General features: G+C 42.0%; 1 protein-coding gene across 1 annotated transcript; it reads right to left on the bottom strand.

Annotated features, from left to right (window-relative positions):
• Positions 1-89,133: 89,133 nt before the first annotated feature.
• On the bottom strand, positions 89,134-138,914 carry LOC141790958 (olfactomedin-like protein 2A). The gene is made up of 8 exons (XM_074671125.1): positions 138,638-138,914; positions 114,940-115,203; positions 110,223-110,330; positions 109,957-110,133; positions 106,562-106,808; positions 101,981-102,277; positions 101,626-101,811; positions 89,134-94,297 (listed from the first exon to the last, which is right to left on the bottom strand). Exons 1-8 carry the CDS (start codon positions 138,704-138,706, stop codon positions 93,693-93,695), a joined length of 1,953 nt encoding a protein of 650 aa, XP_074527226.1. The 5' UTR covers positions 138,707-138,914; the 3' UTR covers positions 89,134-93,692.
• Between the last annotated feature and the right edge of the window lie 5,265 nt (positions 138,915-144,179).

Raw genomic sequence — 144,179 nt, 5'->3', positions numbered from 1 at the left:
CGCAACTAGAGACGTTCCTCAACTTTAAAAATGGCTGCGAGCCGTCAGCACTGGACTGCAACTGAAAGTTTGTTTTCGATCCAAACTTTGAAAGGAATGAACATAATATCAAGACTGGACGGACAACAAACTCGCAATACGGAGTATTGCAACACCGTGATAAACAAACTGTCGTTCCCCAGCTTAAATAAATCTTGTGATGTTTACGTTTTTCTGTGCATGCCCCATTGACTATTCTGTTTGATTACAGCGACGCATGTAGACCAGAGATTGGAATATTCCTTTCCATGTATTCTACTGTTTTATCATTATTATCATTATTAATGATAAATTATTATATTATATATTATCATTAATACAAAGCGATGAATGACAGAAAAATTGTGTGTGTGTATATATATATATATATATATATATATATATATATATATATATATATATATATATATATATATATATGTCTATGTCTACTTAATCTACCGCGTCACTGTAATAGTTGTGTACAATGGTGTACAATACCAATTTAAAAGTTTTGTTTTTACTTTTTTTGGTCTGGATTGGATTTTTTTGAGTAAAATGATACAATTGACTACATAGCATGGCTCACTTGTAACAAACCTAGGGGTGAAATGTAACATTATAAATTAAGGACCATGACCATGACTTAAGATATTTTTTTATTTATTTTCAAAACTTTAAAACAAAACGTATCATATTTAAAACATGATCAATATCATCTTTGAAAAACTATTAAACAATATCAGGAAAAGTATTCTTCTCCCCTCGAGGATTATCAATTATTATTATCATTATTATTATTATTATTTGTGGACTTTGTTAATAGGGTTGATAAGTTTCTCAGTCCCACAAGGTTTACATTTTATGGCTATTTTCTGTTTGTTTTCTGTTTTTGGATGTGTCCTTTCTCTTGCTTTAACAACCAAACATCATTGTGTTTGTTTAACACTACAATTCAGGACTAATAAGAATGAACAGTTGGCCATGAGCTGATCGGCTTACAGCTAACAGCTAAAACATTAACAGAAACAATCTTAATGAAAGAACGTTGAACAGACCCATAATCAATATTATGTACCTTTGATGAGTTCAACAATGAACCACAGGGGGGCAGTATATTCCCACTTTTATCCCATCCAGATATGACAAAGTTAGGTAAATGATATGGAAAGAGAAGTAACTGAAGCTCTCTGAGCTCAAACATTTATTATGGGCAGTATTTGTTAGAGGGCCTTGTGAATAAGAAACAAGTGGAGCAACAAAAAGTGGTTCCAAAAATAATTTTGAGCAAGAAGACACTCAAATAACCCGTGAAGGACAGTCTGCTTGTGAGTGTAGGCATATACACCCATTTGGTCTGAAAAAATGAAGGCAGTATGGAGCTTTTGTTACAGCAAAAAAAGCTTGATGATATCAGTCTTAATAGTGAAAAGCTGGAAAGGCTCCACTGCTCTCAAAAAGTGATTCTGAGAGAAAGAGATAAAGCCAGGAAAACAGTGACAAAAAAGGCAAAGGTTTTGACTCCATTCCACTTACAGCTCCTGCCCCTTACACTCTAATTCAGGCAAGATGATGATTGAAAGGGACGGAGTCAAAAGAGATTGGTAAAGAATAAGCTTTCATGTGCTTCAGAGGTGTGGCTTTGGAATAAGGTGGGAGCTGGCTGGGGTTTTTCATTGGCTTCATGTTTTCTACCTTCAGTCTAAAAATATGCTCATCAGGTTACCTGGGGGGTATTCCACGAAGCTGGCTTAGTTTAAAGCCTGGCTTATTTGGGTTCCACAAACAAGGCTTAGGGCTAGCGTGGCTTGGTAACCATGGTAAATCAGCCAGTGCGACTAGCCTGGTCCTGGTCAGGCTTAAAGTCAGGCTTACCTTAGCTGCGTCTCAGAAAAGTCAGACCGGCTTCTGAAAGACGCCTTGTGAACTGCAGGTGTCACATTAAATTAATCTATATCTGTAAAAGATGATGTTCTTGTTCAGAACCATAAACTGAGACCTTTTGGTAACTTTTCTGACACCTGCTTAAAACCCAAAAAGTCAGAAGGATCGTGAGGCTCCGCTTTCACGGTCCGTATTCATACTGAAAATCAAGATCAAGTGAGCTTTTGTCCTTCAGCTCCACGGGAGGTTTCCGTCCTCCCTGAGCTCGCTTTAGGACACCTGCGTGATCCTTTAACAGGTGAACCGCCCCAGTTATACTAGACTGGAATAACCGTGAATCAAGACATGTGAGAAACTAAACTGTCCATCCCTAATGCAGGGAAGTTAGTGGCTGAGTGTTTAGAGAGAAGGATGCAGATGCACCGTGATCCGTGTTTTACTCGCAGCATGGGTTCGATCCCACCAGTGGTAACTATTTGAAATTATCTGTCACTCTGAACCATCCATAGGTGGACACCTATCCAGGGGGGTATTCCACGAAGCTGGCTAAAGAAGGCTGGGCTATCGCCGGTAAGCGTGGCTTGAATAAGCTGCCACTTTAATCTTAGCTGTAACTCGTTCCACTAACGAGGCTCAGCTGATTTTCAGAGACGCTTATTCAAGCCAGGCTGATCCAAGCTGTGGCTAAGCGCGCGTCCTCGGTAAATAAAAAGCCTCGTGTCGATTGTCGAAATGACCAAATCATGTCAAAACCGAGAGCGGAGACGCTTCCCTCAGCGGAGGAAACACCCCTCATGGAGTCGTATGATGACTACAAAGTAAAAATCACATAAAAGGGTGACACAGTGGCAATTAATAAAGCCAGAGACGCTGCTGGTTCAAGAATATCATGCTTATGTGTCAAATCAACACTGACTGTTTCTGCTGAGTTTGATGACCCTTTTTTTCTTCTCACTCTGAAGCTCCTCACACTGCTGTGGCCCAGAGGAGATTGGTCTTGATTAAATTAAAGCTGTTCATATATATAGGCCTATATACTTTATGGGGTGATGTTTCATCAAACACTGACTAAAACAGCAGAAAAAGACATGTAGATGAGATGTCATTTTTTTTATTAGAGATGATTCAGCTGTCAGATGAGATGTGTCAGTGATACAGTGCCCTATATTTAAATAAGGAGGAAGACACAAAGTTATGTCACCATGTGGAATCACCTTTACATTATCATCATGATCAGAACGGACCGCTGGTAAAGGAAGGTATTTCTATGGAAAATTGTGGCTGCTGTCACCTTTTATATCATAAGACAATTTCTGCCTTTATTCTGCTATATGTTGACTGTACTTTGAGGGAGACAGAAGAAAGAAAATCAGATAATTTCAAATAGTTACCACTGGTGGGATCGAACCCATGCTGCAAATAAAACACAGGTCATGGTGCATCTGCATCCTACTCTCAAACCACTCAGCCACTGACTTTCCTGCATCCAAGACAGACAGTCTAGTATTTCATATCTTGATTCACGGTTGTTCCAGTCTAGTATAACTGGGGCGGTTCACCTGTCAAAGGATCACGCAGGTGTCCTAAAGCAGGGCAAAAGCTCACTTGATCTTGATTTTCAGTATCAATACGCACCGTGAAAGCGGAGCCTCACGATCCTTCTGACTTTTTGGGTTTTAAGCAGGTGTCCGAAAAGTTACCAAAAGGTCTCAGTTTATGGTTCTGAACAAGAACATCATCTTTTACAGGTATGGATTAATTTAATGTGACACCTGCAGTTCACAAGGCGTCTTTCAGAAGCCTGTCAGACCTTCTCTGAGACGCAGCTAAGGTAAGCCTGACTTTAAGCCTGACCGGGGGGGTATTCCACGGAGCTGGCTTAGCTCAAAGCCTGGCTTATTTGGGTTAGCCGCGCTAACTTTAGCGAGAGTTGGGTTCCACAAACGAGGCTTAGGGCTAGCGTGGCTTGGTAACCATGGTAAATTAGCCAGTGCGACTAGCCTGGTCCCAGTCAGGCTAAACGTCAGGCTTACCTTAGCTGCGTCTCAGAGAAGGTCAGACCGGCTTCTAAAAGACGCCTTGTGAACTGCAGGTGTCACATTAAATTAATCTATACCTGTAATAGATGATGTTTTTGTTCAGAACCATAAACTGAGACCTTTTGGTAACTTTTTTGACACCTCCTGCTTAAAACCCAAAAAGTCAGAAGGATCGTGAGGCTCTGCTATCACGGTCCGTATTCATACTGAAAATCAAGATCAAGTGAGCTTTTGTCCTCCAGCTCCACGGGAGGTTTCCGTCCTCCCTGAGCTCGCTTTAGGACACCTGCGTGATCCTTTGACAGGTGTACCGCCCCAGTTATACTAGACTGGAATAACCGTGAGTCAAGACATGTCAGATACTAGACTGTCTGTCCACATAGTAAGAAAGTTGGTGGCTGAGAGGTTAGAGAGTAGGGCACAGACGCACGGCGCTCTATGTTTTATTTGCAGCGTGGGTTCGGTCCTACTTGTGGTAACTATTTGAATATAATTGATTTTCTTTCTTCTGTCTCCCTCAAAGTACAGTCAACATATAACAGAATAAAGGCAGAAATTGTCTTATGATATAAAAGGTGACAACAGCCACAATTTTCCATAGAAATACCTTCCTTTACCGGAGGTCCGTTCTGATCATGATGATAATGTAAAGGTGATTCCACATGGTGAGATAACTTTGTGTCTTCCCCCTTATTTAAATATAGGGCACTGTATCACTGACACATCTCATCTGACATCTGAATCATCTCTAATAAAAAAAATAAAGACATCTCATCTACATGTCTTTTTCTGCTGTTTTAGTCAGTGTTTGATGAAACATCACCCCATGAAGTATATAGGCCTATATATATGAACAGCTTTAATTTAATCAAGACCAATCTCCTCTGGGCCACAGCAGTGTGAGGAGCTTCAGAGTGAGAAGAAAAAGGTCATCAAACTCAGCAGAAACAGTCAGTGTTGATTTGACACATAAGCATGATATTCTTGAACCAGCAGCGTCTCTGGCTTTATTAATTGCCACCGTGTTACCCTTTTATGTGATTTTCACTTTGTAGTCATCATACGACTCCATGAGGAGTTTTTTCTCCGCTGAGGGAAACGTCTCCGCTCTTGGTTTTGACATGATTTGGTCATTTTGACAATCGACACGTCGGGGCTCTTTATCTACTGCGGATGCGCGCTTAGCCGCAGCTTGGATCAGCCTGGCTTGAATAAGCGTCTCTGAAAATCAGCTGAGCCTCGTTAGTGGAACGAGTTGCAGCTAAGATTAAAGTGGCAGCTTATTCAAGCCACGCTTACCGGCGATAGCCCAGCCTTCTTTAGCCAGCTTCGTGGAATACCCCCCCCGGGACCAGGCTAGTCGCACTGGCTAATTTACCATGGTTACCAAGCCACGCTAGCCCTAAGCCTCGTTTGTGGAACCCAACTCTCGCTAAAGTTAGCGAGGCTAACCCAAATAAGCCAGGCTTTGAGCTAAGCCAGCTTCTTGGAATACCCCCCAGGCGTGCCCCACCTGTTGTGACAGGCTCCAGCCCCCTGTGACCTAGGAAGAGAAAAAAGGCAAGATGATGAATTTAAAGTTCAAGATACAGCTCACTAGTGCTGTAACTACCTACCTTGTGTCAAGGCCTTACACAGTGTAAATGTATTAAAAGATGAATTCATGAAGTTCAGGGCTTTTGTTGTTGTTGTTGTTGTTGTTGTTGTTGTTGTTTTTTTTGTTTGTTTTTCTCAGTGGAACCTGAATCCTCTTTTTTTGATAAAAGTAGTTTTTCCTTCACGTTGATGATCCTGATCCTGATGACGACTGTCAGCCACTATGTGCTGTAGGCTGCTGAGGTTACTCACCTGTCACTGAAAAACAAAACAAACAAAAAAAAAAAAACATTGGTCAAAACCTAACAACATTACTCTAATTTGTTACAGCTAAAATGATTAGTTTTTCTCATATTATAATTCGTAATTAGTTGAACATAAGAATTTGATGGAATCAAAATAGCATTTTTTATTAAAGTCACAAATTCACAATCCCAAAGAGCACAGATAGTTTATTATGAAGGCAATTGTTCAATTTTTTGTATCTTTATTTTTCTTTTTGAACAAAACTTATGTTTATAATTCCACCTAATTTGAACTTCTACTTTGAGACAACTATCTAAAGCACTTTTTTTCTGTTGGGTTATTTATGGTATGACTGTAATGTGAAATGACTAATATTCTTACCCAGTTTCATTTATAAGTGATTGCATTTATAAGTGATTGCATTACGCTATAGGATGAAGTTATTTCCAGAAAGCTGAAATGCTTTCTGGAAATAACTTGGGACACGGTCCCACTGACCATTTGAACCATGCCCTACTCAAGCACCATTACCCCCCTTGCAGCACCGTTCCCCCGGAACACACTCCAGTATGATCCAGACTTTAGCAGGTGTCACACACATGCATGCCCCCCCCCCCACATCATTGTGAAGTGTCTGCTAGAACTTTTGGCTTCTTTTAAGTCATTTTGATCCCACGCAGCCCTCTAACACCCTGCTGTTGTTTAAAATGATTGCTGAGAGGAGCAGTTGCAGTGATCACACTGGTCAAACAAACTGTGCTCTAAGGTTGAAGCATGGTGAAGCACAGTGCGGTTTGCTAGTGTGATCGCGCCCTTAGATAAGTTAAACCAGCACCAACGCTCACAGCACAGAGCAGGTAGTTACAAACATACACTCACTGGCCACTTTATTAGGTACACCTTGCGAGTACCGGGTTGGACACCCTTTTGCCTTCAGAACTGCTTTAGTCCTTCGTGGCATAGATTCAGCAAGGTACTGGAAACTTTCCTCAGAGAGTTTGGTCCATATTGACATGATAGCATCACACAGTTACTGCAGATTTGTCGGCTGAACATCTTTGATGAGAATCTCCTGTTCCACCACATCCCAAAGGTGCTCTATTGGATTGAGATCTGGGGACTGTGGAGGACATTTGAGTACAGGGAACTCACTGTTCACAACCAGAAGATGGGTACACTGTGCTCATAAAGGGATGGACATGGTCAGCAACAATACTCAGGTAGGCTGTGGACTTTAAACCATGCTCAGTTGGTACTAAGGGGCCCAAAGTGAGCCAAGAAAATATCCCCCACACCATTACACCAGCAGCAGCAGCCTGAACCGTTGATACAAGGCAGGATGGATCCATGCTTTCATGTTGTTGAGGCCAAATTCTGACCCTACCATCTGAATGTGGAGCAGAAATCAAGACTCATCAGACCAGGCAACGTTTTTCAATCTTCTATTGTCCAGTTTTGGTGTTGCTGTGTGAATTGTAGCCTCAGTTTCCTGTTCTTAGCTGACAGGAGGGTCACCCGGTGTGGTCTTCTGCTGCTGTAGCCCATCTGCCTCAAGGTTGGACGTGTTGTGTGTTCAGAGATGCTCTTCTGCAGACCTCGGTTGTAACCAGTGGTTATTTGAGTTACTGTTGCCTTTCTATCAGCTCCAACCAGTCTGTCCATTCTCCTCTGACCTCTGGCATCAACAAGGCATTTTGTCCCACAGAACTGCTGCTCACTGGATATTTTCTCTTTGTGGGCCCATTCTCTGTAAACCCTAGAGATGGTTGTGGGTTAAAATTCCAGTAGATCAGCAGTTTCTAAAATACTCAGACCAGCCCCTCTGGCACCAACAACCATGCCACTTTCAAAGTCCCTTAAATCACCTTTCTTCCCCATTCTGATGCTCAGTTTGAACTGCAGCAGATCATCTTGACCATGTCTACATGTATAAATGCATTGAGTTGCTGTCATGTGATTGGCTGATTAGAAATTTGCGTTAACGAGCAGTTGGACAGTTGTGCCTAATAAAGTGGCTGAGTGTAACTCAAACCAGAGATGACGTCCACTGTATTTTCTGTAACAGCCATAAACCTCTGTGATTCAAACATAAAAAGTTTATCACTTTTGTTCCTGTAAAGTTCAGAGTAATGGCGCCAGCAGGAGTCTTGCAGAGCTGATCAGAACTGATACTTGATGATGTTGTGGGTCACATGACATCATCAAGGTCTAAAGTAAAATGCTATTTCAGTAAAGCGTTTTGTTTTGTTTTGTTTTGTTTTGTTTTGTTTTTTGTTTTTTTTAGTTTTTATCCAAAATGTTTAATTTTTGATTTCCGGCAAACTGAATGGAACAGGTTTGAAACACATATCAGGATTTTAAGTTAGACCAACTAAAAAATGGAATTTCCCTAAAGGACACAGTTGTTTCACTTTTTTCAGTGTTGTTTTGCTGCATTTGGAGAGACGTTAATCTGAGCACGGTGGGCCTCAGGAATGCCAGGAATGGCAATCACCTGGATTCTAATTACTTTCCTGCCATCACCACGCTGTCAGCTGCTCTGTCGTTCCCTCACCCCACACAGCACTGTCACACCGTCACCATGAGCCTCCACATAGTCCTCTTCACTCTGTCCGTCTGGCTTTGTTTGTCCTCCTCATCCCTCCCGTCTCGTCCGCACTCAGAGAAGAAGTCAGGCTGCTTCAAAGTCAACAACTGTAAATGCATCATGAAGGATGGCAGCGGGGTGATTAACCTGAATGCAATGGGAGATGCAGACGGTTTCCTGGGGCGTCTGAGGCCGGTGTCTGCAGAGAACCTGGCGGTCAGCGTGGAGCTCCTCCTGTCCTTCAGTCCTTGCCAACCTTTCTCCCAGCCCGAGGAGCTGACAGGAGCTGACTGCAGCAACGTGGCTGCATGCCTGATAGTCAGGTATGGGGGATATTAAACTCACAGAGAATCACTGTTGTTGTACTCTTATGTTTCAGCTTGTAACACCAAAGATGGACTTTGTCTGGCTTTTGTTTTTTTTTAAGTTTTATTATTTCAGTGTTGATAGAATCTTTAAATTTTTAATTTTTAAATAAAGTAGAAATAAACGACTTCAATTCTCAAACCTTTTGTCAGAGTGACCTAACTACTCTTTTTGTTTATATTAGCTCAATTTCTTAGGTTCTGGTTGTGCTATTGACTTTTGGACAATAATATTAACACTGACTCTATTCTCAGATAATCAAATCTCTATTTTTTTCCCTCCAATTCTGCCCTCAAACTAATGGCTTGACTCCAGTTTTCACTCCAAATTGTCATGTGTCATATGTGTCATTTAATGAAATATTTGGAATCTCTTGTACAGAAAGGAAGATTTTTTTTTTCTTTTTTTATTCTTTTTTTCTTTAAGCATTTTCTTCAACATGAATTACTCTAGGTGTTTTAATCAGAGTCAGAAGGAGACTTTTTAACTTTTCTACAGTCAGTAAGAAACCAAAGAGCAAGAAACTGTGACAAAATATACAACAGCAATTATAAAACCTCATCACACTCTAAAAAATGCAATAGTGATGTTGTTCATATTCAGGTTTTCTTTTTCTTTTTTCTTTTTTTAAGATTTTATTTACATTCACAAGCATTTACACATATTACCTATTTGTAATTCCTCTTTTCACGTTTTTATAAATTTATGCAGAGGAAAAACATCAAAATAAACCTCGAAGAAAAAAAATAAAAGGAAAAAAAAGAAAGTGAAAGGCAAAGACATATATATATATATATATATATATATATATATATATATATATATATATATATATATATATATATATATATATATATATAAATTATATTGCAATATATTTTTATACATGTTTATACACATATGTATTTGCATGCATACACACATTTATAACAGAAGAAATCATATAATACGTGAAAAACTGTAAGACATGCAGTGATTCTTCACAACAGATTTTTGTAAGGTAGTTGAACTCAATCGTATTGAGAAAATGATGCGGGGTCAGTAAAGCCAATATATTTATTGTGTTGCAATGCAATGTAGTAATATGTAGCTTAAAAGTAAGATGGTTAAAGATGCTATGAGGAGGATCTGTTTTAATTTGCATTCCCTCATTACCTTCTGGCCCAGAGCTTCACGCACACTGTAGTAAATTACTTTTAGCGAGGGGAGTATTTGTTTTGAAATTATAGAGATCAGATCGAAACAAATTTCCTTGTTCAAGACAATTTTTTACTGGATAAAATGCACTGATGTAAGGTATTTATCAGTACAGTTATGCAGAGCTACAGTTTGAAACGTGACATCAAGCAAACGTTGTAGCAGCCGGCTATATGTTAGCTCGGTGCTCCAATGTATCTGAAGGCTAACATGACAACAAGTAAATAGTGTCAGTTTGTAAGTAGTTTAGTAGCTGTTTATATTTAGCTCAGCTGGTAGTCTGGTGCTCTAAGACATGTATAGACATGTGAAGTTAGTAAATCCTGGTTAGCTACGGCCTTCATTTATTGATAGACTCAAGTTTGAACAGACCACTGCAGAATAACTGCTGACTGTGGGCTGGAATGGACATTAGCACAAACAGTTTAGCTCCTGTGTTACAGAGCAATACAGCCAGACTTAGGCTGTATCACTTTCATGTTTATCTTTCTTCTGCTCTTCTGTCCTTTTTCTGTCTGACAGTTAGTATTCACCATCACAACAAAATTAATCACAGAAATTGTTTTCAGCAGAGAAAAACACAGCTCTCTCCTCTCACTACTAAACTTTGTCAGCTGGTGTGGCGTTGCCATAGTAACCAAGATATGCTGTAGATCAATCCAGTCCTGGTCAACCATGATCTAGAAGCTAAGAAGTAGCATTTTAAAATAACCTGTAACCAGCAATATCTATAATCTCATTTCAAAGTGTGGATTACGATCAGGCATATATCTAGAAGGGAGACTTTTTCAAGATCACAAACTCCTGACGACCCCTGCTAGCGCCATCGTATAGGGGGTAAAAGTGACGATGATTGCAAGGGCCCACAGCCCTCTAGGGCCCACACACAGCCCCCAGTAGCTTCTATGACAAAATTATTATACATACACTGAAATAATATATATTCATACCAATGAATCTGAATTAAAACAAAGACACAAGGCATACAATTTTATAATTTTAATAATTTAAATAACCGCCTTTGCTCCTTCTTAAAAAACAGTTTGGTCCACACCAAGATTCGTTCTTCCTCAGCGAAAGTGAGCGCGAGCGAGCGAGCCATTACATTCAGGCATATATCTAGAAGGAAGACTTTTTCAAGATCACAAACTCCTTACAGCCCCTTTAAGTTGGATTTACTTAAAATGTGTTGTTCACATAAAGAGTGTTTAGTGGAACTGGTTCATGTAACTTAATAAGTGAAGTCAACATTTCATTTCTTGGAGTGCATGTCTGATGAAGTTCATCTTCCTCTCTGTGTCTCAGCTCTAACCCTTATATTTATATTTGTTAGTGGCTACTGATTGTTTATATCCATCACCGGGTCTTTATACATGTTAAAAGACCTTAAATTCTGTTTGTTTTTAACATTTACTGCACAACGTGTTTTAGTCATCTTTAAAGTTGAATCAAAAAGCAAACCTCTTTTTCATAATTTGGTATTTTACTCTTTAATCAGGCAACACAAGCTCAACAGATTCATCAGCCACTATTTCAGCTACGGTAGACATGAAGGCAACGACTTTCACTACAACGACACCCTGAAGACGCTCTCTGTCTCCTACTTCTGTGAGTTATACTGTATGTCTGCTCTCTGCTAGTGTGTCATGTGAAGATGCACAGACTGAATCTTTCCTCCTCTCCTGTCTCAGCTCAGGAGCAGCAGCCGCTCACTGTGGTGCACTACCACTGCAACCCGAACCAGTCTGCCTCTTACATCCAGGACCTGAGACTGAGCACAGAGGAGCCCCTGCAGATCTGGGTGGAGAGTCCCTGTGCATGTCCCAATGCCTGCGCCATGGGAGATCTGGGTGTAGGCACCATCTTCCTCATCATCCTCTCCATCAGTGCTGCAGCGTACTTCATCCTGGGTAATGTGCTGTGATGTTGTTAAACAATGGGGCGGTTACTCAGGACAAACTATGCCACACTTTATCTCCTCTCCACTGCATCCACAGGCTCCTGCGCTCTGAGGCCTTTCCGGAGCAGCAGTGGAGTCCAGATCTCCCCGGAGCACAGTGTGTGGTGTATGATCTGCTACCTCTGCACTGAGAGGAGGCCGGAGAGGAGACAGTATGCAGACCTGAGCCACTGTGAACGATAAGCAGCTGCAGCCCTCTGAAACCTCGCAGGAAGCCTCAGCGTGTCAAATGCGTTGACCTGAAGGTGCTGTGTCCCATGGTGGGCCTCGAATCAGGGTGGTGTTATGTTTAACAGTTAGCTTAAAGTGACAGGCTTGCACTCTGTGGAGCTTTACAGAATATATTCTGACTTCATCAGTCGACGTTCAGTTACTTTTGTTTAATTGTTACGGATGAAAATGAATTAAACTGGAGGTTTTTTTTGAGTATTTAATGTGTGTTATGATTCTCAAAGCTTTAAAGGTGTTTGGTACCCATCATGCATTGTGCCAAATCTTGAAAAATAAAATTTTGATTCAACCTTTTCCTTAATTTGTTGTTTTGTCAGTAGTGACTCTTGCAAATTATGTAGATTAAAGAGATGGTAATGTAGATTTTCTTGGTCTTTAATATGTACACAACTTACAGCTAAAACAAACAATCTCTTTCTGGGGTTTGTGAAAAATTATTTCAGTCTACATCTGAACAGCTTCTTATAGCTCTACGCTCCAAACCCCCTTCTCTCTGATTGGCCAGTTCTCTGGAGGTCTGCTGAAGGCAGAGCTATTGGCAAACCTTGGGGTTTGAGACCTGTCACTCCGATGTGTCATGAATGAGTTAGGACAAGGGTTGTCAAACTTTTCTAGACCCATTGACCCTTCAGCTGAGACATTTTCCCAAGGACCTTCTAACGTAACATTGATAAGCATATTACTAGTTCAATAATGTACTACGAGGTACTTTTCAATGATAGACCTCGGTTATATTTAAACTTTCCAGGTAATTCATTTTGTAAACTTTAAGAAAATGTTGGCTCTGAGGTGTTCTTTGTTTTGAGCTTTTTGTTCTAGTGTTTAAGTGACAGACATGTCACAGTTGTTTCAGAATTGGTCTCACACCACAAAGCCAAATTGGGCAGGAGTGCGGGGAAAAAAAACTAATTTTATTGGTGCTAGAGATCCCAGTTTGTTGATATGCTGTTTCAGTGATACAGCCCACTTTGATATCTGTTTTTGAATTGTTCTGCAGACCCCCAAGCTATGGTTAGTGGACCCCTAGGGGGCCCACTTTGAGAACCACTGAATTAGAAGATCCTTATGTGATGACCTTGACGACCCCTGCTTGGAGTTTGTGTCTGTGGACTAGTATGCTTTCTATGTTCTTGAGGTACTGAGGCGTCCACCTGGTTTGTGGCACCTGGACCCATTGCTCCTCCCAGGATAAAGGGAGCTGGGAGCTGACACTGCTCTTTTTTTATCATAAGCCAGAGCATTAAGGTATGTAAATAAAGTTAGATGTACCAAAGACGTGGTTGTTTGGAGGTGTTGGAAACATTACATATCCAACATGCTTTGCAAGGTAGGAAACTTCACCTGTATTCACCTTAATGGAAAAGGCAAATGACAACACAAACACTATTGCAGCATGAATTCAAAGAGCAACAACAGGGAAAGAAACAAGGCAACAATCGCCACAATAGTTTCTGACTTCCATATGTGGAAGAAATTACAGAAGAAAGGGAAACATCACTCTCAGGTTAACACTGACTAATGATTTGTCATTATTTGTGTATGTGTGTGTGTGTGTTTGTGTTTGTCTCTTCTGTATGCTTGATTTCTTGACTGATACTTTCTGGCTACCATACAAGTATGTCACAGGAAACTATGAATCACGTATCAGAGTCACAGGAACGGTGTTTCTGTAAGTCAAACATCATAAATTTGATGGGTCATGATGATGGAACTCTGCTAAATAAAGAAGCCCTGTTACAGCTTGCCTTCCTCTTTCTCATTCTTCCAAAAACACAAGTTAATTAAAATCAGTTTCCTGAGATTTTTTTTTCTTTTATTATTACCTTGGGATCAAAAAAAAAAAGTTGGTTTAACATGATGAAAGAAAACTCTCTCAGATTATCTCTGACTATCTCTGATTTAAAAGCTTGAATTCTCTTGATATCAGAATTGATCTTATGATGACTTTCATGCTGCACTTACACTTACTACTTGGACAGAAAACTCAGTGCACTTTGATTTCTCAGCTGGCGCGCTCAAACACTTCCATCACATCGTCCACCAGGAGACATCACTTTCTTCCAGCACATCCATGCTCTTCTATCATTCACAGTTTGGGTGTTTTCAGTCATGTGTGGGGGCCTCCATCTGTGGACAGCTGCAGACATTATCAGCAGGAACCTGGTGTCTGTTTTCTGTCCTAGACATGTTCAGGTTCTGGGTGTTATCTGCTGAAAGCTCCACTGTCCTTGACCCCTCACGCCTCAGCTGTGCTCTGGTTCCTCCTCCGTGATATTTTCAGACGTTGTTAAGTGAGGTGTGGGTCCTGGGGTCGTCTCGTCCTGACTGATGTGTGGAGGATGTGCATTGTTTAGGTCCTCTGCTATTCTGTAGAAAGCACAGGGACATGTGGTGAGAGTGGGGTCCTTAGAGGAAGGATCTGCAGGATTTTCCTTAAAAATAGAAAGTCAACTTTTACAAGAATAATCCTGCTCAATTTGAACTTCTGGGCCTCTATACATGTGTGTCAGTGTCTGTATCTGCCTCAACCCCCTCCTCTGCTTGTACATTGATGTTTTGGTTGTTTTGGGATTTTTCTGGCTGGAGATAAGGCAAGCGGCCACGTTTGCTCAGTGAGCAGAGCTTCGTTGGAGTGCCAGGGACCCAGGTTTGAAACCCACTCTCGACAAAGATTTAGGCTGATTCGGTGGCTGGTTAGCACTGCAGCCTCACAGCAAGAAAGTCACTAGTTCAATTCCCAGCTTGGCCTATGGGCCTTTCTGTGTGGAGTTTGCATGTTCTCCCCGTGCATGCCTGGGTTCTTTCCAGGTCCCCCGGCTTCCTCCCACAGTCCAAAAACATACTCATCAGGTTAATTGGTCACACTAAATTGTCCCTAGGTGTGAGTGTGTGAGTGAATGGTTGTCTGTCTATGTGTGTTAGCTCTGTGATTGGCTGGCGACCAGTCCAGGGTGTACCCCGCCTCTCGCCCAATGATAGCTGGGATAGGCTCCAGCCACCTGCGACTCTGAACAGGATAAGCAGTTCAGAAAATGAATGAATGAGACAAGGCATGAATCCATCCATCCATCCATCCATCTTCTTCCATTTATCCAGGGTCAGGTCGCGGGGGCAGCAGCCTAAGCAGGGAAGCCCTGACTTCCCTTCTCTAGCTACTTCGTCTAGCTCTTTTCAGGGGATCCCGAGACGTTCCCAGGCCAGCCGAGAGATGTAGTCTCCCCAGCATGTCCTGGGTCTGCCCCGGGGTCTCCTCCTGGTGGGACATGGTCAAATACCTGTAATTAGCTTGTGCTAACTTGCCAAGTCAGGTGCGTGGCTCTTGAGTCTCACCCATGTAGAAATCCTATGCTACAGGTGGTTGCTGGGCTAGTGAGTGTGTTCATGTAGTCACGGTTAGAGGCTTTGGGTGTGTGCTGCAGCTGGCACTGAGCCAAGGAGGAGGAGCCCAGTTTGAATTTGTGTTTACTAACAAGTAACAGAAATTCCTGCAGACCCTACCTTCATAAAGGACTGGACTTCAGACTGTGGGCACACTGAGGTGGTGCTGCAATAAACTGTTCCCCTCAGAAATTTGAAGGATTTGAGAGTTGGACAGGATGATGTACAGTTTTTATTTATTTATATTTTAAATAAATGGCAGGTTTCATGCATTAGAAATGACAAAGTTATTTGTTATGACCCTTTTCCATGAACACCCCTGTGTCACCATCCATCTCTACACTGAGGTTTTGCAGGACTCCTCCTCCGGGGACATTCTGTAACTTCATCCTCATTTGGCTCTCTGCTGCACTGAATGACTCCATGGATAAACCATATCTGATATGGACCCAGTGGGCATGCTTTTACATGCTCTGCAGTCGCTCTAATTGCTTGAGAAAATATTTTCTGTCCCCCCACCCTCCTTCTGACATCACCTCTGAGACTGAGTTTGAAGCCCTGTTCCAGTTTTTGGAGAGCCCAGATGTGACGTGAAAATGGAGCAGATGTCTGCTCTCCTATGACTCTCAACGGCCTCCACACCCCGAACACCACCTCTGACGGTTCATACCTCATCTCCTCTGTCTCTGTGTCCTGCTCCTCATCATCACAGAGCGATGAAGGCAGATACAGATGGAGCTCTGACATCTTTGTGGCGCCGGGCTGTGCGTGTAGAGCCTGCTGCTGGACGCAGGGGGTGGTGGGCGTTTCTGGGGGAGAATTTGAGCTATGTTAGAGAAACAGATTCAACTCCCTCACATTCATGATTTCAGATGTCATTTACAGCACGCCAAAAAAAGTAAAGGGAAAAAGATGGATTACAACAATAACCCAACAACTGTGTCTGCTTATCTCAGGAGGATATCCAAAGGGCAATTCCCCAAACTGCAGCAAACACACACACTGCCCTCAATCCAACAACACAGACAGAATTCAAAACAGAGACTTTTATGTCATTTATTGGCGATAAATTGGATTGTTTTCTCTTTTTTTCGGAGTCATCAGAAAACATGCCCAGCTGTTCCTGCTGGAAGCCAGAAGGAGCAGAAGAATTCCTGGAGTCTGGATGTGATTATGAAGCTCTGCAGGCAGATGGAGGCTGTCATGTTTGTGAGTGGCTTAAAAAGAACTTGAAAGTGGTGAGCAGAGTGCGTAAACAGCAGCTTCAGTCCCCATTATGAAAGAAAAGAGCTCATATTAGTTCCAGATACAGAGAGACAATAAAGATGACATTGTTGTTTCTCTTAATCCCAAACTCAATCTGGGTTTGGTTGTTCTGATTACAGCAGTGACATTTAACAGTTTTGTGCTGCGGCTGTGTAAGAGATCTACTGACGCCCTTGGAGGCTGCTGAGTGAAAAACATCTTATCTTTCAGTCTGATCTAATCGCTTTTTCTCCTGTTCTTATAACTGAGCACAGGACGAGGGAATATTTCCACCTCCCTCCCTGTGATCTATCAGCTGATAGTATTTTTTAGTACTCTGGTTCAAGACTTTCTGTGTGCTCGTAATACAGAGCAGCTTACTGAACACAACAGTCCTTTTTTTGGTCCTACTTTAAATGTTAAGTCAAAGCTTAACAGCGATCTGAGGTCATAATTTGGATCACACTCCTGAAGTAAGGATTTATTTGCACATTTAATTTTACAAACAGTGTCAGACAATGAGTTGTCTCAAAGTTTGAGCGAGAAGTTAAAGTCTGTGTCAGAAAGACGTCAACAGCTATCCCACGACAACTGATCCATCAACTTAAAGAGAGGCTGTTACTTTGACATGATCTAAATCTACTGTTGATGAACTAATCTTTTATTTTATTTTCCTTTTTAAAGGCTCCATAAGAGGAGAGGAGGAAGCTCCCGGACGTTTCTACATGAAGACTTGCAGTGAGTGATTATATATCATGATTATGTGTTGTGCAAACAAAGTACCAAACCCTGATGGCTGAGCTCCATTCACACTGGCAAACCATGCTCAAGTAGGCTTCAACCCTAGAGCCCAGCTTGTTTGACCAGTGTGACCAAAAGTGTGCCATGCTTGAGCACGATTCACTTCTCTGCTTTCAGGTGGGCTCCAGCACGGTCCATGTCATGCAAGAGCACAAGCACACCCACAGCGCGTGTGATCCATGACGTATAATCGCTGCGAGCACACTTCTCGACAATCATTTAAACAACAGCAGGGTGTTAGAGGGCTGTGTCTCTTCAAAATGACTTACCATCAATCAAAAAATCCCTAAAAGTTGTAGCAGTGCTCTCTGTGTCTCATTGTGCTGACTCTGATGAGATTGCGCTTCAGATGCTTCACGATAATGTAAGCGGGCGACGCCTTTGCCTGAAGTCTGGTTCATATTGGAGTAGTGTGCCAGCTGGCCAGCGGGGAATGGCACTGCGGGGGGCAATCGTGCTTGAGCACGGCACAGTTCAAATAGCCAGTGTGACTGTGCCCTTAGTCTACACAACATTTGGTTCAAAATAATGAAGCCTATGCAGGGGTGCTAAAAGTTACTGTTTGTAGTGAATCCTCTTGAGGCTGGCTGCAGAAAAAATGGAAACCACGTACACACCCAGAACAAAAAAAAAATAGTATTACAGCATTAAAAAGTCTGTTTCGGGCATGATTCAGACAACTGCTTGAATCTGAAAATGCTAATTTCTCTATCAGAACACACTGTATAGTGGGTGAATTGTTTTCAAACTCAGTGGTTTTGAAGAAATTGGAATTGTCTGGCTATCCAATCAGAGACACAGCTCAGCTCACATGACTGACGGACGCCCTGTAGCTGTTATGAGGGAAGCTTAAAACCAGTGTGTAGACTGTATAATAAATGGTCATAGTCTCCCGACATCATCCTTCTGTTTCTGAAGGATTTTTTTGCAGTTCAGCTTGAAGTGGGGCTTTGAGTCTCCACAGCAACAGCTATAGGGTGCTCGTCAGTCACGTGGGGTGAGCTGTGCCTCTAATTGGATGAGCTAGCAATCTTAATATCCACTTAACTGCCAAGTCTGAAAAAACTTCATCCCAATACAGTGTGAGCTGATAGTAACATTGGTGATTCAGACAGGGGAAGTTTTTTGAACCAGGCTGTAAATAGGTTTATTTCTGCTTTGAAAACAGCTTTTTTTGGCTTGGTGTGTGTGTGACTTCCGATACTTCTGGTGCCAGCCTCAAGTGGACACTCAGATTTCGAGGATTGACTTCATTTTACTGTAACAGGAACAGACAGGTTATGTCAGGACATTGGGCTCTAATTTCGTAGACCAGGCGCAGGCGCAGGCGCACCTGCCCTGCGCCGGCCTTCGCTGTGCGCACAGGGCATGACCGGCGCACTTTGCAAGTTTCCTGCAGTGCCAAGAGAGGCGCAGTCCAGGCGCAGAGCTGCGCGTCCACGCCTCCCTCCGCGCAAATGGCAGAGAGGGAGGAGAAAAGCCGTGATTGGGTTTAACACAGCCGAGCGCTGTTTTCACCAATCAAATGAGCGCCTCTCCTCTAGTTTAAATGCCCTGCAGCCGAGGCGCAGCATTTGATTGGTCTGAGTGATCTCCAGCACCGCGGAGAGAATGCTGGTAGCGGAGACGGTCAGAGCTGCTGTGCCTGCAGCAGGTCAATGGACAGCGGGGCGCATCAAAGGACACGACTCGCATCACCGTTTGGGCCAGCTCCTGGGACAGATTTAATCTGTTCCTTTGTCATTAACAGGAGTAAAAAATTAAGAGACAGTTACACAGCTGGCTTATCCATTCAGAATACGTTTGATCCACTTGCACTCCTGGTTTGTCATCGCCAAATAGCAGAACCTTTGGTGATACACTGTATACTCTCCTGGTGTCTCCACCTCATCCTCTTTACAATAATGTACTCCATCTTTTTAGATCACGTTAAAAATAAAGACTAAAACAGAGAAATATGGGAAATCACAGGTAAATCCTGAGTGACATACATTTATTTTGTCTCTTTTTTTTTCGTCTTTTCTCTCCCTCTTTTCTTTGAATTAAATGAAATGAGAGAACCAGATATATACTCTGTATCAGATGTTAAGGCTGTTTATTGTTTAATTGTAAGATGTGCATCAAACTTCCAGCTGCTGTCAGGTTAACTTTCCATTATGACAAACGGCTTTAATCTGACATCAGATGTGACGGGACAGTTAATATAGATATAAATGTATATGCTGGTTCAGACAGTTACATTAAATAGTGATTGCTGTGATTGTTTATTGCATTAAAATGTGCCTGACACTCTGGAAACCTGCCTCTGAGGCTTTGATGACATGTGCGCACATGTGCGCCTGTCACCAAATTACAGCTGCGTGGGGTGCGCTCCGCCTTGCGCCGAGGATAAACCAGGTTGGAGCTGGCGAGCTTTCAGCGCACTTTTTTGGCACGAAATCGTCACTGCGCCAACATGAATCTGCTGACACCTCCCCCTGGTGCGTCATCAACTCCCCCTGGCGTGCAGTCACACCCATCTCTGCGCAGACGGTCTATCAAATTGTCAAATTGGCAGCGCACGGCGGTGCGCCGCACGAAATTAGCACTGCGCAGGCTGCGCCACAAAATTAGAGCCCATTATGTTTATATTTCATAGAGTGTATGATCTACACTTCTTGAACTGAGGCTGTAGACCTTGTTGCAGCAGTCAACTTCAGGCACGGTCTGCCCTTGACTGCTGCTACAGTCATACATGGTTGCATGTGCGTTTTTGAATTGATTTTAAGATTTTACTTCTTGTGGCTCTTAAATCCAGACTGGTCACAAATAAAGACTGACAAATAAAACAAAAAATGCTAGGGGGCATCTTGTTCAGCTCGAAGCAAGGTATCCACAGAAACTGTTTCTTCTTGTGACTGGCTGCAGTATGGGTCAGAAACTCTGTGTGTTCCTAAATCCATACTTCTTTAAGTATACTTACATGAAGTGCATGTTGTACACTCTGCACCCACTAGAACAGTGCATGAAGTCTTACAGGGAGGGTAGTGTTGTCCCAAATCAAACTGCGGCTTCACACTTACAGGAAACTACGATCGTATCCGACAACCATTGACAGCTGTTGTGCTTGTCATTGATTATTCATCAACCACAGTTTGATTCTTCCCTGCCTCTTCCTTCACATAGCCAATATGGCTGCCATTGAGTGTGAAAAGTGTCCAACTTTTTGACCATTTTGAGTGCGCCAGCTGAGAAATCAGATTGCACAGCGTTTTTCCTTTAGTTTAGTTTATTTTAGTTTAGTTTATTCACACACAGAAGTCAACATCCAGATGATACAATACAATACTTGGAGTATACAACAAGCATCTATTCCTCATTATTATTATTATTATTATTATTATTATTATTATTATGTACAATCAGGTGTGTGAAAAGGGTCTCCCCAAGGAAGCTATTAAAAGCTTTCAACAGGGGGCCTGGTTTTCCATGAATATAGGATATTGGCCAGATATCCCCAAAACATGGACAACATACAAATAGACATACAATAAACAATAGACAATCTCAGTATTCTGGTTACATTGAATTAACGTGAGTTAAGGTAACAGGGTTAGCTAAGGAAGATGAAAAGATGCAAAAAAAAAAAAAAACGGGTATTCATATAATATATTGATCTGCACATTAAATACTAAACATACTTTTCCTTGTTGTTAGTGTGAACGCACTTATGTACTCAAAATAATAAGAGCACAGAAGTGCACGATTTGGGACAAAGCATCTGTTTCCCCAGTCATTCCAGATGGGCAACAGATTAATCTTGTGAATTAAAAACTTTATTCTTATAGATTTAACTTTTATTCTTTTTTTTAACATGACCCTAATTCCCTAAAACATTTGATATTATGGTTACTTCATTCAGTGGAACTGAAGTAAAAATAGACAGTTCAGCTGGGTGTCCTTTGAGGCATGGATATCTTGTGATCATCAGAAAGAAGCAGTTTTTACCCTCAACTCTGAAAATATCTAACTCTGAAAAACACGAGGGGCTTGCTCAAACATTTTGTTCATCAATGTTTTCATGTTTACTCTTCATTCAAATCCACACTATAATAACATAATGAGAGAGTAACGTTCAGTTCTCTGCGTCTTCTGTCAGTCAGCAGACAGTAGCTGTTAAAGGAAACAGCTCGGTTTGTCTGGCATTCAGAGCTTTAACGTCAAAATAAATCACAGGAGAGAGAAGTGGAAAATTAAACAGATCAGTCTACAGAGAGCAGTGAGGGACAGAGAGGCTCAATAAAACAAGAGCCTGAGAGACAAAGTGAAGAAGCTCTGGAGTTCACTCAGGATTGAGGATACAGCGATAAAAACTACATCGAACACCTGATAACTCACCTGCTGCCTCGCTGACTGAATTCTTAAGAGAACACCCACAGGATGCTCCTGGCATCACCTCTGGTCTGCTCTCAGTCCTGGACCTGGATACTGGTTTGTCTCTGCTCAGCAGTGTCAGGCTCTCCTGTCCTCCCCCGTGGCTCTGTGGTGTCACCCTGTGTTTGGTCCAACCTCTGCAGGGCCTCTGCCGGAGGGGACAGCAGAACCCCTGCACTGTGAAAGAACAATAAATGACTGACAAATTCACTGACAAAAAGTTATGGGATTGCATTCCGTTTATCCCTTTAAACTCTCAGCTTATTTGCCATCCTCAGTTTGATCGTGAGAAGAGCTAAATGTTCTACTGTGATTCAGCCTTTTAAATTTGATTCACAGGCAGAGCTGCGGATAAGTATTAAACGATTCAGTGAACCAATCTTTAGAACGAATCATTTTACTGAACTGATTCTAATGATTCAATTCACTGAAATGAACTTTTTTCCCCCATCACTATTTTGTTTTTTGTAACTCAGTATTTCTAAATGATGAAACTTACGAGAGTGCCCATATAAGGGCATGGCTGACTTGGCTGACAGGTAGGTACCCGCAGCTGTATGCCTGTATGCATGGCCAGCTGCTACAACTGGCTTCAAAACTCTGAATCATGAACACACGGGTGACATCACCTGAATATTAAAATGCAAAATCCTAAAATGCATGGGACATTAAAAGACATCCATGTGAATGCATTGTTCATTTAACCAACATCATGTAGTCACCTTGCAGACCCAGGAGGTCAAATCTGGAGGAGAGTCCTGCATCTCCAGAGGACCGAGGCCTGGGTGGAACCAAAGTGAACTCTGAGCTCTCATGAAAGGGTTTAGGCTGGGAGTTCCTCCTCTGATCACTGTGGACGTACATGTTTTCATCTGTTCCACACACTCCTCCTGTCTCCTGTATTCAACATGTGCAAAGACAGAATGTACACACACACACACACACACACACACACACACACACACACACACACACACACACACACTCACACTCACACACACACACACATACAGTTGGTGTTCAGCCAGTTACAGGGCATGACTCACAACACACACGCAGTCCACTCGGTGAGTGTTTGTACGGCTGAGTTTGGAGCCAGTGAATTAAGCACTTTTATAGGACTTGTCATAGATTATTAAACCTCACATGTTGGCATTTTTAAAATGGGTGTTCCTCTTTTTTTGTTCTTTCAGAATATGGGAATAAAACACATCAAAGTGTGTCTCCAGGGTCTGCGCTGAATTTAACATTACGGAGATGAAACATTCCTGAAAAAATGTGGCTCTATTGTTCGTATACACTAAGTGAAAGCAGGGTTTACACTGCATTCGATATGTTCATGTAATGTGTCAACCACATGGTCTGGCTTCAATGTTCTTTACTGTGCATAGGGAGCCCTTCATGCTAAATCCTAAGAGCTTTTACATACACAGCATGACAAAGGATGAAAGGTGCTTTATTGAGGTTTTTGCTCATGACTCAGCTTTCTGCTGATCTACTGGGTGTGTAAGATGCTTTATTCTGATTGGCTAAAACCTTTTGATGACAATTATTAAAAGCAGAGTCCAAAGAATCTTCCAAAAAAGAAGATATATATATAATGTCAGCTTTACAAGAATAATCCTGCTCAATTGTCTCCTATGGGCCTCTGTACATGTGTGTCAGTGTCAGTGTCAGTGTCTGCCTCAAACTCTTTCTTTTGCCTGAATATTGATGTTTTGGTTGTATCAAGACATTTCTGGGCAGAGAGTAATCGTGGTTATATCAGCCAATCACAGAACATCCACTGCAGCAGTGACTTTACATGTTGATTAGCGTCTGGAAAAAGCTATCCTGAGCAGCTACAACAGTAGCACAGAGGAGGAAAAACAACCAAAGTGAAACAAAACGCCAAACAAAAAAAGCTTTTTCCTTCATGAGGGTGAAGCTTGGCTCAACTGCCACTTGTTTTCTGGAACTTAGAGAGCAGCAGGGGATGAATAGCGACGTGAGTTGGCTTTCTGCTGACCAGGTATGTGTCAAATACCCATGATTAGCTCGTGCTAACATGCTAAGTTCAGTACTCAGCTCTAATAGTCTCTCCCACAAGGAAACACAGGTGGTTGCTGGGCAGGTGAATGTTTTCATGTGGTCACGGTGGGAGGCTATGAGTGTGCGCTGCCGCTGGCACTGAGCCAAGGAGGAGGAGCCCAGTGTTTACTAACAAGTAATGGAAATTCCTGCAGACCCTGCTTTTAACTTTTACCATTATAAGCAACACCAGAGGCAGACTGATCACATCTAAACATGATGGGCTCTAATTTCATAGACCAGGCGCAAGTGCAGGCGCACCTGCCCTGCACTGGCCTTCGCCGCACTGCAGTTTCCTGCAGTGCCAAGAGAGGCGCACTGAAGGCGCAGAGAGGCGCAGGGGTGCGCTTCCACGCCTCCCTTCGCACAAATGGCAGAGAGGGAGGAGAAAAGCCGTGAGTGGGTTTAACATAGCCGAGCGCTGTCTTCACCAATCAAATGAGCGCCTCTCCTCGCCTTTAAATGCCTTGCGGCCTAGGCGTGGCGTCTGATTGGTCTGAGTGATCCCCAGCACCGCAGAAACAGTGCTGGTAGTGGAGACGGTCAGAGCCGCTGTCCCTGCAGCAGGAGAATGGACAGCAGGGGCGCAGCGTGATCTGTTCCTTTGTCATTAATAGGAGTACAAAATGAAGAGACAGTTACACAGCTGGCTAATCCATTCAGAACCAAGTCAAATGACTTGGTGAAACGACAGTAGCAGCAGAGCTAACTGAGCTAAGACATACTCCAGGAGTTCAGGAAGCAGACACTCTACTTTTAGGAGTAGACTTCAACCTTTTTTCCTTTTTGATAAAGCTTTTAGTTAGAGCTGGATCAGGCCTGGACCAGATCTTAGCTTTAACTCTAGAGGCTTAAACTCTTCCTGTCTCTTACTCTAGCCCTAACCTGGTCTCAGCAGATCCCTATCTAACATGAGTCTGGTTCTCTTCAAGGTTTCTGTCTGTTGAAAGAAGTTTGTCTTCTCGACTGTAACAGCTGAAATACGCCAGATGTGGTCTCTGGTCCAGTTCTGCTCCATCACTGCACCGGATCAGACAGGTTTCCATTCAGGTTACTGTGTCGACTTAGACTAGATCTGCCCTGTTGTGATCTAGCAAGTCACAGGTAATACACAGCCATCATATTGTTGCCGGATGCAGAGATGTGATGCATAAATCCAAGGCAAGGCAGATTGAGTAGGTCAGGAAGTCAAACACATTAACTACCTAAAAACATCCAGTGACTTTCAGAATAAAACAAACCGTGTCAAAATCAGCTCATTTTTATCTTGACTACGGCAACAGTCAGTCATAATGTGCAGAGCCAGACCAGGAGTCAACAGGTTTGAGGTTTTACAGCCCAACACAAATGAAGAGAGGCTCAACAATAGAGTGGGAAGTGTGGGAACTCCTTGGTCTGTGACTCCAGCTGTCTGTCAGTCATACAGCATGCTAGACTAAACACGCTGCCAGTGTGAGTTGACGAACACAATCAACACACAACAGAGCAGAGCTGCACTGCAGACGTATTTAGTTTATTTGATATATCATGGTAGATTGAGATAAGATCAGACTCCTTACAAACTCCTCTATACTTGGCTCTGTGTGTATTCTCTTGGCATCACAATAAAGATTTCACCAGAAGAGCTAACATCACTGGAAGTGCAACTGAGCCAGAGTAAATTCAGATGGAACACAGCATAAATGCAGGATTTCTTTTCTTGCATAAAAAAACACTTCTGAAATATGAAACAGAGGCTTAAAGGCTCAAGCAAACTGTAGATGAAAATCCAGACATCACCTGTGACAAGTTTCAGGCCTTCAAAGTAAAGCAGAATTAAACTACAGAGGTTTAAGTGAAGAGATGTTTATGAGTTCTCATTAATAGTTTCCTATGTACTGACGTAGCAAATAAACATGCACAATTTACTACCTGGGTGCAAAACGGCTGAAACAACTTAGAACCCCCCTTTTTAAGGTTGCTGTCAAAGATGTTTGAATCAGGCCCAAAGAAGTTGAGATATGCCTAGTTTTTAATTCAACTTGGTGTTAGTCAGTTCCTCTTCTTGCTGTGAGCTACAGATATTAAACACGGTTTTGTAAGGTTTGTCCGTCAGCTTTCAGCATAGACCACAGAGGTCAAAATGATGTTCCAAAGTACGTTAACTGTTCAAAGCACAGACAAAATTTTCAGGCACAGTGGGGGGACCCAGTGCCGTAGCCAGGATTTTGGAATAGGTGAGGTCCATGATGCGTGCACAAAGGGCTGAAAAAATTTGGGATGTTTTTTTTTTTTTTTAATATAATTTTTATTTTAATTTTTTACAAAAGGTGTTTATTGTTTAAATATATTTTATTGATGTGAAATCAGAATTTTCCAAGCAATAATGTATATTTTTTTAAAAGAACAAATCAACTTTTTACATCAAAGGCTAGCTCAATCCTCCCGGGACCAGAAGCATCCCACCGTCAAAGGATATTCTCCCAGATCACCTCCACTTTCTGATGCACATGCATCATTGCCAGGCATGTCAATCCATTGTTGGACATGGGAGATCAAAGCACATGTCATGTGACATGTCATGTGACTCGAGGTCCTTGAGTAGTCGCATCATTGTGACACGTGCTCGGCCAGCTGATGACCCAGGCGCTTGAGAAAAAAAAAAAAAAAAAAAATTCTAACATGCCCCTGCCAGTGACTTGCTACAAACCTCCATTTCAGGTACATCATGGAGACTATTATTTCACTGTCTATGGTGGCTCTGCTGCTCAGGTTCTGGAGGGCAGTAGCCCTGCTCCCCATTGGTCAGTTTATGTGACTGACACTTACAGTATTAAAAGAATATATAGCTCATGCATGCATGCTTTTACTAGCAAAACTATACAAATGTGCTTTTCTAACTTGGCTGAACAGATGTGCTTATGGTGGTGGTATGCTGCGGGCTCCTGCGTGCGTGCGTGCGTGCGTGTGTGTGTGCGACTCTAATAATTCAAGTCAGTAATGTAGTGTTGTAGGGGTAAGGAATACATTTCAGTTAATTTACATTTCAGTTTCTCTTAATACACAATTAAGATAAATAAAAGGAAGATTGGAAGATGTGTGTAAAAGTTTCTTTGCAGATTAGTAAAGGTGGGGGGGGGTGCCCCCCCCCCTTGAGGAACACCAGTCCCAGATTGCAGACAGAAGACAGCTGATAAGAAAGGAGACAACACCTGAAGAGCCAATGAGAAGATGACTCAACCTCCATTTTTTAGTACTATTTGTTAGTTAATAAGGGTACAAGGGACAGGAGAGAGGGGGCAGATTTTCGTAACCAATCCCCGCACTGGTTGTGTTGGTGGGGGCTGTATAAATCTGACTCCTGATCTCTTTGAAACTATATTCTTGGCATAAAATAAATTTATGTGAAAACTGAAAACCAGGGTGCCTCCTGATCCCTCCCCATTAACAAACTGTGCAGAAAGAGGTGGGAGGGGTAAGGAGTTAGATAAGTAATTTTCAGGTATTTTGGCGAGACAGATAACACCTAATTTACATCAGAGCCACAGAATCAAGCCGTGGGGACTGCCTTTATGTCAATCATACCAATAAAGCATGCTGGTAGATGTGGTTGTATGGTGATAGTGTTTTTATCATGGTGGAAACACAAGTTTCTGGTTGTGTTTTTCAAAAGAAGGTGGTTTGTTTGGTCTTATTTGGCTGCTGGCAAATGAATCTTGGTTGGAGAGGGATGAAAACAAGACTGTTGGAATCTGTTGTGTTTTTTTATTGTATTATGTGTTGCCCACCAAAGACTTCACCCTACCTGGCGTGCTGCTGTAGCAGTAAAAAAAAAAAAAGGTTGTTTTCCAAACTGCTGAGTGCATTCTGCATGTGAATGGTCATCTATAGACCTCAATGGCAGCCAAATGTGTTAGTCTCTTGAAATGGCTCTAACAAAGTTGTTTGTAAATAAGACATGATGTAAAAATCCAAACTAACACCTACGTTGGACTGTAACACTGAAGTGGCAGAGTTTCTGCAGCTCTCAGGAGTGAAGCAGTTTTGTGGTGGTTACGGTTCACAATATCTGTGGCTGAGCTCTGAAATCCATATTATTCAGCTGTAGAAAAAAAGAGACAGTAAAACTTACTACATGGTCTAAGATAATGAGTGCTACACCACAAAACTCTGAGGACAGTGAAAACAGTTTAATTGAGGAGGGTTTAGCATTCAGGGGTAAACGAGGCCTAAATGACCAAGGACTGGTTGTGCAGACTGGGGGATATTTACAGTATGTGGTGTACAGTTTGTTGTCTTCAGTGCATGCCATGCAAACAACAAATTCATGTCTGGTTCTGGTTGTGAAATAATCTCTGAAGTGGTTGTTTTGAACATTTCCATGTAAATAAAAGTGAGTCCTCTCGGGCATTTCTTTAAATGTCGTTACATATTGATTGTTGTAAAGTTTCTTGGTCAGCAAAAAACTGAAGCTGAACACTGCAGATGAAAAACACATGCAAACATAAACAAACAGCAAATGTACCAAATGTCTTCATTACTTCGACGACACAGAGAGAAAACCTGCTTCAAGTGAAGAGACAGCCCAACGCCACAACATAACAAATATGACAACACAGAGAGACACCAGATGTGGTATTTAGCAGAGCTGTGGTAGAAAATGACTGTCTCTGCTTCAGCACTTTTTTAATGTGCTCCTGTTTTGTTACAGTGATGAAGATATTATTTACTCATTTGACTTTTTGCACATGTATCCCGTAAACTGCAGAGCACTGAGTTCTCAGGAACACTGAAAAAAATCAACTCTTAGCTCACTCTTAAACTTGTTAAAAATGATTAATCATACTAATTTTTTACAGCAGTGTAGCACACTTTTCTTCACTTTTATACCAATTGATTCCCAAACTGTGTGACATGGCCCACCAGGTATTACAGGTAGGTCTGTAAGTGCCTGATATGTAACAAAAAAACAAGAATGATATAAAACCTGAAATTTTATTATCTGTCAATAGTGAAACAAAAGTGCTGAGTCTGAAAAAAAATGTAACAACACCCAAAATGTAACAATGCTGAGAACATGTTATAACTTTTTGCCTTAAGTAAAACAAATTGAAACATTTTGGGCTTCATTACTTTTTTTAAAATTACATTTCAAATTGTTGCTGACAATTGAGCTTGAACTCATAAAATAGTATTATTTTTGTGTGTGAGTGATGAGGTGCTATTATGGTACAATAAAAATACACAGAATAATGTTGAAACTTAGTTACATATGACAGTGTATTAAAAATGTTTTATAATAGTTTTCCTTTGAATTTTTTTATTCATCTTTTTTTTTGTTTTTGTTTTCACTTGAAGTGTTCAACATGTAACAAGCCAATTAGTAATAGAAACTTTTTTTGTCATTGATTGGACCACTTTGCAGCAGGACTGCATTGTTGCATTCAGTTCAGCCCTTTATGATCAATCTTCATTTATAAAAAAAAAAAGGGGTGGGGGGGGCGGGGGGGGGGGGGGGGGGGGGGGGGGGGGGGGGCGACAGTGCTTTGAGAACACATTATATGGCCTCCCCAATCATGGGGTTGTGACGATTTATGAGACTTCGCAGTGGGCCCTAAACTGGATAAGGTTGTTAAACCACTCCCTTTTACCATCACCTTATGTTGTTACATTAATACTGGTTGTTCCCCTGTTGACAGTAACAGTGTTGACTTTTTCCATCGTTTTATACCATAACTCCATGTGCTAACCCCAAATAAGCAGGTACACAGCATACCTAAGAGCAAAACTATATAGACTTACATCAAATTATTGTAGTTTAAAAGCTGAATCAGAGATTTACTGCAATTTCACAAAAACAGAGTTGACAAATAATTAAGCAACTATTTGTGTCTCAACATTTTGTCCAAATAATTTTGGTGCTAGTTTGTGACTTAAACCCCGGAAGCTGTTAACAATATAGAGGAAAAAAAGGCGCAAGTGAACCTTTTTAATCACGTTAACAGGCGCTAAACACCAGGGCTGTTTCCCAAAGCCAAGGTACCTTGCCTTGCCTTGGTCTGATGTGGGCGTGGGCAGGCATCCACATCATCAGTCACTGCCCAAGTGCTGTTCCAATGTTCGTGTCCTCTGGAGGCATATGTCCTCCGTTTGGTTAGCATGTGGCTAATTGACCATGGATACACAGGTGTATCCTTCGCTGCCTTGCCATGGCAATAAATACCCAACATGCAACGCGTGAATCTACAAAAAAGGAAAAAAATGGAAGGAAAAGACGCACCAGCGGAGGCGCGTGGTAGATTTCAATTTAAATGTAAGTAACAAAATACACCTCTGAAAATAACAACTTATACCATGTCCACCACTTAACTCTTTTTGTGTCGCGTAACTATAATTACTGAGAAGCTGCACCTGCAGAGTGTCAATGATGTGACAATAAAAAAGCAAAAAGTGTAGAAAAGTGGCAAGCCATGACAATATTTGTAGCCGTCTGAGCTCCTCCCAAAATCTGCCTTTGTAGGCTGTTCCATTAGCATCTCCTTTTGAGCAGAGGCAGGACACTTGCCTTGGATTGGAAGGAAGTGGCTTCGGAGGCACTGCCTTCAAAGGCAAGGCAAGGTACCTGGGCTTTGGGAAACAGCCCAGGAGCTGTTACAGTGTCCAAGATGGAGGCTGGAGATGAAGTCAGAGCACCTGTCAGCAGCTACATCAGCAAAAGACTTCGCAAATGGGCCAATGAGCAAATACTGTGTGCAGGTGGTGCTCATGGGAGTTGTAGTGTAGTAGTCTCATATTGCAATGGGTTAAGTATTTCAGATGTTGTTTAAAAAAACTATAATAAATAAAATAATTCAACCCGCCAAAGTGGCTAGTAGGAGTGACGGTGTTACCCGCCACAGCTGAAATTCACCCACATTTGGCGGGTTGGTGGGTGTTAATGTCAAGCCCTGCAAATGACCATATGATTGTTAATACTAAAAGCACAAAAAAAAAGAAAATTAAACTCAGTTGTTTCATGTTATTTCAAGTTGAAAGTGTGAATTTAGAGCTGGAGACAGGCAATAATTGTTGTTTGGCTAATATTCAAAGTATAAATTGTGTATACAGTATATATCACCGACACACGTCCTTTCACTCTCCCACCCTCACTTACTCATTCACACACGTACATTATCCTCTTGATTTAGCTTAAACACCTTATTAATTTACTCAACTGCCCACTCAAATACACAACCGGCCGCTTTGTGCACACTGCTAATGTGTTAATCTCCCTGATTTCATTCAGTGGCTTGATGATGATGATGATGATGATGATACTGTGATCTGATTGGTTTGAGGCCAAAGACAGGATGGCTTCCTTTGATAGAGTCTTGGCCAATCACAGGTGAGCTGTGTTATGACAGCAGCCTCATCTGATTGGTTAATCATTCTTGTGTTTTTTTCACCAAGAGATGCCAACTCAGCTTGGCCCTCCTCGCGAACAACAGTGTGCAGTATTGTATTTTCACCACTTATTCGCCACAGAACATTTAGGAGGGCGCTGTTTTACACATGGAAAAATACTCAATAAGTAGAGGAGAAAAATAAGGAAGAGATGACAGTGACTAAACACAGAAGAATTATCGAAACTGTTATAAAGGAGTATTTTCATTAAATCACAGCTACAGTCTGAAAAATGAGAGGAAGCATGGCCTCCCTTGGCCTCCAGGAGAAAATGCCACTGGGTGATGTTATTTATTGGTTCCTGGAGAGGTGAAAACCAATAACCTTGAAACAAAGAGGTGGAACTGAGGTGGGCCTTTGGCTCTTCAGCCGTCAGGTTTACTGAACCATGAAGCTACCTCGGCTTTGGAGGAGTGCTTCAAGTAGACGTTCAAAGAACTTCACTTTTTAACACAACTGCATTATTTTCATTTTTAACACCAGGGGCTGGACAGTGCTGCCTTAGGGTACCTCCCTGCTTTTTAATAAATTCACTGCTCCTCGCCAAACTCTAGTCGAACATTTTGAGGGAAACTAACTTCCCAACTAACTGCATCAGCACTAAGGGATGACTATGTTCTGACTAATTCATTAACTGACTGGGGAACATCTGTGAACAGATCAAACAGATTCATCTCCTTCCATCCAAAAGTGACCAACAGTTTACTCAACCACTGTAACAGGCTGACACATTTAAAGGAACAACAAAAGGCACGCCTCTCTGGAACTGATTCACACCATTCACTTATCAACCACACGTTAACAGAGAACATGTGTGTGGTGAGGGTTAGGGTTACACTTCATCACACAGCCTTTCAGCAACTCTCTCCCACAATTAAAGCTCTGTCAGCACACTTACCTGCTTTCATTCAAGTGCTTCAGCAAAGCTCTGGGAGGAATCATACATGCAGAGTTGAAGGAAATCCCTTCGAGCAATGTTCCACTCAAACATGGACGCTGATTCAAGCAGCAGGGCTGTTACTGTAGATCCACTCAGCTGTTGCCAAGAAAAGTGTGAGCGAACTCTGGGTTTGTTTGATGTTGGCAGGGGAGATCAGGGTGGGGGGTTGTCTGTGTGACACAATGGCCTTGGGTTGATATTTGAACAAGTCTCTCCGGAGAGGTAACCTGCTCTGTTGTTTTTGTCTTGAAGATCCACAGTAACCGCTAAATCAGCTGACACAGCGAGTCTGTGTGGACTTGAACTCAGCATGAGTGGTTTCTTTGACCCCTGCTTTGTATCCTCTTCTTCTCTTCTCCTCTCCGGGTCATTTGGTGGGAACAGTACAGTTGGAACAAGGCAGCAGCAAATAAACACAATAAAGTGCCTGTCAGGCCTCTGCCAAGGGAGCTGTGGTGCACGTTGTTGGTATGATAATGAAATCCAAACCAATGGCAGTAAAGCAGCCTCTAATGAAAGGTTTCAGGGCTAATAACGAGGAGGATAATTACATAAGTGAGCCAGGAATTGTGAAATGATGTCTGGGACGTAGCTTGTCTGTCAGCTGCCTGTTGTTCGACTCACTGCATGTTTCGATACTAGGGAGGATGTGTTATTTTCCTGTTTGCTATCAGATTTTTTTATGTTTTAACACTGGATTTGATTCACACTTTTTTAAATGAGTTTTCTCTTTATGTAGATAATGTAGATATTTGCACTTTACACATGTACTGGATGTAGTCTGGTCCATATTTGCAGTGCATAAGTAGTCTGACAGGTATTGCCCTATCAGGTTTCTGTAGGCTTGGTGTATAGAGGTGAAAGGGTACGTGTGGAAAGCAAAAGCAGGAGGAACACAACCTACATAAAAGGTGCATTTTCACCAGAAGTTCCAAAAACCTTTAGTTCCAGAACTACTCTTCCAGGAGCGAAAAATGGTGTTAGTGGGCCAATAGCTGTGTTTTGACCATAGTAACTATCCATGATTGTATTTTCAGATGTCCAAGGACTTTGTGGAGGCGGGACCTAAAAGTTTCCTGGTTGGTGGAGAACCCACAGGGCTCTAATTTTGTAGACCAGGCACATGCGCAAGCGCACCTGCCCTGCGCCAGCCTTCGCCACGCGGACAGGGCCTGACCAGCGCACTTTGCAAGTTTCCTGCAGTGCCAAGAGAGGCGCAGTCAAGGCGCAGAGGAGTGCAAATGGCAGAGAGGGAGGTGAAAAGCCGTGAGGGGGCTTAACATAGCCAAGCGCTCCTCACCTTTAAATGCCCTGTGGCCGAGGCGTGGCGTCTGATTGGTCTGAGTGATCCCCAGCACCACGGAAACAGTGCTGGTAGTGGAGATGGTCAGAGCCTCTGTGCCTGCAGCAGGAAAATGGACAGCGGGGCGCATCGGAGGACACAAAGCGCGTCACCGTGTGAGCCAGCTCCCGGGACAGATTTAATCTGTTCCTTTGTCATTAATAGGAGAACAAAATGAAGAGACAGTTACACAGCTGGCTTATCCATTCAGAATACTTTTGATTCACCTGCACTCCTGGTTTGTCATCGCCAAGCAGAGCCTTTGGTGATATACTGTATACTCTCCTGGTGTCTCCACCTCATCCTCCTTACAATAATGTACTCCATCTTTTTAGATCAGGTTAAAAATAAAGACTAAAACAGAGAAATATGGGAAATCACGGGTAAATCCTGAGTGACATACATTTATTTTGTCTCTTTTTTCTTCGTCTTTTCTCTCCCTCTTTTCATTGAATAAATGAAATGAGAGAAGCCAGATATATACTCAGTATCAGATGTTAAGTGATTGCTGTGATTGCATATTGCATTAAAATGTGCCTGACACTCTGGAAACCTGCCTCTGAGGCTTTGTTGACATGTGCGCACATGTGCGCCTGTCACCAAATTACAGCTGCGTGGGGTGCGCTCCGCCTTGCGCCTAGGATAGACCAGGTTGGAACTGGCGAGCTTACAGCGCACTTTTTTGGCACGAAATTGTCACTGCACCAACATGAATCTGCTGACACCTCCCCCTGGTGTGCCGTCAACTCCCCCTGGCGTGCCGTCACACCCATCTCTGCGTAGACGGTCTACCAAATTGGCAGCGCACGGCGGTGCACCGCACGAAATTAACACTGCGCGGGTTGTGCCAGGCTTGCGCCCCTTGTGCTGCACCACGAAATTAGAGCCCACAGTGTTTTTATTTCCCCCTACAACCCCTGCAAGATGATATGTGTAGAAGTGTCACCAAACAGAAACAATAGAATGTTAAAAAAAATAAATTAATAAAAAAAAAAAACTCAATCATTGTCCAGTCAGCCAGCCTCCACCTCCACAGGGTCCAGGACTGAGCCTCCCCAGCAGTCTGTTCAGTCTCTGTCTCCTGGATCCTGTCTGCTCACAGCAGGTGAAGCTCCTCCAATGTGGCGTTGGTGTCTGGCGTTAGCCATGTCTGTGAATAGCATGATGCTACCCTGCTTTCTGGTATTCTCTCTGATGCTGGGTTAGCACTGTTAGCTTGCCCATCATATTGGAGAAAGTTCATACATTCCCCATGAAGACAGATGGAAGGACAGATTGATGTCTTCCCTTTTTAGCTCCACAGTACCAGCAGTAATACCACTAACTGAATTGCTGATGGTTTGAACACTCACAGACCTTCAGCAGCATTCTTTTGAAGACTGTGTTTGCGCCTCAATTTACGTCATGGGAAAATAGCTGTGGTATGAATATGATATGCGATATTTTTACTTTCAAATCAGGTTTTGTAAAGTCATACAGAATGAATCCAAGTTCTATTTTTAATTAAAACTTAATCTCTGGTGAACCCACAGGCCCCACAGTGGCTCCAGCTGCTGTCAGCTGTCATGAATGAAGCGACCACAGATCTTCTCCCGAACCAGAGTTTATGCTGTTTATCCAGTGACCCATGTGTTGTATGACGAAACCAGAACAGAGCCTGTCTCCTACACCCAGACTGTCACCAGCCGAAGATAATAACTCAAAAGGTGAGAGTCTTAAATATAAGGTCATGCGTGAGGACTGGGCTTAACATTACTCAGTGGATTTGGGGCTCCTCTGTGATGCTTTTATTGCCACGTCATACTGATTTGACTTAAAAGGAGGACAGGTGCAGGAGGAATTCAAACAGTCTGCAGCCTGTCTGTCTTCACTTTCACCTTCACTTTGGGACTGAGCCAGGAGGTGGAGGGTTTGTGGCTTTCTGGGGGTGTTGTCTGTTTCCATTTACACACCATGTACTCCAGCAGCATGGAGCGCACTGCCTGATGGTCTCCAGGTGAGCTCTGATGCAGAACACAGAAGCTGAGCTGACAGTATAGTTACCATGATCCCAGGGCTGGGTGCATATTTTGACCCCTGTAGATTCACTGAAAGTTGACTGAGCAGGAGTCCGTCAAATCAGACCCACGTGCCTCTACTGTGGGAGCTACTTTCTCTGTTTCCATTTCAACAAGTGCCATCCTCCAGTTCTGTGGAATTTAAGCTATCCACCAAGAGCAGAAGATTTTTGTTTAGTGGTCGCTTGAATAGCTGTCCGCATGTACAACCTTGTGTTTATTGTTCCTTTGTCTGGTAGCAGCCAGATTTTGGAATATTGTTGCATGTCCATCCTGGTCTCATTCCGTAAAGGATTCAAAGATTCAAAGTTTTTATTTGCCACTTCTACATTGACCAACAGTCCAGATACATTGGAATAGCAAACACTTTGTTGGTCTCAGAGAAATTAGACCTCACATGTTGTGTAACAGTCACTGTGGTTACCTTTTCTTTTTACATCCACTGACTCATCCTTTGCAGCCTCATGCTTCTATGTAGCTCCTCCTTCTTGTTCAAATACGGTCACTTTTCTTCTCTTGGTCCCCGAAATAGACTATATATAGAGTGGACAGCGTTGCTCCGCCATTTACCAGTGTATGGTTTTTAAGCCAAAATACCCCAGTCACAGCCAGAGACTGCGCAGTAGAGTCCAAGAGAGAATCTGAGTGGAGCCGGGTGACAAAAATAATAATCTTTTCTTGGCTCTCTCTCCTGACATATTTTACAACCCCCCGAAAAAATTCACTAGAACAGCAGCTGACAATCATCATTAAACGTGATGTTAAGCCTCGTATTTAACCTCAAATAACTAATGAAATCAAAACTTTTCAGAATAAAAGAGGACTTGAATACAAGGCAGCCAGATGATATCTTCAAATCACCACAACAATCGGACGTAAGAAACATTTCTACCAGGTTTATTAATCAGAGATGGGAACAAGTCATTGCATTGCAAGTCTTAAGTCTCAAGTCTTTAATCCCAATTCTCCCAAGGAAAGGCAAGGGAGGTTGAGCCAAGTCCAAGTCACAAGCTTGACCTTTTTGGAGTCCTTACAAGTCACAAGCACTGTTTACCAAATAAAATGCCATTTTAACAATGTAACAATCTATTACATTTAAAAAATACAATGAACGCAACAAAACAAAACCAGCATGACAAGACTTTGTCTTTGAGGTCTCATCATAGTTGAGACACAGTAAGACACAAGCTGCTACAACTGAAATGGCTTGACAGTAACATGTCCTGTAGCATAAAATGGGTGCTAAGCTAAAGCTAGCCAAAGCATTCTATCACAACAGTTATCCCTGGGTACATTAGGTATAATTACTGTTCTTTGTGTGACCTTTGGTGCCAAACAAAGTTTGAAGTTGTGGCTGCTCTGTTGGTTATTTTTTGTGTTGCAGGTTTTGCACACAGCATTTTTGTTTTCTTTACAACCTCATAATTTGAGAACATAACTGTAAGAATCCTGGTGTGGGTAACCGGCACTCTTGAGCAGTCTGGCACTCACAGAAACGTACTCCACACCTTCAGTGTTTGTTCTTAACCCTGATTGGAAATTAATAGATGCATTCAAAGATGCAAAATCTGTGGGGGAATTTGTTGCCCTGAGGCCATGTCCACACATAGCCGAGTATTTCGGAAACTGCAAATATTTTTTTTTACATTTACACCTGTTGTCCACACGGGCTAAAAAGACGTTTTCTGAAAACTCTGACCAAAGTGAAGATTTTGGAAAAACTCTGGTCTCATGGTTTCGTGTGGACGCCGGTAAAAAGAGTTCTCGAGTTTTCAAACGTCACCGCTGAACGACAGGGGCCTATTCTGATTGGCTGGCACGGGTTTTACGTCTGGAAAACGCTGCCAAATATGAGTTGGGCATACTTTGAGCTGCACTCACTGATGGATTTTGAAAATACCTGGCTACATGCGGTCATGTCCTGAAATAACAGAATCACCGTCACGTTAGTTGAATTCTTTGAATGGAGGCACATTTTATTCAGCACCATATCTCGTAAAAGAAAACTACAAGTATTTTCAAGCCATTAGACAAAACTCTGAGTCAAGTCCTGAGCCATTGATTTCAAAGTCCGTGTCAATTTGCAAGTCTTTGACATTTTCAAGTCCAGTCCAAATTCATCAAAATTGTGGCTCGAGTCTAAGTCACATGACTCGAGTCTAAGTCACATGACTCGAGTCCACACTTCTGGTATTAATTTTTTAAGTTTGACCACAGCCGATCTGGAATGGCTTTGGAGATGGATTTTTTTTTTAACTCTACTGTAGCCAGCCACCAGGGGGAGCAGTTTTTGTGGCAGCCTCAATTCAAGCTGAGCAAGATGATGTCCATTTTTTTTACAGTGTATAGTCCCCACCAGGGATATAGAGAGGGGGTACATGGAGAAAACTGTATTTTCTCTCTGTTGTTCCAGGCTGTAAATATGTTTTATTACTGCAGTAAAAACAGGAATTTTAATCCGGCTCTTTGTGGGCTTTATTGTGTTCACCCTCAAACTGACACTCTTGGAGCTGTAGTTACATACATTCATTTTTCCACTCTCTCGATGCCAGTTTGAAGCCTGTTTGTTCGCTGATCCCCCTGTAGTTCTCTATGAACTGATTTGTTTTAACGCGGTGGTGTGCGGTCTGTAACACAAACTGTGGCCTCACTGTGGTGTTAGCTTGTCTTCAGACTGTAAACTTTTTAGGGTATGCTGCTTTGGAAGTCTTTCAATAAGGATGTTTATGTTTCGCACATTAGAAAATCAGGCCATCAACAGGACTATAATAGAAAGCATGTGTGTGCTCTCCTCAGGCCCGTGGGGACCATGTTTCACATGACCTTTGGCTGCTGCTTCCACACACAACAGCTCTGCAGGCTGTCTTACCTGGGGTTAACTCTGCCAGACAGTTAGATGTTGTGCTGGGATAAAAATCCTCAGTCAGAGATGGTGGGATGAGAGAAAGCTTCACAAAGTCCTTTTAAAGTCATCAGTCTTTGTAAAACAGATCTATCAGCGCCGTAAGAGGAAACACTCAACTGTCCCTGTGGGAAAGTAATGTTGCTATAGCGATTGAGTATCAAAATATATTTCTCCTCAGCCTTTTTCCCCTCACTCCCACTGTCATACTTTACTTATTCACCACTTGAACTTGGCCATTTATAGCCCAACCCTCTGAAATCCCCTTCTCATCCTGACCCCTCTCCTCACATAAATACCATCAACTTCATTTTTTTAACTTCAGTTCAGCCACAGTTCCTCTGGATGAGCTTAAATCCAGAAAGAAAAATAAATATCAACCCAACCCATTAATCATGACTGTAATGTCACCATCCCTCCTACATTTTGTCATGGATGGATAATGATTCTTGTGCTGATATCCCATCATGACTAACATGCTGTCTTCATACATCTCTTGTGTATTTCTTCCTGTGACAGCTTTAATCATTCTGGTTGAAAAGCACCTCTCCACTGTCAGTGTTAAGAGCTTAAACCCTTCTTTTGTATCTGTGAACTACATGTTCCAGCAGTAAAAAAAAATATGTTAACCCTGTAGCTGTGACATTTATTGTAAATCCAATTGTTGTATAACTCAGTTAGGGGATAGCGGAGTGGGGGTCGAGACCCCCTGGAGGGTTATGAAACACTGATAGGGGGTAGTAAATGCTTTCCAAAATCAAAAACTATTTACAGCACATATTTCATCCATATTGTAAAATTCTAAACAAATACAAGCGTTAAATTTGATATAAACCATGAAAACAGAGTTTTCACATTTCTGCGTTTAAGACCCTCCAGGGGCCAAACCAGGCATTAACAGACCAACTGGTGTTTAACCAATGACTTTATACTCTCTCAAAGCTAAAGGTAAGACTTTAAGATGGGGAAATTGTTGTTGCTAAGCTGCCTGTTACAGCAGCTCTCTCTTATTTATATGTTTCTTGTAATTTTTTTCATCACTATTTCATCATCTTTGCATTTGGAGTGGATCATTACTTTGTGTGGTCCATTTGTTGGTCATGGACACCAAACTGGTTATGGCATCAGTGATACTTTTACTATTTTTGCTCCTGTGTTTGTCTAAAGATCCTTCATGTAACCATGGCCGCATTGTTTCCTTGTGAAATCAGCTGTTAGCAGCCCGTAGCATGTCAATGCTAACTTGTGCAAGGCCTGATGTTTCCCCACAAGGTGAGGAGAAGGAGGCGAGGACAACATGCTGGTACTGAGGTGTGAGCTAAGAAGTGACGACATGGACCTGTCCTTCCATCCATCGTTATTGGAAACGTAAGATCTATCTCCAATAAGATGGACGAGCAAGCTTTGCTAACCCAGCAACAGAGGTAATACCAGAGGGCAGAGTAGCATCATGCTATTGACAGACATGGCTAATGGAGCTAATAAACACCAACACCACATTGGAAGAACTTCACCTGCTGTAAGCAGACAGGATCCAGGAGACAGAGACTGAACAGACCACTGAAGAAGCTCAGTCCTGGACCCTGTGGAGGTGGAGACTGGCTGATCTGGATAATGATGGACAAGCGGTCAGCATCTATTTTCTCATGGAACTTTTTTCACTTTCTTACTTTTCTTTTCTTGATTGCTGCTGAGACTCCTCCTGAATTTCCCCTCAGGGACAAATAAAGTATTTTATGTTCCATTCTATTCTACTCTTATCTGCTTTCCCATATTGTAATCAAGGATATAGAGTAACGATGCTGGATGTTCAGACTAAATGAGCACAATTTTAATTTGTGTTTTGTTTTCAATAAATGAGATGTATTGATGGTCTTTGCTATGTTGGTCAATTTTTAATAACAATTTTATTTGAATTAGACAGCCAATTAATACAGTGTTGCACAGGCAGCCTGTTCCCCCAATGCAATACTTTAGTGTTCAGCTGAGTCTTATATCCTCTGTGTGCCCTCCTTACTCATGGTTACAAAACACCATCATGACCAAAAGTATTTTTCGGAAGAAAAATTGTATTTTTCTGTAGAAATCTTTGCATTGTCACTATATCGAAGGTGTTTTGCCATAATAATTTCTGTTAAATGATGGTATTTTTCTCTAAAACTGCATATTTATACTGTAAATCTGCAGACATTTATCTTTGGTTTTATGTACAGAGTTTGTTTTTATACCTTACAAATTTGGTATCGTACATGGAAAAAATAGTATTTCTATAGGACATTACTTTAGATTGATTTTGACTCTAATTCACTGTATTTGTCTGGAAACTTTGCTGCCAGTGCTTTTATCGTTTTTCTTCAAGTGTACTATAGGAGCATCAGAAAAACAGTTCAATGACTAAAGCCAAAAAGAACACGTTATCCCCTCTTTACGTAAAATTCCCCTACATCTAATATATATATATATATATATATATATATATATATATATATATATATATATATATATATATATATATATATTATATATATATATATATAAACATGAGTCCCACATTCAGCTGAAATATATATATATATATATATATATATATATATATATATATATATATATATATATATATATATATATATATACATATATATATATATATATATATATATATATATATATATATATATATATATATATATACACACATATATATATATATATATATATATATATATATATATATACACACATATATATATATATATATATATATATATATATATATATATATATATATATATATATATATATATATATATATATATATACACACATATATATATATATATATATATATATATATATATATATATATATATACACACACATATATATATATATATATATATATATATATATATATATATATATATATATATATATATATATATATTTTTTTTTTTTTTTTTTTTTTTTTTTTTTTTATTTTTTTTTTTTTATTTTTTTTTTTTTATTAAAGAAACACAACTGATAAACAAATAGGACCAAACCACAGGAGGCCCAAAGTCAACACAAACCAAATGTGTCTCACTGGAGCTTTAAACCTTTAGCTGCCTGTAGTGGGATGATCGTCCTGTAGGGGTAGAATACTTTTTTTTTAAAGCAGATTTTTTTTTCATCATGTTGATGAAAGAGAGGTTTTGAAACACATTTATCAAATCTAAAAAGTTGAGATATATCACTTCTGTGTCTGTACCTACAAATGATTGCAACTAGAAAACGAGTTAATAATTCTATGATAAGAGTTCGAAAGAATCATGTTTTTGTGTGGTTAAGACTTTGGACATGTCACGAAAGTTTAAACTTACACAAAGATTTTTTGACTAAAACTTGACCCACAGCAGATCTGTGATGCAACTTCCCGTTTAATGTTTACGTCATCTGTAACACAGGAGAGTTTTTCTGTAAGGCACCTCTGACCTGGTTTACAGCTGTAATTCAGGGTTTTATTGGATTTGACACATTTTGAAACTTGTTTTTCTTACACTTCCTCAGACCTCTGCTCATTGTGTAACACTGTGCCAGTGACCCATGGGCAAACCACTGGAGCAAATTAGATCACCAGGATCCATGTGAATCCCATCATCATCTGAGTTTTGGCACTTTTGATTGCAGCGGGGTCCCATCAGTGAAAAGCTGGAGTGTGAAGTGATGTGTGAATGTGGAAATGTTTGACCACGCTGCTGCCCTTTTCCAAAGGATCTTCACGCTCTCTCTCCCTCCACATCATTTTCAGGGGGTTTCCTGCCCCGAGCCATGATATCACCGTGGTTTTCTCACACTCAGCATGCTGGACATGTTGCTCTCTGTGGGTGGGGGCTAATGAAGCTTTCCTGGGTCAGGACTCTCGCCCATCCCTCTTGGATCTGCTCGGCTCTGACGAGGTGTTTCATTACACCTCCAGTGTGACTTCAGCGGGGTTTCATTGTTCCACCCTCTCTGCTGCTGCAGGTGTCGAGAAATGAAGCTGAAACACCACGGGCACGTGAAATCCACTGTTAGCCTGAAGTCCTGTTTGTGATGAGAGGCACATGATCTACTGACGACATGAGTTTCTCTTTACTGCGTGCCACACAACCAGGGAAATAAACTGGCTGACATTATTTTGTAAGGTTAAAAGAAAAACTTTAATGCACAGATGTAACACATTATTAAAAACATTACTGCCAGCGTCAGAAAAGCCAAGGGACTACATTCTGTCTCTTGAAGCCATACAGAGCTTTCATTCAAGTGTCCATATGGCATTTTATGAACACATTATGACTGAGAGACAGAAGAGCATGGAGTCACACAGGGAGAAAAGAAATGCAATGGGACTTCATCCTTTGAAATCTTCATGCAGCCATAGATTAATAAAACATGTTCAAGACAGCATATTTCCTTTTGTTCTTAAATTTAATCTAAATACTCAAAACAGTTTAAAAACCTTTTATTGTAAAGCCGCTTGGACTAAAGTTTGTTTTGTGTTGACATTTTGTTGTTGTACTTATGGAACAGCATACATCTGGTGGAATTTCAGTCCACTTTTATTGATTTAAAAGTAGGTATTGTACTTTTTAAAGAGTCAAGACTGTCCCCCTGGTACCTCTATAGTAGCTTTACATTAGGGGTCTCAAACTCACAACCACCGTGTCATTTCATACAGATGTCACTTGAAAAGTGGACACAATGAGCTGCGGAGCTAAAGAGAGAGCTTTAAATGACAAAAAAATGCATTTCAGAGGGGAAGGAAGGAGGCCAATCAAAAAGCAGATCCAGAATTAGTAATGTCCATCTTCAAGACATCATGAGGGTTTCAGACTGACACCTCCATCTAAGCAAATGAGGTTGAGCTGTCTGAGGCCACGTTTACATGGAGACTCCTGCAAAGATTCTTCCTTTGTGTTTCCAAAAGCCACCCAGGTTTCCATGAGAACGGCGTGAAAACAATCTGCATTCATACGACTCCAAGAGGACAAGTCACAACGATGTAGTGGCCATGCCAGTCCAGTAGTTGGCGATGTGGATATTTGGTGTATATATACTACTTGAAAACCAGTCATCATTGTTGTGGTTGTTATTCTTTTTTTGGGACGTTTTATTGTGTGAGACAGTTGGCAATCCAATGTTGAGGTGCATTATCGCCACCAACTGGACCAGAATGGCTTAACTGGAAGTTGTGGCTGCGCGCACAACCTTCACCTGAAACTGCGGTGACGTCAGCGTTTCCCCCTGAAACCCTCTGTGTTTATACGAGGCTGGATGGAGAAGCGTTTTGAAAACTCTCCACTCTCGAGAGCGTTTTCAAAACTGTTTTTGGACAAAATGCAACGCGGTCTCATCTAAACGCAAGGCCAAAACGTAACGAAATGTTGTCGGATTTGCCGTTTTTGGCGTTGTGTAAACGCAGCCTAAGAAGAAGTGCTCCCAGGTGTCTGGCAGCAAACAGACCAAAAAAGAAGCCAAATGACTGTTAAGTTATGTTGAGAAGTAATGTTGTTCCAAAAGTTGACTTTTTTCTTTTTACAAAAAAATATTTCTTTATTTTTTTGGATTGCTTGAAGTGGCCCACCTTGTGATAAGATTGGATGCCCAGCAGTCTAGCTCAAAAAAAAAAAAAAAGTACCTTTGTGTTTGAGGCCTGCACCTCTAAGCCCTAATCCACACAAAGCACGAGCAGTGCAACACTGCGCACTATGCCATACCTAAAAACCACTCTAGTCAATCATTTCACACAGCACGCGTTGCGGTCCACCAGCACCGTGATCTCCAACGGCTGAGTGCGGCTGTTGTACTGCTAGTCTATTTTTGCCGGAGTGCACTGCAGAAATGTGTCAACCTCTGCAGAGCAGATCAGAATATCTGGTCTTTTTTTTTTTTTTTTTTTAAATAAAGCTCCATGTTCTGGCTCCCGGTCTTAAATCTCATCCTTGTGTCACTGGCACATGGCCAGAAGTATCAGCTTGTTAGATCCAGAGGAAATCAGGTTTTGGACAAGAAAATTTAATCATGGATGTGAAAAACTTCATAATTCTATACGACACAACACATTCTTCCTATAAGGACACCAACAGAAAAGAGAAGGCATGGACTGAAGGTCCTTAAGTTTGAGGAGGACCAGATGAGTTTAACATACTACTTAATTATCATGAAAGTATGTTGTCATGGGTGGATTCCTGCAGGAACATGTGCTTCTCCTGTGACCTTGTGATCTTGGATATCTAGCTGCTTTGGGCTCTGCCCTGTGATGCACTGCCCGGCGCTCCAGAGATGTATCCAGTATGAATTGGTTCGCGCCCAAAAACAGCAGCTCTTTATGTGTGAATGAGAGGTAAAATAGCTGTGCCAGAGACTGGCACCCTCCTGTTGTGGGAAAAACACCAACCGAAACCAGACAAAAACTAAAAAGATAGGGCCAAAAAATAATTCGATTATTGGTCTAAAATTACAGTGAACAGCACCAAAATGTGACTTTCTTCCCAAAAATAAGCTTAAAAATTTGCAAAGCATTCAAACATTAAAACATGTCAGTTTTACAGATTTTAACGGGTGAAGAACACCAAACACCAAAATAACCAGATTTTTGTACAACCCAGTGTTGGATTCCAGATGTGTCTTACAGAAATACCTTTGAGACTGCAAAGAGCATGAAAGTGTGATTTTTTTTTCACCACTGATGTCAGCATTATTATGGTCTTTAACAAAGAAACATTGTAAACACATCAAACATTTTCACTTGCATGGTTTAAAAAATGTAACCTGTTTTTTATTTTATACCATTATGTTAGTGCAGTTATAAATTGTTTTTACTTTTGAGGGGCATTTCCTGACCCCTCCCCCTTCTATCAGGACCCCACTTTGGGAACCATAGTAACAGAGGAAACAACATCAGTAGGGGAATTATAGTTTCCAAACACTGCTCTATGTCTTTTCTTGTAACACTGTGTGTATGATACCTCTGCTGAGATGTAAAGGTATTTATTGAACATGGCCCAGGAGTCCTGAAGTTGGTCCCAGAGTCGTGTTTAGTTTCATAACCAGCACCTCACATGAAAGTTCGAGTGATGTTGGTGTTGTTTCCAGGCCAGAGAGCTCAGAGTAAGAGGACGATGGATGTTGATGGAGGCTGTGGGAATGAGGGATTGTTGGGGCCTCTTGGTGTTACCTGCGCTGACTGCAGACAGATTGAAGGTTTTATCAGTGGAGAAAGAGGGTTCTCCTGGGAGGAGCTGAGCAGGCAGGGATTTCCACACACTCCGTCAGTGTGAACAGTATATCACCAGAGTTATAAAAGCCCTGATGTGCTCTGACCTCAGCTGATTCTCACATAAAACTGATGCTTCCACGCAGAGCTTCTCACATTTTGGAGGTGGCGCGCCGGCTCTGAGAAAATAACCCCTTGCATAGCGCAGTCCTTGGTTCCTAATCCTTGATTTATGTCTTATTGTGAGGTCAGATGTGCTGGGAGAGCAGAGGCCGAGATTTCTGACGGCGGGCCAAGTGAGAGCCATAGAGGAATGTGTGTTTGTGTCTGTAACTGAGCAGGAATCCAAAACAAACAATTCATGTCCCACTGAACCACTGCTGTGGTCTAAAAAACACACACATGCACACTTTGGCTTATCATGGGATTAATTTATAATCCTCTCTTCTTCTTTTCATTCATTTAGGAAAGAAAACATGGAGATAATTCTGTTTTTAATCTTGTGTGCTGAGGCGTGTTTATGGTTAAGAAACTCAACAGTTGTTTAAAATGATCCCATATGAAACATGGACCTTTCAGTTTGTTAAATACCACATTCCTTTAAGCATGTTTTTCTTCAGATAATAAATGGACTCAGCCACAAAACTATGAAAATCTAAGTGAAGTGCTGAAGTGTTATTCCTAGAGGCCAAAAGACTCAAGGACAGTGACAAATAAGGGTTGGTATCAAAAATCTGCTTTAAACAAAATGATAGATGTTTATATTAATGTGTAGTTTGCATTCCTGTTGGTGTCACAGTATTTTATTGGACATTTCCACAATTTTAACCAATGAAAGAATCCGTCCCAGTGTCAAAAACACGACAGGTGTTAAATAATTCACCTTCCAAGAAGTTATGGCAGTTTAATGATGAAAAAAGTTATTTTCATGAAATATCATCTCACAGTATATTTAGAATATTCTATTTCTAAACTTCAAGATGCTGTGTGAAGGATCTGTTCTCATCTGGCCTGTCTTAAATTATTTTTATGGAGGTGTGTGTTTGTTTTGGAATTTGGATCTGAAAAAAATGTCTTTGTTCAAGACAACTTTTTACTGGATGGAGGTAAGGTATTTATCAGTACAGTTAGGTAGCCCTACAGTTGTTGTTGTAGTAACCAGCTAAACGTAGTGTTATCGGCAGCCCAGCGCTCCAACATATCTGTAGACTAACGTGACCACATGTAAACACTGTCATTTTGTAAGTAGTTTAGTAGCTGTCTTTATTTAGCTCAGCTGACAGCCCTGAGCTCTAAGACATGTCTGTAAGGTGGAACGTTAGTGAACCCTGGTTATGTCCTGCCAGTCATCTACCAAGCAGAGCTAACATAACCTCACTCTTTATTTTATTGATAGACTCTCAAGTTTGAACAGACCACTGCAGAATAACTGCTGACTGTGGGTTGGAATCAACATTAGCACAAACAGTTTAGCTCATGTGTTAGCCTTTAGTTCAGGCTGTATCTCTCTCCTGTTTATCTTTCTTCTGCTCTTCTGTCCTTTTTCTGTCTGAAAGTTAGGCTCCAGTGTCCACCAATACTACAACATTCATCACAGAAATTGTTTTCAGCAGAGAAAACACAGATCTGTTTTATTTCTTCTCTCTACTAAACTTCGACAGCCGGCATAAAATAACCTGCTACCAACACTGATAATCTCATTTTAAAGTGTGGATTACGATCAGGCATATATCTAGAAGGGAGACTTTTTTGATATAACTTAGAAACTCCTCACAGCCCCCTTAAAAATATGGTTTTTAACATCAGTGTTTTCTCTATACCTCAGTTGGTTTTAGACCATCTGAAATTTCATTTTTTACAGTGTTGTAGACAGATAAAATCATATTCATATTCAATTTTATGCATACTTTTATACTACTTTCTGATACTTTATGAGAATCATTGGTTACACCAATTAATATTTATCAGTTACACATATTTCACTTTTGGATTTAACCAGTGATATCTGTTACAGGAAACAACCAACAGGTCTGTGCTTGCAGATTCTGAAGTTTATCGAAGACAAACATAGTCACAATACCAGGCAGACTGCTCAGGATTAACTAATCAAATACCTTGACTATCAAGCTAGGATTGTTTTTGCATTTTCTTTTTTATTTTGTTAACCCCTGTCTCTTGTCTTTTCAGTTCCTGTTGAGCTATTTCCCCGGTCAGTACATTTACATGGAGTTCAAGAAGTCAGACTATGAGCTTAGTCAGACCAAGATTGGACTACCAAGATGTATGTATCAGCTTAGCCAGACTGAGAATGGACAAAGCATAGCTCAATTGACTAACCAAGATAATACAATTGCTACCGGATTATGTTTGGATTCAGCAGGTCTCTGTACGCCTGAAGCAAGTTTCAGCCAGGAGATGGAGTAGATGACTTTGATAAATGGGGTCGCTGCACTCCAACACAACCAATTAACACCATGTAATGTAACTAACACACATAGTATGTAAGAACATAGAGAGCAACTGCATCCATCTCGGCCATTGTTGTGAGACTGTTGCTCCCTCTTCAGGTGAACCAACACTCGTTTGATGCACTCGCAGCTTTGCTTATAAAAAAAAATGGACACAGACTCACCTTTTAAAGTAGAGTGAGACATTCTTGGCCAGATCCCCTGCTGTGGCTTTACCGTAGAGCTACATCCTCAGTCGCACCGCTACGTGCATGTAAACAAACTGTGTTTCTCTCTGATGTGTTTTACCTTTTTGTTGGTACACCCTCTTTCCTTCTTAACCCCTGGTGTTCCCTCATTACTTTGTCAGAGTATCACTAACCTGAGTTGATATATTCTGCATTTCTACCACTCTGTTAGTCCTCAGTGACCCAGTTTAAAATCTGGTTTCTGACTTTTTGTCTGTCAGACCTCTTTGCCTTCCATGTGTTTGCCTTTTTCAGTCCTCACATCCAAGATCTTTCTTGTGTTCCAGACACTTCCTGTTTTTGTTTATTTATTTATTTATTATTTTGTAGTTAAATCTCAGGTCACTTAAATTGCACTGATGTGTTTACCACCTCAGGGATTGTTGTCCTGACCTTCACCGGTTCCACCTCTGCCCTCTGTCCTTGTTAAGTCTGTCTCCCTTTGCCCCCTGTCTGTTCTAGTGAGTGTTCAAAGGTCTATGTTGTGAATCTAAGCTGTTTATTGGGATTTATTTTTTTCAGTTAGACCAAAAGCCTTTGATTTTTCTCTTGTTGCTTTCTTTGCTTATTTTTCTATAGCATCACTGTGATCTTTTTTATATATTTTTTTCTCCTTTATCCACAACTTTACACTACTTTACCATTAGTTGTTTGCCTTATTTTTTACTAAATGAAAAGCCTCTTTTTGTCAAAACTTTTGTGCAGCACCTGGGTCCTCTGGTTGTTTCTTGTCAGAAAACCGTCTTTTTAACTAACAATGCGTACTGATTTTACCAACATGCATTACGTAAGTAAGAGGATCCTTTCAGCTGGTTGGTCTCTTTCAGTCCCCACTTTGATTCTGTTTTGCTGCTCTCATAAATAAGCTCAGCCTCCAGCAGCGGTAGACAAACACATTGTGTAAGACAAAGAAAATAACTTGAACATGGTGGAGGATTAAAACAGACAGGGAGACATGCTTCATTATTCTCTCAGGGGGGGATTCTTTTTTTCATCCTGCTGCAGTGTTTTTTTTTTTTTTACACTCCCAGACTTTACATACGCACATGCTCCAACAGGATCTATTAACATGCGTGAGCATGTGCAGGACTGTCAGGGCGAGGAGGCCCACACAGTCAGGCCTTTCTAATTATTCATACTTTCCCATTTATGGTGAAGATGACTGTAGTAGAGCTCATGCTGAAGGAAGCAGTGGATGTAAAATGGATTTATAACACCTGTAAGATCAAGTCCCAGTGCTAAGAACCACTGTGTGACCCCCTTTCTTCATCATTAAGACATGATTCAGGGCAGATAAATCCCAGCAGCGGCTGCTTTTGGTTGCAGTTTGTGGCTCTTTAAGCTGCTGACAGTTCAACGGTAGCTCTGCTTATATTTGTGTTCGGTGTCATGCTGCCGTTGGAAACACACAAACACAACTGATGTTTACAAGTCCACAGAGGGGCTGGTGTGAAAATGAATGACTTGTTAATGTGTCACATAAGTAGAAACCGAGCTGTTTAACCTGTGTTGACTCTTCCACACTAACACTGAGAGCTCAGTTTGTTTTAACCAGCTGATAAGGAGAGCTTTGCGTGGCAGGGATGGAGCATCTGCATGCAGTGCTGATGACTTTGGCCTGTTCCCGCCTCATTGTTGACTCATGTGTTGGTTTACACACCCAACATTAAGAGTTTCTCCATAAAGAAAGTGAAAACACTTCAAAAGCTGTCAGAATGTCCTGATCACATCAAAACCCCATTACTGTAAAGTAATCCAGCCTGAGGTTCTCTGGAAAAGGTAGAGTGTGCGTGTGTGGAGCGTCTTATGAAGCACACTTCAAGCAATCAAGCATGTGTTTCAACAAGAGAAGAGAACAAGAGAAGCTTCCAGAAAACATTACAAAACAAACAAATAAAGCCTTCATTTTTTCTTTCTCCAAAGAAAGGGCAAAGAGGGCCAGAAAATCACACACATCTGTGTTAACAGTCAGATTATAAATCACTGTTGTTACATCATTAGTTTCTCTTTCCTCAAAACAGCCTCGAAACACACTTACTCCCATTAAAACAGAGAATACATGTGCCCTCACACAGTTCTACCCACTCTTTACTCCATTTATGTTTCATTTAATTTCTTTCACTTTTATCCTTGAACATATAGCCTACCTGCTATTTCTTGGCTCCTCATCTTTGGCATGTTGTGCTCCATCTTCGATGCATTTTTTTTTTTTTTTTTTAACCCACCAAATACACACATAACCCAGCCGCACCCCATTTTTTCTACTTCTCCACTTCATGAATTTTGTTTAATCAATTATTTGTCCAACCATCATCATGACCACTTTGCCCTTTCAGGGTCCTGCTTCATTGTGCACAAGGCACTACCTTCCAACAGCTCACCAGCCTATCACAGTGCTTTCACATAGAGACAGACAGCCACAGTAAAGGCTGATGCAGTCATTAGCTTCTGTGTCAGTGTAGTGCTTAAAGGGCAACTCCGTTTTTTTGACACCTGGACCTTATTTATAGGTGTGTGCATGCTCATATACTCACTCAGACAAACATTGTGCAGCTTGGAGTCCTTAAGAAGTTATTTAGATCCAACCCATTTTAGCCGCACTTAGCAGGGACATAATCTCTGCAAAATCACTCATTTCTGCTATATTTTTTCATCCATCGCCAGTGCTATCATAAAGTCAGCTCGTCTACCGTCTTCAGGTGGGTCAGCTGACCCAGAACTGACCTGGTAAACAAACTTTAGGTGACGTCATAGCCATGTGACACAAAGGTACAGCTGATTTACTTTTTGCCGTCCCTGCTGAGCAACATGGCAGAATATTTTTCTGATGTCGAAGAGTCAGACTACGACTTTGAGTTTGACAGTTGTCCATACCGGTTTGAGCCTGAGTACACGGACGAGGATCTCATCCTAACCTACCTTTGCAGCATTTAGTGAGTTGCAGTGGTAAGAGGAAACGTTTCTTTAGCAGACAGAAACAGAACCAGGGTCATGTTGGACAGAGATTTACCTTGAGTAACTTGATGTCAGTCTTTATTTACTCAGTATGAGTTCAGTTGTGTAGAACTAGACTTCAGTTTATCTGGGATAAAAAATTTCTATAACTCTCCTTTAATCCATCAAATTTATGCATACTTTTAGTAATTGCATCTATAATGTGAGCAAAGATTGAATGTCCATGCATTTATTTTTTTATTGCAGAACAGAATTCAAAGGTTTGAGCAAAAGGAGTAGTTTTGTACCAACAAGTAAAAACAAAACTTTATTATTTGCAGTTGTTTGGTTCCTCTTTACTATAAAAAAAGAGTAGAAGAATGTCAGGCTGTGAAGCTTTGATGAAGGCAGAGCGTGAGGCTCATGTCCTGAACATGTGTAACTGCCCTCAGTGTCACTTCACTGCAGCTTCAGAAGAGTCTGGACTCTTTGTTGTGTTTGGAACGAAAAGTTGTTTGTCCGCTTATAGCGTCATTAAATATCTGAATGGGAACAGAGTCAGTACTGGTCAGACATAGTACAGCTGGCTCATCACGTTAGCTCATGCAGCGGGGTCAGCTAACAAGATTAGTACCAGAGCTAGCTAGCTTTTTAGAGTGTGTACAGTGTTCTATATGGATATATATACACTTTCAAGTTCAGTTAAACCAAGCCTGGACATGTCTCAACGACAGTCACAGAAATCACACTGCATTTGGAGTCCATAACGTGTAAACAGAGATATCATCACTCAGCAGAGGATTTCAAAATAACAACTGAGAGACATGGCCCTGGAGCCGTCCATACAAATTAACACACAAAACTCGGTTTTTACAGTTTCCTAACATGAAATAAAACCTTTCTGAATGTGGCAGGCACTTCACAGTGCCACCCAGGAGAATCTCACTTTCCAGGAATATAATGTTACACTCCAGATACACAGATTCACCTCACACAGGGTACGAGACGTGACATTGTTATTATGCACTTTGTTCTATTCTTTATAAAATGACTATTCTGTTCTTTGAAATAGCTGGAACAGAGGATTTAAAATACACACAAGTAAGAGACTATAGAAATAAATCTGGGCTGGGGCTAACCATGGCGGAAGAGGAACTAAAGTAGAAAATATCCAAACTAAACAACACCTGTGATTAAAAAAAAAATAACTTGTGAAAAACATCACCACTGGAGAGGGGGACTGCCACTTGTTTTGGTCCCCAGCACCTGTGAAACACAAAGAAAAGAAATGCCCCCCATCCCCTTGTGCAACCAATAAGTAAAATCAAACTCGAAACACAAATTTAGGTATAAAAAAAGAAATGTAAACCAAATAGTTCAAAATCAAATAAATAATAATTAAACTCAGGCAGTAACAAAAACCAGGCTTAAACAATTCTCAGTTACTTGTCAGTTGTAAAAGAAATTGATAAACATCCACATAAAAGTGAACAAACAATAAGGGAGTCTCCTCCAGTGTCCTTAAAACCAACAGGCAGGTGGGCAGCCTGCCTTATCAGAGGTTCAGATAATCTCCAGGCCTGACCAAAATAAATGTTAATGAAAACAGGAAGAATCCCAAATGACCTAATGGCAAAATGAGATTGAAAATGAAGAACCCAGATGGAAAAATACCGTAACTAAAAACACCAAAGAAAACGAGGAAGAGGAAACAATGTAACTTAAGCTGAGAAAAGGGGAAAAAAACAGAGAAGAAAACATAGAAAACCAAAAATAAGTTTAAGTGTTATACAATCAACAGTTAAAACAACAAAACTAAAGAAAAACTCTTGAAATGGTGAAACAGATTGAAATGAAGCTTAGCGAAAGTTCAGTCAGGAAGACTGGGGGCACACTCACACACACTTCTGTTCACTCATTCTTTCCCGCTTTGTCTATCAGCTGACTGGGAGGCGCGTCAATTTTTTCTCTGTCCAATCACATCGTTTCCGCTTCAATCGTTAGCCAATCATTTCATAGCTGTCAAAGTTTAAATGCCATCTCTTCTGCTTGTCAGCTGTCTTTCAGGCTCGCGTCTCGACCCTCCTCCTCCCCAGACACCCCCAGTCTTTATGGCTTAGTCCTCTTTCTTCAGCCCAGCAGTCGTCCGCCCTGCAGCTGCAGATTGCAGTTCGCAGCCTCGCAGTCACAGCCCAGCAGTTCTCAGCCCAGCAGTCCGCAGCCCGAGTCCGAAGTCCGCAGCCCGCAGTTCTCAATGAATCACAGATCAAGCCTCTTAGGACTATCACCACCACCAGTGTCTAGACTCCATCGGGGGATATCATAATTCTCAATGTCATTGCACCCCCTTTCATTTATTAATTGCTCAATGATTGATGGGGTCTAACCGCCAAACTATCTTTGCATGCATTTGTTCATTAAATTGGTTCATAACTCTTTATGGTGTTTAAGTCTCTCCTGATTGAACTAAAGTAGGACAGAAATCATAACCAAAACCAAACAAACGGTAAACAGACCATAAACACCGTCTCAGAGCGGCTGATGAAAGCCGGTGTCCTCCCATGGCCATGGCAAGGGAGAAAAGTCCAGAAGGAGGACCAATAAGTCGCACTGTGTTGAGCACACCTGCGCCTCACACATCCCTGATCCGACATCAGCAGCCACAGCACCCTGTTGGCCACGCCAGCCAAACTGTTTTGGTTTATTTACAGCAGCACACACAACCCCTCCCTGCTGTCACACCAGCCATGCTTCTTTCTTGATGCACACTACAAAAGTGAAGGTCACACTCTCAGTTTATGCCCACCCTTTTAAAGGTGCTCACCACCCAACGCCTTGAGCCCCGGGAGGACTGGAACAGCGCCACACAAAGACTAGGAGTGCCCCAAAGGGCACCCAGTCACACTTATTATCTTCCAGAAACTCCTCCAGCACAAATGTTGCTCAAACATCTCCCCGTTTCCCCGAGGCTCTTCTAAGAGACAGGAAGTGCAGAAACCAAGAAGAGCACAATGGGGTCTAGGTCTTCATTAAAACTATCTTAGCAGGGCTTAGTTCTCCTGAGTGAGCTCCCAGACTTCCTTTGTTAAAGAACAACTGTTTAATGAAACGCAGGCTGTGTGACATTTCTGAGAAATAACCCTGCTTCTGAAACGGTACTGTAGTTAGAACAGAGACATCTTTCCTGCACATGTCCATAGTTTGGCTTTAACCCACAGGCAGACACACAGCAGACCGTTGTCATGTAAGGATCCTGTTCTCTGGGCAGTGACGGGATTCTTTCTCAAAAACAGGGGAAGGATTCAACGCAAAAAGTATGTTCAAAGTGGAGGGAAGGGTCTATGGCTCAGCTTCCATATGAAAAACATGAGCCATGTTGCAGATATCCAACTGACCAATGAATTGGTTATCAGAAGAAAGTCATGTTTGACTGTGTAAGTCCTAACTTCTAATAAAGTTAACGTCAGTGATTTTCACTACTTTTTAATTAGGTCAACAAACATTTTTATACGTGTAGATAAAATAACCAGGTGTAGAATTACAGTTTTTCTTTTGTGAGGCAGGTATCATTAGAGTCCTGCTTCTTAGTAACATCATTGTGCATTTTGTAAGCTAACATTCAGCTGATTTCAAATACAATAAATATTGTAATAAATAGTTTGAAGCTCACTTGCCCTGCTGCTCTGATGAAGAGAAAACAAACCTTGGAACCTCTGGAATTAAGCTTTTCAAAGTTTGCTTTATCATCAATAAATATTCACTATTAATAACTTGACTGATATATGTGACTAACCTGATTTCTTATTTATTGTATTTTGTTAAAGGTTCCTATGTTATACAGATTTTCAAATCTTCAGTTTGTATTTATAGATCTTTGTATTTTATTTTTCTTATTTTGTATTTTTTTTAATTTGATTAAAATGTTTATTTGCAGGTTTTTCTTTTACAAAAATAAAGTCACTAAAACGTAGCGCTGTATGATAGTTTTATTTAAGTATGTAAAAATTGTTATTGGTGCTGGAATACAAGAGGCATCAGATGAAATCTTGCCCAGGGCAAGAGGCCAGCTCTGGTTAGGGGTTTCGGGTTTTGGGTCATGTGTCATGAACCAGAAAGGGGATCCTTTTGAGGTGACCTCATCATTTAGCAAATCTTGTGAAGATCTCATAAAGATCTCATTTTGTTCAGATGATCGGCTCACAAACAGATTTAGGGATTTCGACAACATGAATATGTAGAGGTTTGAAAATCTGCACACGATTAGTCTAAACATCCAGCTTTTTCACTGTATATCCATGTTTACAATATGAAAAAGCAGAAAATCCATCTTTTTGAATTACGGGATAAATCAGCCTAGTTTGCAGAATTTGATTGCCAAGTACAACACGGGAGGAATGGTTTAATAAAATGGTTTCATGTTTAAGGGGAGTGTTCCTGACTGAATCATTATCAATGAGGGAGACTTGTTGGCAGGTTAAGCTAATTGTCTGCAGGTTGCTGAGTGAAGTTATCAGTCATCTCATTCCTGCTCTTTAAGCACTGAGTTCTATGTTGAAAAGAAGATATTAATCTGAACGACCGTCTTACTCATATCACTCAAACACAAAATACCCTGAGGAGGAATTAATATCAGACAAATGTGTGTATTTGCAGCACTCACACACACGACACAGTTAGTGTCTGGTTTCACTTTCTGATTGTGCTCATCCATCCTGCAGACAGCCTGTTCAGTTTACACCCAATCAGTCATGGTCCTGTGAAAGCGCACAGAGCTTTAATGTGTGTGTTGTTCAGTGTGTGCAGATCACAGAGCATCCAAAGACGAGTGAACACATCGTTTCCTATGTGGGACTACAGTGTTACACCAGGACACCAAAGCTCAAAACAGAAACCTGTCAAGGATCTTTAAGTTGTACGCTAAGGAAAACTTAACTCCCTGTATTTTGCCTCCATCACATTTAACATTTGCTAAATATGTTGCAAACAAAGTAGTAAAAGAGTCCAGATGGCTGAATCAGACACTCAATAAACTCAGAGTTTAAAACCTTTGATCAGATTTTAATGAACTAACCAAATCTATCTTCAGATTCATTCTCAGGACTACATGATGTCACGTTTCAAACCCAGCTTTAAACCATTGAGAGAAACAAAGAGGAAAACACAGCTTGAAAACAAAAATGTTCAAACTAAATATTTTTGTTCATGTAGACATTAACAACAGCCAGCCCTCCTCTCTGCAGGAAAACACTACAAACTACCCAAATCCCATATGAGCTGCCAGAATACAGACAATGCAGAGCCACACTGAAGAGATAAACAGGAAAGGTATGGTAAGCACCAACACAGATACATGCTCATCAAAGGAGGAGTATTCACCTTTTCAAATACTTAAAGAGAATGTAAAGTCCCACAGGTGGTAACCTAGTTATTTGAGGATTAAGTAAATAACCCGTCTTCACCTAGCCAAGTCCATAACATGTTTCAGAAAGGAGAGTGGATGGAGCAGAAGAGAGGATGAAGAATGACATGCAGCAGTGGCCTCCAGCTTCAAGCACCATCAGCTGTGTCTCTACTGTCATAGGTGCTGTGTGCCAACAGGGAGGGCAGGCAAGTGCCTGGGGCCCCGAGCCAGAAGGGGGGCCCAGAGAGCTGACTAACTTTAAATCACTACAGAGCAGTGACAATGAAAAAGTTTGCAATGATCGCATTGGCTGTGTCCCTAAAGGGGCCCCACCCTCAAGCAGCAAGTAGTGGTGCTGCTGCGTCCTGAGTGAGAGGGTTTTTCAAAATTAAGGCCATGTACACACATAGATAAAAACGAATATCCCCCCTCATATGAATTTAAAAACACTTTCGTCCACAACCCCCGTCATTCATACTTTAAAACAACAGTTAATCTTCTGTTCATCAGTTGATCAAATTATCTAGACTACAGCCTTTAAAAGCTAAGATCTGCAAAAAAATATGGCTTAAACGCCATTTTCTGTCAAGCATTCACTCTGTCATGACCCCCTGATGGTAGAGGCTTAAAAACTTTCTCTCTTTGAACCTGGTCGAATTGTTGAGGTGCATGAGCAAGGCCTCTCACAACACACCATCACTGCTGAGGTTGGATGCAGTGAGACAGTCATTTTGGATTTCTTCAAAGATCCTGAAGGTTATGAAAAAGGCCTTAGCCAGGATTTTGGAATAGTTGAGTTCCATGATGCGTGCGCACAGCCCACGCCGAAAAAATTTTCAATACAATGCAATGCAAAAAAATGTATTATTATTACTAACAAAAGATGTTTATTGTTTAAATATCTTTTAACATTTTCCAATCAAAAATGTATATTAAAAAAAAAATCGACTTTTTACATCAAAGGCTAGCTGAATCCTTCTGTGACCAGAGGCATCCCACCGTCGAAGGATATTCTCCCAGTTTGTGGTAATGACTGGGTTTTTCAACAGGACAACGCTGCAGGTCACAATGGGCGTCTGACAAAGGACTTCTTCCAGAGGAATCAGCTCACTCTTTGGACCATCCTGATGTTCCCCTGATCTAAATCACTCTGACAACATTTGGGGATGGATGGAGAGGGACGTTTACAGAAATGGACATCAGGTCCAGACAGTGGATGATCTTCACCTCTTGAAGTCATGATCCCACTAACCTCATGGTAAATCTTGCATCAATCATAAAGTGATCAACAAGAACAGTGGAGCTCCTCATCACTCAGTCCTTTTTAAAACTTTCTAGTTTAGGGAGTTTTCAGATTATTTTTGAGCAGTGGGCCAATAAATTGCTTACTTTTTTTCTCACTCCTCTTTCTTCTTTTTGCATTTTGAAACTTTACCCTAACCTTTTTTAAGATCTAACAGTAAAAAAAATGTAAATTCTTGCAATTTTTGAACTGGTCTATTGGCAGCGTTTAGCAATGCATCAGTCTCAGATGAAGGAATGTAAGGTTGCTGTCAAAAAATGAAAGAAGTGGACAGATTATACCTTTAATTGTGAACTTAATGAGCAACATTTTTCAGTTTTCAGATTTCTGTCCTCTGCAGACCTCTCACTTTCTGCTTCTGCTGCTGTGTCCTCCATCAGATAACATAAACTGTTCCCCTGAAAGAATGTCCTGGAATTATTCATGCCTCCATGCTCACTCTGCTTTCCTGTTTTACAAGTGAAATGAAGCCTGCGCTGCCAACATCTGGCAGTAAATCTACTTTCATATTCGGCTCTTTATCATTTAGCGTGGTGGGATCCGCCACATGAGCTCCGTCCCGCAGGACGACAGGATACTGAAGTGGATTCCTTTCGTTGATATGCTTGGCACGGCCGAGCGAACGAGTGAAATCACTGCCACGCCGGACGTCTTTGTTCCCGTCCCTCATCTCTAGAGGGAGAATTACTGCGTACTTCAATCCAAAGAGCTGAAGCTCCTATAAAAGGGCTGACAGCAGGAATGTGTGCTGTGTATGCTTCAAGGCCTGCACGTTATGATGACAATGAGCCGATCTCTTTTGTTCTGAATGCTTCTTCTCTGAGCTCAGCGTAAAGGCCACCTGCGACATGGCAAAGATCTCTTTTTGTTTTTCTTGTGCTCCATGTGTTCAGGGTGTCACATAAAACATTCTGCACTAATCAGATTAACCACATCTTGAGCGCAGATGATGACAGATATAAACACAGAGAGGCTGTGAGATACATCGGCCTACATTATCAGTTTAACAAAGCATGGGTCATTATAAGGCTGGACCTAGCTAACCTCATGTTTCACAACACAGTGACTTCCCTGAGCTGTCTTTTGTCTGCTCCTCTGTTTCACAATTTGGTAACCCGACATCTGTGAGAGGCAGCGTTAGGTGTTGAATATTAGACACGTCCCTATGGATCTACAGGCATTAAGAGCATTAAGAGCATTAAGAGCAGCGGGCTTTAACACAGCCAGCAGTGAAACTGATCTGCACCGCTGGATGGATGTTGGTGTGAAGCAGCCAGAGGGGATTAAACAGGCCCTGGTTTTCCCCTCCTGACACCAGGGTGGGATTGATTTGAGCACCAGTTGGCTTCCATGCATCACGTTCGCTGTCAAGACTGTGACCGTGCTCTCAGAGCGCCGTGGCACTCTCTGAATGTGGGTCATTTTCAACACTTTGAGGCGGACATGGTGACTGTGTCTGGCTGGAAGGGTTTTGTTTTTGCTTGTTGTCTCCATGTCTCCAGGAAATGCCCTTAGCTGAGTCTAAATGTCAAAACATGTTATCTCTAAGGCTGCCTCTAACAAACTGGCAGTTTGTGGAACAAGTGAGGAGAACATGCGTCAACTTAAAGTACATTAAATACTTTTAAAAAAAAGTGGAGTTATTGTACATGAAGTTCAAAATCAACATCATGGAAGAGAGTAACAACACCTTAAAGTAACACTTCATTGTCCATGGTCTTCTGAAAGTTTTCCCAAAAAAAGACTCAAAAAGTCAAACCACTATCATCGGCTTCCTGTAACATCATATCAAATATTATCATTAAAGAGGGGTATTGTGCTTTTTTAGGTTTGGTTTTGTTTTTATACCATCCCTCCAGTGCCCCCTTATTAACTTCAAATGATTAGCTTTTGACAAGCTTTTTAGAAAAGAAAAAAATATATTCACCCAGAAGACCTGCTGAGCCCATGCTGGGCAACCAGGCTAAAGGCTCACCCTGTAGCTGCTCCACACCCAGCTCTCGGCTGACACCAATGGCCCCCCCTCGGCTTTCAGTGCTGGCTTCACAACACAGTGACACGAGAATTACTAGTTACAGGGGAAAGTAATTATTGCATAACTTTTTTGAAAATCTATCAATTTTGCAAAAGAATCCAGTTTTTGAGCTGGTTTTGCTCCGGGGCATAATGTTAAAAGGTCTGTTCTTGCCTTTTACATCCATGACGTGTAAGTGCTGTCTGTTTACTTCCATCCTGAAAATGACATTAATGTAGTGCCCAGGGCTTGACCTTAACACCCGCCAACCCGCCAAATGTGGGTGAATTCCAGTTGTGGCGGGTAACACCATCACTTCTACAAGCCACTGTGGCGGGTTGAATTATTTAATTATAGTTTTCTGAAACGGCATCTGAAATACTAAACCTATTCCAGTATGAGACACGACACTACAATTCCCATGAGCACTGCCAGCACACAGTGTTTGCTCATTGGTCCATTCACAAAGTCTTCTGCTGACTGGCGCCCAGACACACTCGTCTACAGCCTCCGTCTTGGAAACTGTGACATCTCCTGGTGTTAAGTGCCTGACAACGTGATCAAAAAGTTCACCTGCATCTTATTTGCTCTCTACTGTAAACAGATTCTGGGGTTTAAGTCACAAACTAGCGCCAAAACTCCTGTAACTTTTTAAAAGTGAGGACAACTATCAGATGGAGCTCAAGCTCATGCTGCACCGATCTCACCAGCAACACTCACCTAGAGCAGGGGAGGAGGGGAGGAAAGGAGAGGAGAGGAGAGGAGAGAAGAGGAGAGGACATAGAGAAGAGAAACTGGTCACAGATATGAGGAGCTGGAGAAACAATATATAAACCGCCTAATATACAAACATTTATCAAAGTTATATGTAATAAGTTTACTCTGGAAATACTGTAAACAAACCAAATCATTCTAAATAAATAAAAACTTATGGTCCAGTGTGACTCATATATGTTGTTTTCATCTTTATGACGCATTTTTCGACTGACATAACTTCACCATACTCCAGAAAGTATGGTACTTAGTTTATTACTAAAAAAAGATACTGTATTAAATGAATATTTAAGCAGACAGTGTTTCTAGCTAGATTTTTCTGTTTAGTTTTTGTCTTTAACCTTTCATTGAATGCAATAATAAATGCCTCCTTTTCTTACTTTGTTTCAATAGTCTGCATATTTTTATATTTAAGGAGCACAACAGTTTCAGAGCTGAATAACTGATTTGTGTAGTCTTTATTTGAGTGTACACAGGGGTCATTTACATTTAAAAAAGGTTGGAAATCTATTTCAAGTAAGCTTTGTCATTTCATCATCTGCTTTAGTCATATCAAACATAATTATCCAACAAGAAAATTGTGGCTAGTGAAAACGCTAAGTGGCTAGGGGCTCTGGGAAACCACTAGCCACGGTGGCTGGTGAGCAAAAAAGTTAATGTCAAGCCCTGGTAGTACCAGTACTTCCCTCCTAATAACGCCAGTTTTAACCCACAGACCGCTCCAGACTCACTATCAAATCTGCAGCTCCTGTCCTGTGTCCCGCTGAGTGATCCAGTTAAGATAGACCTGCCAACTCTCCTGATGTAAGAGGGATTCTCCCGCTCTTTAACCCCTTCTCTCTAAAAACTTGTAATTTCTCCAGATTAACCCTTTATTTTTAAGTCTGGTCCTGTCATCTCTGATATTTTTCAAGTCAAAACAAGTCAGCTACTTGTGCCTTACATTCAAACCTCAAAAAGCATCACCCCCTCTTCCTGGAGTTGGTTTGATCCAAAGACGCTGCTGGAGATCCTCTCTGACTGCAGGTTACACAGACACACTCAGGTAGCTGTGTGATATTTGTAGCTGAAAAGTTGACTTTAGCATCAGCTCTTTGTTAATAGAATAGAATAGAATAGAAAATACCTTATTTATCCCCGAGGGGAAATTCAGGAGTCACCACAGCATTTAAGAAAACAAAAGTAAGAAAGAGTATAGAAAGTGCAAAAAAAGCCCATAAGAAATTAGATGACGACTTCCCGTCCACCACTCGTCGCCACATTCCAGCCCAGCCAGTCTCCACCTCCACAGGGTCCAGGACTCAGCCTCCCCAGCAGCCTGTTCAGTCTCTGTCTCCTGGATCCTGTCTGCTCACAGCAGGCGAAGCTCCTCCAATGTGGCGCCGGCGTCTGATGTCAGCTCTGTCAGCCACATCCGTGAACAGCACGATGCCGCTGGGTTAGCACAGCTAGCTTGTCCATCCCCCGGGACTAGATCCCACGTTCCCAACAACGATGGATGGAAGGACAGGTCCACGTCATCACCTCCCAGCTCACATACGAGAACCGGCACGTCATCCTCACCTCCTCCTCCTCAGCTCGAGGGAAATCATCAAGCCCTACACTAGTTAGCATTGACATGCTACAGGCTGCTAACAGCTAATTTTGCATGTAAACAATGCAGCCATGGTTACATGTAGGATCTCCAGACAAACACAGGAGAAAAGTAGTAAAAAATATCCCTGAAGCCACAAAAAGTTTGGTGTCCATGACCAACAATGAACCATACAAAGTGATGATCCACTCCAAATACAAAGATTACGAAAAAGAGACAAAAAAAATTACAAGAAACGGACAAAGAAGAGAGAGCTGCTGCAACAGGCAGCTACTTTGGTAGCGCCTAGCAACGGAATGAAGACGTGAAAGACGTGTCAACATGATTGTTCTCATCATTACTCATGTGTTAGCTGCTTTTCCCCACATTTTATTCACAGCTCCTCTCTTGTGTCTGGCTGAGGGAGCAAGCCAAGTCAGATACATAGTGGTGCTCCTCATTTCACTCTTGGTAACGGTAATGGGGTTATAACAATGAATTGAAATGAATTAGATTACCTGCAATACCTGCAAACTAACGGCATTGGTTGCCTGCCAGCGGGCAGGTCTCCTTAACTGCCTTTTGTTCTAGTTTTGTAATCCCCCCAACCTTGTCTGCTCCACCTGCCGAGTTTGGTTTCCAGAGACTTGTTTTTTTTAACTGGGACCTCTGAAAACAGTCCCTCAAGAGGGGGTACCTCCATGGTTTGGTTTGGATTTGTGTTTTGTGTTGCATATCTTGAGTTTCTCAGTCATTCTTTGTGAGTCTTGTCTTGGGTTTTCTGTGTTAATCTTAGTTACTCTTGTGTGTTTTCTTTGTGTTTTCTGTCATTATTGTTTCCTGTGTTGATTTAGTTCTCCTTGTGTTTCCAGCCTGTTTGATTAGCACTCATGTATCAATCTAACAATAACTGAAGAGCTGATGCTTGGCTTAGCTACATCACAGGACTCCACAACGTCCACAAGTTAGAGTCCAGTTTACTTCAAGCCCAGCTCATCCAAACAGGCTCGCTCCTCCGTCTGATCAATGTGACCCTCCCTTTCCTCAGCTTGTTTCTTAACATTCAGCTGTTGGACTTCCTTGGCTTTTGTGCTGTTCTGTTTGGCATAGTTGTGAAAGGCTGTCGTTCATGCTCTGACTCACAAGTTGGTAAACTTCAGAGTGACTCCAACATTTGCCAAATATGCTCATCTGCCCGAATGTCAATGAGGCATCTGACCTCCTCTCTGCTCCAAGTCCACCCACGGCTCAGTCTGCCTCTTCGCTGGCTGGTATTAGTTTGTGTCTCTGAGCTTTTCAAAAATCAGCTTGGAAACAATATAAACAACATGCCGTAAAATACCACATAAACGCCAGGTTCCAAATAAACACCGGGTGTAGCAGCACGTTTAGAAAAATAGACGCCCATTCCAAATAAACGCCGGGGGTATGGTAAGTTACTCGGTGCAGTCAATTCCTTTTGGGGTTTTTTTCATTCCACGGTCATAGTATCAGAACACACATGCAAACGCTGAGCTCACAACTGACAGTTTGCTCTTGAAAACTGATTTTTGTAAAACAAACATTATCTGACTGTACCTTATTAGTAGTGGTGCAACGGATCATGATTGATCCGTGATCCGTTAGGATCGAAGTAATCGGTTCGGCACACACATGACCCTACAGCAGTGTTTTTTGTGCAGCAGAAGCCCAGAGCGCTCGCAGCAAACACCCCCTCCCTGCTCGTCTGCTCGTCTGCCGTCTGCTCATCTGCCCCATCTGAGTGCAGACTCAGACGGGACCATATTTTACTTGACCCAAAACACAAATAAACGGACTCCCACCGTAAAATCTGATATCAGTCTGCATTCACGCTTCATTTAGAGAATTTTCAGCGTGTTACTTTCACACAAAAACACCGCTAAATAAGGCTCTAGTTCTCATCGTGTCGTAAAATGGCGCTACCTCCGCTGCAGAGCCACAGCTGGGTACGAGGCGCTCGCCGCTTAGTGTATCAGTCCGCGCATGGCGTGCTAGATATAAACAAACGCAGGTAGTCTGCCAGGATGAATTATGCAATAACAACGTAAAGATGAGGAGGCTTTGAAGAGTCAAAGAAGAAGACGTTACCACTTCCGCTGAATGTTATTTTCTGGGAAAGGAATTAAACGCCTGTTCCAAATAGTCGCCCAGTCCCAAATAAACGCCTGGTCTGCTCAGTGATTGAAACAAATAAACGCCCCGGCTACTATTTGGTATTTTACGGTATGTTTACTTCCAAGTAGGGATGCACCGATCCGATCCTGGTATCTGATATCAGCGCTGATCCAGCCCCACAAAGCTGGATCGGGTATTGGTGGGAAAGGATTGGTCCAAACCTGACACTGAGGTTAAACCATGATTAAGTCTACAGGGTAAAAAAAAAAAAAAAGCAATTTCTGTAAATTCTGAAGCATTTTTGACCAAATTGCTGTTAAAAATTTAAACACCAATAGTTTAAATAAATGTTAACCAGTCATTCTATATGTACATATTTTTATCTTTTACTCAAAACATTATCAGTCTTATCCCTCACTAGGGCATGCCGCTTATTGTTTAACACTGGTATCAGATCAGGATCAGTATCGGTCAATACCCAAAGCCCAGGTACCGGTATCAGGACAAGAAAAGCTGGATTGGTGCATCCTTACTTCCAAGATGGAGAATAGAGGCTGTGACACAGAGGTACAAGGACAGCCCTGCAAATATGTGTAATTTGGCTGGATTTCCAGTTATTCATTGTGACCGAGATAGACAATAGGAGGGAAAAGTGCTTCAGTCATTTTTATCAGGCAGATCAGAAGAAAACAAAAGCACCACTGGTGTAAAAGGTATTCATTTGGACCAGGTCTTTCTAATTTGTGATGTTGTACAGCCGAGAGGGGCAGTGGTGTCACAAAGTGGAGGGAAATTGTTCAAGCTTTGAACAGAACACTCAGACAGGGTTTGACCGACAGCACAGGGGTTGAGGCTGAATTATCTGTGTAATGATCTGGAATCCTCTCAGTCTGAGCTGGCTCTGGAAACTATGACTGAGCCTGTTAGGACGGTTTTCAGCAACTTCAGCTGTCGCTCATATGGCCCGTTTTCAAATTAAACCTCTAAAAGCACTTTTATTTCTTGGCCTTTGGCTCTGAATGAGTTTCCTTTAATTAAACTTGTTTTTCTTTTATATCGGTCTTCATACTTTAAATACCTTTTCACTGAGCCAGTGTCCTTTGTTTTTGAGTTGGTCATTGTGTTTTAACGTGTTGGTTGGATTTTCAAGCTTGATTAGATTGAATTGTAACTTTAATTCTATGTTGTTCAAAACCATCTGGACCCCCGTTTTGTAAACATGGTTTAAAGTAACAATGCTAGATGTTCAGCCTGAGCATGAGCAGATTTTCAAACCTCTACAAATACAATGGAAATCCTTGACTGTCTGTAAACTGTCAAAAATGGTCCATTCCTAAAAATAGGAGAACTTCACAAGATTTGCAGAAATAATGAGGTCATCACATGAGGTTAACTTGTAACTTGTTTGTGTCACGATGGAGGGCCTCCAAAGGGTTGGCCAATCAGAGTGAAGGGTGGAGCAGGTAGCCATATTCATTAATTATGCATACGTCTTTTTTGACAGCTTTCTTACACCATACATTGACAAGAAACCCTAAAGGACTGAAAACCCTGTAGTAACATGCCAGGCCTGTAGTTGGCGCTATAACTCTCTTGTCCAGAAGCCTCTTCTTGTAGATCTCTACTGAAGTACAGTATCTAACTGATGAAAACGAAACTCTCCAGAAAATAGTGGACCTGAATACAAAGCAGCCAAATGAAATCCTCAAATCACCACAACAATCAGATAAGAGAAACATTTCTACGAGGTGTATTAATTGTTCAAAATTTGACCACAGCCCATCTGGAATGACTGGAAAGCTGGATTTTTGACCCACACTGCAGCCAGTCACCAGGGGAAGCAGTTTTTGTGGTGACTTCACTTTGAGTGGAGTAAGATGATGTCCATTTTTTTAGAGTCTATGGTACAGACTAACAGTTTGCTTGTTGATATGTTAGCCTATGGATACAACTTAGCACCGAGTTGCATGCTTCATAAGCTGGCTACTGACAGTATAAACTTACATTTGCTTGTTTTCATATTCAAACAACAGCGCTATGTGTACTGTACTGATAAATACCTTACCTTGTTGTGTTGTATCCGGTAAAATGTCGACTTGAACAAGGAAAATGTATTCCAAAACAAACACGCCTGGTCAAAAGTCACTTCTTTACAAAAGTGTACGTGAGACACCGGGTCAAAAGTGGCAAGGCAGACCTATTAGAACAGTTCCTCCTCATAGCATCTTTATGACCATATCATTTTCAATAAGCTTTTTCGTCTAGACAAGATTTATCAGAGCCTGAACCTGCTGATGCCTGAACATGCACACTGTAGTCTGTGAGAAACTCTCACAGCTCAGAGTTTGTGAACATGACAAGTATTATGCTAAACTGAGGACAAAAATAGATCGCGATCATGTTTGATAACATGTCTTTGGTTTAATAATCACTGTGTTGTTGTTTTTGCTACACAGTTTGAAGCAGACACATGACTCCAGTCATGCTGGTCCTTCTCTGGCTGGATTAAGGCTTCTTTCTCATCTTAAAATGTGCAAATGAAGAACTAGATCTTCAGTCTGGACTTGATCCAGAACACAGCAGACTGAGGTTAGAGGATTCATGAGAAGAGACCTGCTCGAGCTCTCTGATGTGGGCTTTCTTCCTCCCTGCAGAAAGAACATGCTCTGAGCATTTACAACACTTTGAGGGATTACTCTTTTATCATCCAAGATTTTGTGTCGTCTCTATTAATGATCCAATGCTGTCTGAATCACTCCCAGAAATCCCCTCTGGTATTAATGATGAATAAAGCCTGTGTGAGTGTGTGAATGCAGGACAAATATGTGTCACAGCCTCTAGCCTCCAGACAGCAGCTGCCTGTGATGTGTGCCGTGGTGGGGCTGGAAGGAAAGAGACGATCTGACCATCAAGACAATGCTCACATTCTTTATTAGCCCAGATTCAGGCTGCTGTCACCCAGCCAGCATTCCACTGAGCCAGGGGAGAAGCTGGCTCTGCGCAAAATGTCAAGTATGTCTGCGATTGTACCGAACCACCAACAAAGACTCATCAAAGTTTCACAGAGATGCCGTTCACTCTGTGCACTGTTACAGAGATAAAAAGCACTCCGCAATTTCTGTGGGGGTTTCTTTTCATCTTTGTCTGTCATGACGTCTTCATGATCATCATGTTGTCTAACCCAGAGATGATCTCAAGCACAGACTTGTCTTTTTGCTGTCTTGAGCTGTAGGTTTTGTTGGTACACTGTAAAAAAAAAGGATAAAAGCACTGGCAGCAAAGTTTCCTGACAAGTACCGTAATATTACAGTCAAATCAATCTACAGTAATTTCCATCGAAGATACCATTTTTCCCGTGTACAATAACAAATTTGTAATGTATAAAAACAAACTCTTTACTTAAAGGGAAACTCCGTGTTTTTTGTCACCTGGACCTTATTTATAGGTGTGTGCATGCTCATATACTCACTCAGACAAACATCATGCAGCTCGGAGTCCTTCAGAAGTTATTTAGATCCAACCCATTTTAGCCGCACTTAGCGGGGGCCACAGCAAGGGAGCTTCAGCGCAGGACATAGTCTCTGCAAAATCACTCATTTCGGCTATATTTTTTCATCCATCGCAGTAAAATTGCTGAAAATATCTGTAAATCTACTAGAACTTTGTTGTTTTACAAGAAAACAGGAAAAATCTGTTAAAAATTACAGACCATTTCCTTTAAAATTACATTTTTTTTCAGTGTAGCCATGTGGTAGGGCAGCCAGCTTCTGTGCTGACACCACCTGGAGCTTGCGTGAATGGGATCGGCCCTCTGGGGCAGATCAGTGTTATCAGAATGTTCTGATGATGGAAGTGATGAGTCGCAGTAGCTGGCAGGACTGACTCTAAAGCCTCACTAAGGTGCTGTGAGCCTAACTCAACAGAAAAAAAGAAGAGAAAAGGAAAGGAAGGAGCCCATCTGTAAACCTCAATGACAGACTCTCTATGCCTGTATGTCCCCATCCATCCCAGGTTGTGCAGACATTGAGAGACATGGTCCAGTCAGCCAACTTACGTATTAGAAGAGAGCATCAGAATCAGGACAGAGAGGGGTTTGGCTTCAATTACTGAGTGCTCATCAAAGCACAAGTACCTTGTTTTAATTTCAAAGTACTGCAGACATGAGCACAATTAGAGCAAATATAAAGCCCTGTTCCCACCAGACAGTTCAGTTTGGTTCGTCTTGGCACAGCACACATTTTATGGTGTTTTCACTGACTAATCCCTGGACAGATCCCCAAATAAAACGAGCCGTCCCACTTTTTGGGTCCCTGTTTGGGTCCCTGTTTGGGTGCTAGACTAAACTGACCTGATCCCAGAAGGTGGCGCCACAATACTGCAGTCCGTTGATTGGTTGAAAGAATTATCACGTACGGTGAAACAGCTGCTGTATTTCTTCTTGCAGCACACAGCCTTCTCTGAAACAAAGCTTGACTGTGTTTTGTAGGGACGGGTACCGAATAAGGTAATTTTATAGGTACCAACATAATCAAAAGGTATCGTGTTTCAGTACCCAAACACATCCTTGAGACTGTGAGGGAGTGAAAGAGTAGGTGATTTTCCATACTGGACATGAACACAACATTGCAAGTTACATACTGAAGAAAAAAATTGTTAATTTGAAAAACCTTGAAATTTTGTTATTTAACAGAGTTTTTTATTACCGTATAAACACACAAAAAACCTGAAAATCGGTACGGTTGACTACTGACACTGGCCATCCCTGGTGTTTTGTAATAAGGAGCCACATTCCACTAACAAAGAAGGTGAATTGCTGGATGTCTCCCATCATCGCTCTTTGTTTAATGTGTTGCGTTTTTCTGCTTAATTGGATCTATTAGTGGGTGCACTGTGCTGTGCTGCTATGGTGCCCCGCTATTGTGAAACTGATGCAGCCATTGGCATTCAGCTTACACGTCTCCTACTACAAGGCATCACAGTTGGCAGTGGTATAGCAAACTGTACTGATCTAAACTGGACTACTTGGTGGAAACAGGGCTTGAGTGTAAGCAGGAAGTCTTTGAGTGTAGACCAGTGGCGTGCACAGACTCCCTGAAGGGCAGGGGCAAAAAAAGAAGAAAAAGCACATACAGCGCGTTCTTGCTACTGAAGAGGGCACTAAGTTCTTACTCTTTTTGAGCGCTTTAGTGCACTTTTCGGGTGAATTCCAATTCCTCCCTTAACCCTAAATCTTAACCCTCAATCTCAAAAACGCGCGATCCCGCGAAGTGCCAGTGCTGTCCCGATTCTCAGAATGTTAAGTTAAGGGTTAAGTTTGAGGGCTGTACGGCCCCTTAAACTGAGATTTTCTGGCACCACCCTTGGGAGTAAGGGCTACCCAGAATGCATTGCGTATTTTCACCAGCTTCACAGCCACCAACATAGTGTCCAAAGCTCCGAAAAGATAGAGCTACAAATTAAGTAATTTTGTCAATATGAAATCGAAATATATTACGAAAACCATTGTATCATCTTGTTTAAGCCCTCTTCATGGATTATTGACCTTATTGTTGCATAACAACAATACTGAAGTATTCTACTGTATTTAGCTAATGTTACTAAGATAAACAGAGCTGTCTTTTCTCTCTGTCAGGCTACAAAAAACCCGCAGACCTGTCGCTGATAGCTGTTTCTGGCTCATGATGAAACTGACAGGGTTAACATTGCTCATGTGAAAAATAATAAACGATGTTGTCCCTATGTCATTTCAGGGACTACAGAAATGGTTTCTTCTTCATCCTATTTATTTTATTAAATTGGCAGGCTGAATGCAGCTTGGGCAGAGTGCTGCCCCCACAGTCTGAAGACATGACTGCATTTAAGGGGTGTCCCATTTGTAAGTCACGAAATAGCCCTGAACACTTGGTTTTGAGTGTCACTGAGATTGAGGGTTGAGAACGAGGGTTAAGATTGAGGGTTAAGGAAGGAATTGGAATTCACCCTTTGACTTCCAAGAGGGCACTTTGTCATGTTTTAACCATTAAGTGTGTCCTGGCTCACAAGTGGGTGTTTGAGGCCCAGTTTGGCTCCCAAGAAGACACTTGTGCATGGGATTTGGCCCCCTATAGGGCACTTATGTGCATTTTTCAACAACTGGGCCACCAGAGGGGGCACCTGCCTCTGTAGTGAACACCACTGGTGGAAACCAAGCTGCAGCCTCCAGCAGCAAGAATCGAAAACTCGAACTGCAGTCCAGACACAAGGTCCTCCCTTCTTACATACAGACCATGCACTGTGTAAGACAAGCTTTATCTGTTCAGTGTTTCGTTTCACTTAGGTTGTTTTTCTCCCTCCATGCTACGTCTGCTAGCAAAGCTGCTTGGAGTAGCTTCTTCTATTCACTAATCAACACGCAGTCACTTGCTCTGAAGTAACCATGCTTACTTTCTGCCCAGAAACGTCCTGATAAAACCAAAATATCAACATCCAGGCAGAGGGGAGGGTTTAAGGCAGATACATACACTGACACACATGTAAAAAAAAAAAAGCCCATATGAGACAACTGAGCAGGATTATTCCTGTGAAAGTTGACATTTTATTTTTTTAAGGGAAAGGCCTGTAGACTCTACTTTTAGAGAGAAAATCAGGGATGTTTTGAGTTGTCAAAAAGTCAACACATGGGAGCCAGAAGGACAGGATTAAGACTAAAATAAAGCACCATACCCCTGTTTTAAGACTGGAAGCAAAATTTGTGCAAGAAACAAAATTAAAAAACCCAGTTTAACCTAACCTGAGGGTTGTAGCTTGAGTGCAGTAAATTAGTTCAACCAATGATAAACACATCTGTACATGCAAAACTGTTTGACCACAAAGTGTTTTCAGGACATTTATGAGGGAAAGCGTAACAAATCAGGGAAGTCAAATCCATTAGTGATGCTTTTACGATAGAACAGCGTGGGACAGTATGCAGACAGAAACATATCTATAGGACATGATGAAGCACTCAGATGTTGTAACCATAATATGTTGCAAAGGATAAGGAAAGGAGATCAGAGTATGTGTAACAGCAGTATGCTGCATTAAATATTCTTTACAAATGCATTAAATTCTTCACTAATATCAAAGCCTCTTTTCACTGGAGCAGCAGAGTGAACAGTCATATCAGCAGAAGATAAACTGGAAATCTGATGAGGCTTCTGCCAAAGTTATATCCTAAGGAATTATTTTTCCAACATTAGTTTTAAACCTAAAAAAAAAACCACATTAGAAAGTCAGAATCCGTACATGTCAACAGTCTGAATCTTTAGCTGTGAAAATGAAAGCAGAGTCTTAAACCCGAGAGTATAAGTGGCTCTGATCTGTGTTTCTTCTCTGAGTCTATTTTGGAGGTGGTTCAGTCTGACTACATGAAACAGGCTTGTAATTGTCTGATCATATTAGCTGTAAGTTGTTTTTGTGGAAAAGCTTGGACCTAAATCAGCTGTCCATGTTCACTAACATCAGACTTTCCATTAAAAAGCCTTGTGGACCCGTTGTGCTCGGAAACCCTGGTTCACCAGAGTTAGTTCTATGACAGCTTTCTCTGACATTCATTGTAAATCAATCCTGTTTCCCATTGGGCAGCACCTCAGGGCTCCTCTGCCCCCCAAACAGCTGCAAAGTGTTGTTGATACTTGGCCTCATCGGAGCTGGCTGTTGGCGCTGGCTGTTGGCGCTGGGTGTGGCAGCGTGACTGATGGCCGGGCTCTCTGAGGCTGAGCTGCTCTCCTGCCAGCTGAGGGCAGCTGTTGGATGGACTGCGTGGGTTACATGAGACCTTATGGTGCATGGCATGTCCATGAACCTCGTGCTGCCAAACCACAGACCCACCTTCAGGTGTCCCACCCTGACACATTTCGTCTCTCCTTCCCTCTTCTAAAAAAAGATTTCCACAGCTTTTGTCTTTATTTTTATTTGTTTCCAGAAAATGGACAGATGGGGCTGGCCTTATAAAAATCTGGTCTGGAAGTCATCTGCTGGTCCTTTTCAAGGGGATTTCTCTTCCTGGCTAGCTTCATGTTTTTGTTTCCTTGGGCTTGGCTTGTTAAAGAGTCATCAGTTGTTTCATTTTTGGGGAGAAAGTTCTGGAAGAGTCCAATGACGTGGTCACTGGACGCTCATACAGAGAGTTTTTTTTCACTCTGAACACTGTGTGTATTTCTCTTTGTATGTGTGAGAAGGTGACACTGCCTGTGGTACAGTTTGGGTCCTGCAGTGAGACATATGGCTGTGGAAGCATGAGAAGAAAGGAGGAACAACAGAAAGCAATGAGGGAGATTAAATGCTCCACACCCTGATATTACATGAGTAACCTCACATATACATCAGGGAAAATATGAGGAAACACATGATCAGGATGTTAAAGGAGATATTAGATCAAATTAAATCTTTGTATAAAGTGTCAGCTGTTATAGTTTTAAACTCCTTTTTTTCAGAGTACTGAATTGATTGAATGTATAATTTGAATGACATTTTTTTAAATGAAAAGAAGATTTATTTAGATGTGTTTTTCGTCTGTATGTAACAAAAAACCCAAACCTCAAATTTTCCACAGTAAAACAAAATCATTAATCTTTTCAGAAATAAAATCACAGTTGTTGCCAGAAATCTTTCACAACTGGATAAAACAAGAGTCCTCCTGGAGTTCAGCCTTGTCCATCATCTCTAGTGTTCATGTGCATCAAAATCCTGGGATATGTGAGGCTGTGAAGCATCTGTAGAATCTGTCCTGCTCAGCATCTCTTTGCATAGGCAAAGTTTTGGGGGATCCTTCAAAGTGGGACCGCCTTAACCCTAGGCTCACACTGAATCCTGTGTGGGTCCAGTGCGGTTTCCACATGTAATCCGTACCATTAAAATCACTGTCCCCTCCATGAGTGAGCTACCACCTTATCGTGATGGAGGGGTTTGCGTGTCCTAGGAGCTAAGTTGTCGGGGGCTTTATGCCCCTTGTAAGGTCTCCCATGGCAAACAGGTCCTAGGGGAGGGACCAGACAAAGTGTAGCTCACACAGACCCCTAATAATGAGCAAAATCAATGGTGCCACATCTCCCTTGCCCGGACATGGGTCACCAGGGCCCCATCCTGGAGCCAGGCCTGGGGGTGGGGCTCAATTGCGAGCGCCTGGTGGCCAGGCCTGTTCCCATTGGAGGAAACGTGGAACCCCCTTCCCGTGGGCTCACCACCCGCAGGAGGGGCCATAGGGGTCAGGTGCAGTGTGAGTTGGGCGGCAGCAGAAGGCAGGGATCTTGGCGGACGCATCCTCCGCTGCAGTAGCTAGCTCTAGGGACATGAAATATCACTTCTCTGGCGGGGAAAGAGCCTGAGCTGGTGTGTGAGGTTGAGAAGTTCGGGCTAGATATAGTCAGCTTCACCTCGACACATAGCAAGGGTTCCGGAATCAGCCTCTACATTGGAGTTCACCCCGGTGGACGAGAGGGTAGCCTTCCTCCGCCTTCAGGTGGGGGGACAGATCCTGACTGTTATTTGTGGCTATGGTCCAAATAGCAGTTCAGAGTATCCACCCTTTTTGGAGTCCTTGGAGGGCGTGCTAGAGAGTACTCCATCTGGGGATTCCCTTGCCCTACTGGGGGACTTCAATGCTCATGTCGGCAATGACAGTGAGACCTGGGGGGGCGTGATTGAAAGAAACGGCCCCCCCGATCTGAACTCAAGTGGCGTTTTGTTGTTGGACTTCTGTGCTAGTCACAGGTTGTCCATAACAAACACCATGTTCAAGCATAAGTGTGTTCATATGTGCACCTGGCACCAGGACACCCTAGGCTGCAGTTCAGTGAACGACTTTGTATCTGTGTCATCGGACTTGCAGCCTTGTGTCTTGGACACTTGCGTAAAGAGAGAGGTGGAACTGTCAACCGATCACCACCTGGTGGTGAGTTGGCTCCGATGGTGGTGGAAGATGCCGGTCAGACCTGGTAGACCCAAACATATTGTAAGGGTCTACTGGGGACGTCTGGCAGAGTCTCCCGTCAAAAAGAGCTTTAACCCCCACCTCCACGAGAGCTTCAACTGTGTTCCGGAGGAGGTAGGGAACATTGAGTCCGAATGGGCTTTGTCCCGTGCCTCCATTGTTGAGGCAGCTGATCGGCGCTGTGGCCGTAAGGTGGTTGGTGCGTGTCATGGCGGCATTACCCGAACTCGCTGGTGGACACCAGCAGGGGATGCCGTCCAGCTGAAGAAGGAGTCCTATTGGGCCTTTTTGGCATGTGGGACTCCTGAGGCAGCAGACAGGTATCGACAGGCCAAGCGGAATGCAGCTTCGGCGGTTGCCGAGGCAAAAACCCAGACATGGGAGGAGTTCGTTGAGGCTATGGAGAACAACTTCCAGATGGCTTTGAAGAGGTTCTGGACCACCCCATCCGACCACCAGGATGGTGATCCCTCTTTATAAGAAAGGGGACCGGAGGGTGTGTTCCAACCACAGGGGGATCACACTCCTCAGCCTCCCTGGTGAGGTCTATTTGGGGGTACTGGAGAGGAGGGACCGTAGGATAGTCGAACCTTGGATTCAGCAAGAGCAATGTGGTTTTTGCCCTGGCCATGGAACCGTGGACCAGCTCTATACCCTCAGCAGGGTTCTTGAGGGTGCATGGGAGTTTGCCCAACCTGTCCACATGTGTTTTGCGGACTTGGAAAAGGCATTCAACCGTGTCCCCCGGGAGTCCTGTGGGGGGTACTCCGGGAGTATGGGGTGTCAGGCTGCTTGTTACTTCTTGAGAGCCGTCAGTTTCCTGTACGACCAGTGCCAGAGCTTGGTCCGCATTGCTGGCAGTAAGTTGGATTCGTTTCCAGTGAGGGTTGGACTCCGCCAGGACTGCCCTTTATCACCGATTCTGTTCATAACTTTTAGGGACAGAATTTCTAGGCGCAGCCAGGGTGTCGAGGGGGTCCGGTTTGGTGACCTCAGGATTGGATCACTGCTTTTTGCAGATGATGTGGTCCTGTTGGCTTCATCAAGCCGTGACCTTAATGCTCATGTCGGCAATGACAGTGAGACCTGGGGGGGCGTGATTGAAAGAAACGGCCCCCCCGATCTGAACTCAAGTGGCGTTTTGTTGTTGGACTTCTGTGCTAGTCACAGGTTGTCCATAACAAACACCATGTTCAAGCATAAGTGTGTTCATATGTGCACCTGGCACCAGGACACCCTAGGCTGCAGTTCAGTGAACGACTTTGTATCTGTGTCATCGGACTTGCAGCCTTGTGTCTTGGACACTTGCGTAAAGAGAGAGGTGGAACTGTCAACCGATCACCACCTGGTGGTGAGTTGGCTCCGATGGTGGTGGAAGATGCCGGTCAGACCTGGTAGACCCAAACATATTGTAAGGGTCTACTGGGGACGTCTGGCAGAGTCTCCCGTCAAAAAGAGCTTTAACCCCCACCTCCACGAGAGCTTCAACTGTGTTCCGGAGGAGGTAGGGAACATTGAGTCCGAATGGGCTTTGTCCCGTGCCTCCATTGTTGAGGCAGCTGATCGGCGCTGTGGCCGTAAGGTGGTTGGTGCGTGTCATGGCGGCATTACCCGAACTCGCTGGTGGACACCAGCAGGGGATGCCGTCCAGCTGAAGAAGGAGTCCTATTGGGCCTTTTTGGCATGTGGGACTCCTGAGGCAGCAGACAGGTATCGACAGGCCAAGCGGAATGCAGCTTCGGCGGTTGCCGAGGCAAAAACCCAGACATGGGAGGAGTTCGTTGAGGCTATGGAGAACAACTTCCAGATGGCTTTGAAGAGGTTCTGGACCACCCCATCCGACCACCAGGATGGTGATCCCTCTTTATAAGAAAGGGGACCGGAGGGTGTGTTCCAACCACAGGGGGATCACACTCCTCAGCCTCCCTGGTGAGGTCTATTTGGGGGTACTGGAGAGGAGGGACCGTAGGATAGTCGAACCTTGGATTCAGCAAGAGCAATGTGGTTTTTGCCCTGGCCATGGAACCGTGGACCAGCTCTATACCCTCAGCAGGGTTCTTGAGGGTGCATGGGAGTTTGCCCAACCTGTCCACATGTGTTTTGCGGACTTGGAAAAGGCATTCAACCGTGTCCCCCGGGAGTCCTGTGGGGGGTACTCCGGGAGTATGGGGTGTCAGGCTGCTTGTTACTTCTTGAGAGCCGTCAGTTTCCTGTACGACCAGTGCCAGAGCTTGGTCCGCATTGCTGGCAGTAAGTTGGATTCGTTTCCAGTGAGGGTTGGACTCCGCCAGGACTGCCCTTTATCACCGATTCTGTTCATAACTTTTAGGGACAGAATTTCTAGGCGCAGCCAGGGTGTCGAGGGGGTCCGGTTTGGTGACCTCAGGATTGGATCACTGCTTTTTGCAGATGATGTGGTCCTGTTGGCTTCATCAAGCCGTGACCTTCAACTCCCTCTGGACTGGTTTGCAGCTCAGTGTGACGCGGCTGGGATGAGAATCAGCACCTACAAACCCCAGTCCATGGTCCCCAGCCGGAAAAGGGTGGAGTGCCCTCTCCGGGTCGGGGAGGAGATCCTGCCCCAAGTGGAGGAGTTTAAGCATCTCAGAGTCTTGTTCACGAGTGAGGGAAGGATGGAGCGAGAGATCGACAGGCGGATCAGTGCAGTGTCTGCAGCAATCTGGACTCGGAACAGGTCTGTCGTGGTGAAGGGGGAGCTGAGCCGGAAGGCAAAGCTCTCTGTTTACCGGTCAATCTTCGTTCCCACCCTCACCTATGGTCACGAGCTTTGGGTAGTGACTGAAAGTACAAGCGGCAGAAATGAGCTTCCTCTGTAGGGTGGCCGGGCTCTCCCTTAGAGATAGGGTGAGAAGCTCGGCTATCCGGGAGGAGCTCGGAGTAGAGCCGCTACTCCTCCCCGTCGAGAGGAGCCAGATGAGGTGGCTCTGCCATCAGATGAGGATGTCTCCCGGACGCCTCCCTGGTGAGGTGTTCAGGGCATGTTCCACCGGGAGGAGACCCCGGGGCAGACCCAGGACACGCTGGGAAACTACGTCCGTCGGCTGGCCTGGGAACGCTTCGGGATCCCTTGGGAAGAGCTGGACGAAGTAGTGAGGGAGAGGGAAGTCTGGGCTTTCCTGCTTAGGCAGCTGCCTTCACGACCCGACCCCCGGATAAGGGAAACAGGTGGGGAGGATCAATCGGGGGTAGGGCATATAGGAACACATCTAAAACAAAGACAAGGGTTAGTGACTTCAAAATAAAAGCATGCCATGAGTGTGCAGAAATAAATCAAACTATACTGACATGATAGCCTGAAAACAACCATTATTCCTTTTTTTTCCGTTTGTCCTTCATGTTTGTTTCCACTGAAGTCACGTTTTACCAAGCAAGAATTATAGCATGGGAATGGGATAATATTGAGCGTGAAGAAGCTGATTCTCTGCTGAAGAATGGTTTAGAGTGTGTTTTGCTCCAGAGTGCACACCACACACTATAAGATCAGGAGAGAGAAATCTTGTGTGATCTGGTCTTTGCAATCACCAACTGTGTGCTCTCTAAATGTGTGAAGGTTTGGAGAATCCTGTGATGTGTGCCAGCCCTTAGACGCACTGCTGTGATGTGATTGGTCTTCAGCCCCTGGATTGGGACACAGCTATGGAGGAGTTGGTGTCATTAGCATTAATGGACAATTTTTGATGGTTAAAAGTTCAAAAATGGAGGATCCAAGCAAGTGTCACAGGAACTTCAAAGTGTTTTACAGAAAGATGCAAAGAAGACTGCCTCTGTAACAACAACCTGAGCCAAAGCTTAAAAGCAGCCCAGGCTTTATTATTGTGTTTAATATTCCTGAATACACTTTTCTTTACTATTCAAGTGAATATCATATTCTATAGTATGTCAAATAAGTCACTTGTCAAAGAAATTTGTCATAAAAACTGATTTAGTTATGAGTTATTGTAGTACTCCTACTTGTGATTGACACATTTGAGCTTTGTTTGACGTTTCACTAAAGTATAGAAACCCTGAAAGTTTAGCTGTCCTGGTACATTTCTTGTTTCTGATTGCAGAAATAACTTCCAGAGTACCCATAATTTCCAGTGCTCCTTGGTAATCAAGTTTATTCAGTTATCAGTTGGTAAGATTTCGAGTGTTCCAGCTTAAAGGGGCTGTGAGGAGTTTGAAAGTGATCTTGAATAAGTCTTCCTTCTAGATACATGCCCGATTGTAACCCACACACACAAAAATCCACACACGTTTGTGGATTTGTTCACACATTTAAAGATATTTTACACATTTACTAATCTGTTTACTTATTTGTGGATTGACCCACACATTCATGTATCAGTTCAGACATTTGTGGATGCATTTACACACACACACACACAAATGATTTTGCTATAACAATAGCTCCATACCCTTCACATTTGAATGATAGGGTACAGATTCCTGGTACCTGGAAATCAGTGTTGGTACTCACGTTATCAATTTTTGGTACTTTTGTGTGGGTTTATGTGTTGATCTAAAAGTTTTCAGTGGAACTGAGTTATTTCTCAGTATATTAACTTGCAATTCTGTGTTTATGTCCAGCATGAAAAGTCACCTTCTCTTCCACTTCCTCACAGTCACAAGGATGCATTTAGGTACCAAAACATGGTACCTTTTGATTTTACGCATATCGGTACCCGGTACTACAGATGGAATTTAGTTGGCACTGTCTATCTTTCTTCTGCTCTTCTGTCCTTTTTTCTGTCTGACATTTAGGCTCCAGTGTCCACCATCACTACAAAATTAATCACAGGTATCACTTTCAGCAGAGAAAAACACAGATCTATCTTTTCACTGTTAAACTTCTTCAGCTGGTGTGGTGTTGTCATAGAGACTAAGATGTGCTGTAAATAAATCCAGGCCTGCTCAAACAGGAAGCTAAGAAGTAGCATTTTCAAATAACCTGTAACCAGTAATATTGTTGCTGATGATCTCACTTTAAAGTGTGGATTACGATCAGGCATATACACTCACTGGCCACTTTATTAGGGACACCTTGCTAGTACCGGGTTGGACCCCTTTTGCCCTCAGAACTGCCTTAATCCTTGGTGGCATAGATTCAACAAGGTCCTGGAAACATTCCTCAGAGAGTTTGGTCCATATTAACATGATAGCATCACACAGTTGCTGCAGATTTGTCGACTGAACATCCATGATGACAATCTCCTGTTCCACTACATCCCAATGGTGCTCTATTGGATTGAGATCTGGGGACTGTGGAGGACATTTGAGTACAGGGAACTCATTGTCATGTTGAAGAAAGCAGTCTGAGATGATTCCAGCTTTATGACATGGAGCGTTATCCTGCTGGAAGTAGCCATCAGAAGATGGGTACACTGTGCTCATAAAGGGATGGACATGGTCAGCAACGATACTCAGGTAGGCTGTGGACTTTAAACCATGCTCAGTTGGTACTAAGGGGCCCAAAGTGAGCCAAGAAAATATCCCCCACACCATTACACCAGCAGCAGCAGCCTGAACCGTTGATACAAGGCAGGATGGATCCATGCTTTCATGTTGTTGACGCCAAATTCTGACCCTACCATCTGAATGTGGAGCAGAAATCCAGACTCATCAGACCAGGCAACGTTTTTCCAATCTTCTATTGTCCAGTTTTGGTGTTGCTGTGTGAATTGTAGCCTCAGTTTCCTGTTCTTAGCTGACAGGAGGGTCACCCGGTGTGGTCTTCTGCTGCTGTAGCCCATCTGCCTCAAGGTTGGACGTGTTGTGCGTTCAGACATGCTCTTCTGCAGACCTCGGTTGTAACCAGTGGTTATTTGAGTTACTGTTGCCTTTCTATCAGCTCCAACCAGTCTGTCCATTCGCCCACATTTTGGCCCACAGAACTGCTGCTCTCTGGATATTTTCTATTTTTGGGACCATTCTCTGTAAACCCTAGAGATGGTTGTGGGTTAAAATCCCAGTAGATCAGCAGTTTCTGAAATACTCAGACCAGCCCCTCTGGCACCAACAACCATGCGATGTTCAAAGTCCCTTAAATCACCTTTCTTCCCATTTCTGATGCTCGTTTTGATCTGTAGCAGATGGTCTTGACCATGTCTACATGCCTAAATTCATTGAGTTGCTGTCATGTGATTGACTGATTAGAAATTTGCGTTAAAGAGCAGCTGGACAGGTGTGTCTATCAAAGTTGTCGGTGAGTGTATCTAGAAGAGAGACTTTTGCGAGATAACATAGCTGTACATAGTGAAGAAATGCATTCATGGAAAAACAACACCAGACGAGTTGCATGATCCAAAAAGTCTCAGTGAAAGTGTTCTGGGTGAAATCTGGAGGACAGATGCCCTCTCTGCCTACCAGCAGCAGCAGCAGCAGCTAATCCAGGCTCTGGCTGAGCAGCACACTGCATATCAATGGCTGCATGGCAGTGTGTGGATGTGAAGCGTCTTCAGTCTATCATGATATATCATGGTATAAGGCTCCATCCTCATGAGATGAACTCTGTGGAGCACTCCTCCAGATGCAGCAGCTGTATTGTTCCTTTTTGTTGACTGATTTATTTTCCTGTCACCATAGAGAACAGATGGAGCCTCCAGTGTTTGCCAAAGGCTCAAACCTATCTTTTATCTCTTTTGGAGACTGTTATTAAATTCCCTTTGCAGGATTATTTAGGGCTGTCTGTGTTTGCCAGGCTCGCAGTTATCTCTTTATCTCATCTAAAAGACTTGATTCAGAACATGAAGCGAGGGGTCAAGAGTTAACCTCTTCATCAGCATGATTTATGGATGAATATGATGAATATTTCACCTCTTTCTGACTGATCTGTGTTCACAGTTGTTGAGCTGTTTTTTCCGTGATCGCATGTCAAAGTCTGTGGGAGCTTTGGGACATCTTTGTCTGCGCCCTTCAACAAAATGTTGATGTGAGGTCCCGACACAACCACTCCTCCTCCTCCATCGTTTCCAAAGGCCTCCATTGTGTTCCCCACAATGGTCTTTGGTGTGCTCCTCAGGCAGTCACTGCCCTCAGCCTCAGGAAAGCCCCCTCTGGAAAGACCATGAGACACTACTGAGTGTGTGCCAGCTTCCACAGACAAACTAGGGGTTTCTCCATCGATGCATTAGCTTTTATTTCACACATGAGCTTCCTGAGGTTGACAGGAGGTTGACCAAGCAGAAGTTTCCGTGCAGCTTTGAAAAGGACGGTGAAGCATGCTGGCTGTCTTTGCTCTTACATCCTGTTCGCTCCCCTCCCACTGCTCTCTCTGTCACAGGAAGCAGCCCAAAGGCTCTTAATTAAAGTCACGCTGCAGTCCTCCTCATTCTGTTCAGCACAGCACTTAAGTTGTCACTTGTCCCGTTTCCTTTACACACACTTCATTGTGAAGCTGAACGTGTCAGCAGTGTGTCGTTTAGGAGTCAAAGCTTCGCCCTCACAGCATCCTGCTCCTCTCCACATGAGGGATGGTTCCCGCTGCTGAAGGCTAACGACTGTTTTTATGAACTTTGCTCAGGGCTGCAGTGAAGCAGATGCTATGCCAGTCATCTCATCATTTCTTATAATGCGCAAACTTTTAGAGTGGTTCTGGCAGAGTCTGGTGTGTGCATGTGTACATTTCTTTGTATGAGTTCTGCTAATGTCCTATTATGGCTGAGTCTCATTTATTTATTATTCCAGTCTGTGAAGATCCTGTCTATGTACAGAAAATGTGTACAAGACAAAGAATGATAAATCATCAACAAGTCTTTTCAGACCCTGGCTGCAGAGAAAGCTTTCATTGGACCAGGGCCAAACTTTTCAGTTTGGTTTAATCACAACTCAATGACAATTTTATGTTTTAAAACTTTTTTTTCAAAGATTTTGTTCAACTCATTTACTTTTTACCCCTTTAAGGCAAATAAGCGTTATTTGGATCAATAGGATTTATTTTGGGGGTTATTGGAGGAGTCAGGAGGGATGTTTTGTTGGGTGTGTGATGCTCTACCTTTTTATCTTTTGGCTCAGTTTTACTTGTTTCATTTTTTATATATACTGAGGGGGTTGTTAAATACCTTTACAATGTTCATTGTAATGTTCAGCCTTTCTGTATGTTTAGTCTCCATTTTTAGACCTTGGTTTCTTGTGTAAGAGCGTCTAAACTGAGGAAATAGCTAGATATTCCACTTGACACAGTAGCTGTGTCCCAATTCAAGGGCTGCAGTCTATGAAGGCTGAATTTGAAGACCGGTGTGTCGAAGGCTGTCCTATTTCAAAGGCTCCTCCAAAATGCAGCCGATGCGGTTGACAAATCCGACCTCCATTTCTGTCAACAACTATGTGATTATATTTTTAAAACATTTAAGGAGATTTTGTTTTGCTGTAGAAGAATGTGTTGTTTTGGCTCTTTTTTAAGTAATACACTGAGGACAAACTGTTCTTTATAAATCTTCTCATTAAAAAAAAATATGTTCATAAATGTAAATTCTCTGGGTAAAAAAAAATTACTTGGTGTTTTTTGGGTACTCAAAAATACATTAAATACATTCATTATACATTGTTGCTAGGCGCCACCCTGTTGGCTATGTCTGCCTTTTGCAGCAGCTCTCTCTTCTTTGTCTGTTTCTCGTAATTTTTTTCATCTCTTTTTCGTAATCTTTGTATTTGGAGTGGATCATTACTTTGTATGGCTCATTTGTTGGTCATGGACACCAAACTTTTTGTGACTTCAGTGAAATTTTTGCTGCTTTGTCTCCTGTGTTTGTGTGGAGATCCTACATGTGGCTGTGGCTGCGTTGTTTGCATGTGGACTCAGCTGTTGGCGGCCTGTAGCATGTTGATGCTGGCTGGTGTGGGGCCTGGTGTCTTCCACGGGGTGAGGGGAGGAGGTCAGGACGACGTGCTGGTTCTCGGGTGTGAGCTGGGAGGTGGACCTGTCCCTCCATCCATCTTTGTCGGGAATGAGGGATCTATCTCCAGTGGGATGGACGAGCTAGCCGTGCTGGCCCAGCGGCAGAGGGAATGCTGGAAGGCAGAGTGGCATCGTGCTTTTTTCCTTTGGACCTTTTGTACTTTCTATACACTTTCTCGCTTTTGTTTTCTTGATTGCTGCTGTGACTTCAATTTAGTTGTAGTCGTTACAATGACAATAAAGTTCTATTCTATTGTATTTATTCTATTCTATTCTATTCTAAATTATTTCAGTATTCTGAAAAAGCAATTAAAACTAAAACACCTTGTGTTTTATAATTTTTTTATCTATCATCCCCTCTAGCACTGGTTCAAACGTTGAAAATGTAAGTTGTTGCTCAAGTCTCACATAAATGGTGACTCTATACTCTATCAATAAAGAAAACAGATAAATAAATAAATAATTTTAATAGAGGCTGCATAGTGGCACAATGGTTAGCACTGCAGCCTCACAGCAAGAAGGTCACCAGTTCGATTGTCCAGTGGGCCTTTCTGTGTGGAGTTTGCATTTTGGCTTCTCTCCAGGTCCTCTGGCTTCCTCCCACAGTCCAAAAACATGCTCATCAGGTTAATTGAACACTCTAAATTGCCTATAGGTGTGAGTGTGTGAATGGTTGTCTGTCTGTGTGTCAGCTCTGTGGTTGACTGGCGACCAGTCCAGGGTGAACCCGCCATCTCGCCCGATGACAGCTGGGATAGACTCCAGCCACCCGCGACCCTGAACAGGATAAGTGGTTAGAAAGTGAATGACTAATTATAATAAAGCAAAGTTTAAAAAGATATGATAGTAGTAAAAACAACATTCTGTTTTAAATGTGAGGTTTTGGTTTACGTGTGTTTGAAAAGTAATGTTAGCCTGACAGGTGAGGGCAGCGCTGTGTGACAATAAGAGTGACAAACAGGAAATGGTCTGTAGATCAGACCGTCTCAATTCAGTTTGGCCTTTCCGGTCTATGCAGGCTACGAAAGCCGGGTCCTCCAAAGGCTGCAAACCCTCAAACAGGATACAGCTAGTGTTAGCAAGGCAGCTTTCTGAGGTTTTTGTGTGATAGTCAGTGACCGAACTGTCTCTAGAAAGGAGATGGTGTACAACTCTTTTATACCTCCTCTTTTGTAACTTTGAGACTGTCTGATTGAATCCACACCAAAGGGTTTGTTTCTTCTTGGCTGGATGTGCAGGTACTTTATGTCTATACAGGGACTTACACACAGAGGTCTGGATGAATTGATTCATCGCTGGGTGTGTATCTGTAAATTTGGGATGGTTCCTTGGAATGTTCTCTTTATGGAAAGACCTTTACACAGCAGAGGTCTGTGAGGGGTCCTGTACTGTAACACTATCACACTGTACTGCCTTTGAGCAAATCTGAAGTAAAAGCCAAAAAACTTTAACTCCACTTACAGTGAAACAAAATTTTCACCATCATTTGTTCCTTCAGTGATGATCAACTGTACACATATGTCAATAAATCAATCCATTAATCATTTTTATTGATAAAACATGAAATCAAAACATGTTATCTTTGTAATACTTTAATCAGCCAGTCACTGAGCATCAGAATGAAGAAAGGTGATTTATGACCCTTTGAATGTGTCATGGTTGCTGGTCAGAGTGTTTGGCAAACTGCTGATCTACTGGGATTTTAACCCACAACCATCTCTAGGGTTTACAGAGAATGGTCCCAAAAAGAGAAAATATCCAGTGAGCAGCAGTTCTGTGGGACAAAATGCCTTGTTGATGCCAGAGGTCAGAGGAGAATGGACAGACTGGTTGGAGCTGATAGAAAGGCAACAGTAACTCAAATAACCACTGGTTACAACCGAGGTCTGCAGAAGAGCATCTCTGAACACACAACACGTCCAACCTTGAGGCAGATGGGCTACAGCAGCAGAAGACCACACCGGGTGACCCTCCTGTCAGCTAAGAACAGGAAACTGAGGCTACAATTTACACAGCAACACCAAAACTGGACAATAGAAGATGTGAAAAACGTTGCCTGGTCTGATGAGTCTGGATTTCTGCTCCACATTCAGATGGTAGGGTCAGAATTTGGCGTCATCAACATGAAAGCATGGATCCATCCTGCCTTGTATCAACGGTTCAGGCTGCTGCTGGTGTAATGGTGTGGGGGATATTTTCTTGGCTCACTTTGGGCCCCTTAGTATGAACTGAGCATGGTTTAAAGTCCACAGCCTACCTGAGTATTGTTGCTGACCATGTCCATCCCTTTATGAGCACAGTGTACCCATCTTCTGATGGCTACTTCCAGCAGGATAACCTACCAACAAATCTGAAGCTGACAGATCTGCAGTTCCTGTGTGATGCTATCCTGTCAATATGGAGCAAAATGTCTGAGGAATGTTTTCGGCACCTTGTTAAATCTCTGACACCAAGAATGAAAGGGGCAGTCTGGAGTTTCTAAGTGATCTTCCTTTCTAGATACATGCCTGATAGTAATCCACACTTTCAAATGAGATTATCAGCACCAATAATACAGGTTACAGGTTGTTTCAAAATACTACTTCTAGTGTGTTCTTGATTTTTGGCACATCTAGGTCTCCATGGCAACACCACACTCGCTAACAACGTTTAGTAGTGAGAAGAGAGATTTCTGTGATTAATTTTGTAGTGATGGTGGACACTGGAGCCTAACTGTCAGACAGAAAAAGGACAGAAGAGCAGAAGAAAGATAAACTGGAGAGAGATAGAGCACAAGCTAAAGGCTAACACAGGAGCTAAACTGTTAGTGCTAATGTCCATTCCAACCCACAGTCAGCAGTTATTCTGCAGTGGTCTGTTCAAACTTTAGAGTCTATCAATAAATGAAGAGTGAGGTTATGTTGGCAGGACATAACCAGGATTTAGCAACGTTGCACGTTGCAGACATGTCTCAGAACATTGGGCCATCAGCTGTGCTAAATATAGATTGCTACTAAACTACATCCAAACTGACAGTGTTTACTTGTTGTCATGTTAGCCTACAGGTACATCATAGCACCAGTGCTACATTAAACCAGTAACTACAACAACAACGTTTGGTTGATGACATGTTTCAAACTGTAGTGTGCTTTGTATTTTGTGAAAAGTTGTCTTGAACCAAAAAAAAACAAATGTTTCAAGTCGATCTCCATTTAATTAAAAAAAAAGTCTTTAAGACAGTGTGTGTAAGAGACTGCGGGCCAGAAGGTGGCGAGGCAGTCTCAGTCTGTATTTGCTTTCTTCTTACTTCTTTTAAGTTTGCACAGCTCATTAAACATGCCCAAGTTTCAGCCAATGATCAGATTCTGAGTCAAAATCCGTATGCAGCATTTTTCTTTTTAAATTTTTAAAGCTAGTGCATACCCCAACCTCCCTCTGTTATCAAGGCTCAAATAGCAAAAGCAAGAATGAGCTGGTTTGTTCCTAAATGTTGGAGCTTGGTTGGGAAAATCATGTCCTCAAATGAAGTTTCACCACCGAAGAAAAGTCAGAGATTCACAGTCAGATGTTTAATCCCCTCTTTTTCTTTCTGCAGTGTGAAAACAAGTCTTCTCCTCTGTTAACCCAATTACTTTATGATCATTAATGATACGGTTCAACAATGCAGGTCTTGGCTTCACAGTGGCACGTAATGTGGAGACAAAGGCTTTACATGGGCGGCTCTGTGAGGACACGAAGGTACACGATGATGGTGATGAAGAGGAGGCCCTGCTGATGTGAGCAGGATCAAGTCGAGCCCTGATTTAGCAACAGGACAGGCTTTGTGTTCACCGTGAGGCCCTGAGACTGAAGCAGCATAGGTCATGTGAATTGTCAGTGTTCATCACCACAGCTAGCGTGGACATCATTGTTCCATCACATCAACATGTCAACATTTCGTGACAGAGTTCAGGACAGGACACACCATTAGTGCTGCCCTCTCCAGACTCACAGCTCGCCTTGACCATTAATGAACATCATTATCTGGGTGTTCAAATGTTAAGAGGAACAAAGCTAACCTTTTTTAAGAACTGAGGAGCTGATTTTCCCTAATGAGGACCACATGGGTCCAGCACACCCTCTATTCAGCTCTCCTGATGCCTCCCAGCAGAATTGCTCGACTTGGAGCTGGAGTCCAAGACTCTCAAATGCTGAGCCAGGAAATCAGGCAGCCATGCCCTTGTTACCATGACCCCGGCTGCTCCTTTTGGTGTATTTCGAGAGCGACATTCAGCAGAGCACGGCGACCTTTGAACCAGATCTTAATGCAGCTCATGAGAGCTTTGTTATCCAGAAATCAGAAGATCTGACTCACCGTTCATTATGAGGCCAGTCCAGCTCTCCCATGGTGCTTAGTGGGACACAGGGGGCTGATTTATAAAACTCACTACATACTTTAACAATACAAGTTTATTTCATTGCACAGGCACAGCTGGTTTCAAGTGTTGTGTTACGTTTCATGACAGTATAATTTGAACTTGAACAAATTACTCTAATATAAATCAGAGAGCGTTTATGAATCAACTCCACAGAGCACTCCTGAAGATTTGAGAACAAGCGTGTTAACATGGTTATGAGTCACGGGTGGTTTCCAAGACAGAAAACAGCACACCAGCTGCTCTCATGTTACCTCAGGGGTCATCATTTCATAATGTTGTTTTATTCAGTTCAAACTCTGATACTCACCTCAAGACCCCTGTGAAAAGTTCTCATCTTTGAGTTGTACAGTTTTATTTGTCCTAATGTAAATGTCATATGAATGATTCTTATCCAGAAATTTCCTGCAGCTCTGAAGATAAAGAATATCAACTTGATATAAACTAATTTTCTGACTAAAGTGCCTCCTGATTTTCTGACTAACTGGCCTCCTGACTAAAGACTCTATAATGCTTTACGCGTGAATGTGACACATGGAAATGAGACGTGCAGATTCGGCATGAGAGACACTTTGACACTTTAACACTTTGAATGGCGTCCATTCCAAAATTGCAGGGGGCGGTGTACCGCGAATGACCATCACAGTACTAAACACAGAACTAAACCAGAGAATAGGAAGCTGTTGACACTGTTTTCAAGATTTTTTTTTTTTTTTTTTTTTTATAAATCATCTTCTCTGCTGAGTTCACTGCAATTTCACGCCAGGAACTGTTCATCACACAATTATCATAGTGATCTCTGTGTGGTGCCAGTATTTTCTGTACTTTACACACCAGGTGCTCAGGTTCATCCCAGAGTATTTGCATGGAAGTTTGAAATTTTCTGAAGTTTCCCACTCAAAAAGGATTGTGCAAGGGGGCAAGGCAGCTAAAATAATGTCATAATTGTGCACAAAGTTGTGCAGACCTCAGGGATGCGTCAAGCATGAAGTAGGGCTAACAGGCTTCCTGATTATCTGACAAACAAGCCTTCTTATTTTCTGACTAAAGAGCATCCTGACTAACAGGCTTTGATGAAAATTGGTGAGCCTGGGCAGAAAGTAGTTGAAAGAATTATCTAGGATCAATTGATGATTACATAAGGCCTGGTTCATACTTGTGCACTGATCTGATGATATCTGCTGTAGGTCTGCGTGGACCCTTATCAATATAGAAATACATAGCCTGGTGTGGAACTATGTTACTATGCGTCAATCCAGACCACAAGCCCTGTGATTGGTCTACTCAGCAGGATCATCCTTTTTTTATTTCCATCATGTCTGAAATCATTACACATCGGCTCACTCATCTCCTCTGTCCAAACAGTGTAGAGAACTGACACACTGAAACCTTCGATAGGTTTTCTTGTAAACAATCAACAAAAAAAATATAATTTGTATTTGTCTTGGTATTTCACCAAGAAATATGACAAAAAAATTTAGACTATGTTGAATTTCAAGGGTGTCCAGAAACTACTTTTTCCACCACTGTTTTTCATGTTTAACATACAACTCTTTGTGATGACTCAGCTTATTTTCTAAAACTTTTAGATGTTAGTGTTTAGGGCTTAGTTATGGCTGTCTCAACTCAGACGTACACAGAGTATCCTCTGTAACAGTCATTAAGATATTTATGTTTTACAGTGTTTATAACTAATGGCACACAACACCTTCTGTATCAGCCTGACTTGTTAAGATACATGTGTTCAAACACTCGAGAATTTCAATTTGCTATGAAATGTATTAATAAGAAACTGCATACTCTGTACAACAACAAAGACAATTTATTACAAGAAGCATGGGGATTAAAAAGGTCTATCATAATTTCAAATTAATTCAGGTAAATATGAAATATGAAGCTCAGAGGCACGTACTTTAAGGTGGTTCTTATCATATCCCTCAAAGATCCCTTAAAATATCAAAGGTAAAGACAGGGTAACATCATGAGGCAGGAGTAATGATCACTGCAGAATTATGATCAGTGTGAGGTGAGAGGATGGAGTTGATGAGTGTGTGAAACGATATCTGATGTTTCCACCAAGCGGTTCAGTTTGGTTCATCTTTGTACATGCATGTCTTGGCGTTATCTTTGACAAAATCCGGTCCCTAAATTACCAACCTGTACCGTCAACACTGTTTGGTACCCTTCTGTTGTGGTACCAAACATACCAATCCAACCCCAGAAGGTGGAACCAGAAACACTGCTGTCCCCTGATTGGTTGAAAGAATCGTCACTTGTGCGACAGAGGCTGCTGCATTTCTCCTGGCGGCACACAGTCTTCTCTGAAACAAAGCTTGATTGCTCTCTGTAACAAAGAGCCACATGCCAATCACAAAAAAGATGAAATGCTGGATGTCTTCAACATTGCTTTTTGTTTGCTTTGTCACGTTTTTCTCCTTTGTTGAATTTATTAGCAGGGTACACTGTGTCACGCTATTATGTTGCTGACATAGCTGTCAGTATTCAGCTTACATGCCACCTACCAAGATGGGGCTCGGTTGGCTGTGGACCCGGACCAGGACCAGGCTTTACCAATCCAACCCGTATCAAACTGTACTGAACCATAAAGGACCACTTGGTGAAAACAGGGCTTTTGTTTACAAATGTTACAGAGGCAGGAAGGATCTTATTGGCTGAGTTCAATGTGACATACACTGTGTGAAGGCTGTTCAATGGAAAGAAATAAAAGGGAAGAGGACGTGAAATGTGATGCTTGTTAATAATGAAACAACCAAAGCTGAAGGCGAATATAAAACTTCTGCTGCATTTCCTGACACTAGCTTATTAAAAATCATAACTTAGAAAACAGAGTACACATTCAAGTAAAGCACTGAAGTTGTTTTCCACTCACTTGTGTTATTTACTGTTAACCATCACTGAGGGATACACAGTAACTAATAACTGGGCCATGACTTGAACAATAAATTAAAGAAGTTTGGTGAAAAGTATTTGTGTTCTTGTCTCAAAGCTGGCTTCAAGGCTTACCTACTAGTTTACCACGGGCACATTATAAATTCTGGTGTTGTGTCATTTAGTAAATTTCTTCTTTAAAGAGTGTGTATTCTGGTTTCGTCTCTCTTTTTGGGCTTAACATTGTCCCACTGGTACCCCTGTAGCAGCTACGCATAATACAGCTTAAAAAAAAAATCTTTACTTATCTTTTGTTGGTTTTTAAGAAAACCCTTGATTCCAGCTTCCACCTGAAATACTTTGTTTTCGCTGCTGTTTCTTTAAGGCTACCTGCTCCAAAACCCCCTTCCCTCTGATTGGACAGCGCTCTGTAGGCCTTTCAGGGGCAGATCTGTGGCTAGGACTTGATGTTTAAGACCTGCACCTGCAATGTGTTGTGAACCAATTAAGAGATCCTGATGCAATGATGTCGTCATTTCAGTAAATCTCGTGATAATCTCATAAAGATCTGGTGCTGTTTTAAGAACAGTGTGTTTTGATCATTTTACAGTCAGATTCAGGGATTTCTACGACATACGAATATGTAGAGGTTTGAAAATCTGCACAGGTTTAATCTGAATATCCAGAATTGTTACTTTATATCCATGTTTGAACAATAGGAAAGCAGAATTACCCCACTTTAAAGTTAATATAGGAATGAAGTAGTTGAGCCTCAATTACAGCCAAGCCTCAGATCAAACTCTGCATACTGACTTGCATTTCCCAGAATTGTACCTACACCATGGCAACTTGAACCTCAATACCTGCAGTTGTTTCACAGTAGGACACTGGGCTAGAAGATGGTTTGTTGCTAGCTTTCTGGTGGCTTGTGGCTAAAACTTTAATTGTGACTGTAAATCTGAGTGTTAAAATGAACAGTTTGTGTGCCCTTTATGTGTAGCAGGTACTTCAGTAAAAGTAGCTTTTCATCATAATTTATTGACGATGGTCAGTATGGTGTCAGACTATTTGCAAAAGCAACAACATAATGGAAGTGAAGAGGTCAGTTAACCATAAAGGCCCATTTCTCCTCCCTTTTCTTAGGAAAGTGTATCCATCCTTTTCCAACACTGTTAGCATCATTGCTCACATACTTCCATGTGTCCCTTACATAGGCAGTGTAGTTAACCAATACATCCAGCAGGAGACAGCCTAGAGTCAGAGTTAATGTCAACAACAAACTCAAAATCAGACATGGTAACTGTGGAGGAGGTATTGCAAATGTTTTTTTAACGTAAACAACAAAAATGAAGGCAGAGTTGTAGGAGGCGATGGTTGGTGAGGCTGTTAAATACATCTCAAAAGTGCCGCCATTGTTATTTCTTCTTTGTGTCTCACTAAAGCTACGTATGGGGTAGTAGAAGCAACGCTGCCCCCCTGGTTTCTGGTGGTACTGCTCCGTTTGGTCCTTAAAGATCCATAGGCTTTCTGGAATTTTGGATTAAATGAACAGAGAGCACGGACAGAAGGCTCGTTGAGCATAAATGGGCCAACTGACACAGAAAAGTTGTGAAACTCAGTAAATTAGTTTTTTTTTCGTATTTTTTTTAACTAAATCTGTGATAAATATAGCTATAATGCTAATGATATGATGCGACTGGTTCATAAAGCTTAATATATGATGACACATTACCAGTAAAAATAGAAATATAAATTCTGAGGGATATCACAAAGTAACATCCTACAAAGCTATAGTTATCATAGCTGAAGTTAAAAAAAGAACTTTTCTGTGTCCGTTGTGGTAACTAACCTCTTTTAACTTCCGTTGTGTTTTTGCTTTTGCATTCATGTTGCGGCTTTTGCAAATTATCTGACACCTACTGGCCACCATATTTAATAGCTCCCCCTCACCAAGTATAGAAGCAAATATAGAAGTCAGAAAATGGTCATTGCCGCTCCCCCAAAACCCTCCTGTAGTTGTGGTGGATACACAGATACACAAGGATCTTTGTCCATCGCCTCACGGGCTGTACATGTAGGACCACTTCACACAGGCTGACCGGTGTCGGTGTGGGTTTCCCACGTATTACTTTGCTGGTGGAGGAGTTCTGTTTACAAACAATACCTTTGGTTTACAGTGATCCTTTTGTGTTTCAACTTAATCACAAAATCTTTTCTGACTGCATTCTGACTTTAAACTGTAGCTAATGTGAGTTACACAAATACATTTACACTGCAGAAACATATGGTTAGGACACAGCACCAGTGAAGAACAGGAGTGAGTCCTCTATCTACTTTTAGGCTGAAACTGAAACAACCTCGTTTGACTGACCTGAGGATCTTTCAAACTCAAGAGAGCCTACTGCTGAATGTAATCTGAGGGATCCAGAAATCAACACTGTGTTACAAACTATATATACTCCATTATTTGTCTGCTAGTTAATCAACATATAAAGAAATCTCTCTGACTTCAGAAGTTCTTCCTCTGGAGCTTTAACCCAACCTGTGAGATGGTTTCCACTGTCTGCTGCTGATCCTTCAGACCAATCTTACAGCCACATCCCAAACACATTTCAAGTCCTGTATGATCCGTACGCTGTGAGGTCAGTTGTTTAAATATCATGCATTGGTAGTGGAGGCTGGTGTAGGTTCATCCTTTGTCCTGCTGAGTCCAGTATGGCTGCTTCTACACGGTCAAGTCTGAGTGTCTTCTTCTGATGTAGGCGCCATACTGGCAGACCTTTAGTGAGTGTATCTGTAGTGAGTCTCACTGTTCAAGAAAGTTCACTTGATAAGTGAGCTGATGACCATTGTCCCAGGCGTACAACACCTTCTCCTTGGGGTTGTAGTCAATCTGGGTGGTGAAGGAGTACTCGTTGGTGAAGGGCAGGCGTGGAATGGCTTCAGTGTTGGTGTGTGTGTCATAAGCATAGTTCACCTCGCCTTCCTTTTGGTTGTACACATCAACAGCGTACAAGACACCACAGATGATGAAGCAGTTCCCGTAGGAGTTACGCCTGAGACCTGTCCTCCAGGTGGTGTCCTTTTTCAAGGACAGGTCTCCTGGATCTAGTTTACTGATGACAATCACTTCTTGCTGGTTGTAATCATAGTCTATTGAAGGGTAAATCACCCACAGGCCGCTTTCGTCCACTGCGAAGTCGATGTCTGAGTGGCCCCTCCATTTCCAGGGGGTGGTGTCCTCGTAGACCACGTCGTGCAGCAGAGTCCAGGCCGCCACGTATCGCATCCTCAGGTCATACTTGATGATGTTCTTGGTGAAGGCTCTGTTGTAGTAGAAGGCTCCGTTGTAAACTACATGGCCTGTTCCAATCCAGTTGTAGGGCAGCTTGAAGAGGTTGCTCCATCGGCCTACAAAAACCAAGAACATCAAGTTAGTTAAAGCTGGTTCATGAAGAGCTCTTAAAGGTGTGTAAGCATACTGTCACTCAAAACAGACCACTTCACCTCTGAAAGGAGAGCCTCTATCCACCACTGCTCATACAGAGGTTTCTGTTTTCACTTATTATCACCAACTGCTGTTTCGGTGTGCTAAAATTGAACTCAGCTTCGATCTGTTGAAAAAGTCTAAGACTTCCTGTAAGAATTCACTATTCTATCCTATAATCACATTCTTCCAGGATCTAACAGTGGTCTAATTTGACTAACTGATAGACCTTTTTACTAGCAGAGATCTAAACTTAAAATATAGTGTAGTCTTAACTTCATCATTTGTTGAGTAAATTAAACAGGGATGGCTTCATTTAGAGGACCAAAACTTGGAGGTGAAGTGATGGGCAAACCTCAGTGTTTGAGGCCCACTCATCCAATGTGTCATGAACCAATTAAAAAATCCCAATGCGATGACATCATAATTTCAGCGAGTCTTGTACAGATCTCATGAAGATCTCTACTAATATCAAAACAGAGTGTTTTAATCAGTTTCTGCGCTAAGGGGAAGGGATTTCTCCAAAGTACGAACATTTAGAGAGGTGAAAAACTGCACATTTTTAATGTGAGCGCCCAGCATCCTTATTTTATATTAGAGATGCACCAAAAGTTTGGTCACTGAAAAACTTTCAGACAAAAATGACCCAAAAATGCATTTTCATTTTTTGTCCAAAAGACTTTCACCACTAAAACAACACAACCAAAACAGTATGTTCTGGATGCAAGCAACAACCGCCTCCTTGCACTCTCATCTGGATAAAAGGTAAATGGATGAGTACTTAAATAGAGCTGAGTACAGGAGATGAATGTTCATGACCAGCATAGCTGGTAAAAAAAAACAAACAGCCCCAGTTAAAAAGTCGAAGCCCAAAAACGGCATTGTTGGATTGACGATTTGTCTCATTTGCACCTCCGTGCCACAATGACCGAAGCCATTTGTGTGTAACACTATGCTAGTTTGCAAGTGCCTTTTAAACACGCTAAATAAGCTTGTTTCCACCAAGCAGTCCAGGTTAGATATCAACGGTTTGGTAGAGATTGGCTCGGTTAAGCCTGGTCCTGTTGTCAGCCAACCATTCCCCCTCATGGTAGGCAGCATGTAAGCCGGATGCCGATGGCCACATCAGTTAAGTAACAGTGTGACACCATAGCAGCATGACACAGTGTACCCTGCTAATAAATCCAATGTAAACAAGAGCAACAATGGAAGATGTCCAACAATTTGCCACCTTTGTGATTGTGCGCGTATATGCACAATCAAGTTTTTTTTTTCCGAGTAGGCTGTGCACTGCCAGGAGAAATACAGCTGCTTGTGACGATTCTTTTGACCAATCAACGGTCTGCAGCGTTTCTAGCTCCACCTTCAGGGATCGGATCGGTTAAGTCTGGCTCCCCTACAAAAGGGTCCCAAAAAGTGGGCCCATCTCAGTTATTTGGGGGTTTGTCCCAAGATTAGTCAGTGGAAACACCCATAAAACGCGTGCTGTGCCCAGACAAACCAAATTGAACCACTTGGTGATGGAAAACAGTGACTAATTCTAGTTTCAGGTCTGATAAATCACTCTGCTAGTGTTAGATGATTATATTTGCATCTCCCCCCAGACATGATTGGCTCATCATACATCTGTCAAAACATGAACAAATGAATGCTATTGAAATTCTATCAACCATGTCTCATATTTCTATCAAAGAGTTATTCAACGATAAACATCTTTATCATTTTATCACCCAGGTCAAGATCAGCTCTAAACGTTGTTCTGACCACATAGCCTTCTGATATTTATCTTATTTACCTGAAGGGATGTCATTTCTGTCTCTACATGGTCATGTGTTCACAATTCTCTACTGCTCTCTGTATAATAATCAGTACATAATTTCTTTTGGTTTTGGTTTTCAGTTTTGGCCGAGAATTTTTATATCCATATTTGTAAGCAATGTTTACAATATGGGAAAAGCAGAATACTACCAACCATCATAAGTGTGCCAAGTTCACTCACACTTTCATTCCAATAATGTAGCTGGCAAGTCATCTGTTAAAAAGAGGGCTGATATTCTGCTCTGAAGGGAAAAGTTTTCAACAGCTTGAAACTTGAAGAAAAAAACAGTAAGACAGCCGGACAACAACTGAAAAAAAGTGAGTGTCAGTCAGTAAGCAAACCACATGTAAGCATTTCACCGCTGAACGTTTTGAGCTTAAGTGACGTCTATCTGCAACAGAGGAGACTTGTCTTTGCTTTATCCCACATCGAAAACACAGATTTACATTTTTACAGAAACTCTGAGACTTGACACTGCTGTTATACTTGAATTGGACTTGAACTTGTAGGAAGACACAAAGTATTGGGGCTAAAACTTGTGTACATTTATTTCGACAAATTTAATCGGCTTGAGGATCCTACAGCACAAAGTACCTCTGTGATGTTGCAGACCCTCCTCCTGTGCTGTCATCCTTATCTGTATAGTATCTTTGGTTATTACGAGCTGGATAAAACAGGCAGTGTGTGTGCTCTGCTGATATTAGCCCTTCAAAGAGCCAATGACAATGTTTTCACAAAGCCAGACTGTGTACACACTGGCTTCATGTGAGAGTGACACAGTTTTTTCAGCACTTCACTCCTGAGCAAACACGTTGTGTACTGTAGGTGTCACTTTCTAATCACATCCTATCTGCTATCCTAACCTTCCAACCTTCAGGAAGTGCGATTTAGGTAATGATAATAAAAGGAAAGCCCAGTGAAGGACAAAAACAACGGGCTGCAGAACAGCCCCTCTCCATCCCCATAAGTCCGGCCCACACTCTTAATCCCTCTCCACTGTGCCCAGTTCAAAGGAGAGGCCAGAGCACATGTCAGGGCACAGCAGGCACCACTGCAACTCCAAATACCAAGTCATCCGCACGCAGCTGTGAGCTCACCACACTGTAGGATACCTCACATGTAAGTGCATTTAGAAAGCCCATTGTCCAAACACATCTAGATCAACAAGCCGAGTCCTGTGAGGAGATCATCTTGACTCTCTGAGAGGGTGTAATCCTATTCCTCCGTTGATTTGGATGAAGAAGGAGTTGATTTTCCCACCCACTGGAGCCGCGAAACAACCCAAAGCCTACATTCCTCAGATCTCATCAGTCTCACAGAGCTCATTGGACAATCAGCATGAATCAATGTCAGTGATGTTATTAGAGAAAACACATGGCTTTATCAGTAAAACAGAGGCAGGCCAGAAACAAACAGAAACGCAGTGATCATCACAATGTTCATGGTTAAAAGATGGAGGACAGGTGCAAGTTTCAATTCAAAAGTTGAGAGGACCACATCTGCTCAGATAGATATATCAAATACAAACTTTTATAATACCCAGGTGTGTATTAATGGAGAGATATGATCTTATAGGTCCTGAATGTCGTTATAGGCCCAAAGTATTTGGGGTTCAGTGCATTGCTCAAGGGGACTTGACTGGCAAGGACTCACACTGTAAAAAGGGAATCTTCAATCTTTTGAAGTGATGTATTTTTTTCAGTCAACCCAACTCAATATTTTTAAGTCAAGGTTTCCGATGTATTTTTGTGGAACATATCAACTTGAAATTCTGCGTTGCTACAACTAAAAAGAGAAGTAGTTGGACCAACTTAAATCAAATCCTTCATTTGGTCACACCTGAATAAATTAAGTTCATTGAAATGAAATTAACAAGTTCATTTAACACAACTTAATAGGTCAAATGAACTAAATATTTCAGTTCTTCTCAAATCAACAATATGTATCAATCCAACTTAAAGTTTTAAGTTGTTTCACCTCAATAATCTGCAAAACCCAAAAGGAAGAACCTTGGATGAGGAGGGAACGCTGTGGATATGAGCCCTTGATGCAGATTAAGATACCACGCAGGGCCAGTGTGTCTGTGCTCCATTGCATGGACCAGCTGGCTGTCTGTGGTACACTGCGCTGGCTGGCTACCTGGCTGGGCTCCACGGCATAGGCTGCCTGGCTGCCTGTGCTCTATGGCAGTGAGGGCTCCAATGAAAATACTCTCTCAGTAATGGTAATTTTACTGAAGACAATACCCAGTTTGTCATTTCTGATCAAAATTTTAGCCCATCAACACATCTCATTTATTAACATTTAAAACATTAAACACACTCAAAGGTACACGGTCCATGCCACAGGGCACAGACAGCAGGTCCATGCTACGTGGAGCACAGAAAGCCTGTGGCCATGGCTTTTTAAGTTGGTCCAACTGTTTTCTTTTTTCAGTGCAGGCTGATACTTCCACAACTAGTACTTGAGCTAGTCATCCTCAGACTCCCAACACAAGTTTCTCCAGACTGACACTGTTAGTGTGTCCCAAATCGCATACTCCCATACTGTGTACTCAAAATTTTCAAATTGAGTGTACTAAGCATACTACATACTCACTAGCTCAGTGCGCAAATTTTGAGGGTGTAGTGCTGTCCCAAATCGCATACTGCCGAGCGCCGTACTTACCGGGAATGATGACATGATGTCGACCTCTTCTTCTTCTACGTCTAATTGTGACCGGCTTCCAGCGCGTTTCCGCCAAACACCGCCACTATTTGCCAGCAAATTTTCAAAGCCTTTTCAGTAGTATATTAAACACAGCTAATAACACGATCAGCGGTGTAGAATTTATTAATGGGGGTCGGTGCAGCTGACTGAAGCTACCAAGAGAGCTACCGGGGCACTGTGGCAGTTAAAATACATCCACAAATTAAATGTCTGAGTGGTGCTTCTGGTCATGTATTCACTGTGCAGGGTCTAACCCGCTTGTTATTATATTTACCTGGTTCACCGGGTAATGCTAGGGCCCCGGTAACTGTTAGCCCAATGAGCTTTGGCATTTGAGATAGCTGTTAGCTCAACTAGCATTAGCATAGTCCAGTGTTTCTCAATCCTGGTCCTGGGGACCCCCCGCCCTGCACGTTTTAGATGTTACCTCACTCCAGCACACCTGATTCAAATGAATGGCTCGTTATCAGGCTCGAGCAGAGCTTGATGACGAGCTGATCATTTGAATCAGGTGTGTTGGAGTCAGGTAACATCTAAAACATGCAGGGCAGGGGGTCCCCAGGACCAGATTTGAGAAACACTGGCATAGCCTATCATTCGCAGAACAAAACAAACAAAAACAAGTTACACCACATACACAACGTCAACAGCTGATGGTGCTTGGTGGAAACACGTGTAAAAAACAACATCAATAACTTACATTTATACATGCTGCCAGAGGATGAAATGAGTGCGTTAAGTGTCCAAAGCTGCATACTCAAAATCCGGGCCGATTTGAGTACATCATCCTGGTACTTTTGCATACTCATTTTTCGAAAACTATGCATACTGTTTTTCATTTTGACGCAGTATACTCAAAATTTTGAGTATTTGAGTATGGAAGTATGCGATTTGGGACGCACTATTTGTTTTATTCGATGTCTTTTCAAGGCTCCCCACTTCACAAACCCCCAGTCCTCTGGAGGACTGCCAGGTGCAGAGTAGAGAGGGGCACAGGAGTGGATTTTTACTTGTCTGGTCCCATACCAGGTAAAATGACTCCCACTCCTGTGCCGCTCTTTTTTTCCCCCTTCTCTTAGGTTTTTCGGCAATACATTGAATTTGATTTGATTTTCTCTCTATTCTTTTTTAGATTAATTCGTGTTATGCAGTTTTATTTCAAAGGATATGGCAACAGGTATACAGTTAATCCATCATAATATTAGGAGCCATTTATTGCCTCAATCCAAACAAAAAGGCCTACCTTTGTGTAACAAAACCAAACATATGAAGTTTCATTTTACTAATTCATTGAGCAACTGATACAGTTGAGCACTGACAATACTTTGATGCTTTAAATATATAAAAAAAAAAACTGTAATAATTAGGAGAGCTGTCCAGCTCTGTAAGTTTAATAGATCAGTCCTTATTTCTTACTTTGCATTTGTCAGTTTTTGGTACATTGGATTCTACACCAGTGTTTACTTTCTCCATTGCTGTTCCTTATTGAATTCCAGAGGAAAACAGTGGCCAGAGTGCTGTTGGCTTCTGGGAAATGTAGTTCTTTTCACTTGCATTACAGTGTAGGCTCATTAGAAACAAACTACAAAACTGCTGCACGTGTCACATATTATATTATGTTTTATCTTTCTGATTGGTTCCTGCTCTCATCTGCTCCCATGACCCACAGGATTTAGCCTCTAGTGAAGAATCCAACGCTTGGTGAGTTCTGCTTCACAATGATAGGAAGAGCCGACATCGAAGGAGCGACGTCGCTATGAACGCTTGGCCGCTCCAAGTCAGTTATCCCTGTGGTAACTTTTCTGACACCTCCTGCTTAAAACCCAAAAAGTCAGACGGATTGTGAGGCCCTGCTTTCAGGGTCCATATTCATACTGAAAATCAAGATCAAAGAGCTATTGTGCAGAGCTATGGGTACACTTTGGTGTTTTAAGCTTGGTGTATGCTTGATCTGTCCACGAGGTCTGTGCTGCTTCGTATGGACTCATGGTGTTATTTGGCTGCCTCACGGCGGTCCTTTTCAAGCGGAAAGTTTCTGTGTCGCACACATCTGAAAATTTCTAACTTTCGCACGGAGATGCACGAATGTTCAGGAGTTCCTGGTGTCCAAAGTACACAAAATACTGCCATTTTTTATGATTCCTCAAAGCCATCACCATGACAACTGGCCAAACCTGGCAGAGAAGAGTAACTGGTGAAAAAAAAATGCTGTAAACAGTTTAGAAAAAAACTCCTTCTACTCTAACTCAGAACTGTGGTAGATGTGAGTGTGCAATACACTGCCCCATGCTGTTTGGTGACAGACACCAATAAACGAGGTGCCATAAACCAGTGGGTAAATCCTTATGTAATGACATCATCATTTTAGCAAGTCTGGAGAAGATCTTGGGAATATCTTATGCTTTTACATAACAGGTTTTAGAGCGGTGTACAGACAGATTTAGGCATTTTTTTTAACTTGTGAATGTGAAGAGGTTTGATATCGAGCATTGTAACTTTATATCCATGTTATACCTCCTCTTTAAGCTAAACCACCATTTCACACGTCTGTTTTATTCAAAGGGGAAGAGCTGGGGTTAGATTAACTTGAAGCCTTTACTTTTGCACATGTGGCACAGTTCACTTTGCACGTGTGCTGCCAAAAGTGTTGCTGATAAGCTTCTTTGACACAGCAATAAGGCTTGAGACGAGGCCCGAATGTATACAGACATAGTCGAAGCCCACCTTGCTTGAAGTTGTCCAAGTTGCGGAACTCCACCAAATTATTGCCATAATAGTAGTTGGTGACGTAGATCTTGGAGTCTTTAGCCAGAGGATCCTTCATCCAGGCTCCCTCGTTGCGCCCATAACTGTGCTGCTTCTCAGGCTGCTCAATGGAAGCCAGAGTCCCCTCACAATTGAGGATCTTCCCTGGAAGAAACAGGCAGAAAGATTACCATAAATGTCCATGAGAGATCACTTCAACTCAATTTCACACTCAGAAATTCTTTGGCTTCGGGCTTTTTCTGTTTTTCCACCATGGTGGTCACAGCCTGTAACTCACACAGGGCTCATTCATGGCGCGGTATTCAGCACGTACCTGCTCGGTGCAGAGTGGGCCGACTGTTGTTGTTGGAGTTGTCCAGCACCAGCACAATGGTTGGAGCTGGCCTTTCAGGTGCTGACGTACTCTGTGTGGTGACAGGAGCAGGTGCAGTTGTGGTGGTGGCAGTTGTGGTGGTACCAGGTGTAGTGGAGGTGGTAGTGGGCGGGACTTCGGTGGTGACAACGGGTTCAGCCACTGTGGCGTCCATGGCCTCAAGGACCATTTCAGCTCCTCCGTCCTCTGAGTGCTTCTCTGTGATGTGATGGACTGTGTAGGATTTTGCCAGCTGGTCTGGGAGGAGAAGAAGAATTATAAAATGTGAAGCTAATTCATGCGCTAATTTCCATGAAAAATACAACTGCTACATCAGATTGGATCCAGCTTTGTTAGAACAGTGTGTTCAAGATGAGTGTGTGGAGTCTGTCATTACACTGTTTTTTGAACCTTTTTAAACATTGCTTGTTTTTGAACACCTTTTCAGCTGTCTCTGTAGATCAGGGACATGTGGTTAGGAAAGGCAGAACCCCATCAAGATAACACAAAATAAATTTTAATGTCCACTGGTCTGTGCTATAAATTCCCTGTTTGATTCTTATGGTTTTGATAATTTTTTTAAGTCAGTTTGTTGTGGCTGTATGTCGTCAGTATAATGTGTCCAGACACTTTAATTTTTCTCCCTGTCTTTTCAAAGTCTGGTAAATTTTGATAAAATGTGTGTCCATAAAGTCTCTATACATTTTTTTAAAAATGACATCTTAATGAGAATTTGTTTGATGTACTCAGTAGTTCTCATTCATTTTTGTCTACTTCAGGTATCCTGTTAAGAGGTATCGTCAAACAAAGGCCTAAAAAGAGGTGCTCCCTCAAGAAAAGGCACAATGTGTGTCATGGTTTATTGAAACAAAATAATATACATAGACTCAACAAAACTCCAGAACTATGTAGAGGTACGGTAGAGATCCACCATCACGTCCGTCAATTCATGCATGGCACAAGAAATTTATGTTGACAGAGTTGGATAAAGGTAGCATCTGAGGAAAACATTAGTCATGTAAGACAAGCCATACATTGTTCTCCCATAACATTTTTAATAGTTTTCATATTTAACTAGTTTTAAAAAAGTATTTGATATATAGTTATCATTTGTAAGAATATACGCATATTTGTTCATTTACTTTTGTTGGAAGTTTTTGAAATTGTAAAGAGACTTGATGGACACCCTGTGTGGGTGTGACAAACTGCTGATTGGACATAAAACTTCCATTAAAGGCTAAAGGTGAGGCAGACAGGACTCTCCTGCACTGATGGGAGCTCACATGAACCCACTGTTTCTGGTTGGTGATACCCTTTCGTATACACACCTGATCAAAATTTTAAGACCAGTTGAAAAATTACACAAGTTTACATTTTGCACTGTTGGATCCTAAGAAAGTTCTAGGTAGAGCTTTAAAATGCAAAAAAAAAAGAAAATTAAAGTGAGACAAAAAAATGAGTAAGTAATTAATTTGAAACGAGAATTAAAGGTAAGTAGCCATAGTCTGTTATCAGCTGGTCAAATGTTTAAGACTACAGCCTTTAAAAGCCAAAATGCTTTTAAAAAATGTGGATTCAATGTCATTCTCTGTCAGGTATTCTCTTTACCATAACCTGAAGGCAAAAGCTGAAAGACTTTCTCTATTTGAACCTGCTCAGATTGTTGAGCTGTAGTCTTCATTCATTTATTTTATGAACCACTTATCCTTAAGAGGTAGGGTACACCCTGGACTGGGTGTCACTGGTCAGTGGCAGGGCTGACACAGAGACAGACAAGGGCGGACTGGCCATCGGGTACACCAGGAGGTTTCTCGGTGGGCCACTGCCTCAGTGGGCCGGTATGGCCATCAACGACGATGGCTGCCGCTGACGGTGATAGCAACACCCCGACAGCGGCAGCCGTCGGGCAGCATCGGCCATCGTTGGGCTGAACCCGTCCTTCATAGACCCACAGCAACCCCCCCGACAGCGAGCAACAGTTCTGGCCGAAGACGGCTGGGGGGGGGGGGGGGACGCTCACCGGCTGGGAATTGAACCGGTGACCTTCTTGCTGTGAGGCTGCAGCGCTAACCATTTCGCCACCGTGCAGCCCTAGCTGCAGTCTTAGACTGTGTAATTGATTAATGTAGTCTCCCTGATGTCACCGGTCTGTTTCCAAAATAGATTTTTGAAGCATATCAGCTGGTGAGGCCATTTTGAAAATGACTGATGGGCTCTGCGTTCGGGTTGGGTACCGGATCAGGTACTTTTATAGGTACCGACCGAATTCTCTCAAAAGTACCGGATACCGATTCACATAAAATCAAAAGGTACCATGTTTAGGTACCTAAATGCATCCTTGTGACTGTGAGGGAGTGGAAGAGTAGGCGATTTTCCATGCTGGGTATGTACACAGCATTGCAAGGTAATATATTGTAGAATTAATATCTTAAATTGAAAAAACATATATTTTATTCATAAATAAATTGATTTTTTTTTACCACATGAACAAAAAAGGTACCGAAAATTGGTACCATTGAGTACCGGTACCGATTGCCATGTACCGGGTATCGGTACCATATTGTTTCGAACGTTAAAGGTACCCATCCATACTCTGCGTACAGCTGTAAGGTGCCTGACAGTCATGGGAGCTAAGCTGTGCCTCTGATTGGGCAAGCTTGCGATCTGAATACCCTCTAAACTGCAATGTCAGAAAAAGATTCACCCCCATACAGTGTGTGATAGTGAAATTAATGATTCAGACAGGGGATGTTTTTTTAAACCAGGCTGTAAATAGGTTTATTTCTGCTGTGCAAATGGCTTTTTTTGGCTTGGTGTGTATATGACTTCTCACTTCCATTTCTTCTTTTTGCATCTTGAAGCTCTGCTTGGAACCTTCCTAAAACCCAACAGTGCAAAATGTAAATTTGTGGAATTTTTCAACTGGTCTTAAAACTTTGGTCATGTGTGCATCTGTAAATCTGACCCTCAACACACGTCACTGCTGTACATGTTTTTAAAAAAAAATTCAGTGGAAGTGACATCTTATAGCTCAGTCAAACAGAGAATCTTCTGAAAACAGTTGCTCGTTTTTTTTAGTTAATGGTCCATATTGGTTTCATGCTTGCTACTTCTTTTGTGGTTTCATGTTTGAAGATCTCTGCAGAGAGAGCCTGCTCCCCTTCTGCTCCTCGGACTGTGATGTTCTGGGCTGCCAGACAGATGTGGGGATATTACATCAGTCTCTCAAAGTACTGCGTCTTCCTGACACATGTAATCTGAACATATGGATGTGATGAGGGCTGGACGACATAAGATGTAGATATTTTTCAAGAAGTGGGAGAAATCTGTGAAATATTTTAGAAGGATTTGAAAACCTACATTCATAATAGATTGAAATTTATCCTAAATTTCCAAATAGAAGAATAAATAGGAAGAATAATCCATCAGGTTAAGGTAAACCAGTCTGTGTGGAGCCTACAGCGTGGAGATGGGGTGCACATTGAACCAATTTGCTTTGCTGTAATACAGATCAAAGTCTCCTCTAAATCCCTTTAAATCCAAGTGAGGATCTCAAAGGACGATATCAGCTTTGGTATGGAATTGAACCATCCTCTCTTTGTTTAAGGCATCTTAAAGGGCATGTTTACAAGTTTTCTGAAGTGTGATGCTTCCCTTTTTCTACAACTGTGACCAATGGGCCCAGCTGCTTGTTAAGCACAGAGCTTCTCTTACACGGGGCAGGTCCCGTGAACCATGTGTCCCTGTAGGTTTGAAGAGAGGCCTGTCAGATGTAGTACCCCTGGATGAATGAGGGTTTCAGCATCCTGCTCTGTGCCAGAGATTATGGAAATGCCGCTGACTGGCCTCAGTAATTTGACAAGGGTGGCGGGGCTCGCTGAGGGTCACATACATGGCAGAACACACGGTCTGACAGCATTGTGCGTGTGCCCTGTGCAAACGCAGCATACCTATTCACTCAACTAGACTTAAAGAGGATTGGAAGGAGTCAGGAAATGTTTTCTCTGCATTGGAGAGGGTCCCCACACATTGTTGTGAAGAGTGAAGCTGAGGCATGTCATGGACATGGCAGCGCTCCATTGAGACAGCATTCCACCCCAAAGTATTTTGTCATAAAAGGTTTGGATTTCCTGTTTGCTGATTGAGCATCAGTTATCCAATCCTGCGCTGAGCAGACCAGCTGTGGTTAAAACAACACTGGAACAAATCTTGTTTTCAGGGGGATCTTGTGCAGTCCCTCTTCCTTTCTAATGCTTTACACTGCAGTGATAAGTTTGCAGCACAATCACTGCCTCATCTCACGTCAGTGTGAAACAACAACGTCCTGTCAGCCCTTTGGGAAGCTCAATCCAGCTAAAAGAGGCTGAAACTGTCTGTGTGTGACTCTTTAACTCCCAGCTGATCCTGATCCAGACAAGGGTCATGTGGGGTCAGATTAGGGTGGGGGAATAATCATTTGGATCATGTTCAACACCCACAGTGGATCATGCACAGATGATCGCACAGGGATGGGGGTGCATGCAGCTTTCTGAAACCTCTCACCTCCTTTGTGCTCGTCTTCATCAGTCTTGGCCGCCTTATAGTACGTGATGCCCCTCACCACGCCAGGCTGGTGGCCAACCACCTTGGCTTTGGCTGTCGGGTCAGGCTTGACCGGCTTCCCGGGTTTAACGACCTCTTTCTTGGGTTTTACGACCTTTTCTTTGGGAGGCTTGGGCGGAGGTTTGGCAGCAGGGTTCTTTTTGTTGGGCAGTTTTACGGCCTCCTTGGTTTTCTCATCATTAGTGTCCTGCAAACAAAGACGTTTAGGTTAGGTCAGCATTCCTATAATTGGTCTTGTAAAGAAATAACTGTTGATAATGTTCCCGGAGTGTTTGCTGAAACACTTCTATTATACCAATCATATGACTAGTGCTACCAGAATAATAAATTCAACACTGTTTCTACCACTGCAGCTGTGGCTGTAGTGATTCACACTCTGATCTTTGCTCAGTCACTGTAAATTTAGCTGTTGCAATCTTTGATAATTCAATATTATCATGTGTATTAAGACCCAGAGGTAATAAAAATGGGTATTGATGAGATTTTATTGATACTAAACTGATTCTTTATGGATTCCCTTATAAATTCCTCCTACAAAGTCCCTCCATACGAAAAGTCTGCTTCACAGGTTTTCCATCAATATTTTATTGAGTTTATAAGTAAATAAACATGAAATTAGTCACTGGATCTGGATATCTCCTGATCTGAATAAATAAAAACAAGTGAATCACACATTGCATGACGGTGTTGTACTGTTTTGTTATGTGTTATACACTGAAATAGGCCATCTAGTGTCTCAAAGTTGTTATAGCAATAGTTTGAGTTGTTTAGAACCTTGAGCTTGCCGTAGTTATGCCGAAGTCAGCCATGAGCCTGCAGTAACTTTTCTTTACTATTTTGATATTTGGAGTTTCCAGTATTGTTTACAGAGAGTAACTTTACCCCTTCTTTACTTTATACTCTATTCCAGACCCGTAAGTCCATATAAATGAATTTACAGTAAAACAACAAATAATGGATAAAAAAAAATTGATAAGGAAAAAACAGTTCACATGTTGATTGTAATTAAAACACAAAGAGAAATTTGTACCAATGTTTCCGGTAGCAGGATGTAAACATTGTGTCACTCATTGTGGGCTGAGCATTATCATTCAATAGTCTGAATCAACCAAACGACCAATGAATTTGTGCATGTAGTTTCTAAGAACAGCATAAAATGTGGGCACATTAGCCACGTTTTCACCAAGCATTCCGGTTCGGTTCAGTACGGTTTGGCACTGTTTGGTACAGTTAAGCCTGATCCTGTTTGCATTTCCACAGCAAACTATGCCCTCTTGTGGTAGGCAGCTTGTAAGCCGGATGCCGAAAGCCGCAACTGTTAAACAATAACGTGACGCTGTAGCAGCACAACACAGTTTACCCCGCTAATAAATCCAGTGAAGAAGAAAAACGGAACGGAACACAGTAAACAAAGAGCATAGATGGAAGACATGCAGCATTTCGTCCTCTCTGTGATTGTCATGTAGCTCTCTGATACATAGTGCAATCAAGCTTTGTTTCAGAGAAGTCTGTGTGCTGCGAGGAGAAATGCAGCCGCTGTCGCGGGGTAAGTGACCATTCTTTTGACCAATCAAAGGTCTGCAGTGTTTTAGCTCCACCTTCCAAGAGCGGATCAGTTCAGTCTGGCACCCATACGAAAGACTCCCAAATAGTGGGACGGCTGGTCTTAGTTATTTGGGGATCTGTCCCAGGATGAGTCAGTGGAAATGCCACAAAATGTGTCCCAAGACGATCCGAACTGGTCTGCTTGGTGGTAACGCGGCGATTGTTCTAATCAAACATGCGACTTGCACTCGTCCATCAAAAATTTTAGAAATATTCCAAATGCATCATAATAAGCTACCTGTGACTTTTTCACATTTACTTTACTGTAGTTGCACCATAAATTAGCAGTGTACAGTGGAGTACAGTAGGCTGTAAATAGCTCAATATTAACAATGTCTGTACACATGTGAAATGTAAATGCTAATATATTAGCTTACAATTTACAGCACTGACTCTGACACAAATCACTTCTGATAATGCGCCCCAGGTATCTAACTATGCTTTACTTCACATTACATAATATGTTTCTGTGATGAAAGTTAAATTGTGTTTTAAAACCGATGGTAAATTGATGTATGCTAACTGCTAGCATATCAATGCAATTTTCCATATGTGCTAGCATCAAGCTTTTTTTGGTTCATTCAGAGATTAATAACATGGTCAATGTGTTGTGTGTTCAGTTCTTCTGTAAAACTTTAAGTAAAAAATCTTAAATCAGAGTTTTCTTGCGAATCTGTTATCAATCTGCTAAACTAAGATAGCTGGGGCTGAATAATCGAGGTAAGGTCCAGCAGCTCCAGGAAAATGTAAAGAATCAGCGAGAGCATCGTTAAGCATAAAGGTTAATGATGTTGATGGATTGAACCATTTCCTCTTGACTCTTAACAGAAAACAGTTTACAATACCCATCCCTAAGAGGTTAGCAGTTCTACTTCTTGAATAGAAAAAACAAATGATATAAAAGGTGAAACAACTAGCTGACAAAAATAAGAAGGGAGGGAAAGGAATAAAAGAAAGAAAAGGTGTTTTTCCTCCAAAGGAACTTCCCCCGGTAAAGCAAGGGGCTCAATTTAGTTCACAGGGAGTTTCCAGAGCTCTGAAAACTTTGAGAGGCAGAGCCTGCAAGCTAAGTGATTCTGACTGGTGGAGCAGCCCCTCCTTCCCCCTGTCAATAAGATGACCCCCAGACTGTGATGGACTTGGTTTAATACCTCCTAAACAATGGTCTCCTTTGAGCCTGATCGTGTGGATGTGTGTCTGTCAGCTCCTGGTGTTCCAGTTTAGGCAGGGATCCATCACTAATTTGTCAGTTGAATTCATTTCAAAAAGGCCAGAACAGACATTTTGAGACAGCTCTGCCTCTACAAAGGCCTTGTAACTTTTTCAAGAGTTTATTTGACAAATCCATCTGCTCTGAAATAAAGCACCATCAAAACCAGCACAGGCTAAATATCCTTCTTGCTAACAAAGCTAACTGTAATGTTACACATAACAATGTTGGCCTCTCTTCTTCTTCTTCTACAGTGAAAGACCTTTGCAATAATGGACCAAAGGAACCATTTAGTTCATGTAAGAGTAGTTCCAGGAACTACAAGTTTCAGCTTCATCCTGTTCGACCGTTAAAACATCAGAATCAAAAGTCTGAAGAATGCCCAAGAAATCCTTCTACCCCCTTCCCTCTCACTGTGTCTTGGTAGCTGCTGGTAAATAAGGAAGTGGAGGTTATGTACGATGTCTTACATGTTGCCAACATGTGTGAATACTAAACCACAGGACATGCAGTGTCTAACCTGAGCTTTGCTCTCAGCTGAGTCTTTCTGCAGCAGCTGCAGGCTGAGGCTGGAGATCTCCTTCTTGATGCTCATCATCACATTGGAGTAGTTCTCGTACCTCTTGAACTGGTTGGTGAGGCTCACCATACTGTCCCGAACAAATTCATTCTCTCGCGTGAGGTTTGTCTTGATTGTCTGCAACACAGGAACATGTTTACTGACAGTGATGTTTTGATCCCTCTGATTGAGGAAGTAGATGATGGTACGCTCAGTGCTTCACTTACCTCCTCCAATGTGTTCATCTGAGTCACCACCTTGTTGATGTAGGAGTGGACTTTCATCAGATCCATGCTGTAAAGCGTTCCCTCGAGGAGGTCCACCATGGATTGGAGCTGCTCATTAAAGCCATAAAAGGAGAAGAAGTGGCATTATTCACCCTCCACTGAACATAAACCTGACAGTTTTATGTACCTCGCTCAGCTGTGGTAATAAGCCTAAGTGCTCTTTAAAAAATGAGCCGTGTTTCCAGTATTGACATCCAGGCTGGCTGCTCCTGGGCTCAGTCTCGGCTCATTTTTGACTCACTCCTCTCAGATATTTATTGGGTTAATCCATAGTTTAAAGTGGAGGCAGATCAAACATCTGCCTTTTGTTCCACATGGTGCATAGCGTGCTTCTCGCATCTGCAAGAAATGAAGGCACGCTGCAGGTCCGTGCAGAGCTGTGCTGACGTGTCAACATTTGATGTTTGATGACAAGAAAGTGGAGGTCACAGAGTGGACGAATGACATGTACGTCGTTTATTCAAAGGGACTTTCTCTTTCCCCCACTGCTTTCATTTTTCATCACCACTTTCACCATTTTTTCAACAGCATTCTTCATATGGTTTTTAAATTTATTACATAATTCATCATCCTGTAGCATGTTTTTCTGTTTTCTCACACTTGATTTGTATTCATGGGTCAAATCTTGCATTACCTCTTTTAGATTTACAGGTTCTTGATGTAAAACAAAAATGTAACTGTGCTCCACCACTGTTGTATTTGGCAGTCGTCCCAGTTTGAGTTTTTTTGAGGAAAAATGTGCATTTGTTTTTGTCACATTGTAATCATTTCTATATATCATAGTGTTAGTCCAGTTTAAAACTCAAAAAGATTTTAGTCTAGTTTTAGTAAAAAAATAAAAAAGAAAGAAAGAAAGAAAGAGGAAAAAAGAAAGTACTAGTCTTTTGACAAATGAGCTTAGGTCAATAAGTTGTATCAAGTGTTGCAGCTCATAAAATACTTAAACACTTTTGCATAATAACCAGATTCTTCACCAAATTGATAGCTCAAGCCTAGATTTTCCCATTGATGGAGATGTTATGCTGTAGTGCTGGACTTCATTGCTGTAAGGCAGAAACCTTCTATCTCTATACCTTTACTTAATTTTGTTATGAATTGATATACCAAAAAATCATAATTATAATGGTTTTGTAATTTAAAGGGGTAGCTCAGGCTTTTTGACATGAACCTGTATGGTATCCTCATCTGTATTTACGAACATCAGTGCTGTCTTACCCCTGTCAGCGTCCTGTGACCCGGGATCTGGTGCAGTTTTGGTCCAGACAAAAGTAGTCCGGCAACATGGCTGGGGTCACGAAAATAAAGCGTTTTTCCTCTCAAAACAATTAGTGTTCAAAAGAGTGATAAATTTGCATCACAAAACTGCAAACAGAAAAAAAGTCAGACTCCGTTATCGCTTGGCACTACTTTCTGGTGCATATCACTGCGCTGCACGGTGCATCCAGCTGACCAGCGCGCGTCGTCACTGTCATTACAACTTAAAAAAGTTAACGATAACATGTCTGACTACGACACTGATGAAGATGACATTACATTTAGCACAGAGCCAAGGGGATATCTTTATGAACCCAAATATACTGATGCTGAAATTTGTCAGATGGATCTAGAGAGACGATCACAGTCATGTCGCTCCTGGGGCCACAGCTGGAGCCGTGAAATAGAGGGTGACAGACAAATGGGGGTTCACTTGACAGAAGTGTGAAGTCATGCCAACAGAGGTGGAGCGCTACTGCTGCTACGAATGGAACCTCATCATGCCACAGTTGCAAGACCTTTCAACTGATGAGGAGGCCAGCGTTGCAGCTTTTTCTACCCGTTCTAACTCCATCTGATGAATTTCAGCATCAGTATATTTGGGTTAATAAAGATATCCCCTTGGCTCTGTGCTAAATGTAAAATCATCTTCATCATTGTCGTAGTCTGACATGTTATCGTTAACTTTTTAAAGTTGTAATGACGGTGACAACACGCGCCGGTCAGCTGGATGCACCGCACGGCGCAGTGATATGCAACAGAAAGTAGTGCCAAGCGATAACGGAGTCTGACTTTTTTCCGGTTTGCAGTTTTGTGATGCAAATGTATCACTCTTTTGAACACAAATTGTTGTGAGAGGAAAAACACTTTATTTTCGTGACCCCAGCCATGTTGCCGGACTACTTTTGTCTGGACCAAAACCGCACCAAATCTCGGGTCACAGGACGCTGACAGGGGTAAGACATCGCTAATGTACATAACTATTGATGAGGATGCCATACAGGTTCATGTCAAAAAACTCAAACTATCCTTTAAGATTGCTAATAAAACTGTTTAATAATCTGATGTTTATGTTGAACTTAAGGCTCATGTGTTATTTCCTCTCTGCCACTTCCGTTGCCGAAATGCATCTTTGTAATGGCGCAGGTTGTAAAAGGGTCTGTGTGTGTGACCAGTGACCACAGGTGTGTTGTGCAGAGTATGAGCTGCATGTCAGGTGGTGGATGTAACCAAACAAGGATGAGAAGCAGTAGCGTTGCTGATACGTACTTTAGAGCTTTGGCAGACAGATAATGCGCACAATATGCAGAAGTGTCACACATTTTGAATGTCTGACAGACCATCCACTAACATTTTTGTTCAGTCTCGTCTCATAAACAAAAACTCACAAACATCAAAAAGCCATGTTCAGCTAGACGCTGTGAGGTTATCGTAAAAGAAAAAAAGACAGCAACAAAATTAGGTAAAACGACACGGACACCAGACTTCAACCTCTCTGGAATTTTTCTTTCTCGACTTATGTAACAACACTAAATGGGCATGGGAAATTAATGACCTCGGTTTTGTGCATTAAGACATACTTTTAAATAAAGCTAGTTAAACACCAAATTGGATTTATTCTAAAATTTTCATTTTATTTATGTAATTTCTACTCAACCGATTCATTCATGTATGACTTCATTGCTATTGTAGTTACTGTTTTTGTATTGTTTATGTTTGTTTTTTATTATTTATTCTCTTTTTCTTATAAGGTGAGGGTAAAAAAAAAAAAAGAAAAATTATATGTTAAAGAGTCTGAACCAAGATATTAACTTTACATACTATCAATGTTAACAGACACAGTTGAGTATTAAAAAATGCATTTCACATGTTTCTAATGCATATTGCAAGAATAGTATATTAATAAACTAGTGCAACAGTTAATGAAACAGTAGCATTAATCAGCTGAATCCAATGCACAAACTAAAATCTTTTTTTTTTTTTTTTTTTTTTCTTTTTTTTTGCACAAACTAAAATCTAACCATAAAAATAGATATTGGAAGACAAAAAGAGGCTGGAATTGCATATATAGTAGAAAGTATCTGCTTATCAGACTTGGGCGATTTTTCAGCAGAAATAAACATGTTTACAGCCTGGAACAAAAATGAAGTCATCCTGAAAAGCTCATCTCTCTAACTGCACGCATTGTACAGGGTTTTTTTCTTTCTTTTTTCAGACCCTGCACTTTAGAGGATATTAAGATCAGGAGTTGACCCAATCAGAGGCACAGCTCACCTGACTGACAGGTGGCCACCCTGTAGGTGTAAGTAAGGAGGCTCAAAGCCTCAAAGCCCGCCTCTTGGGTTCAGCACTTCCAGTAGCTTGCGATTACAATCGGCTTAAAAGCTCTGAATCAGAAACGAATGGGTGATGTCACTAGTCCTACATCCATTTATAATACAGACAATGGTTTAAATACAAGGAGATAAATAGCACATTTGTCTTCAATGACATATTTTTTCATTCTTTACAAGCAATCCAGATGTCATTTTGTCTTTTAAAGTTTTAAAATAAGCCATTTTTAAGACTTAACCCTAAACTCTAACTCATTCAGTCAAATGAGACAACTAGTGTATAGTTTTAAAGTTTTGCAGTGTGTATTTGAATGTTTGGACCACCAACTGTATAAAACATGGACATAGCCTCCCCAACATCACTCATTTGTTCCTGACATTTGAAACGAAGCCAATCCGCAGACACAGCCACCTTTAATATGATGCTGTCTGTGAGTTTCTTATCAAACAGCTACAGGGCGCCCGGCAGTCACGTGACCTGAGCTGTGTCTTTGGATGGACAACTAAACGATCCTAATAACTTCTAAACTGAAAAGTTAGAAAAAAATTCACTCACCATACAGTGTGTGCTGATAGTGAAATCAGTGTTTTAGACCCAAGCTGTTTTTTGAACCAGGTTGTAAATATGTTTTTAATGCCGTAAAAGTCTGTTTTTATGTCTGGGTGTGTACTTGACTTCTGGTCTTTCTGCAGCCAGCCTCAAGCAGATTCTTGATGAGCAGCAACTTTTAGCACTTCCTCATAGGCTTCATTTTTACTGACCGGATGTTGCCTCTTGGTTTGGACTGATGGTTTTTAGAGAAACTTTAATGATGAAGCATCTCAGCATACAATATGAGCTTCATAATAAGGGATTTGTGGTTTTCTCCAATGCAGAAAAAGCAGGAGCAAATTCTTCAAAAGTTTTCTATCAGAGGCCAGATCTGCTTTAACCAGCTGTTTATTGAGTTTGATTTGGCTCCAGTCAGATCAAACCTCTTCAAGGGATCAGTGTTGAACACAACAAATGAAAGATAATAAAGAACGTTTATTAACAGTGTCTGTTGGCGTCACACTCAGTCCTTGCTCACCTTCAGTAACTCAGGAGCCTGCTTCTTCAGCTTCTCCATCTTCCACTCGTTCTCGCAGGGGTTGAGGGACGACGGCGGGGCTGTGCAGGAGCACTTACAGTCAGATCCAGAGCTGACCGTCTCCACCGTGTAGAAATCCTCCACCCGCACGCTGCCCGTCTTCAGCCTCAGACAGGCGTCCTTACTCAGAGGGCGCATGATGCACTTACAGCGACAGTCTGAGCCCTCTGACGTCATCCGCACAGGCTCTGTCTCCCCAAAGATCTGAAAGACAGGAAGTGGGTTTTCCAGTTTTCACTAAAGGGTATTTCAGGTACCTTTTGGGTACAGGTAAGTATCACTTACAGGCAGGAAGTGTGAATCTTTCTTTGTTGTGGCGAGCTGAAAGTTCACACCTCAGACCTGTATATCCTAGATGTCATTGTGTATCTTTCCAAAGACAGGGGATTATTATTTCAGTTTTTAAATTATAGGTGTATGGATGGGTGTGATGTTCCTCCTTTCATCAGTGAAACCCTGACTTCATCTGTTCCACTTGTCTCACCTCTGCCATGAATAATAAATCCATTTTTATTGTAGGAAACCAAAACAAGGGAAGGAAAGTGATCCTCAAGAATAAGCACACACTTCCCCTCAGTTGAATACGAAGAGGTGTGACTCAGAGCGAAGCCTCAGAGACAAACAGAGCAGCCGCAGCAACAGCTGCCCTTTGGCTGCCATGCCTGATGACAGAGCTCTGGCCGGGCTGTGGCCATGGCTTATTTAATAAACAGGAAGAAATGCACGGCTGCCCGGGCACACAATCCCCACACGCTTCCTTTGAGAGACAAGTGCAAGCTGGCTGCAGAGATAGCTCTCACACAAGAATTCATGGACAAAGATTTACTGCTGATGTGATGAAATGTTCAGGTGGTGAGCTGGCAGAGTGAGATCTACAGAGAAATGTCTTCACTCTTTCTATTAAAGTTCACCTTCAATAAACTGGTTTTCAACAGCTGTGCCTTTTCACCAGAGGTGTCAAAGTATTCACATTCATTACTCAAGTAGAAGTTTAGATACTGCGGTTTAATTAGACTTTTATAGAAGCTGAAGTATCAAGTCAAGCGTTTTACTTAAGTGAAAGTGTAAAAGTACTATTTTCAAAACTACTTACAGTGATACTCCAGGATGGAACAAGTTGGGTCCTATCACAAGGTTTAGGGCAGAAATTACCCCTACAGCAGTGATTTTGTGCAGCAGAAGCCCAGAGCGCTCACACCAAACACCCCCTCCCTGCTCCTCTGCTGCTTTCCTCTGCACTCATACGGGGCCATATTTTACTTGACCCAAAACACAAATAAACGGACTCCCACCGTCCCATCTGGCACGCGCAGACTGATACACTAAGCGGCGAGCGCCCCATAGCCAGCTGTGGCTCTGTAGCTGTAGCGCCGTTTTACGACACATTGAGAACTAGAGCCTTATTTAGTGGTGTTTTTGTGTGAAAGTAACGTGCTGAAAATTCTCTAAATAAAGCGTGAATGCAGACTGATATCAGCTTCTTTTGATGGGAGTCTGTTTATTTGTGTTTTGGGTCAAGTAAAATATGGCCCCGTCTGAGTGCAGAGGAAACCGGCAGAGGAGCAGGGAGGGGGTGTTTGGTGTGAGTGCTCTGGGCTTCTGCTGCACAAAATCACTGCTGTAGGGGTAATTTCTGCCCTAAACCTTGTGATAGGACCCAACTTGTTCCATCCCGGAGTATCACTTTAAAGTCTAAAAGATTTTAGGAAAGGTTTTTACATTTTGGTGTGTGTCTTTTTAAATAATGACCAGCTGGAATAAAACAGGAGTACCAAGGCTATTTTTGAAATGTGCGAAGTAGAAAGTACGGATATTTGCCTGAAAATGTAAGGAGTAGAAGTAAAAAGTTGCTAAAATATAATTACTCAAGTAACGTATACCCAAGTATACCCAAAATTTTTACTTATTCACATGTTGGCTGGTCTGGATAAAGATTCTTTTTTTTTTTTCTTCAACAAGGGACTTGCATCCAGGGGGCTGTCACTTTGAACCATGTGCAGGTTTAGTTTCTCTAACTGGGATCAGCGACGTAAAGCGTCCAGAGTGCACTGAAACTCAAACCATGATCTTTCTTTTGAATTATAAAACCATGTTGGTGCCTAAATAAAAGAAAATAGCATCCACTTCACAAAGATGACTAAGGATCTGATCTTCTAAAGCAGGGGTAGGCAGCCTAGGGCACGGGTGCCAGAGCTGGCACGCAAGGCTATTTATGTTGGCATGCAAATAATAGTTACAATGAGACAAAGGAAAAAATAAATTAAAATAAATGACATAGATTATAAAACTATTGTGTTGTATTATATTGAACACAAGAAGTTCAGCACAGTTTAAATGTTCTTATGTAAAAATTTAACAAATAACTTTTAAATAATAAATTCAAATCATCGATGTTACAAATTTGCAAATGTGTCTTGCAAGTGCTTCACTGCAAATCTCTTGGGACATCAGTCTGCTACCTCGCAATCACATTTATTTAGCGGCAAAACAGTGTTACGAAGTATGCAAAACAAAGCAACACATTCAAAACTTTCTTTACTGTTAAAAAACGTGCAATGGAAGCATGGAAAACCATTCAAGGAAACTTTCTTATCGACTGTCAATGATAATATGAAAGAAATTTATATAGGCACTTTGGGCATGAGTGTCTTTTATAGTTGCACGAGTCATGGAAAAGATTGTCTACCCCTGTTCAAAAGGTTTATGTGTATGAAAATGTGCAAACTTGATAGTGCACACTTAGCCTATGTACAAACCAAATTGTGTCTGTCAAATGAGCAAACAACTCTTGCAATCCATTCAGTGTGTTTGGCTTCATGAATATGTAGAATTTATGCAGATCATCAGAACACACTGGGAGGCGGATATGAAAATGCCCGCAGAGTGATTTATTAATCCTGCAATTGATTAAAGAAACTTTTTTTGCATTCACAGCATTACGTACTAACAAATAAGGTCATTGTGGCCAGAAAGAGGCAGAGTGCAATGACAGATTAAGGAGGGAAAGAATTCCCCATGTGCTTATCAACATATTCAAACTGTCAAAAATAAAAATGGTAGACCAGTCCAGGGTGTACCCCCCCTCTCGCCCAATGACAGCTGGGATAGGCTCCAGCCACCTGCAACCCTGAACAGGATAAGCGGTTCAGAAAATGAATGAATGTCACTGACCAGCTGCTTTCTCTGTGCAATGATGGCCTGAGTGTTGCAGCAGAGGGTGCTGGACACAGCTCTCACTTCATAGGTAAGCATCCTGTGACCCATCCTGCATGTCTATCTTACACTCCAAACTCTTCATAGTTAACTCAGAATATGTGAAGTCTCTCTTGACAAGCTCTGAATCAAAGAACTGTTCATTAGCAGTTGTGAAATTGACTGGGTTATTTTAAAGTCCATCCAAACACTGAATGTTCATTATCTCTAATTTGACATCAAAGTCCCCAATAATCCAAAGACAGGGCTACACCACATATTTCAAAGCTTAAATGCTGAGCAGGCATGAAAGCCTGAGGCAAAGTTATTGATAGCTTTTAGATCCTTTGTTTTGTGTAACCATGGGTAAAGCTTAAAGAGGGGGGATTTGCCCTTTTTTATGTCTAGGGATGGGTACCTTTCACATTTGAAACGATACGGTACCAATGCCTGGTACCTGGCAATCGGAAACGGTACACAACGGTACCAATTTTTCGGTACTTTTTTGTGCTGATATGGTAAAAAAAAGTATCAATTTGTTTAATATTACAATATAATTTTTTCAATTTAACATATCTATTTTTCATTTTATAACCTTACAATGCTGTGTTCATGCTCAGTATTGCCTACTCTTCCACTCCCTCAGTGTCACAAGGATACATTTAGGTACCAAAACACAGTACCTTTTAATTTTACATAAATCAATACTCGGTACTTTTGACAGAACTCGATCGGTACCTATAAAAGTACCTGATTCGGTACCTATCCCTAATTTTGTCCCTCTGGTGCTCCAGTGGCATCTTTGCATAATTTACAGGGGAAAAAAATGAGAAAGAAAAAGTTTTTCTTTTAACTGTGTCAGAAAACCCTTATTTCAGCCTCTATCTGAAATGCTTTATGTAAGCTGATGTCTCTTTAAGGCTCCCAGCTTCACAAACCCACCTTCCTTCTGATTGGCCAGCCCATTAGAGGCCTGTTGGGGGCGGGGCTTCAGTCAGTCCTTGGTGTTTGAGACCTGTTCTCTGATGACCTCATCATTACAGCAAGATCTTGTTAAGATCTGGCACTGTTTTAAGAAGGAAGTGTTTTGATTAGTTTAGAGACAGATTCTGGGATTTGTACAGGCTTGAAAATCTGCACATGCTCAGTCTGAACATCCAGCGTGGCTACTTTATATGCGTGTTGAAAAAACAGGGGTAGGGGTTTGTGGAGTGGGGAGCCTTAGACCCCGTTTACACAATAATGTTTTACCTAAAAACACTAAAATGCAGTGAAAAAAAAAATCTGCTTCTACACGGAAACTCTGAGGGACTGAAAAAACTGTAGTAAGCATGTCAGGCCTGTAGTTGGCGCTATAACTGTCTTTTCCAGAATCAGTTTTTGGTAGATGGCCACCAAAGTAGAGTTGAGCTGATCATCTGGTGTATTGGTGAATGCTAAGAACAGAGGTGGCGCAACACATGCTTATTTTGACAGTCAACAGATTCAGTAGATTGAGCAGCTCAAGCACAACATGGTAGACCACGATGATCGCAACAATGGGACTGTTGGACTGTTCTATGCGCTTGTGTGAAGCGGAGCGTGACGTCAGGGTTTCTTCTGAAAACGCCAGCTTACTGTTAGCACGGCAACGGTGGTTGTAGGGTTTCAGAAAAAATCCACTCTGGAGGTCGGCTAAAACGCTGTTTTCCTGTAAAAGAGAGGCGCAAACGCAACAATACTGTTGCGTTTATTCCTCAAACCACTGCCATGTAAACAGCCCCTTAGAGAGCGCAGCAAGAGAAGCGTTTTGGACAGACACTGAAATAAGGTTTTGATTTATTCATATGTTTGTTTATGTTTTTTGTTAACACCTGCGAGAGGAAAGTAAATCTGGTAAGGCTGCTACAGGGGCACCAGAGGGACAGTATAAATAAAGCCAAAAAAAAAAACAAAAAGCACCGCCCCACCTTTAAGGATTTCTTTCATCATGAAGCACTTGTAAAAAACATTGTTTGTGTAAAGCAGAAATGTAAAGCATGAGGCTGTGTGACAAAGTGCATTTTGAGAATGTGGAGGTGTGATTTGGTCATGTTGGTGTTGCATTAGTGAAGTTTGAACAGTGTAAGCAGCCTTTCAGCAGGGCAGCAGCAGGAGGAAGGTAATGGGGAGGAGAGGTGGAGGTGGTGGGGGGCTCATTAGTGAAAGAATGCGGGCTGACTGATGGGGGAAGATGTGAAGAGGGTTTGAGGGTTTGCTCTTCCCCTTCTATTACCGCAGACACACGGGGAGGGGGTCTTATGCGGGGCAGGACTCCTGTGAGCACAGCCAGGCCAATCCTGACCCATGTCAAGCGAAAAGGCAGCAGGTTGACAAATCCTACAGCCACATGAAAACAGAGTGGATTAGCAGATTAAACTTCTTTAGCAGAGACTTTGCCTACGGCCATGCTGAGCTGCATTGTTCAGCCCCAGTCAAACTCTGGCTGCTGCATAGCAACATCAGCTTAAGTTGCTTTCAATCGCAGAAGTCACCAAAATTCCTGCTAGATTTACTTTGTGCCTAGTGTTTTGTCTGATCAGAGACTACAGCGTTAGCTTAGCGTTAGCTTCTCTGCAGGGGAAAAACCTGGCTGCAGCTTATCAAGAAAAATCTGAATCACTCTGCGATTTCGAGCAGCTTCCTCCTCCTGTCAAATTATATGTGCTGGTATGTCTAACTGACCGTCCAACATCTCATGCCAAGCTGACCTACCAGCATGAGAACAGGCAACAAATTAAGAGTGCTAATAATTAAAAGTAAGGCGTATTTAACGCATGCTTTGAGCTTTGAGTCTTTGGCTTTGACCTTTCAAGTGCAGTCAAGTTTTGGGTCAAAAAGAACACAGCTCAAACATGAACTCATGTCTGCACAAAGGGAGGAAAAGAGCCTGCGTGCCGCAGAGAGCTCTATTAGATCAACCGCTGCAGCCTTTAACAGCTAACACACCCTGACAGTGATGAAGTGAAACCCCAGTTGTGCTCCAGATTGCTAAAAACACAAGATGTGTTACACAATGGCTGCTGCATTCATTAGCCTCAGAGTTTCAGTCGGTGTTTCGGTAGCAGCAGTCTGTTATATCTGCAGCCTTGTTCATACAAACAAGGATATCCTCTGCTTTTAGTGCTCTGCCAACTGGCCGTCGCCTGGACAGCTGTGTGGAGAAAAGGGCAGACAGTGCAGGTATCCTGTGGCACATTTATCCGCCTGCTCCAGCCTTCAAACACACACACAGTAATGCTGTGATTCCTGTTTTGTCCCGGAGCTAATCCAACGCACACATTCTGCTTTTTGAACTATTTTCCCACAACTAGCAGGAGAAATCCTCCAGGAAAAGCACTTCTAATCAGCCCTAAGCCCATCAGGCTTGTGGCTCTGAAGGAAGGACCATCCCTTTAAAACCACATCATCTCCTGTCAGGGGGCACTCAAGACCAAAAGCAAGTCCACATTCCAGCCCAAAGAGTCAGCCTAGGCTTTAATCTAATTAGCGCTGCTTATGATAAACAGTCTCACTTGGCCACTGTAAAGATTAACTTGGTACAAAGGGAGATTTCTATGAGGGCCTCGGGTCTGGAGATGAAACAGGAGGTCCGGGCTCAGACTATAAACAAAAACGCTGGCATTAGCATGGAGCTGTTAATTAGCTGAACACAAAGTGTATCAAGCACTCGCTGTTTTTGGGGGTACACATCCACATTCCTGCTGCGTCTGTTTGTGTGTCCTCAATCTCTGCTCTCAGTCACTAAAACCTATGGGACAGAGATAACTGAAGATTGAAAAATTACCACTAAAGTGATTGTTTCCAGCTGGTTTCAAATTCAAGGGATGTCGACTTTTGAAAACTGGGAATAAGAATTGGGTGGAGTCACTCCAGCTTCTTCCAGATGGACATTTAGTTCAACTTTTTTTATCATCAAAATCTGCCTGTAACAGTTCAGCACTCTGCTGAAAGGACTCCTGCATCAAACTATGAAACATGCCTTTACATACAACTAACAAAGGGTTAACTTAGGCTGTATTCAGACCAGAAAAGTCCTTTGGTCCACTTGTTTGGTCCGGACCAAAAGCGGACTTTATTTTTTTCGTTTGGTGCGGTTCGTATTCAGATTGAACTTTTTGCAAGTGGACTATATTCTGTAAACACATCCACGTGTGTGACGATCAGTGCTCTCATTGGACAGCACTGACAAAGGGCGGCACACAGAGTAAAGACCCGAAAATGGAGGTAAACGTGTGTTTGTGCTCTTATTAGAGCTGCAAAATCATTTTCTGTTTCAAGAGCAGCTCCTTCAAAGCAGCTTAACAACACCGTTTACAATTTTGGAACAGCGAAGACGAATGCACGCAGCAAGGAGACGCTATGCTCTGTGTGTCCTGACCCACAACATGCTAGCAACAGAAGATTGAGGATCAGGTATGAACCAAAGACGGTTAGGTTACGGTGGCTTTATAGGCCCAAAAGGCGCATGTATCCTGTAGTTAGTTGGATGGACCTTGGTTTGTATTCAGACCTGCACCGGAGAACCACGAACCGCACCACAGTTTGTGTGGCAGTGGACCGAGACCACCTCAAAAAGTGGATCTCGGCCCGGTTGTTTGGTCTTCACCAGGGTTCGTTTGTGTCTATTTACACCTGCATGAAAAGTCTGCACCAACGTGGGAAACGAACCCTGGTCCGTTCAAAGTGGACCAAACAGTCCAGGTCTGAATACGCCCTTAATGTAAAGGGCTCTCGTTTCAATTAAACCCTTTTAGGCTCAAATTAAGGTTCAGTAACAGAAAAAATCACATATTTAAGGAAAATATCATATGGGGTAGTTATATACAATTTACAATGAAACCATTTTTATATATACAATTCTGACTCTTTTGAGAGGCCTTCACATGCAATGCATTCTGGGATGTTGCAACATTGAAATAAAGCTACCCCTCGGGAAAAAACCAGAGGAGATAAAATCTTCAAATTGGCATGTACTGTATCTATATATATTCAGGATTCATCTAATGCAGTTTCAGTTTCAAATTAATGGAGGTCGGTAGTGAAACTTACATGAAATTGATGCCTTGAAAATCTGTTTCTGTGAAACCAAGGAGGCAGCCATGTTGGAAGTGACACAGCTCTGTCAATAAGTGGGATAGTGGGAAACTGTTGCTAATGCACAACTAAGTCCTGCAGTGGTTAAAATCAAATTCAATGAAACTTTATCTCATTTAGAGCGGATGCAACATTTACCCGTATGTACCTTTAAGGCTAGATGTGACGCGTAGGTCATTTCAGATTGTGTCATCATTTTTGAGATGCCACAAATGAAATCTGCTGGGATTGGCCAGAATACACGAGGAGGTAACTTTTTTTGCCTTTTACTATTCAGCTTTTTGACAGCTAGGAGGTATGATACCGTCTGAAATGACTGACACGTCACATCTGGCCTTAAAAGAATAAAAACACACACGGCATCCAGTATTAAAAGTATATACACCTAGAGACAACAATGATTCGGGTTGGGCAGGACCAGATTGTTTTATGGTACGTCTAAGTTTTTATGACAATACCATGTCAGCTGATGAAGTTAAGTAGAGATAAGATGACTTCTGTGATTAATTTTGTAGTGATGGTGAACACTGGAGCCTAACTGTCAGACAGAAAAAGGACAGAAGAGCAGAAGAAAGATAAACCGGAGAGTGATACAGCCCGGGCTAAAGGCTACCACAGGAGCTAAACTGTTTGTGATAATGTCCATTCCAACCCACAGTCAGCAGTTATTCTGCAGTGGTGTGTTCAAACTTGAGAGTCTAGCAATAAATGAAGAGTGAGGTTAGCTCTGTTTGGTAGATGACTGACAGGACATGACCAGTATTGTCAAAGCAGTAGCTAAATATAACCAGCTCATAAACTACTGTACAAACTTCCAAAGTTTTCATGTTGTCACATTTCAAACAACAGCGCTACAAAGCTGTTGATAAAGGCAAAAAGAAGACCTGATCTCCAACCATTTCTAAATCAAACACACACCTTGTGAAGAGTCATAGCTTCACTTAAGTGTGTGAGACTTTGGGCCAAATGGTGGCACTGCAGTCCAATTAAAACAGGTCACCAGGCAGCAACCCCTGGTCTATGAATATAAAGCCAATGCAGATAAACTGTAGTTTATTAAATGTCCACTTGAGGCCGGCTGCAGAAACACCAGAGACCACATACACACCCATTCAAAAAAGCAGATTTAAAAGCAGAAATACATGTTCAAACCCTTATAAAAATAACTGTTTTGGTCTCTAGAGCTCATTTCTTCATCAGCACACACTGAACAGAGAGGCTGCAGCCAAGACCAGGGGATGCCAAACTTTTCAGTCTGTGACCTCCTGTTGTAACATGACGCTAACAGATCAATCCAAAAACAAACAAAAGAGGCCTGGGATACCTAAAGGTCTCATATTATGCAAAATCACTTTATTAAGTCTTTTATTGAAATTTGTGGGTCTTTGGCTTTCCTCCAGCCCACAAAATGTGATATTTAATGACAAAACCTGTACTTAGTAGTGCTTGTGAATGCAAAATCCTGACCTCAAACGAGCTGTTTGGAATTTTCAGGGTTTTCCGACACCAGCAATTCCCTTTTTTGACCAATCAGGAGCAAGTCTGACCTGATTGGTCCACCTGAGCAGATACCCCCAAACCCCCTCCCTGCCCAGGAAGTAAAATCTCTCCAGCAGCGGGGAGGAGAATGCCAAAGTTGAAAAGCCATCACTGCTCTGTTTTTGGCTGTAAACAGACACATAGTTCCATGCACAAGCTTCTCATCTCAGAACAAGACAAGACTAAGTGGCTAGAGTTCATTCATGAGGGAAATGTGCCAGCTACACTCAGTAAAACTGTGCATGTGTGTGCTAGTCACTTCACTTCCAACTGCTTTTCCAACTTTGGACAGTACAACAGAGGGCTAGCTAATAGACTGGTCCTAAATCCAGGCGCATTTACCAACCATCCGCCAATAAACCTGGGACCCTGGAAATGTGAGTATTTTAAATGCTGTGTGCTGTGGAGCAGATGTAAGAGCTTTACCTTAGGGGCCTTTAACATGGCAACGGCTTTAGGGTGAAACGCAAACGTTTTATTGTGTTTTAGCCTCGTGTTTACATGGAAACAGTGTTTCAGCCGACCTTCAATGCAAACTTTTGAAAACGGCCTCAAGAGTGGGATTTTTCTGAAACGCTTCCGACACTGTTGCCGTGTAAACGGTAAGCCGGCATTTTCAGTGGAAACGCTTATGTCACACTCCACCTTGCACGCGCTTTCAACAGGACAACAGTACCGTTGTTACGATTGTCACGAACTACCGTGTTGTGCTCGTGCTGCTCAGTCTACTGTATCTGCTGACTGTCTTTAACAAACTGAGCATCTGTTGCTCCAGTTGTAAACTTAGTACTCACCAATACACCTGATGGCTGGCTCAACTCTACTTCAGTAGAGATCTCCCTAAAGCTCTTTCTGGACAAGACAGCACCACCTACAGGCCTGGCATGCTTACTATAGCATTTTCAGTCCAACAGCGTTTCCGTGTAAAGGCTGATTTTTTTTCTCTGCGTTTTAGCGTTTTCAGATGAAACGTTGTCGTGTAAACTGGGCCTCAGTGTCACCCCCCGTCTCTGTGTTAGCATCAGGATGCTAACTTTAGCTGCAGTTAGCCTGTTGCTTTAGCCTGTTATGTTACAGTAAACAAGCTTTGATGTTTTCCAAACATTGTGCACTCGGAGCTCGTGGCGCCTCTCTCAGTGACCTTGGGGTGGTATCAGAGCGTTCTGAACAGAGGGGCTATGAGAGCCTGGAAACAATGCAGCTGTGCTTGATTTATTGGCTTTTTGAACCAAAACATGTTACTACCATTTCATGAAGACATCAATGATCCATATTAAACTGCAGAAAAGGAGCTTAATATGGAACCTTTAATTTAGCTGATCTGTATTAAATGAGACTACCTATGTGCACAAATTACTGTAGTTTCCAAATTAATCAGCCTCCAGTAATGCCAACGTCCTCACAGGTTGGACACCTCAAGGTAACAAAGCAAACAAATAAAAGACATATTCAGATATGTGTCTCTTTAAAAATTAAAATATGCAGCTGTGAATGTTTTTTGATTTTGAAAGGCATTTTGTAACCTCCACTTTGGGAACCACTCCTCTGGTTGACACTTGAGAAACTTTTGGGATTTTTAGGACCTGCTCATTGACTTGGTTTCCATCATTGGAGGAAACTGCTTGAGTAACATCTTCATAATTAAAATTCTGCCTCTGTGGACAGAGCCAGTAATCACACACCTGCTCAGGCCAGCTGTGTGTCCCTGTGTGTTCGTATACATGAACTCTGATGAGGCACATTTGAAGCTGATGTATTTGTATGGGGAAAAAAATCCTCTTAAGACACAGTTACATAAAATATCCCAATACTGCTCTCCTCAGCAAACCCACACACTTGCACAATCCGCTGCCTTGCACCAAGAGACACTTTGTAATTACAAATGTGTGTCTGGTGACTCCAGCGATGTGAGGAATGAGGGATGCTGCCAATGCCGTATCTCCAGATAATTATTTATCACAGATGTTAATGGGAGATGTTTGAAAGCTGTAGATGTTATCAGTGCTTCGTGAGACACACTGACCTGATTTTAACAAGAACAGTACATTTCGGTATTAAAACAATCCTCAGTGGGGTATTTTAACCAGGAAGAACTGATATGAGAGGACAAATAATAGTGATTCCTTCATCTATGGCAGCAAGGTTTCTGCAGTGGCACATGCTTTGACCTCCATTGAAGTGAGAACATCCCTCATCAGAGAGTTAACTCTTCACCACATGTCCTTGGTGTCTTTTATATACATTTTTCAAAAGCAGAAACCTTGCCTCTGTAAAGGATCTGCAGCATTTCAGGCCATGTCCACATGTAGCCAGGTATGTGGAAAACCCCATACTTTTTTTTTTTTAACGTTAGGCCTGTCCTCCACACGAAACCACAATTTTATGTAACTGAAAACAATGTTTTCTGAAAACAATGTTTTCTGAAAACTCCAGCCAAAGGGAAAATTTTTGGAAGACTCTGATTTAATGGGAAACTGAGGCCATGTCCACACGTAGCCAGATATTTTCAGAAACAAATAATTTACGAATAATAATGAATAACAAAGAATTTTCATCCACACACAGCGGGCAAATCCTAAGTGGCTTTTTAGTAACGTACAGCTGCAGTTTCATGTACATGACAGGCGTTAGTTGGCGTTAGTTTTTGGTTCTAAAACATCACAGCTGATTGGGGGGGGGGGGGGGGTTTGAAAATACCCAGCTATGTGTGTACAAGGCCTTAGTTTGTAGACTGCAAAAAACATGGACGTAGTCTCCCTGACATCACCGTCTGTTTCTGAAACGGAAAATGAAGCAGATTGGCCATATGGCGGCCATATTGGTAGTTGCAAGGGCTTTGCGTACAGCTATAGGGCACCTGTCAGTCACATGACCCTGAGTTGTGCCTCTGATTGGGCAAGGTTGCGATCTTAATATTTTATATCTTATATTACCCCCTGTACAGTGGCTGCTGATAGTAAAATTAGCAACTCAGACAGGAGTTGTTTTTTTGAACCAGGCTGTAAATAGGTTAATTTCTGCTTTGAAAACAGCTTTTTTTGGCTTGGTGTGTATGTGACTTCCAGTACTTCCAGAGCCAGCCTCAAGCGAACACTCCAGAGACAGCAGATTTTAGCACTTCAGCATTGTTCTCATATTCTTGGACTGGAGGTTGCAGCTTGTTTGTATCAGACCTGAGTGGTTTGTGCTTTGACACCTGTGAGGCCTTATAAAGACAGGTGTGTGCCTTTCCAAATCAGGGCTAAATTAACTGAATTTACCACAGGTGGACTCTAGTGATGCTGTAGGAACATGTCAAGTTGGATCAATGGAAAAAGGACAAGCCTAAGCTCAACTTTTAGCTTCCTGACAAAGGCTGTAAATACTTATGTACATTTGATATCTTATTATTATTATTATTATTTTTTTGTATTTTAGTAGATGTAAATAAATAAATAAATAAAGAAAGATAATTAAAAAAAAATCTTCTTCTTTTTTTGCATTGTCATTATGAGGTGTTGTGAGTAGGATTTTGAGGGGAAAAAAATAATTTATTGTATTTTGGAATGAGACAGCAATAATAAAATGTGGAAAAAGTAGAGTGAAGAGGAAAACTCCCCCCCCCCCCCCCCCCCGGAAAAAAAAAAAAATGGGAAAATGAATGGATGGACCGATGACAGCTGGAATCTGCAGCTGCAGCACCAGCCGGTTCAACTAGAAAGTTCTGCTGACTAATTTCATAACTGCTCAACACTTTCCCTTCCTGTATGTACTTTTCTGAAAACCATAATCAGAGAAAACTACCATCTTTACCTTCTGCTGTTTTTAATACTCTCTGTAGGTCTTATGGTCAGAGTAAACCACTTCTCACACTGAAAAAAATGAAGAGAATCCAGTTGATAGACGCTGTTTCATCAAAGAATCTACTTGATAGATCAGAACTACACTGATTAAAATCTCTAAAAGAAATCTAATTTATACAGATCTGAGCTGAGCTCACACATGTTTTTAATCTGGCTTCAATAACACCAACAAAGAAGATAATAAGCTTGTTAGTTATAAATAGAAGACTCCAGTGACCCTCTTTGTAAAGCCAACATGCAGTCCAGAAATAACCCCACTGTGACAGCAGACTTCTGTTAGCACACTTTGTGATGTTGTTGTTGTAGCTGTTTGTCTTGTTTTCACTGCTAATGTTGAGCCGCTGGCAGGGGGTTCATATTAACTGTACAAACACGAGAGTGCCATCAATCTTTTCAGTTCACGCACGGCAGGAAAGTGGATTTGCAGATCCAGATATGTCAACTCACAGAAGCGGGAGGCAGTTAAGTACAAAAACTATATTTCTGTAACACCTAATGTACTTGTTAGGCACTAATTGTTCAGGCTTTTACAAAAACAATAGATTTTTTTTTCTTGAAATTTTTTCTTAATTTTTTTCTTTTTTTCTTTGTTTTTTTTTTCTTGAAAAAAATATAAATTCCTGAATTTCCCCTTAGTGATAAAGTATGTTCTACTCCGTTCTTGTTGGTTCGATTCTTTTCTATTCTTAAAGGGACAGTTCAGTTTTTTTGAAGTGGGGCTGTATGAGCTCTATCTGTCTATGTTCAGTGTCCATGGATGTTTCCTCTGTATTCCTTTCAGTCGCCATCTGTAGCAGCTCTTCTTCTGTGTAGCTAAGTTCATACAGGTATCCTTTTGGTTCCAAAGTGAATGGAACTTCATCGTCGCTGTCATAGTCACTCATTCTGAAATTTCTGCCTCACAATCCTTAGAGTACAAACAAAAGAATTACAATACTTGATCAAACTTACACGAGGCTACAACCAGCGCCTGAAGCATAGCTTGTTTACTTTCCCTACAGCTGAAAGGAGGAGGGGGGACGGAGAGCACTAGCGCTGCGCGGAAGGATACATGACCAGTTAGTTAGGTCCAGATAAATGTTTATATTTCCGCAGACTTAATGCACTTAAAACATACATTATGTAGCGCACTCTTAAACTGTAGTATTACTTTTTGATTTTAGTTCTTGTAGGCAGAGAAAATAGCATTTGAATTTGGTACCGTCTGTCCTTGTTAGCGTCTATTTCCTCGTCACCATCGATTACAGTCTGTGTCTTACTGTGGCGGCCCGCCACAGTCTCATTTGGCCCCGCCACAGTCTCATATGGAGAAAAAAATACGATCCGTCACTCAATCAGACCATTACACAGCTGTACTTTCCTACCGCACGTAAACAAGCGAGAACAAGAGTGGGCGCACACTGGTCACACTCATAGACGTCGCTCTTTACCTGTTACGTTTGGTGCAAACCAGATCCCAGCGACGTTAGAGCGGGGCGTCTGACTCTGAGGTACCTGTGACTTCTTTTTTGGGCATTAGCGGTCATGCTAACTGCGGCCGTGGACACAGTATCTCTCTGCGCTGTCTGCCTCCCTTCTTAAAAAGAGGAACGGCTGCACCGCGCACGTCTCGGTTCCAGAGCTTCATTATCACCGCGCATTCAGAGTCAGTGCAGGCACACAGCACAATCACCTGTACAATACCAACGAGCCGACGCGGCTCATTATTTCATATTCTCCTCTCCTGGGGCCTCATTTATTACAGCGTGTAAAAGTCCTCTTAAGTTTCACTTATGACGAAAAGGCAAAACATGCATACGACCAACACTCTTTTCAGATCTATCAAACTCTGCATACACACGGCTAAACACAGCGCCGAGAAAGGCATGAATGTGATGAGCACGCCTCCTTTCCCGCCTTCAGCGCGCCCGAACTTTACCATATATGGTCAATGCAAATCAGTACGTGCATATTAAGTAGCCATGTGCGCTCTGCGATTTTTGTCGTGACTTCAGCCTAAGACGGTGAACATAACAGACAAAGAGAGCATGGAAGAAGCTGAATTTCTCTCAAAGTCAGATACACAGCAATATCAGGAAATATCAGTCAGAAAATCTTGCATTGATTTAGGCTACATTTGGTGATGAAGTGGGCCTCAGCAAATTTAGGAATGTTTATTTAGACTATTTTCTGCAGTCACTGTAGAAAAAAAACAGATGAAAACACAACACTCCCAAATCAAAATAAGGGGGCAGAGAGAAGAAGAATCGTAATCTGACCCTTTATCCCCCAAAATATTTTTTTAAGATGTTAAAACAATATTAAGGGTTTCCACTTTGCTTCCCTTTCACCTACTCACATCCTCGTGCTCTCTTTTCTCTCATCAGCTTCAAACACACACCTCGTTAACTCAGGTGAGAGAATAAGGGTAGGCTACAGTCTCAGTAGCCTGATAACGGATCACAGATCACGGGAAATAATGTAAATAACCTGTTGTTTAAATGCTGTTCAGTAAATTTTTCAAAATATTGTGAGTAAGTGAGTTTTTGGTTTTGTTTCTGAATCAAATTTAAAATATTTCTGATATGCCTTTGTAAGTTCTTATTTATCAGCGTTTGTTCATGTCCATGGTCCCAAACTGCACTTACTGTAAGGGCGATACATCGCGCTTAAAAACGTACACACGCATTAAAACCGCCGAGGGTCAGAGATTCCCCCACCACAGTCTCCTAAAATCCTGTGGGAAACACTGTACTGTATCTAATGTCCTTAGTGGTCACATAGAGCTCATACAACCCCACTTCAAAAAAACTGAACTGTCCCTTTTAAAGTTAAAATCCATACTCTACAACCCTTAAGGATTGGAACAGCCTCAGTACTTTAACTTTAATGCAGATGAGGTAAATTATGGAGCATATCAATTGTAATTTGTGTCATTCAGAGTTGGGTACCTCACCCCAAAGGCCCCTGAGCTGTGCACTCACGTGTGAAGTCATCATTAGAGTCTGTTAATTATAAAATATAACATCCATGTTGATGATTTTGGATAAAGGCCAAAGGATGTCAGGCTGTGTAAACTCCTGGTCATGTGCAGGGTCACACACCTGGGTCAGATATCACACGTTAACCCATTCACGTCCAAATCCCTGTTCTGGTGGTCATGACTTCAGCTTGAATGAGGTGTTCGTCACTCTCATTTTCAACAGCATGGAGCTTTGTTTCAACCACAAACAGGGAGATGTGGCTGTCTGCAGTCTGATAATGTTTACACACTCATCAAACCTCCCTAATTAAATGAAGTCATGTTGGCATAACACAGCACAGAAAAATCTTATTTCATGCTCACTGCAGCATTCATCCATGCATACAAAGCACAATAGTGTGCCTGTAAGTGAATGTTTATCATAGAGCTCCTGTCTCCTCTGTTGGCTCTGAGCATCCCAGTCTGCAGTCTGCTTCTCTCCAGCCCCCGGCTTGACCTTGTGCTGATTGTCCTCTGGTTTGTTTACAACCAAAACATGAAGCAGGTGCACACGCTGGTTCCCACGCCACCCTCTGCTGCCCTCCATGCCCTCTCTCCATGCCTGCTTTGTTTCCCATCGGTGCCAGTGCAACCAGTCTGGCTACAGAGACTATGGCTGGGTGTCTCCAGTGACCAGCAGGCGCAATCTGTGAGGCTGCTTCTGGATGGGAATGGTGGTGTTGGGAGAAAAGTGCACGATATAGTTTAATACTTAAGCAGAAATATATTAATGAATTTAAAAAAAAACCTTTATGATTCTAACAAGAGCTTTTAAACCATCTGCAGTGGAATTTGAATGTTTCTCATTGTAAGAGAATTCTGATTTGAAGATGTCTATCTAAATAATCAGTTATGAAAGAGTCTTTTAGGACCAGTGGGACATGACTCATACTTTAATAGGCAGACCACTTTATCAGACTGTTTTCACTTCCTGTGAGCTTCATATTGTAGGGTGTATTCACACCTGTGGCTTGTTTGCTGTGTTCTGATTCAGGGGCAAAAATTAAACAATTGTTCCTGCTGCACTTGGCTTGTTTATTTTCACATGGCAAAAGTCTCTCACAGTCCAGAGTTGTAAACAAATACCACATGCAATCAAATTTTCCCTCATCAGTCTGAAATCTTACCCAGAAGGTGGGAGTTTACTAAGCAAGGTTCTCAACCACTTTCCTCAAGAAAGAACAACAACCATGGAGCATCAGCATAGTGTGTGGCTAGTTTGTTACAGCTTTCATCTAGTTAATGTACCAGTGTTTGCTGTATCATAAAACAGGCATTTTTTAAAAGAGTCCAGTCTCTCCAAAGACAGAGATGTGCTGCCTCAGGGAGCTGCAGACGTAGATGGGCTCTTCCACTCCTTCTATTGTTTTGACAGAACATTTGACAAATGGGTGCATTACTGCCCCCCCCTCCTAAAGTGTAAACTAAGCAGCAACCTCCAGTCTAAGGCCACGTTTATACCAAGACTCCCGCAAAGATTCCCTCTTTGCGTTTCCAAAAGCCACCCGCGTTTAAATGAGGACGGCATGAAAATGATCCATGTTCATGCGACTCCAAGAGGGCAAGTCACAACAATGTAGTGGCCATGCCAGGCCAGTAGATGGCGATACAGATATATGTGTGTGTATATATGCTACTCGGAAATCAGTCATCATTGTTGTGGTTGTTCTTTCTTTTTCTGCTGTTTTATTGTGTGAGTCGGTTGGCAATCCAACCTTGAGGTGCATTACCGCCACCAACTGGACCAGAATGGCTTAACTGGAGGTTGTGGCTGCACGCGCACAACCTTCACCTGAAACTGCGAGTGCGCATGCGGTGATGTCAGCGTTTCACCCTGAAACGCTCTGCTCTGTGTTTATACGAGGCTGGATGGAGGAGCGTTTTGAAAACTCCCCACTTTGGAGAGCGTTTTCAAAAGTTTCCGTTTTCTGACAAAATGCAACGCGGTCTCATCTAAACGCAAGGCCAAAACTCAACTAAATATTATTGGATTTGACCGTTTTTGGCGTCATGTAAAAGCGGCCTCAGAATATGGGACAAGTTCTTAAGTGCTAAAATCAGCTAAAATCCAATATGGCCGCTATAGCCAATGTGCTTCATTCACAGTTTCAGAAACAGACGGGTGACGTCAGGGAGACTTTGCCATGTTTTATACAGTACATGGTGTGAACCACAGTTGTGAGACAGTTGTGTCGGTTGCTGGGGTGATTGTGTTGTCACTGCAAAAGGGACTCAAATGGAAGTAAGCCGAGACCACCACGTTGTAGCAATCTTAACCTGCTTTTTTGTCCTGCATCTCAGTGCAACTGCTGTGTTCACATGCAAACTGAACTGGACTTTGGTTGGGGGGGGGGCACTTAATGCTTCAGAACAACTGCCTCAAATGATCCAGGTGTGAATACACCCCAAGTGTAATCTTTGAAGAAAAAAGCTAGTGCAGAACCAAATGGCTGTATGCAGAGCTCAACAACAACAAGGAAACTTGGTTAGCGCCACATTAAAATGCCCTTTCTTACAAAATGACTGTGCCTGTTTTCCTACTTGATCTAAGTTTAAGAGAAGAACCCTGTGACACAAAAAAACAGGTCAATCAGGTTAAGTCCATGTTCTAGTGAGAAATATCAAATGTTGAATGTGTCATCATAACACACTGATCATCCATTTCTGCCCGTCATTAGTGGGTCAAAACTGTTGTCTGTGAAGAATTTTAATCAGACTATTATTGTCCAGTGACATTTGATGGGGATGAATGCTGAAAAAAGTGATAAGCCAGTTTAAAACATGCTATCCTGACATTTCCTGGATAGCCTCAGAGCCTGCTATATTCAGGAACATGCCCTTCACACAGACACAAACACATACCTACATCGTTACATCACTAAACATACACAACACAATCAACAAGGATGAGAACGTCACACATTGGCCCATCCACACTCATTGCAGACTTTTTCAGAGGTTTGAAGGGGAAAGGTAAGATGAAGTTGCCCTGATACAAGCAAAACACACACACACACACACACACACACACACACACACACACACACACACACACACACACACACAAACACACAAACACACACACAAAAAAAAAAAAAAAAAAAAGACTAGCACTGGTGCAGAAACATCAACTTTTATCTATTAATAATCAAGCTTTTGATTTGTCTGCACAAGCCAATTTCATGTCCTAAAGTTCTTACCCACTCCAACTCCATTCTTTAGAAACTTCTAAGTCTCCAGTTGCCTTTTTTTTCTATTAAACTTTAAACCAAGCTGAAGCTAATGACTGAGAACCTCTGCAGACAAAAGACATCTGGTATTTTAAAATTAAATATGTTTCACTTCTCCAGTTCCTTAAAGATGGGGTGTAGTGCTTTTTTATGCCCAATTTAGCTTTTATGATTCAAAAATAAATCAAATTTTAAGAAAATCTTTTTTTTTTCTTTCTGGTGTTTCTGAAAACTCTTATTTCAGTCTCTGTCTGAAATGCTCTATTTTAGCTGTTGTCTCTCCACAACTCCTCCCTCCACAAACCTCATTTCTTTCTGATTGGCCAGCCCTCTGGAGGCTTGTTGGGGCAGAGATATGGGAAGAACTTAGCCCTTGAGGCCAAGGTGTCATGAACCATTTAGGAGATCCTGATGAGATGACCTCATCTGTTCAGCAAGTCTCGTTAAGACCTAGTGCTATTTTTAGAACAGAGCGTTTTGATGGGTTTACAGACTGATTCTGGGATTTCCAAAACATATGAAACATCCACCATTTATTACTTTATGTTCATTTTTAACTCAACTATGGGAAAGCACAATACCTCCCTTTTTTAATATTTCTAAAAGGTAAAGATTGATAAACCTACCACATCACACTAAGGGAAATGATGTGACAAAGCTTTCTGTTGGCAGTTTTTATGTCTCACATCAGACACTGAAATATTTCCAATACACCTGTATCTTACCAGTGAAGTTCTGTGCAGTGTCTGACAAAGTACACAACTTCATTACTTCAGTACGTTTCATTCAGTCATTCATCCATTTATCTTCTACTGCTTCTATCCTGTTCAGGGTAGTGGGTGGCTGGAGCCTTTCCCAGTTGTGATCGGGCAAGAGGTGGAGTACATCCTGGACTGGTCACAGGGCTGACACACAGAGAAAGACAACCTCCCACGCACACACTTACACCTACAGGCAATCACGAATTAACCTGATAAGCGTGATTTTGGACTGTGGGAGGCAGCCAGAGTACCCAGAGAGAGCACGCAAACTCCACACCCAAAGGCCCAGGAATCAGGATTTGATGCTCTTGTTAGACAGCAGCTAAACCACTGTTCCACCGTGCAGCCCCACAGTACAGATCCCATCGTACAATCAGATTATGACTTGAGTGCTGAAGTATTTGCTTTGGAAAATCCCACAGTTCTTAAACCATGATCAAAAGAATCTCAATATACTGTTGTATTTTTACAACACATGGGTGTAAATTTATAACGCTGTAAAACTTTTTTTTTAACATTCACATGCTGCAAGTTTGCAGATTCAAATTATAATCAACAAGTATTACAGCTCTTGTCACACCTAGGCACCCATTCGAAATGCCCATTCTTACAGCATTACAGTGTTTACAACCTGTTGTAGAAAACATTTCGTTTTAAACATTTCTTATTTCTTATTTGCAGGGAGTGATTTTTTTTTTTTTTTGTAATTTGTTTTTTAAGTCATTAAACTAATGAGTTTTGCCCATATAAGGGCATGGCTGATTTGACTGACAGGTGGTCACCCTGTAGATGTCTGCAAAGAAACTAAAATCCTGTCTCTTACCTTGTCCTAACTCAAACAAGGCTTTGTTGAGTTCAGCATTTCCGACACAGCTTGAGCCAACAATAGTCTTCAGAACTTAACAGCAGAAACAAATGAGTGACATCACAGAGACTATTCCCATATTATATAAAGACTATGTTCACTCTGGTTGATAGCCATGACCTTTTGCAGCATGTCTTCCCTCATCCTCAACTCCCAGCACTCCCTCCCAAAGGCAAAATTTCACAACAATGACTTTATTATTATTATTTTTTCTTTTTTTGCTCTAATACATAAAAAAGTAATTTTATTTCTTTACAATTACATCACTGGATTTTTCAAACGACTTTGTGCTTCGATCTGTTTTACCAACACATTTTTATAGGATGACAAATTTCAGTCATCCCACACCTGCTCTCTGTCTCTACAGAGAAATATGACAAGCTAATGTTAGCTACCACTTGGCTGAATCTCTTCCAGACAGCACTTATGAAAACTACTGGAAAAACTTCTGATCACCTTCAACTAGTTTTGAGTCAGTCTCAGTTTGACTGAAATCTGATCTCAGCAGGATCTTGATAAATTATAATAACCTCCTGAACTGTCCAAGCTTTGCTAGCAGCTCCTCGCCTCGTCGCTTCTCCTGATGTTTTATCTCTGCACAAGAGTGTCTGGGACACACAGAGGATAACCTCAGCAGAGGTTTTACTGAAGGAAACTCTATTCTTTAAAAGATCAGATTAAAATTTAGTCACATAAAAATTAGCTGCCTTTATCTCTGATGATTAATATTTTTCGCATTTCTCTCTCTAAGATAGGTGAGCTGAGGATAAGCAGGAAATGCAGGAAGAAAGAGGGAGTTAAATGCATCAAAGAGCTGAGGCTGGAAGCGGGCCAGGGCTGGATTCAAACCAGGCCCTCTGCAGGACAGACTCAGGCATAAGGACAAACCTTACCAGGTGAGCTGCTTAGGTAGCTCACATTTGTTCCTTTAATATCATTAAATTCTGCATCATCCATCTGCTTTTGATCTTATATTAAGATTTAGTGTTATCATATAAGGAAATTAGATAATTACGAAACTGATACAAAAAGAAAAAAAGGGTGTTTTTTTCTTTTACCCATTCCTAAAACCAAACAAACATCCACTTTTCTCAGACTTCCCACCAGATGTCGGAGTCTGCCTGCAGGGTTTCACTCTCCCTCAGACAGAAGCATTAATGAGGTCAAACACTGATGTTTGTGATATGGTCTGGTTCTCAGTTTGTCCAGAAGTTTTGGATGGAGCGGAGCCAGTCTTTTCATCCAAGGTGAAACATTTCTGTGTGTAGCCGGTTTCATGCACTAGAGCAAAAACTCACGCACAATTACACAAAGTTTGCAGGCTCTCTTGTTGAAATTGAATAACCCAGCTGGCTACAGAGCTTACTACAAATATTTAACTCCTCCTAATGTAACCATGAGTTTGTAGAGTAACTATTAGATTACAGACACTGCTCTGAATACCACTTTGCGTCATTATTAGGTTTACAGAAAGGCGTTCACTTTGCTGCCTGATTGTATCCAGAGCAGACTCTGACAGTTGCACACCATACTTAGCCTTACATGCATGACACTGCCTCTTGTCTTCATGCATAATGTATACTGTACATGTGCTGTGTCTTCTAGTGTGTGTGTGAGTGTGATTGTAGAGCAGGATTAGGCTGAGGGAGAGTGAGGGGGTTACTGGAGTCCAGCAGCTGTACAAACAAGAGCAGCCAGATATTACTGCGAGTGCCATCTCTCCCACACTTTGCTGGCATCAGGCCTGCGCTCTCTGGAGCTATCATTACACAAAGCTGTTGTCACTCCTGTCACACAAAAGCCCTCATTGGGAAGATTAGCCCAAAGCATAAAAAATGACACCTAACCTGAACCGTCTGCACATGTTAGACAGTAAATGTCCAGGTCTGGCAGGGGAAAATGTTGGGTGTTGGTCAGGTCACCAATTTGTCTGAGGTACAGGCACCATGACACAGAGGGGTCATAGGGTGATTCTGAGGAGAACCGGATCAGCTGTGCATGTCTCATCAATGACTGAGACACACCCTGGTGAGAGCGCATCATCATGAAAGAGACTCCTGGAGAATAAAGTGATTTTTTTTTCTTTTTCTTACCTTGCTCTGTGAAGACACCTCCTGACATAAAACCAGCAGACAAGCGAACAAGTTGGTGTACCTCCACATTTTCTCTCCTGGATGCGCGTAAAGTTTAAAGAAATCCAAACAGACAGTCACTGCATTCAGAGTCCATCAGGTGAAATTAATCCGACTGCTTTAGCTCCATTTTTCTTTTTAACGCAGGGAGGAGAAGAGAGATAGAGTCCGTCTGACAGAGAGTGGGTGGATGGGAGTGCGCAGCAGTCGTGTGCGCCTTTTCTGCACCGCGCGCTCTGTGCTCAGCCCGGGGCACCGCGCGCATCTTCTATCATCCGCTGTCCTCCACTGAGGGGAGGGGTTTAACTGTGTCTGTGTAGAGTCACTTGACTGACGTTGTCTGAGAAACCCACTCACATAGTAAGAATAATAAAAAATAATAATAATCATAATTTGATGTAAATAAAGAAAATAAGTTCGACACAAAAAGCACAACTTCCTAACTCTAAATTCCTAAGTGCTGGTTTCTATAACCTTTTGCTAATGTTAGAAAATTAAGACTTTTTATACACGATTTCAGTATTCATTCTTCTGTATTCTCTGAAACACTTCAGACTCTTTGCGCACATCATGTCCCGAAATGTCTAACTGTAGGTTTGAGAGGTTGGGCACCTGCGGAGTGAAGCACGCACAGTTTGTCAGACTTTTGGCGCCATCTGCTGGAGGCTTGTGAGGCTTGCTAGAGCCCGGAATGTAACAGCGACCTTAAATGAATCTATAGAAAGAAAATTGATTAAACTCTTAATTTATTAACTGAAAAAAAAAAAAAAACTTTTTATTTTTTTATTTCTATTTTTTTAATTACCTTTAGGGCTCAGCACTTTGTTATAAGCTCAGTTATTATATTTCTGCTTTTATTACATTTTTACTATTATCAAATTTATGGTCATTGGTACATTTTGGGCTCTGCCTACTTTGAATCTCCTTCCTCTGACTTAAAAAATGATGGAAACAAGAAACCAGGGGTGGGAATAATTAATTTTATTTCTTTGGTTGCTTTTATTGATGAGCATAAAGGATCTTCAACCGTGTGACTGCAGCTGATTGGCTGACATCCCTGGTCCAGTAACCAGGTGAGCTAACATGAGGAGAACACTGCACATGCTGAAATCACAATAAGCCCATTCACAGGTTGGCTCTTCAGGTCAGAGAAACATAGACTGAGAAGTTGACACCTCTCTCCAGCCACCATGTAGAACATGATGGAGCATGCGTGTGTAAGGGTCAAAATACATTTGCAAAGAGAAACAGGACCTTCAGGCTAAATCTGTGTTGTATTCACATTAATGCTTTCCTGTTGGTTAGACTTCAACTATCAGCACCAAGGTTATAATAGTTTTGGATGTGTCATTATAGTTAGTTTTGAAATTTTTTCCCCATCACAGTTTAGTTTTAATTAGTTTTAGAGCAGGCATTCTAGTTTTTATTTGGTTTTGATTTTTGCAACAAGGCTTAGTTTTAGTTTAGTTTTAGTTTAGTTTCAGTTTAGTTTTAGTTTTTTCATACCCTATTAACCAGGTGCAGGATTGAAAAAGATCTATGATCTATTTGTAGACTCTTAAATGGACCATAACTTTCGAAAGTAAACCAAAGTTTAGAAAACTAAGATTAAGAAACAAATAAATAAAACAAATAGAAAAACAAGTTTGAAATATCCACCAGAGTATCTCTCTGAGGTCACTTTTGCTGGTCTTAAGACACGACAAATGATTTGGGATGGGATTGTGACGTTAAAAAGCAAGAATCAAGTGAAGGAAGTTCATTTGCAGTTCTAAACAAACTTTGTATTTTTTTCCCTTTTTTCTCTTGTGACGTTATTCCTCTCTCTGACAGCGTCCTTAAAAAAAGACCTTAGGTCTAAACACATTTGACCATTTCTGAACTGTCAAACTGCTCTGTCATGTTTTAGGGAGGTGGCCCATTTCTACTGTAACCTACATAATTATCATTCAGCTGCCATTCTACCTGTGTATATGATATGCTGATAACATGACTGAGCTACATCACAGAGATCTTCACATGAACAGTCTACATTAGGTTACTTTATTATCAATATGCTCAATGCATCTCCATGTCTCCTGATGAAGGTGGATGAGACTGAGAGTGAGGCAGAGGCAGGGACAGCATGCAGGGGCAGTGGAGGCAGCTCTGTTGCTGAGGTGAGTGCTGAAAGGTGACAGGTAGTTCTGAATAATGTCACATGACTTATTGGGTAATTTAATATTTTCTAAATCTTCTAATGCCCAGTGCCACAGTACATGTATGAAATATTACAAAAGCATTGTCATTGAATCAAATAGAGAACAAATACCAAAAAGCTGTCATTGTCAGTCCTCTGTATTACACAAGAGCATAATAGTAGTCAGTAATTGCAGATCATGCCCGCTCCAAAGAAAAACAATGAAGGAGAAAGATAACTTTCAATCTGAAATCATTATAAAATGCACCAGAATGAAGGAAATTGCATTCAGTTACTAAAAATGTTCTGGGGGAAAACTCGTGGGAGGTGCCTCAGGAAGCATGGTGTGAAATATCTCCTGATTACTTCAACAAATCAACAGCTAGAAAGCCAAAGGTCTGCAAGGCTGTAATTGCAGCAACTGGAATATTCTTTGATGAAAGCAAAGTTCGAGGGAAAAAATGTTTAGAATAAAAATGCTTATTATCTACCTCGTCAGTATCTTGACTTTATTTTCTATTTAGGCTAATTACAACTCATCTGATGAACATAAGTGAGTTCTAATGGGATACATGAAATTGTCCTCGTGGCCCCTAACTTTTGAACAGCGGTGTGTGTGGCATGCTGGATTTTCTTCTAAGTCATGGTTATGAACATTTGTCTTTACGAGAGGGGAAACCTTTTTGTTTGTGTGGTACTGATCTGCTCAACCTCATCTTGTTGACATATCAAAATTATACAATGCTTGTTGGTTCCTAAGGACCAATCTGAGACAGTAACAACTATCACAGCAGAGTTATCTTATTGATTCTTGGAAATATTAGCTCAAACCCAGATTGAGACCAAAGAAAAATCATAATCAATCATAAGATTATAACAGCCCAGGTTGGTTGAAGGATGCAGCCAAAAGTTGGGAAAACAACTGTGTTCTCAATCATTCAGACTTTTTGTGGTCATATCAGTCACAAATGCATCATGAAGAGGATGCATCATCCTCTCCTCTCCTCTCCTCTCCTCTCCTCTCCTCTCCTCTCCTCTCCTCTCCTCTCCTCTCCTCCCCTGCTCTGGGTGAGTGTTGCTAGAGAGATCGGTGCAGTGTGAGTTTAAATGAGCTCCATCTGATAAATGTCCTCACTTTTAAGAAGTTACGGGAGTTTTGGTGCTAGCTTGTGACTTAAACTGCGGAACATGTTTACAATAGAGAGGAAAAAAGAAGCAAGGGAACTTCAGTCAGTAAATCATGCAAGTTGCGCTGAACACCGGGAACTGTCATGGTACGCGAGACGGAGGCTGTAGGTCAGGGATGTCAAAGTCGTGCCATGGAGGGCCGGGACTAGGCTGCAGGTTTTTGTTCCAACCAAAAACTTCACCGGGTGATTCTACTTATTACCTCGCCTTCGAGCAGGGAGCAGGGACTAATCCGTGAAATCAGCTGGTGGAGTTTTGGTTGGAACGAAAACATGCAGCCTCTCGGCACTCCATGGCACGACATGGGGTGCTTCCCAATGTGCCAAAATGCAGTCTCTTATCTCCTCTCTCCTCCGCGACACCGGAAGTACTTTGTGAGCAGCCATATTGGGGGACATTCCAAAGCACCAAATGCGCTCGGAGGAGAGAGGAGAGAGGAGACTGAGCTGGAGGAGGCATAATTGAGGAAACACAAGTTCAGGCTTCGCGGAAGTCTTTTCACTGACAGACACGCCCCCTTGTGACGTATCAGAGCCGGCTATAAAGCGTCAGCTGTCCACATGTGTGAAACGTGAGCTCCATGGAGCAAGATTGGTCCTCCTGACAATCAGAGGAGAAATCTGGTCGGGGACTAAAATCGGCCCCGACGTTTGGGCAAGATTATCTTCTAGTGTGAGCGGTTGACAGATGAATCTTTAGCCCCACGATCGTCTCACAGACTGGTCGGAGCCGCCGGGATAATTTTCCAACATGTTTGATATTTATCTGGATGATTACAACATTCATTCTCGCTGAGGATGACAACAGAGAATCAGAAAGAGCCACAGAGACCGGACAACAGACAACACACGCAGGCTTAAAGTGAAACTGAAAGGCTCCGGGTCAGCTGACTGCGCGCTCCACTGGCCCACTCGAGCCAGTTCAATAACGCCTTTAAAAATAACACATAACCACGACATTTTCATGCAGTAGCAAACTGTTGTTTTATCAGTGATGGGTGTGAGATCATGCCATCATTGGCTGATACAGCAACAGTTTCACCTCTGTCCCTCTGTGTGCGCGTAATGGATGAAAGGCACCGCTGCAGACAGCTCCACTTCTCTCTCCTCCTGTCCCACCAGTGCGCTAAGCAGTGCTTATAGCAGAATAAACACATTATTTATGAACACAAAGTGGCCCCAATATAAGAATTAAAAACTATCAATCTGGGCCTGGGAAAACGTGACATTTTTCTTTTTCATTCATGAACATATTCATGTTAAACTGATCTAAAAGTGAATATGAATTTTCCGTGGTCGAGCGCCCTGTTGTTTACATTATTTTCCTTAATTTCATCACTAAAAGACGTCGCTTCATGTGACGCTCCAGAGGAGAGGACATCTCAATGCTCATAAAATGAACCTCCTCGTCTCCTCTCTTCGTTTCCTTGCGTCTCTGGCATGCATCTCTGGTGGGCGGGACTAAGACGCACGTGGAAGAGGCGAGTGGAGGGGGTGAGGATGGAACTTTGGGTGCTTCCCAATGTGCCAAAATGCAGTCTCCTATCTCCTCTCTCCTCCGCGACACCGGAAGTACTTTGTGAGCAGCCATATTGGAGGACATTCCAAAGCGCCAAATGTGCTCGGAGGAGAGAGGAGAGAGGAGAGAGGAGACTGGGCTGGAGGAGGCATAATCGAGGAAACACAAGTGCAGGCTTCGCGGAAGTTTTTTCACTGACAGACACGCCCCCTTGTGACGTATCAGAGCCGGCCACAAAGCGTCAGCTGTCAACATGTGTGAAACGTGAGCACCATGGAGCAAGATACGCTGTTTAAGTGTAAAACCTGGCTCACACTTCAGGCATCTCGCCCGATTTAACCCAGATTCGGTCCTCCCCACAATCAGGGAAGAAATCTGGTCGGGAACTAAAATCAGCCCCGACGTTCGGCAAAGATTATCTTCTAGTGTGAGCAGTTGACAGATGAATCTTTAGCCCCACGATCGTCTCACAGACTCGTCGGAGCTGCCTCGATAATTTTCCAACATGTTTGATATTTATCTGGATGATTACAACATTCATTCTCACTGAGGATGACAACAGACAGTTAGAAAGAGCCACAGAGACCGGATAACAGACAACAAGGCTCAAAGTGAAAC

The sequence above is a fragment of the Halichoeres trimaculatus genome, unplaced genomic scaffold (assembly GCF_033239565.1).
Source record: "Halichoeres trimaculatus isolate MK-OKI-2021-1 unplaced genomic scaffold, fHalTri1.1 fHalTri1_scaffold_5, whole genome shotgun sequence".
Taxonomy (NCBI): domain Eukaryota; kingdom Metazoa; phylum Chordata; class Actinopteri; order Labriformes; family Labridae; genus Halichoeres; species Halichoeres trimaculatus.
The sequence above is the reverse complement of the archived record's forward strand: the minus strand, read 5'-3'. Positions and strand labels throughout refer to the sequence as shown.

Coding starts and splice junctions, on each gene's coding strand:
- LOC141790958 (XM_074671125.1), bottom strand. CDS start 138,706: ATGTGGAGGTACACCAACTTGTTCGCTTGTCTGCTGGTTTTATGTCAG. Junction 115,204..138,637: donor AGGTGTCTTCACAGAGCAAG/GTAAGAAAAAGA, acceptor CCTGTCTTTCAG/ATCTTTGGGGAGACAGAGCC. Junction 110,134..110,222: donor AGATGAACACATTGGAGGAG/GTAAGTGAAGCA, acceptor CCTGTGTTGCAG/ACAATCAAGACAAACCTCAC.